Source organism: Pantherophis guttatus, chromosome 2 (assembly GCF_059756535.1).
Source record: "Pantherophis guttatus breed Tessera chromosome 2, ASM5975653v1, whole genome shotgun sequence".
NCBI lineage: Eukaryota > Metazoa > Chordata > Lepidosauria > Squamata > Colubridae > Pantherophis > Pantherophis guttatus.
The window spans coordinates 259,321,811-259,426,777 of NC_142064.1; the positions used below are offsets into that span (position 1 = coordinate 259,321,811).

General features: G+C 42.7%; 2 protein-coding genes across 2 annotated transcripts; both read right to left on the reverse strand.

Moving 5' to 3' along the window:
• Positions 1-1,262: 1,262 nt before the first annotated feature.
• Positions 1,263-44,548, reverse strand: LOC117667853 (complement factor B). Its single transcript, XM_034421465.3, has 19 exons — positions 44,380-44,548; positions 38,472-38,678; positions 35,023-35,208; positions 31,295-31,468; positions 30,686-30,769; positions 28,335-28,456; positions 23,184-23,322; positions 19,965-20,117; positions 18,986-19,087; positions 17,678-17,719; positions 17,219-17,356; positions 15,625-15,722; positions 13,908-14,019; positions 11,771-11,915; positions 10,600-10,679; positions 8,567-8,685; positions 5,365-5,497; positions 2,211-2,260; positions 1,263-1,505 (listed from the first exon to the last, which is right to left on the reverse strand). Exons 1-19 carry the CDS (start codon positions 44,435-44,437, stop codon positions 1,329-1,331), a joined length of 2,319 nt encoding a protein of 772 aa, XP_034277356.2. The 5' UTR covers positions 44,438-44,548; the 3' UTR covers positions 1,263-1,328.
• Positions 44,549-57,878: 13,330 nt separating this feature from the next.
• Positions 57,879-104,467, reverse strand: LOC117667888 (complement factor B-like). The gene is made up of 18 exons (XM_060693361.2): positions 104,294-104,467; positions 92,390-92,596; positions 90,562-90,747; positions 88,757-88,930; positions 88,104-88,199; positions 84,433-84,569; positions 80,494-80,632; positions 79,004-79,156; positions 76,803-76,904; positions 74,322-74,459; positions 69,879-69,973; positions 66,393-66,513; positions 66,054-66,201; positions 64,127-64,206; positions 63,592-63,710; positions 61,764-61,896; positions 59,211-59,260; positions 57,879-58,198 (listed from the first exon to the last, which is right to left on the reverse strand). The coding sequence occupies exons 1-18, from the start codon at positions 104,349-104,351 to the stop codon at positions 58,022-58,024; spliced, it is 2,313 nt and encodes a 770-aa protein (XP_060549344.2). The 5' UTR covers positions 104,352-104,467; the 3' UTR covers positions 57,879-58,021.
• Between the last annotated feature and the right edge of the window lie 500 nt (positions 104,468-104,967).

Sequence of the window (104,967 nt, forward strand, 5' to 3'; positions counted from 1 at the left end):
TCATTTCTCCTCCTTGTGGCCGCTTGGAGCGTCCCGTGGTCACATGACCGCCTTGGTAGTACAGTGGTCTAAAGCACCCTGTTATTAAGAACAGCTGCCTGCAATTACTGCAGGTTCGAATCTCGCCAAGGCTCAAGGTTGACTCAGCCTTCCATCCTTTCTAAGGTAGGTAAATTGAGGAGCCAGTTGTGGGGGAAATAAGCTGACTTTGTATAAATATACAAAAGAATGAAGGCTATTGCTTAGCGCATTGTAAGCCGCCCTGAGTCTCCGGAGAAGGGCGGCATATAAATCAAAATTAAAAAAAAAAAAATTACAACACTTTTTTTTCCACAGCCCAGCATTTATTTCCATTGTTCAGCAAAACTGTGCCCATAGAAAACTATTGGTTCATTTGACAACTGTGTTTGTTAAGTTTAAATATTGGTTCACTTCACAACTGCAGATTTCCTTAATGATCATGGTGCTTCGCTGCATAGCTGCTTCAAAAAAGATTGTAAAATTGGGTTGGTCATCTGACTGACCTGTTTTTATGGCCATTACAAGTTCCAACCATGATGGATTCCATTATGGTCGTGACTTGGCCATGACCCACATAATCAGAGTTGGAGGCTTAGCATCTCATCAGAACCTGGAATAGTATTAACTGTGGCTTTATAGAAGTCAAAACTTGTATACAAATCCTGATCGTGTAAATGCGCAATGGCCCAGTGGTTAAAGACGCTGAGCCTGTCAGCTGGAAAGTTGATAGCCCGGGTTTGAGACCTGAGTGCTGCGCGACGGGGTGAGCTTCCGTTACTTGCTCCAGCTCCCGCCTAACTAGCAGTTCGAAAGCATGCAAATGCGAGTAGATTAATAGGTACCACTTCGGTGGGAAGATAACAGTGTTCCGTGTGCCTCAGTGTATAGGCTTGCTGGCCACATGACCATAGAAAGTGTCTTCAGACAATGCTGGTTCCCTCAGCTAGGAAATGGAGAGGAGTGCCGCCCCCTAGAGTTAGAAATGACTGGACGGGAAACCTTTTACCTTTAAATGCAAGATGGTGGCTGTTTATCATGATGGCTAGACATTTTGAGAGTTGTCATCCAAGTGTAACAAGATGGCACTAGGTTGAATTCCTTATGCTTCACCAATAAAGGTTGGAGCACATATTATTTAACCAGGTTTCTGGCTTAATAAGTACACAATTGGGGCCAACACAACTCACCCGTGTGCACCTCTCTCCCCGCCTGATATTTAATACACAATCATTAATATTGCATTCAGTTTTAAGGATGCGGAAATTCGTGATCCATTTATTCAAAACAAAGCAAAGAGAAAAGCGAATTTACAAGAACTCCACCTCTGTCCCCAATTGCTCCTTGAGCCAAGGTAGAATTTTGAAGATGTTGATGTGGAAATCTCTAGCGTGGGGAAGAGACTTCTGCTTGACGGGCTCCAAGTCGCACAATAATGACCCACTGCCTTTGCAAGTGTCAACCACGCTCCAGCTGATCACACCCAACTGCAGAAGGAGAGGCAAGATGGAGAAAGAACTGTGATTGTAAAGCTCGACAGACTCCAGTGCAGTGTTTTTCCAAACTTGGCAATGTCTTGGTCAGTGTTGAAATCCAAATTTTTTTACTACCAGTTCAGTGGGCGTGGCGTGGCTTGGTGGGCGTGGCAGGGGAAGGATGCTGCAAAATCTCCATTCCCATCCCACTCCAGGGGAAGGATACTGCAAAATCCCCATTCCCTCCCCACTCCTGGGGGAAGGATATTGCAAAATCTCCATTCCTACCCCACTCTGGGGCCGGCCAGAGGTGGTATTTGCCGGTTCTCTGAACTACTCAAACTTTCCGCTACCGGTTCTCCAGAACCTTCAGAACCTGCTGAATTTCATCCCTGGCCTTGGTGTGAACTCCAATTCCCAGAAATCTTGGAGCACTGGTTAGGGAATTCTGGGAACTGAAGTCCACGCGTTTTGAAGTTGCCAAGTTTGAAAAACACTGCTCCAATGAGAAGAAAGCATAGCTAAGTAAGAGATAAATTTTGCTTCATCCACCAATATGGCTGCCCGTTGTTCTCTTGGGACCCCAAATAGTAAAGCTGTAGTATGTGTCTACCTCCTTAACAAATGGTTTTCGGAAACCATTTATATTTGAAGGTTGGAATGTTGGTCTGTTTGGCTGAGAAGAAGAGGCCGGGTTTGGCTCAAGTAACCACTCACCTGGACGTAACGTAGCCTTCTCTGAATGAGGAGAGGCCCACCAGAATCATCTGCAACCAAGAGAAGAAAGGAGCTTAGCCAAGGAGTTAGCTGGCTAGGCACAGCCAAGCTCTCAGCCTGAACGGTGTACTAGAAGCGGATTTCCCCAAACATTTCAGGCACCAGCAAAAAAAGTTTCTCATTTTATGAAGTAATGAAGAGGGATGGAATTGTTAATGTTCCTTCGCTGATTCCTTCCCCCCACCCCCACAACTCGAGTGAGTAGAAAGCTGGGTTTCAAAACTCTGTGAGGTTTCCTGCTTGTCATATATCTATTATTCTTTCTGTTATTCTTTCTATGATCACCTTTATCCATCCCATCAAGCCCAAAAAAGTCAGGAATGGTATATAGCCGTGATGGCAAACCTATGGCACGCGTGCCACAGGTGGCACGTGGAGCCATATCTGTGGGCACACGAGTGTTGCTGTAGCTCAGCTCCAGCGTGCATGGGCATGCCAGCCAGCTGATTTTCGGGCCTCCCGGGGCTACCGGAAGTTGGGAGACGGGTCATTTCTGGCCTCCGGGAGTGGTAGGGGAGGCTGTTTTCGTCCTCCCCAGGCTCCAAGAAAGCCTCTGGAGCCTGGGGAGGGCGAAAAATGGGCTTTCTGGGCCCACCAGTAACCTTTTTGCCATCGCATGCCAAAAGCGGGGGGAGCGGGAAGGAGCGTGTGCGTGGAGGGGTGGGGCACATTGAATTATCGATATGGGCACACGTGCACTCGACCCCCCCCCCCCGCACTCCCTCTGCTTTTGGCACGCGATGGCAAAAAGGTTAGCTATCACTGGTATATAGGATTTCTTGCCACAGGCAGGGGGTTGGATTAGAAGGCCTCCAAGGTCCCTTCCAACACTATTATTCTACGCTCTATGTTCATATGAACAGGGACACGGTGGCTCAGTGGTTAAGATGCTGAGCTTGTCGATCAAAAGGTCAGCAGTTCAGCGGTTCGAAGCCCTAGTGCCACGTAACGGAGTGAGCTCCGGTTACTTGTCCCAGCTTCTGCCAACCTAGCAGTTCGAAAGTATGTAAAAAATGCAAGTAGAAAAATAGGGACCACCTTTGGTGGGAAGGTAACAGCATTCCGTGCACCTTTGGCGTTGAGTCATGCCAGCCACATGACCACGGAGACGTCTTTGGACAGCGCTGGCTCTTCGGCTTTGAAACGGAGATGAGCACCGCCCCCTAGAGTCGGGAACGACTAGCACATATGTGCGAGGGGAACCTTTACCTTTACCTAGGTTCATATGAAGGCAACATGTCTTGTAGAACATTCCTCTGCCATGCGCTACCGTCCTGTGATTGACCTGCATTTTTAAAATTACCTCCTGGAAGAGAAACTGCTTAAGTAAGCTAGCTCTCCTATTTATTCTTGCAAGCTGCAGGATAACAATTTTTCTTCTCTAACTTTAATTAGATAATTATATGCCTCTTTTTTCCTTGGCAACTAGCTGCCCAATGCCTGCCAGGATGCAGGAGATGATCAGGCTAAACTCGAGGGAGGGGTCAAACACATCATAAGTCACAAGTCCCTGCGTTCCTGCAAGAGATCTAAGTCCATCTCACCCTGAATGCCTCTCTTTATCTCCCGCTCATTTCCCTTAACGGTTAGTTGGTCAGATTTATGTAGAGAGAGCTTAATCATGCAATAAATCTTTGTACTCATTTGAACTGCCTGAATCTCCTGAATCTTTCCCCAGGGCTTGACATAGATGCTTAATTCCCATTAGAGTAACTTTCCCTTGCTGATCCCTAAACTAAGCATCTCCAAAGTGGAGGAGGAGGAGACAAAGATTGGAGAGCTATTACATGCCCAACGAAAGCAATCCCTTTGTGAGTCAAATACAGAAGATTATCCCTGCCATTTGGGCTTACTATAGCAGATAGAAGGAGGACTCCTGGTGTCCAAATTAATTAATGCGGACAATTTTTAATAAACTTGATCTTGTTTATTTCAGTCCTGGCTTCTCTTTTGAATGTTCTCGTGTTTCAGTATCTACCTTGCAAATTCTAAATTATCCGTGAGCACAAGAATTTCAGAAAAGAGGTGCGCAGCTCATTGGAGAAATCTTGAGTCCAGTAGTCCCAGAAATATCTCGAAAGTATTGCCGTCAAACTGGCATGCAGAATCTATTTTTCAATTTGGTTTAATCCTTTAATTTCATTTTAATTCTGTGTAAATCAACTGTCAGCTCCAGCTTGGGCAATCATACACTGGAGATACATCAATGTTCTTTTCTTGATAAAAATATGGAAGTAGCTTGTTTGTCTTTCTTTCAGGGCACCAAAATTTTTCTCCCCAGTCTAACTCACAGCCTTAAGTAGTCACTTATCCATTTAGAATAACAGAGTTGGAAGGGACCTTGGAGGTCTTCTAGTCCAACCCCTGCTTAGGCAGGAAACCCTACACCACTTCAGACAAATGGTTGTCCAATCTCTTCTTAAAAACTTCCAGTGTTGGAGCATTCACAACTTCTGGAGGCAAGTTGTTCCACTGGTTAATTGTTCTATCTGTCAGGAAGTTTCTCCTTAGTTCTAAGTTGCTTCTCTCTTTGATTAGTTTCCACCCATTGCTTCTTGTCCTGCCCTCAGGTGCTTTGGAGAATAGCTTGACTCCCTCTTCTTTGTGGCAGCCCCTGAGATATTGGGACACTGCTATCATGTCTCCCCACTAGTCCTTCTTTCCATTAAACTAAACATACCCACTTTCTGCAACCGTTCTTCATATGTTCATATGAGTTTTAATGTTTTTAATTTTTAAATGTTTTTTATAATGATTTTAAATGCATTGTGAGCCGCCCTGAGTCTTCAGAGAGGGGCGGCATACAAATTGAATAAATAAATAAATAAATAAATAAATAAATAAATAAATAAATAAATAAATAAATAAATAATGTTTTAGCCTCCAGTCCCCTAATTATCAATGTATACATAGAAGGAATTAGAAAGAGAATAACAGAGTTGGAAGGACCTGGTAGGTCATCTAGTCCAACCCCCTACTCAAGCAGGAGACCCTAATGGGGTTAATGCTGGGCCAGATCACTTGCTGCTTTGGAAGTTCCTATACTTCCTACATCTAAAGAGAAGGAATAAGATTTAGGGCGAATTCTCCTTACGTGAACAAACGTTGGGGTCCTCTCGTGGATCAGTGCCTCCTGTGCAAAGGAAGTGTTCGTTCATCACCTCTGAGATATTTGCAACGTTCTTGTATTGTTTGGCTTTTTCAGCATCCATGTTGCAGGCCATTTTCTGAGGAGAGAAATGGAGACGCGGATTTAAACACCGGAAACATCCAGAAGGTCCTGAATCTATCGAACCCAGGCATCTTCAGGACCTGAGCCATGATGGTTCTTAAGAAACTCTGATAGTTGTAATGGCAACACATCTTGAGGGAGGCAAGCTGGGGAAGGATGGTTCTGGAAATAGGTTTGTTGTTACATGTAACCCTAACCCTAACCCTCCCATTCTTCCACCTCTCACAATACTAGACAACACAGTGTCAACAGTAGAGACCTTCAAATTTCTAGTTTCTATCGTATCTCAAGACCTAAAATGGACACCTAACATCAAAAACATCATCAAAAAAGCACAACAAAGAATGTTCTTTCTGCGCCAACTCAAGAAGCTCAAACCACCCAAGGAGCTGCTGATCCAGTTCTACAGAGGAATTATTGAGTCTGTCACCTGCACCTCTATAACTGACTGGTTTGGTTCTGCAACCCAACAAGACAGACACAGACTTCAGAGGATAATTAGAACTGCAGAAAAAACAATGGCTACCAACCTGCCTTCCATTGAGGACCTGTATACTGCACGAGTCAAAAAGAGGGCTGTGAAAATATTTACAGATCCCTCACATCCTGGACATAAATTGTTTCAACTCCTACCCTCAAAACGATGCTATAGAACACTGCACACCAGAACAACTAGACACAAGAACAGTTTTTTTCCGAACGCCATCCCTCTGCTAAACAAATAATTCCCTCAACACTGTCAAGCTATTTACTAAGACTGTATTACTATTATTCTTCTCATCCTTCCTATTACCTATCTCCTCCCATTTATGACTATAACCATGTTGCTTGTATTTTTACGATTTATATTGTTCTGTTTCCTAGTATGATTTGATTGCTTATTTGTACCTTATGGCTATCATTAAGTGTTGTACCTTATGATTCTTGACGAACGTATCTTTTTTGTACACTGAGAGCATATGCTCTCATTAATAAATAATTAATTATTTGGATTAAATTATGATTTTATTGTACTTGTTTCTTAACTTGTGTTCGCCGCACTGAGTCCTTCGGGAGAATGGTGGCATATAAATACATGTAATAAATAAATAAATAAAATAAATAAATAAATAAATAAATATGCACCATAGACAAATTCCTTGTGTGTCCAATCATACTTGGCCAATAAAGAATTCTATTCTATTCTATTCTATTCTATTCTATTCTATTCTATTCTATTCTATTCTATTCTATTCTATTCTATTCTATTCTATTCTATTCTATTCTATTCTATTCTATTCTATTCTATTCCATTCCATTCCATTCCATTCTAGATTTCAGGACGTCGCAATGTAGGTAGTCCTCGACTTACGACCATAATCGGGGCTAGAACATCCTTTGGTGATGACATTGAGTCATGCCTGATTTTACAACCTATTTTGCCATGGTCGTTTTTTTTTTTATTTTAATTTTGATTTATATGCCGCCCTTCTCCAGAGACTCAGGGCGGCTTACAATGTGCTAAGCAATAGCCTTCATCCTTTTTTGTATATTTTTTATATAAAGTCAGCTTATTGCCCCCACAACTGGGTCCTCAATTTACCTACCTTAGAAAGGATGGAAGGCTGAGTCAACCTTGAGTCTGTCGAGATTCAAACCTGCAGTAATTGCAGGCAGCTGGTCTTAATAACAGGATGCTTTAGACCACTGTACTACCAAGGCTCTTTTTAATTCGTTAAACAAATTATGCGGTTGTTAAGTGAATCTGGATTTCCCCATTGATTTTGATTGTTTGGAAAAAAGCCAGGAAGGTGACAGAAATGGTGATCCTGCGGTCCTGGCGTGCTGCAACCATCATAAATACATGTCAGCTACCAAGGGCTCAAATTTTGATCACATGATCAAGGGACTCTGTGGTGGTTTTAAGTGCGAGGATTGGTCTTAAGTCACTTTTTTCACAGTGCTGTCGTAACTTTGAATGGTGGTTAAACAAATGTTCGTAAGTGGAGGACTACCTATATATGATAGCAAACCCGTTACTGTTGCTGAACTGCTAATGATGTAAGTTGCCTTTACTCAAAGTTAGTCCCCTGTTAGCACCTTGCTAAGGAATAACCCTTGAGTAGCAAGGGTGTGCACATGAAAGCGGTTGAGAGTAGTTATGAATAAGAAACAACAGACCAAGAAATTGAATTAGAGCCAGAAATCTTCTTATTAGGCATGATTAAAAGGAACATTAGACAGCACATAAAATACTTAACATTACACATAATTACGGCAGCAAGACTGGCACTAGCACAATTGTGGAAAACAGATCGCTTGCCAACAGACCAGGAGACAATTCAAAAAATTTACGCATGTGCAGAAATGGATAAATTAACTTTAAAATTAAAAGATAAGGACGACTCAAAATATTTTGAAGTATGGAATAGATGGTATAAGTGGATAAATCAAAAGAAAAAAGGGTAAAGAGTAAATTTAGGAAAAAAATCAAATGTAACAAATAAGCACCGTCAGGTAGATAGAATAAGAAATAAATCACTGTTTATATACCTATGTACATACAATTACATATGTTTAGTTTGTTTGTGGGGTTGTGTATTGTATATGTAATTGTATGACTGAGAAAAATTTGTATATTTTTGTCTTTTAAAATTTTTAAACTCAATAAAGTTTGTTTTTAAAATTGAAAAAAAAAAAGAGAGTAGTTATGAATAAGCACACTCACCACACAGATACACTGAGTTGTGTTACAGTTTACATTCAGGAAAAATAAAGCACAGTCCAATAAACAAAGTCTTCATACCAGTCGTAGTAATCATACACAGTAAACAGTTCTTCTGGAGTTGCAAACAGTAATACAGTAAGTCAGATAAGAGTTATCAGAGAGCAACAAAGAGAGCAAGCCATTTTCTAGCTCCCTCTTAAGGACATTGGCAACAAAGCTAACCAATCAGGACACAGTATGATGCAATACAGCAGTCTTAAAGCTATACAATACAATTGCAATACACTGCAAACATACATTGATGGTTTATATATTGCCAACCCAACAAATTGGGTAAAAGTCTTATTCCTAACACACCTTTTCTCCATTCTTGATCCACACATTTCTCTGGAGCAATCCAGATTTCTGGCCACTGCTGTTTTCACAGGGGGTGATGAAAAGAGAAGGAATATTTCCATCATACAGGAGTTCTTCCTCTAGGAAAATAAATAAATAAGAAGAAACAAAAAAAAAAAACCAAAAACGTAAAGTAGGATGGTGAGTATTAGTGAAGTGTTAATCTATAAGGAAGGGATGGAGGAGGAGAACTAGGTTTTCAATAGCTTAATGGCTTAATGCTTTTTAAATGTTTTTAATATGTTTTGTTATTGTTTTTTTAACTTTGAGGCCAAATTTACATTTATCTTTTTAAATTGCTTTTAATGTTTGTATCTATGTTTTTTACTTTGGCTGTACATTGTCCTGAGTCCTTCAGGAGAAGGGCGGTCTATAAATTTGATAATAAATAAATAAATAAAAAATAAATAAATAGACCAATGTGGAATTCAATGGACAAATATGGAATGCCAGCAACCTGGAATTGAGGAGAAACTTCCTAACCGTGAGGACAATTAACCAGTGGAACAGCTTTGCCTTCAGAAGTTGTGGGTGCTTCATCACTGGAGGTTTTTAAGAAGAATCTGGACAGTCACTTGTCTGAAATAGAATAGGGCCATGATGGCGAACCTATGGCACGCGGAGACATTTATGTGGGCACACGAGCATTGCCCTAGCTCAGCTCCAGCATGCATGCGCGTGCTGGCCAGCTGATTTTCAGCCTTCTGGGCCCACTGGAAGTCGGGAAATGGGCTGTTTCCAGTCTCCAGGGGGATGGGGAAGGCTGTTTTCGCCCTCCCCAGGCTCCAAGAAAGCTTCTGAAGCCTGGGGAGGATGAAAAACGGGCCTACTGGCCTACCGGGCCTTTGTGTGCCAAAAGTGGGGGAACCGCAGGGGGTTGTGCGCGCATTGAATTATGGGTGTGGGCACGCATGTGCGCGACCCCCCCCCATGCGATCCCCACTTTTGGCACTTTTGGCACGCACCCTTCCAAGTCTGTAATTCTGTTAAATATGGTATAAGTCCAACGTAGATGGATTTCAGTTGGCATTCAAATGTTTCTCAACCTTGGCAACTTTCAGATGTGTGGACTTCAACTCAATTTAAAAAGACCTCTGGTTTTAATGGACACCTTTTTCTTTCTACTGGTCCATTAAATCAGGAGTGCATTGAATTAATAATTAGGGATGCTAATGGAGAGCCAGTTTGGTTTAACACCAGGCTAGAAACCAGGAGACCGTGAATTGTAGTCCCACTTCAGGCAACAGGCATGAAATTTGGCTGGATGACTTTGGGCCAATCGGCAGGAGATTGTGAGTTCTAGTTCCACCTTAGGCATGAAAGACATCTGGGTGGGCCAATCACCAGGAGATTATGAATTCTAGTTCCATCTTAAGTATGAAAGACATCTGGGTGACTTTGGGACAATCGCCAGGAGATTGTGAGTTCTAGTTCTGCCTCTGGCATGAAAGACATCTGGGTGACTTTGGGCCAATTGCCAGGAGATTGTGAGTTCTAGTTCCACCTTAGGCATGAAAGACATTTCGGTGGGCCAATCACCAGGAGATTGTGAGTTCTAGTTCTGCCTCAGGCATGAAAGACATCTGGCTGACTTTAGGCCAATCCCCAAAGTTACCTAGATGTCTTTCATGCCTAATGCAGAACTAGAACTCACAATCTCCTGGTGATTGGCCTATCTAAATGTCTTTCATGCCTAAGGTGGAACTAGAACTCACAATCTCCTGGTGATTGGCCAGGAGATTGTGAGTTCTAGTTCCGCTTTAGGCATGAAAGATTTTGGGCCAGACCCACTCTCTCAGTCCATGATTTTTAGGTTCAAGCAAAAAAACTGATTGATCAATTCCTGTCACAGCCAACGTTGCAACTAAATGTTGATCCTTCCCCCAACAAAAAGGCAGAGCCTCATGGGAAAAACACAAGGAAGGTAGGGAGGGAAAGGCAGGGATGCTAAAAATGTTTGTTGTGACTACTGAGACTACTTAGGTTTCTCTTACCGTGATCCTTGCATGTGGTCTGTGGATGTGGCTTTCTCAGAATCCGAGTGGTTTCTAATGTGCATGGTAGGCAGACTGGCCTGTTGGAAGGGGGTTATGAGAAAGGACAGGGATCATTGCAATATCTCTCATCCACATCATATAATTAGGGATATGCACAAAACAATAAAAAAAAATCTTTCACTTCAAGTCACTTTTTTTCCAGTGCCGTTGTTAACTTTGAGCAGTCACTAAACGAAAGGTTGTATGTTGAGGACTACCTATACTGAAGACTGCCAAGAAGTTAAAGAGAGAGAGGACAGATGTGTTAATCTTATCTTAGACCATTTTAACTGCTGTGTACCACCTTACCGACAGAAATATAGGTAGTCCTCGACTTACAACAGTTCATTTAGTGACTATTCAGAGGTACAATGGCACTGAAAAATGTGACTTATGACTGTTTTTTTGCAGTGATGGCCTTCGCAGCTTCCCCATGGCCATGTGATCAAAATTCAGATGCTCGGCAACTGACTCATAGTTACGACGGTTGCTATGTCCCGGGGTGGGGTGGGGATGTCACGTGATCCCCTTTTTGCGACCTTCTGATGAGCAAGGTCAATGGGGAAGCCTGATTCACTTAACAACCACGTGACTCACAGCTGCAGTGATTCATTTAAGAACTCTAGCCAGAAAAGTCGTAAAATGGGACAAAACCCCACTTAACAGTTGTCTCACTTAGCAACAGAACTTTTGAGCTCAGTTGCGGTCATAAGTTGAGAACTACCTGCAAGTGTATTAGTTTTAATTAAAACCATTATTTTTTCATAACAAATTGGCAACATATACAGTAAAAAAGGATGTGTGTTTCAGTGGTGGGTTCCGCCCGGTTCTGCCCGGTTCTGCCGAACCGGTAGCAGTGACGATATGACGTCACCGAACCAGTTCTGCCCCCCGCCCCCCTGCTTTCAGCACACAACAAGAAAAAGGTTAGCTATCACTGTTCTAGACTATTAACCATATTCTCACCCTTTTTACTCCCTACCTCATGCCTGACGGAACACAGATGCGCTGTTTGTCAGCCCTCCCACCTGAACAGTTTTTTAATTCCCGAATCAAAGAGACATCATCGGATAACGATAAAAAATAATTTTTACAGTATCCTTCGACCCTCATTCTTCTTTCAGCTCACCTTGCAAAAGATGGAAGGTGCTTTTCTTTGAGTTTGACCAGAGCAACGTCATAATCGTAGAACTCTGGGGTGCCCTTATTTTTCACTTTCTGACTATTGTATTCTGGGTGGCGTCGGATTTCAGCTACTGCAAAGTCGGTGGTTCCTAGAGAAGAGGGAGAGACAGTAATGGGTTCCACTTACCTTCGCTATAGGTTCGGAACTGGAAGCAAGTGGTGTGTGTGCTCGCTTTGCTCGCACGCTGCGCTTCTGCGCATGCACAGAGCGTCCAGGATGACATCTCGGTGGATGGGCGGAGCCTCCCACCGCCACCACTACCGGTTGGCCCGAACTGGGGCGAACCGGTAAAAACCCACCACTGGAGAGAGACAATGCGAACTTCCTGGAAACCTTCGCAGATGATGGAGACCAACCGCGCGGGTTGTTACGGGAGCTCCCCGTTACTCCCGCGTAACACCTCTCCTATGCGAGCTGCACTGGTTACCAGTGGTCCTCCAGATCCGCTTCAAGGTGCTGGTACTTACCTATAAAGCCCTACATGGTTTAGGTCCGGAGTATTTGCAGGACCATCTCCTGCCCGCCTCCCACCATCCTGTCCGCTCACACAGGGCTGCCATCCTCAGGGTACCGTCGACCAGACAATGTCAGCTGGCGACGTCCAGGGGTAGAGAGTTCACTGTGGGCGCTCCTGCCCTCTGGAATGAGTTACCCACCGAGCTCCGGACGGCCCCTGATCTCCGCTCCTTCCGTCGAGGCCTAAAGACTTGGCTGTTTCAAGAGCCTTGGTAGTACAGTGGTCTAAGGCACCCTGTTATTAAGCTGGTTATTAAGACCAGCTGCCTGCAATTACTGCAGGTTCAAATCTCGCCAAGGCTCAAGGTTGACTCAGCCTTCCATCCTTTCTAAGGTAGGTAAATTGAGGACCCAGTTGTGGGGGCAATAAGCTGACTTTGTATAAATATACAAAAGGATGAAGGCTATTGCTTAGCGCATTGTAAGCCGCCCTGAGTCTCCGGAGAAGGGCGGCATATAAATCAAATAAAAAAAAAATTAAAAAAAATGGGCTGATTCTGATTCTTGGGTTTTATTATTTATTTGTCCCTGTTTTAATTGGTTTTTAATTCGGATTTTCCTTTATTATTGTATGTTTTTTAACTTGTGTTCACCGCCCTGAGTCCTTTGGGAGAAGGGCGGCATATAAATATTTATAAATAAATAAATAAATAAATAAATAAATAAATAAATAAATAAATAAATAAATAAATAAATAAATATTGTAGGAAGTTAGCACCTACCCCTCTCCTAGGAAAATGAGATATTTTAGGAAATATTAAAAGGGCAGAATATTTCCCCTAAAAGGGAGGCAGAAACTCAGCCCCCCACACCTTTTTCAATGGGCCATTAAGGTCTGGGCCAGTCTATTCTACATAACAAAGATCTACCTCCTTCAGGCAGAGCTGTAATAGGAATTGCCCCAAACCCCTTCATTACATCATCACCCAGCAAGGCTCAACCAAGCCTGGAACACAGACAATCTAAAAAGTCACCTCTGCATGGCCCCGTGGGAGTCTGACAACCAATCAGAATACAAGCTCAAATTCAAAAGCCCAGAGAGGGCATAAAACGGGGGCACTCTCAGCATCTCTTCCCTTTTCTCCCCCGGGACCTCAAAACCACGTGATCCTATCCACCATTAAAAACCATCTTTCCAAACAGCCTCCATGTTTCCAGTGTGTTTCTTCCCCACTTGGAACTGAACCCAGATGGACATTTCTTCCAACACTATTATAATAATGGAACCACAGAAATGTTAAACTAGTGGTCCCCAAACTTTCTGGCTCTGGGGACCAGAAAGAGTATTGACGGTGGACGGGATGGTTTAGCATGCATGAACGCTGCTTGCACAAATGCAGACTTGCACGCTTATGTGCTTGCCCGCAGCTTGTGTGGCCCAGTTCCCAACGGGCCACAGCCCGGTACAGGGCCACAGACTGAGGGTTGTGGACCACTGTGTTAAACCATCATTCATGACCTACTGTTAATGGCACAAGAATAAAGCAGTCGAGTCTTCTTTCACCAGTTAGAAATCCACCTCTTCTTCTTTCTCTCTCCATGCCCTCGCGAGAATTTGGCTTACCAAGGATGACGCTGATATCTTCGATCCCATTAATTCCGGCCAAGCAGTGCGCTGCTGTCAAGATGTCCCGGTCAGAGACAACGACTCCCTTGCAGATTTCTTGCCGCGGTTCCTAAAAGTTAGACATGGAAATCATCCTGGGATCATGGCAGTGGTGATATTCAGTCGGTTCTATCCGGTTCGGGTGAATCGGTAGCGGTAGCTGGGGAGGCTCCACCCACTCGCCCGGACGTAATCACATCCCATTTATCCATGTTTTTGATGCTCTGCGTCAAAGGCCCTGCCCATGTGCGGAGGTGGGCCCTGCGGACCTGTGCGCTCACATTTGCGAACCGGTAGCGAAGGTAAGTGAATATCACTCCTGGATCATGGAGAGCAGCAACAATTTTACCTCAAACCAGTGCTTCTCAACTTCAGCAATTTGAAGATGTGTGGACTTCAACTCCCAGAATTCCCCAGCCAGCATGGCTGGATGGAGAATTCTGGGAGTTGAAGTCCACTCGTCTTCAAGTTGCCAAATTTGAGAAACACAGAGCTGGACCTTAGAACCAACCCAACGATCACAGAAAGCAACAAGGACAGTTAAGGAAAGCAAACCAGATCCGGGAAAACGTTGCTATTTTGATGGCATTTTTATGAAAGGGCTCCTCCTTAGGCATGCCACAATATTATCTTGCACTGGGGAAGCATGAACAAAGTGCATTCTGCCAGACATTTCGTTGCTATGAGGTCTTGTGCAAAATTCTGCATTTGAAATATGGAATAAGGGGTCCTTGGTGCTCTCTGAGCTTGGTTGTTTCCTTGCAGGTGTTTAATTATCCTAACTAGGTAATATCATCAATGCTACCTGGTTAAGGTAATGAGATGTCTGCAAGAAAAACTAGCAAGCTCAGAGAGCATCAAGGACCCCTCATTTCAACCGTGAGCCATAAATATTCTCCTTTATTGGAAGTATGGAATATTTCATTTTCGGTGTCCACCCAAAAATGAAATTGTCTTTGAAAACTTGTCACATTCTGAGGTTGGAATACAGATTTCTCTGTAGACTTGATCATTAATAAATAAGTTTGTGGTCACTTTTTTTCAAATGCTCAAAATTATGCTATGTACCCATGGATAAACATACACTCTTCAGGTCTTGGCAAGTTTAAGAGAAAGCTGGTTGCTCACATTAGACTGAACAGTCCTTCCATGTATGAGATCAAGGACTGTTAATGCTGCATTAAGTGTGAATTACATAATATCCTGTTGGGGAAGGGGGGGGGTGCTCCTAGGACATTTGTTCTAAGGGTTAGCTTGAGAATTTTGTGTTGTGTAAATAATTAGTCAGATTTTTTTCCCTGACTACTTGTTCTTAAATCCTTAGGATGCGTCCTAGTAAATTACACTTTGTGAATTGTCAGATGTGTAATTGTTGCATTTGGATGTATCAAACTGCATATTTTTTTTAAGTATTTCCATTTAAGGTATTTGTTTGCAGGTCAGAAAATATGGAAAATGTAATTGTGTAATGCTCTGAAATGTACAAAAATGTAAATAAAATTGACTAAATCTTAAAAAAAAAAAAAGAATACAGATTTCTGTTTTGATGTTTTCTCTGGTCACGTTTTCTGGTTATCTTTACTGGATTGGCTGGATTTTGGTTAAAAATGCTTTTTGTGCTGGTCGTATGCCCATAATAAAAGTATCTATCGATCCCGGTGCTAGTCAGTCTTACATTAATGACGATCCTTGCAAACCAGGGATACTTTTCATAGTCATCTACTGCTTCTTCTCCCGGTGAGAAACCACACATGGGCAAAGATTCACCATCATCTGGGAATAGAAAGACATGTTTTTGGAAGGTAGAACTTCCTAGAAAAAAAATGAGCAGATTGGAAGGGAGACAGATCGGTGGGACTTCTGGATTCCGAGGAAGGACAGTAGACCAAGTTTGGAAACAAGTGACATCCTTAGACTGGGAGAAAAAAAAGATGGAAATGGACTAAAGTGAATTGACAGTTCCTATACTGAGTTCCTCAAACTTCATTCCTCAACCACTACCAGAGAAAATTTTTTAAGTGGGTTTGGAAACTTGGTGCTCATGGATAGATGCCCACAGATTCACCAAACTTCAAGAGCGTGCCTACCGAGCCCACCAATTAAACATTTACAATGAAAAAGTATCAGTTACCCAGGGGTGAAATGTAAAATTCGTTACTACCGGTTCTGTGGGCGTGGCTTGGTGTGTGGGGGATTAATGTGACTGGGTGGGCGTGTCCAACTTTTTTTAAAAAAACTTTTCAAAGCATTTTTTCTAATGCTTTGAAAAGCCTCCCTGATCAGGCAACTCAGCTGGGATCGTCAGAGACTTTTCAAAGCATTTTTTTTTACCAACTCTTTGGCCAAGAGGTTGCAAATAAAATGCTTTGAAAAGCCTCTGATGATCCCAGCTGAGCCGCGCGATCATCAGAGGCTTTTTTTTTTTTACTTTTAAAAGCATTTTTACTTTTTGCTACCGGTTCTCCGAACCACCCGCCGCCATCACTACCGGATCGGGCGATCCGGTCCGAACCAGGAGCATTTCACCCCTGGAGTTACCCAAAGGTGCTTTTTCCAGAGGCAACTGGACTTTCTTGTTTTTCTTTGAAGACATTTCAAAGACATTTCATTCTTCCGAGGCCGATAAAATGAGGACCCAGATTGTTGGAGGCAATTTGCTGACTCTGTAAACCCCTTAGAGAGGGCTATAACGCACTGTGAAACAGTATATAAGTCTAACTGCCATTGCTATTACTATTAAGAGTTGTGGTGCCATGGTAGTTAGAATGCAGTATTGCAGGCTAATTCTGCCGACTGCCAGCAGTTCGATCCTGACCAGCTCAAGGTTGACTCAACCTTCCATTCTTCCGAGGTGGGTAAAACAAGGATCCAGATTGTTGGGGGCAATATGCTGACTCTAAATTGCTTAGAGAGGGCTGTAAAGCACTGTGAAGCGGTATATAAATCTAAGTGCTATTGCTATTGTATTAAGAGCTGTGTGGGTACGAAAGATAGAAACTTCCAACTTCCTTTCTTTGCAAGGGAAACAAAATGTCAGGGTCAAGTCAATGCAGTGGTGGGTTCCTACAGGTTCACCCCAGTTCATGCAAACCGGTAGCGGCGGTGGCGGGAGACTCCGCCCACCCATCCGGACATCATCACGGATGGTCTGCACATGCACAGAAGCGCTGTGCACGTGTGGTCACATTTGCGAACCAGTAGCGAAGGTAAATGGAACCCACCACTGGGTCAACGAGTCATGAAATCAGAGAAATGAAAATTCAGATTACCCAGACTCTTCTCGAAGACCTCTTGCAGTTCACTCAAGTCCTTCAAAATGAAGCTGTGTCTCTCATTGGGTTTGTGAGAAGCCATCTCATTAATAGATTCTATGTTGAGTTCATGGCCATTACCAAAGACATAAATATCTAGGCGTAAATGTGGAGAGAAGTATACGTTAAGGAGAGGAACAGCGCAGTGAAACCAGCAATGGATTTCTCCCTGTTAAAATTGCACTACGGAAAAAATCCTTTCAAGCAACGCATGGAAAAACTTGGCTGAGCGACGCAGCGTTTTGCCCAGTTAAAGGTCACCAACAAAAGAGACACAAGAGATTTAGCGGTAGGTTGATAAATAAGCCAAGACATTCAGAGAAATGAAATAAAAAAAAAACAATCCCAACTGGCTGGGACAGTGAAATGCAATGAAGGTAAAAGAAAGCCCATACAGCACACGGATCGTCGTCTTACCCAAATGATCATCACGAGGATTTGGGGAAGATTCGCCAATGTCTATTTGTAGGTCAGTAGATGAGGAGATCCCCACGTTGTAGTTATGTGGAAAAAGAAATGGTTATTGCATTTATTATGGCTTGCTGTCATTTGCGGGTAAGGGGAGGGAAGGAATAGAATAAATAGATTATGGAAAATTTAAAAAAAATATTAATCAGTACTGGATTCTTCTTCCAACATTTTCCAAAAGCACTTTGACACACTAACATCTTTCATTGCCCTTCAGACCTTTGTCTACCCCTTCCTTCCTTCTTTCCTTCTTTCCTTCCTTCCTTCCTTCCTTCCTTCCCTCCCTCCCTCCCTCCTTCCTCCTTTTCTCCCTTTCCCTTTCCCCTTTTGCTCTCTCTCTCTCCCTCCCTCCCTTTTGTTTTCGCTCTCTCCCTCCCTGCCCCTCTCCCTCTTTCTCCCTTTCCCCTTCTCTCTCCCTCCCTCTCTCCTTTCCCTTCCCCTTCCTTTCTGTTCTGTTTCAAACGGCAGATGGCTTATCACAGACAGATAAACTCCACGGAAAGGGAGATTACTAAATGCAGATCAGTGGTGGGTTGCCCCCGGTTCATACCGGTTCGCAAGAACCGGTAGTAAAAACGGCGGGAGGCTCCGCCCACCGACCTGGACGTCATCAGGAAGCTTCTGCGCATACGCAGGCACAAAGCAAGCGCGGGCGGTCCCGTTGCGAACCGGTAGTAAAGGTAAGTAGAATCCACCCCGATGCAGATTACTTTTATTCATCAGGCATTCTCTAAACAATAACTCACAGTCACTGAAGAGATTCTTCTGAGGTGCATATAATCTGTTCCCAATTCATGTAGATGAAACAAGTTAGTTTGTCCCCGTGTTGAGGGAGCAAACAACTCCCAGTTGGGCTGAAATTTAAAAACCCCGCTAATCTACACATAGCAGGTTAGACCCGCAGCCAATCAGAAGTCTAACCCAGTGGCCAATCAGAAACACAGATGTGACCACGTGAAATAAACTACATTTCTTAAAAGCAATCCCTTAAAGGGGTGATTCTTAATTCCTAAACTACTTACTCTAACCAGCACACTTCCTTCCTCACTGTCACTCTCCCTCTCTTCCTCTTTCCCTTTCCCTTTGCCCAATTAAAGGTCACAGACAAAAGACACACAAGAGTTTTTGTAGTATATTGATCAATAAGCAAAGCAATTCGTGGAAATGAAATAAAACAATCTTTTTCCCATCTGGCTGGGACGGTGAAATGCAAAGAAGGTAAAATGAAGCTGTCCAGCCCATTCATCGTCATCTTACCCAAATGATCATCACGAGAGTTTTGGGAAGATCCCTCAATGTTAAGAAACTCCTTTATTTGTTGGATGACAATAAACGGGGGCCCCCCCAAGTTGTAGTTTCCTAGAAAAAGAAAGATTATTGCGAAGAGTCATTCTCACCTGTCATGCTGTCATTTGGGAGTAAGGAGAGGGAAGGAATGGAATATTATGGATTTTTTTTAAAAAAAAATTACTCGGTCCTGGATTCTACTTTTCCAAAAGCACTTTGACACACTAACAGCTTTCATTGCCCTTCAGTACTTTGTCTACCCCTTCCTTCCTTCCTTCCTTCCTTCCTTCCTTCCTTCCTTCCTTCCTTCCTTCCTTCCTTCCCTTCCTCCCTTTCTTCCTGCCTCCTTTCCTTCATTCCTCCCTTCCTCCTTTCCTCTCTCCCTTCCTCCCTTTCCCTTCTTCCCTTCTTTGCTTTCTTCCTACCTCCTTTTCTCCCTTTCCCTTTTGCTCCCTCCCTCTTTCTCCTTTCCTTTCCCTCCCTCCCTTTCCTTCCTCCCTTTATTCCTGCCTCCTTTCCTCCCTTTCTCCCTTCCTCATTTCCTTTCTCCCTCTCTCTCTCTCTTTCCCTCCTTCCCTTCCTGCCTCCTTTCCTCCCTTCCTCCTTTCCTCTCTCCCTTCCTCCCTTCCTCCCTCCCTTTTCTTTCTTTCCTTTCTTCCTACCTCCTTTCCTCCCTTTCCCTTTTGCTCCCTCCCTCCCTCTCTTTCCCTCCTTCCCTTCCTGCCTCCTTTCCTCCCTTCCTTGTTTCCTCCCTCCCTCCTTTCCTCCTTTCCCTTTCCCTCCCTCCCTTCCCAGACAAGTTGAAGCCCTTGTATAAAATGGTGCTTAATATTTGAAATGACTGGTCTTATAATCTTTTTTAAGGTCCTCTAAAAATTCTTCCTCAAACAACAGAACGAGAGCAACCGAAAGAGCTCAAGAGTTTGCATCGTCCTCTTGATCTGCTCACCATCCGTTAGGAGGATAATGATATGATGGGCTGTTGTGGAGACAGGAGTGGGGTTCAGCCCCCGTCGCTTCTCTTCCAAGTCCTGCATGATCATCATCTCATAGACAAATTGAATGCCATTCGCGATGTTGGTTCCAGGCTTCAGCTCATGCACTGGAATAATCAAAATGCAAAGTTGAACAGTGCATTAGTTGGTGAGCCTTAATAAGTCCCAATAAGCCTAACAGAGGAATACATGAAACGAAAGTTCCTTGGCCTCGCCTAAATCTTCTCCCTTTTAAGTGCAAATTTTAAATTTTAATGTATTTTAAAATATGGGTATTTTAAATTATGGGTATTAATTCAGCCAAATTTATTTAATTCATTTTATTCGATTTTAAATTTTGTATATGTATGTGTTTTATTTTATGGCTGTTCACCGCCCTGAGTCCTTCGGGAGTAGGGTGGTATAGAAATTCAATAAAATAAATAAATAAATAAATTGGTGCTGTCTGAACTTGATTGTTTTCTTGCAGACGTTTAATTACCACACCCGATAACACCATCAGTGCTGGTAAGGACTGGGATTTGCTCTCAGTTTATATTCTAGTGCCGTGATGGCGAACCTATGGAACGCAGCATCCTCTTTGATGGCACGCGAGCTGTCGTCCCAGTTCAGCTCTGCTGCGCGTGTGTGCGTGCGTGCCTCCCGCCGGCCAGCTGGTCATTGGGTCTCTGCTGCGCATGCGTGGGGGGGCAGGCTGTGCGTGCATATGTGGGCACAAGGTGCATGCGGGGGGGCATGTGTACATGCGCAGGGGGAGAGTGTGTGCGGGAGCTGTGCGCGTATGCACGGGGGGCACGGCATGCACGGGGGTTGCGTGCATGCGGGGAAGGGAGCGTGCCGGGGGGGTTGCATGCCCGGGGGGAAGGGAGCTTGCAGGGGGCCATGCATTCATGCACTGGGAGGGTGTATGGGGGCACGTGCGCAGGAGGCAGGGCGCATGCAGGGGTATGCGCACTTTGGGCACTTGGTACGGAAAAGGTTAGCCAACACTGTTCTAGGGCCTTGCTCTGTCAGTGTTGGTGGGGTTGGTTTTAGAGCAGTGGTGAAATCTAAAATTTGTTACTACTGGTTCTGTGGGCGTGGCTTGGTGGGCGGGGTAATATGACTGGGTGGGCGTGGCCAATTTTTTTAAAAAATACTTTTAAAAGCATTTTTTTCTACAATCTCTTCGGCGAAGAGGTTGTAGAAAAAATGCTTTCAAAAGGCTCTGACGATCCCAGCTGAGTTGCCTGATCGGCAGAAGCTTTTTTTTCTTTTAAATGCCTCTGACGATCAGGCAACTCAGCTGGGATCGTCAGAGGCTTTTAAAAGCATTTTTTCTACAACCTCTGAAGAGGTTGTAGAAAAAATGCTTTTAAAAGCTTTTGACGATCCCAGCTGAGCTGAGCGATCATCATAGGCTTTTTTTTTTTTAACTTTTAAAAGCATTTTTTCGGCCGAAGAGGTTGTAGAAAAAATGCTTTTAAAAGTAAAAAAAAAAAAAGCTATGATGATTGTGCGGCTCAGCTGGGCATGGGGGGGCGGGCAGGGATTTTTGCTACCGGTTCTCCGAACCATCCACCTCCATCGCTACCGGATCAGGCGATCCGGTCCGAACCGGGAGCATTTCACCCCTGTTTTAGAGGTTCTTTGGCTGGGCTTCTTTACCGGTTTCTTGATTGGGTTATTGTTTACTTCTTGATTGTTGGTCTGATGTTAATCTACATTCCTCAGAGAGCACCAAAGACCCTTCCTTTCAACCCTGAGCTGCAAATATTTTCCTGAATTGGAACATGAGATGAAAAAAAAAATGCATCTCTACAGCTAACAGGAATTCAGTTCTGATGAGTACATTACAGAGTGTCCTGAGATATATAGCTGCTCCTCATTTAGCAATTATCTTGATTAGTTTTCTATGGAGATTCTCAGTCATCCAATCATGGTTGTCCCAAAGGTGCTTTCCCCCCCCCCCCAAAAGGCAACTGGACTTTTTTTTTCCTTGAAGACATTTCGCTTCTCATCCAAGAAGCTTCTTCAGTTCTGACTGAATAGTGGAGAATGGAAGGATTTATATTTATATTCCTTACACCCTTTCTGAGAGTCATTGAGGCCACTTGGAGGTTTAATTGTGCCCTCAGGGTCACCTGATGGGTGCAAATAGGTGTGGAAACTTCTGAGAACTGCTGAAATCTCTTGTTTACAATAAAGTCCTTTTAGCATTTTCAAGAAGACTCCACACCCATTTACACTATTCAGGTGACCCTGAGGACACAGATAAACCTCCAAGCGGCTTCAACGACTCTCAGAGAGAGCGCTAATGACCAGATGACTGCAAGAAATATACATTTTTCCATCCTCCACCGTTCAGTTAGAGCTGAAGAAGCTTCTTGGATGAGAAGCGAAATGTCTTCAAAGAAAAACCAGAAAGTTTTTCAAAGCCCAGTTGTCTTTTGAAAAAAAAGCATCTCTGGGACTATCTTGGTTAGCAACCATTCACAAATACAATGGTAATAAATGTCAATGGTAATAAATTACAAATACAATGGTAATAAATGACCATTGCCAAATACAGTGGTAATAAATGACAATAAATGACATTTTCTAACAGGCATTTATATCCAAATTTCGTGTATATGACCACAAAGGCCTTCAGTGTGAAACTGATTAAAATAAATTAAAAAAATAATTTTCTTGGTTGCCCTCATACATGAAAGAAAAGCCCTTGGCAGCCACAAGGCAGAAGCTCCAAAGCTTGCCTACCACTGCACAGGTAGTCCTCGATTTACAGGAGTTCATTTAGTGACCATTACAATGTTACAATGGCACTGAAGAATGTGACTTTTCACACTTAACGACTGTCCCAGCATCCCCATGGTCATGTGAGGAAGGAAAAGCTTGGCAACTGACTCATATTTATGACGGTTGCAATGTCCTGGGGTCATGTAAATCCCCTTTTGCGACCTTCTGACAAGCAAAGTCAACGGGGAAGCATGATTCACTTAACGACAGGATAACTAACTTAAGAACTTCCGTGATTCACTTAACAACTGCGGCAAGCAAGGTTGCAAACTGGGGCAAAACTCATTAACCGTTAACAAATGTCTTGTTTAGCAACAGAAATTTTGGGCTCCATTGTGGTTGTAAGTTGAGGATGAAATGTATTGACGTTTCTTTTTTCTAACCAGCATGCTCACCATCGATGCTAACGGTGTCCAGCAGTTCGGACACCCAGCGAGCATCACTACTCTGTGGAGAAGTTGTACTCAGAACCATTCTGCTTTCGGTGGCAAAAGTTACAATGCCATATTTGGGAAGGAGGTCATAGCTGGAGATCTATAACAACAACAACAACAACAACAAAGTTATATTAATAATATATAATAATAATTATTAATAATAATAACAAAAAATGCCTGTAGCAAAGAACTGGTGGGATCATAACCCTGAAAAAGTGGTCGAAAATGAGCATGCAAAATTACTGTGGGACTTCCGAATACAGACAGACAAAGTTTTGGAACACAATACTCCAGAGATCACGATTGTGGAGAAGAAAAAGGTGTGGATTGTCGATATTGCCATACCTGGTGACAGCAGAATCGATGAGAAACAACGTGAAAAAGTCACCAGATATCAGGACTTGAGAATCGAACTGCAGAGACTCTGGCATAAACCAGTGCAGGTGGTTCCAGGGGTACTCGGCACACTGGGGGCTGTGCCTAAAGATCTAGGCATACACTTAAAAACAATTGGCGCTAACAAGATCACCATTGATCAGCTGCAGAAGGCCACCTTACTGGGATCTGCTTGCATAATCCGCCGATACATCACCCAGTCCTAAACGCTTGGGAAGTGTTCGACTAGTGATTTGGGATACGAAATCCAGCATGGTCATCTTGTTTGCTGTGTATACTGTTTAAATAATAATAATAGTACAAGGCTATATGGAAGAAACATGTAACCGTGATACCCATTGTCATCGGGGCACTTAGTACCACGTTCAAGAATTTTACAAAACACCCCAAGAAATTGTAGCTTCCTGCAATGACACCAGCGGAACTGCAAAAAACTGTGCCACTCGGAACATCGTACATTTTAAGAAGGTACTTGGTTGATACCTAGGACGCTGGCAGCAACCCGTATCAACCATTAATTAGCACCAGTCAATGGTATTTGTGACACATTTTTAAATGTTCAGTTGACTGAGTTTCATGTTTAATGAATAAAAGAGATAATAATAATAATAATAATAATAATAATAATAATAATAATAATAATAATAATTTAATAAATAAATAATAAAATAAATAACAAAGCTAGACACGACTGAGTTGCTAAATTAATCCACTGGTCATTATGTAAAAAATACAATTTACCTGTATCCAAAAAGTCATGGGAACATAAAGTGGAAAAAGTTATAGAAAATGAGAAGGTGAAGATCTTGTGGGACTTTCGAATACAGACAGATCGTCACTTGGAACACAACAAGCCAGATATTACAGTTGTCGAAAACCAAAACGTATAATTTATTGACATCGTGGTACCAGGAGACGCCAGAGTCAAAGAAAAAGAACTGGAAAAAATCATGAAATATTGCGACCTGGCCATCGAAACTACACGGCTATGGATGAAACATGTAACAGTAATACCCCCTTGTCATGGTACTTGGTACCATGTCCAAGAATTTTATAAGATACATCAACAAATTGCAGCTTCCTGCAATAACACCTGCAAAAAACTGTGCTACTTGGAACATCATACATCTTAAGAAGGTACTTGGTTGATACCTAGGACGCTGGCAGCAACCTGTATCAACCATTAGCACCAGTCAATGGTGTTTATGATGCATTTTTGAATGTTCAGTTGATTGAGTTTCATGTTTAATGAATAAAGTATATAATAATAAAAAAGCCAAGGGGTTAAACCTCTTCTGATAAATTTTGCTTGAAGTTGCCCCAAAGCATACCATAGACAGGCTTAAACATACTTTCAATTGGGAAAATGTGACCATCCTAGACCGAACTGAGTCCAAAAATGCCAGGGAATTTCTGGAAACAACCTGGCTCTGACAAATTACCCCAAATTAGACCCCACACACTCACTTGATGGTCTGTTTCTGTCGCTCCCCTCTGGGAGGAGGTTTCGAAATATTTCTAGCAGGACCGCCAGATTCTGTAACAGCTTTGTTCTCTATGCCATCAGTCTCGTAAACTCGCAAGATTCATTGGTCTCGCCATGTACATCTATCGATCTGAACTAGAGTGTGTTGTTTTTCTGCGACATATAATATATGTGGGTATATGCATATTTTTCTTGTCATGTTTATGTAGTGTATATTGGATGTGGAGACTCTTTGAGTGCTGTATGCAACGAAATTTCATTTTAATGTATGCCAATTAGTGTACATTTAAAGTGACAATAAAGTTATTATAAATCTAAGTCCAATGACAGTTCAAAGTTACAACGGCACTGAAAAAATGTGACATTTTTCACACTTACGACCATTGCAGTGTCCCCACAATCACCTGATCAAAAATTGGCAGGCTTGGCAACTGGCATGTGTTTATGACAGTTGCAGGGTCCCAGCCGGGGATTACGTTATTCCCCTTTTGCGACCGTCTGACAAACGAAGTCAATGGAGAAGCCAAATTCACTTAACAACTGTGTGACTAACTTAACAATGGCAAGGAGTTGCTTAACAATGGTGGCAGGAAAGGTCATAAACTGGAGCAAAACTCAACCCAACTGTCTTGCTTAGCCACAGAAATTTTGGGCTCCATTTTGTTTGTAAGTCAGGACTGCCTGTAATTAAATTTCTCTTGAGCCACTTAAGGTCTTATGCAGTGGTGGGTTTCAACATTTTTTACTACCAGTTCTGTGGATGTGGCTTAGTGGGCGTGGCAGGGGAAGGATACTGTAAAATCTCCATTCCCACCCCACTCCAGGGGAAGGTTACTGCAAAATCCCCATTTCCTCCCGATCAGCTGACACTTGGGAGGCAGAGAATAGATGGGGGCGGGGCCAGTCAGAATTTTTACTACTGGTTCTCCGAACTACTCAAAATTTCCACTACCGGTTCTCCAGAACTGGTCAGAACCTGCTGAAATCCACCTCTGGTCTTACAGCAGTGGTGAAATCTGAACCGGTTTACTACTGGTTTGCTAGCTGTGCATACACACTGTGCGCCACATACCAAATGCTTTTAAAAGTTAAAAAAGGCTCTGACGATCGCGTGCCACACCTGTGATCATTGGAGCCTTTTTTTTAACCTTTTAAAATCATTTTTTTACAACCTATTCCCTCAAATAGGTTGTAAAAAAATGCTTTTAAAAGTAAAAAAAAAGGCTCTGGCAATCGCGCGCCACAGCTGTTATCTTCGGAGCCTCTTTTTTTTTACTTTTTAAATGCATTTTTACTACCGGTAGTAAAAAAATGCCTAAAAAGTAAAAAGAAAAAAAGTTCTGACGATCAGCTGAGCGATGCGCGATCTTCGGAACTTTTTTTTTTTTTTTAACTTTTAAAAGTGTTAAAAAAGTTTAAAAAAAGTTTCGACGATCGCGCGTCGCTCACCTGATCATTGGAACTGTTTTAAAAAACATTTTTTACTACCGGTTCGGCGAACCAGTAGCCTTTTTTACTACCGGTTCAGGTGAACCGGACCGAACTGGGAGCATTTCACCCCTGTCTTACGGTCATAGAGCTCTATCTAAGTCATCAGTGGATACATAGATATTAACACATCTATGATCAGTGGTGGGATTCAAATAATTTAACAATCGGTTCTCTGCCCTAATAACCGGCTGGGTGGGCGTGGCCATGGTGGGCGTGGCCAGGGGTGTGTGACAGGCAGCACTCGACCTCCTGCACCTCCCTGGGAGCAAAAAATGGGTCTTTTATTTCTTTCTTTTTATAATTCATGCGGGTAGCCCTCAACTTGCAGCCACATTTGGAGACTGGAACTTTCATCGCTAAGAGATGCTGTCGTTGTGCCACTTGTACAACCTTTCTGCGTCCTTAAGCGAATCAGCTGGTCATCAAGCAAATCCAGCTTCCCCCATTGACTTGACTTGTTGGAAACCTCCCAGGAAGGTCACAAATGGTGATCATGTGACCCCCCCTTGAATCTGAAACTGTCACAAATTCATGCCAGTTGCCAAGTGCCCGAATTTCGGATTGGTGACACTGCGACAGTGGTTAAGTGTGAGAACTGGTTGCCAGTAACATTTTTCAGGATAATCATAATTTTGAACAGTCGGTACAGCAACGGTTGTAAATTGAGGATTACCTATGTCACGTTTCAGGATAGATGGATTATATACCATATTTTTTGGAGCATAAAACACACCTTAGTTTTTGGGGAGGAAAATAAGAAAAAAAACTGATTGGCGGGTGGATCAGCCTCCCGGAATACCCCCAATCAGCTGTTCCTAGAGGTGAATTTTAGCAACAGGTTCGTTGGTTGTGCAACTTGCTTTTTTTTCTGTTTCTGAAAGCCTCCGAAACAGAGCTTTAGAGCTTTCTGAAACTCTGTTTAGGAGGCTTTTTTTCTTAAGCTTCTTTCAGAGGCTTTTTTTCTGAAGCTCTGTTTGGAGGCTTTTTCTGATGCTTCCTTTCTGAAGCTTTTTTTCTGAAGCTCTGTTTTTTTTAGCCTGACGCTCTGCTTTTTTTAGCCTCTGAAACCTATGTTTGAGAGGCTGGGTGGGGCTACATTTGGAGTATAAGATGCACCCAGATTTTCACCTTTTTTGGGGGAAAAAGGTGCATCTTATACTCTGAAAAATATGGTATATACTATATGCTTGTTGCCTACTTAACAAAGCCAATTTCTATAGCTTGGCCATTGTCAACAAAAATGACCTTATCCCCATCTTTTATTTATTTTATTTTATTTTATTTTGAATTTGTATACCGCCCTTCTCCCTGAGGACTCAGGGCGGTGAACAGCCAAGTAAAAACATCAAATACAAATATTAAAATACAATTAAAAGTATATATAAATTTGGTCCCATTAGTTAAAAACGATAAACAAAACACTTAAAAACACTTAAAAAATTAGGCCAGCCCGGCTTGCTGGAAAAGGAAGGTTTTAAGGGCACGGCGGAAGGCACTGAGGTCTTGGATTCTCCTTATCTCTGGAGGCAATTGATTCCAGAGGGTGGGAGCCCCCACAGAGAAGGCCCTCCCCCTGGGGGTCACCATCTTTCCAAAAGCTATCTGCCCTTCTTCCATGTGACACTAGAGCTTTCTAGGAATATTGACAACCCTGGAACATAGGTCTTGTAGTTCAAGCTGCTTTCAGTTTTGTTGAAGCAAACCTAGTTGAAGGACGTTTTCAAAATGGAACCTACCTTCTCGACTAACTTCAGCAATGCTTCCTTAGCCTTTGTGACCCTTGTTCGGCCAAAGCTTTCTGAGGCATCAATGAGAAAGTAGATATTAAGTGAGTCACTTTTGTTGTTAGCTGATGCTCCTGATAGGAAAAAAAAAAACCCAGAATAACAGAGTTGGAAAGGACCTTGGAGATCTTTTAGTCCAACCCCCAGCTCAGGCAGGAATCTCTATATCATTTCAGACAAATGGCTGTCCAATCTCTTCTTAAAAACTTCCAGTGTTGAAGTACCACAACTTCCAGAGTCAAGGTGTTCCACTGATTGCCGTATTTTTCGGAGTATAAGATACTCTGGACTATAAAATGCACCTACCTTTTTGGGGGAGGAAAACAAGAAAAAAGAAATCTGCCCCTGCCTCCCAGCAATTTGCCTCCTTGCAGTAAACAGCAAACAGCCTGTTTCAGCTTCAGCTTTAGCACAGCCCGATTAGCACAAGCAGCTGATTGACGGTTGGATCGGCCTCCTGAGGATCATCTGTTTCGGGCTGCAGGGATTGCCATAGCCTATTGTTGCTTCCCCGCACCCCATTTTCAGTAATCCCTGCCGCCTGAAACAGCTGATCCTCAGGAGGCCGACCCAATTGACAATCAGCTGCTTGTGCTAATCAGCCCGTGCTGAAGCTGAAGCTGAAAGTGTTTGCTGTTTGCTGCAAGGAGGCAAATTGCTGGGAGACAGAGGCCAAAAGGTGGGGGCCTGTGGGTGGGTGGGGCTACATTCGGTGTATAAGATGCACCCAAATTTTCACCCTCTTTTAGGGGGGAAAAGTGTGTCTTATACTCCCAAAAATACAGTAATTGTTCTTACTGTCAGGAAGTCTCTCATTTCTAGGTTGCTTCACATCTTGATTAGTTTCCCTCCATTGCTTCTTGTCTTGCCTTCAGCTGCTTTGAAGAATAGCTTGACCCCCCCTCTTCCTTGTGGCAGCCCTTGAGATATCAGAACACTGCTATCACATCACTCCTGGTCCTTTTTTTCATTAAACTAGATATGCCCAATTCCAGCAAATGTTCTTCATATGTTTTAGCCTCTAATTCCTTAATTATCCTGGTTGCTCTTCTCTGCACTCTTTCCAGAATCTCAACAGCTTTTTTTACATGGTGGTGACCAGAATTGGATGCAGAATTCCAAGTGTGGTCTTACTAAGAGTTTGTAAAACAGTACTGGACCGTCACATGATCTTGATTATATCCCTCTGTTAATGGAGCCTAGGATTGCATTGGCTTTTTTGGCTGCAAGACTCCAAGATCCTTTTCACAATTACTGCTGTTGAGCCAGGTTTCACATAGCCTAGACCTATATGGTTGGTTTTTCTTGCCTAAATGTAAAATCTTACTTTTATGTAGATTGAATTTCATTTTGTTAGATAGGGCTCAGTGTTCAAGCCTCTCGAGATCCATCTGGATCTTGAGCCTAGCTTCTGGACTGTTGTCTATTCCTCCAAACTTGGCAATATTAAGACTTGTGAAGAGCCGTGGTGGTGCAGTGTTTAGAATGCAATGCTCCGGGCTATGTCTGCTGACTGCCAGCTGCCAGTAGTTCAGCAGTTCGATTCTCACTAGCTCAAGATTGACTCAGCCTTCTATCCTTCCGAGGTCAGCAAAAGGAGGACCCAGATTGTTGAGGGCAAGAGGCTGACTCTGTAAACCGCGTAGAGAGGGCTGTTAAAGCACTGTGAAGCGGTACATAAGTCTAAGTGCTATTCCTATTTCATGCTCACTGGGGAATTATGGGAGTTGAAGTCCACAAGTCTTACAGTTGCCAAGTTTGGAGAACCCTAATATAAGGCATGGGGTTTGCAGCAGTGGTGCGTTTCAGCAGCTTCTGACCAGTTCTGGAGAACTGGTAGTGGAAATTTAGAGTAGTTTGGAGAACCGGTAGTAAAAATTCTGATTGGCCCCGCCCCCATCTATTCTCTGCCCCCCAAGTCCCAGCTGATTGGGAGGAAGTGGGGATTTTGCAGTAACCTTCCCCTTGAGTGGGGTGGGAATGGAGATTTTACAGTATCCTTCCCCTGGAGTGGGGTGGGAATGGAGATTTTACAGTATCCTTCCCCTGGAGTGGGGTGGGAATGGAGATTTTACAGTATCCTTCCCCTAGAGTGGGGTGGGAATGGAGATTTTACAGTATCCTTCCCCTGGAGTGGGGTGGGAATGGAGATTTTACAGTATCCTTCCCCTGGAGTGGGGTGGGAATGGAGATTTTACAGTATCTTTCCCCTTTTACCAAGGATGATATAACACGATTCCAGTGACGAAACCAGGTTAAATGATGCTACAATCTCCTATCCTACCACACTTACAAAAATTTACCTTGGCTGGCAGACAAAGCAACTTCAAGGAGGGATGGAAGGAACTTGCTGACGATTTCTTCTTTAGAATCAAAAGTGAATGAGCCTGGGAAAGAAAAGAAGGAGACAGTGAATTTGGTTCCCAGTGTTGTTTTTATGTGTGTGTCAGAGGTGAAATGCTCTGAAGTCTGCTATCAGTTTGTTTCGCTACTGGTTGGCTGCGCGCGTGCATGCGCACCAAACATGCACTTTGCGCGCATGCGCACCACAGACGTTGCCATGCAGCGCTGAAAAAGGAAGATTAAAAAGCCTTTTCTGAGTCTGCAAAGGTAAGTAGAACAGCAAGGGGGAGGGGAACAGCTATGTCGTGCGATTTAGATTAGCTAGAAAACAGCTGATCATCGCATAGCTGATCGTCGGAAATACCGGTTCGCCTGAACCAGTAGCATTTTTTACTACCGGTTCGGGCGAACCAGTCCGAACGGGTAGCATTTCACCCTTGGTGTGTGTATATAAGAGTAGGGGAAAAAATAGTTCCATAAATGATGGCAAAAAAAGAGAGAAAACAATAACAGTTCCAGATTCACCTTTTCGGATGCTAAGCCCGTCTTTTCCTATCATATTTACTCACTTCGACATTCTGGTTCTGATCCGCTCCAGATTCCTGATTTTTGGCAAACTCTTTCCCTAGATCCGATAAGAGACAACCCTCGAGAACACTGGTAGCGAACCATACTATCTATTTGATACTCCGTGCCGTATTTTCGAACACCAATGGGAATTCCTGGGTCAGGACAATGGCCAGCTGAAAACAAGAGAGGGAGGGAATGACACACCGATGTATTTATTTATCTGCAAATACAATTTTTGCATCACCGCCGTTCCCAAGGACTCACGGTGCTAAACAGTTAAACCAAACATCAAACGAGACAGTGCATCGTCAATGTATGATACAAACTCCTTGAGAAATCATTGGTTTTGAATTCTATCGTTCTAGACCAGCATTTCTCAAACCTTGGCAACTTGAAGATGTGTGGATCAGAGGTGGGTTCTACTTACCTTTACTACTGGTTCGTTCACAATGGGGCCACACGTAGGAGCATTTTGATGACGTCGGGGTCGGTGGGCGGAGCCTCCCACCAGTTTTACTACCAGTTCTATAGAACCAGTGCGAACCGGGGACAACTCATCACTGGTGTGTGGACTTCAAGAATGTTAAGAATTAACGGGATAACAGAGTTGGAAGGGACTTTGGAGGTCTTCTAGTCCAACCCCCTGCTCAAGCAAGAGACTCTATACCATTCCAGACAGATGGCTGTCCAATCTCTTCTTCAAAACCTCCAGTGATGGAGGTTCTTTTTCAAGAGGCAACTGGACTCTCTGTTTATTTTTTTTCTTTGAAGACGTTTCGCTTCTCATCCAAGAAGCTTTTTCCACTCTGTTCAGCAATATTGAGAGCTGAAGAAGCCTCTTGGATGAGAAGCAAAAGGTCTTCAAAGAAAAAAACCCAGAAAGTCCAGTTGCCTCTTGAAAAAGCACCTTTGGGACAACCATGACCTGGATGACTGTGAATATCCATAAACTCCAGTGATGGAGCTCCCACAACTTCAGGAGTCAAGTCATTCCACCGATTATTTGTTCTCGCTGTCATGAAATTTCTCCTTAGTTCTAGGTTGCTTCTCTCCTTGATTAGTTTCCATCCGTTGCTTCTTGCCCTGCCTTCAGGTGCTTTGGAGAATAGCCTGACTCCCTCTTCTTTGTGGCTGCTCCTTAGATAAAGTGCGTTCAAGACCACATATCTTAGAGTTGCCAAGGTTGAGAAACAAAGATTTAAGCTATGATTCGATTATATTATTTCTTTGCTGTTATACTTTGGACTCCTTCTCAAGCAAATTCCCATATCTGTGTGAGCATTGTTGGGGAGCATGGGTTCTTGATGCTTGTCAGCTTCTCCTTATTCCCCTGTAAATATTACCTGAATATCTGTGCTACGTAAACATGAGCTCATTCCTCTAACTGTCTGCTACTTGTGAGTCCAGCTATTCCTTGATTTACAAGCGGTTGCTTAACGAGCATTCAAACTTATGATGTAGCATCCCAAAAGCTACTTAAGACCTGCTTTTAAAGTTACAATGGCCTCCATTGATTCTCTGCCACATGGTCACATTTCGTGGGCTTGGCTGGATGTGCTTGGTTGTATAAGCACAACCACAATCTGCAACGTTTTTTTGCCGGTTTCAACATTTACTTCCAATTTCTGGCAAAAAACACCCACTGGGGAAAATTGATTGGTTTAAGGACCGAAGTGTTTGCTTAATGACTACCGCATTCACTTAACAAAAGTGGCAAAAATGTAGGAAAAAAAATCAGGTCTGCTCATGTGGTGCCACGATTTACGACTGCAACTTCACATTCAGGGCTCAATTGCAGTCGTAACTCGAGGACTACCTATAAAATCCTTGCCATTTTATTTCAGAGTGTGTGCTCCATCTGAAGCAGGACAAGTAGTGTGAAAAATCAGTTGGTTTGTGAATTTAAGTCTTTGGACTTCAATAGATAGTTGGGAGCTGCTTCTTAGCTTCACCTTCCTCTATCCCTACATGAGGCCACAACTCACATCCTCCTGAGCTGGCATGTCCATTTGAAGGGCACGAAATGAGGTACGAAAGCTTATCTTCATAGATAAGAAGTCAAAACGGTTTTCCCTCCTGTTATGCAATGGAGACTAAAATTAAATCAATTAAAATATTGAGCCCACCTGATTTGCTTAGCAGACAAGTTCCTTGGAGGCTTTAAAGCATCTAAGTGTTTTTATGATACCTCCACACTTCAAAGAGGATTTTACTACCCTCTGAGGCAGGGGTGAAATCCAGCAGGTTCTGACAGGTTCTGGAGAACCGGTAGCGGAGATTTTGAGTAGTTTGGAGAACCGGCAAATACCACCTCTAGCTGGCCCCAGAGTGGGGTGGGAATGGAGATTTTGCAATATCCTTCCCCCAGGAGTGGGGAGGGAATGGGGATTTTGCAATATTTTTCCCCTGCCACGCCCACCAAGCCACGCCCACAGAACCGGTAGTAAAAAAAATTGAATTCCACCACTGCTCTGAGGGACAGTCAAAAACAGCAAGATGGCAGACAGAGCTACAAGCCCTGACCTTCTGACTTAACAAGTAGCAAAATTTATAAGAACCTGCCAAGAAGGATACGCCCTTTCCTGGAACGACAATCCCTACTCATGGTCACTCATGCCCTAGTCACTTCCCGTTTTGACTATTACAACATGCACTATATGGGGCTGCCCTTGAAGAGCATCCGGAAGTTCCAGTTGGTGAAAAATGCAGCGGCCCGCATGGTTCTGGGCAGACCTCGGTATGCACATGTATCACCTCTCCTGCAGGAGCTGCATTGGTTGCCGATTTACTTCCAGGTGCAATTCAAGGTGCTGGTTGTCACCTTTATAGCCCTTCATGGCTTGGGACCAGGTTATCTGAGGGACCATCTCTTGCTGGTCACATCTACCCGACCCACCAAAGCGGGGAGGCAGGGAATGCAGGGTCCCATCCCCGAGGGAGAGACACCTGGTGGGGCCCAGAAGAAGGGCCTTCTCCGTGGTGGCTCCCTCTCTCTGGAACATCATTCCCTCAGAGATTAAAATGGCCTCGACTCTATCACTCTTCCGGAAGGTGCTGAAGACCTGGTTCTGCCAGCGGGCCTGGGGAACCCAGAGCGGGATGGAGCCCATTAAATGGCTCATGTGAGGTGCTGTCTTCGGGGCATGGGATGGGGGTTATTTTATTATATTATTTTATTTATTTATTGATTTATTTATTTATTGGTTCGATTTATATGCCGCCCTTCTACAGAGACTCAGGGCGGCTTACAATGCGTTAAGCAATAGCCTTCATACTTTTGTATATACCTGCTTAGTAGGGCTTTTGGCCCCCACTAAGCGGTGTTCTTTTTTATACAATACTCTCTTTTATTAGTTTTCTTGTTTTATATATGAGGTTTTTATATTCTTGTAAGCCACCTTGAGTCGCCATGTGTGAATAGGCAGCAATATAAATTTCCTAAACTAAAAAAAAGTAACATAAAAAAATACAGCAATCAGACGAAAACTACACATTCAAATTATGAATACATTCCGCAAAGGGAAATTCCCCCAAAAGGCAACTGGATTTTGTTGTTGTTTTTTTCCTTTGAAAATGTTTCGCTTCTCATCCAAGAAGCGTCTTTAGTTCCGTTCAGAAGCACTTTTGGGACAACCATGAGCTGGATGGTTGAGAATTTCCATAAACCTTTCCCCAAGGGGGGAAGAAGAAACGGTAGATTTTGATCACAAAGGATAATCAGACTCACTTCCATCATCACATACGGCTGTTTCTCCACTCCATTTCCCGTTGGGGAGACAGGTACGTATCTGGGACCCTCGCAACTTGTGTCCGTCATAGCAACTGAACTTCAGCTTCTGGCTTACGTTGTAAAATTGCTGGAAGGTCTCAAAGGCACCGTTTTCAAATTCTAGAGGCCTGACACACCGGAAGACTGGATGGAAGAGAAAACACCAGTCAATTTTTCTGCATGTCCTATCCAATCCCAGCTCCATCTCTTTCCAAGTTCCATCATTCACAATCGTTCTGGCCTTGCTCATCTGAGACCATTACAATTGTGAAGCCACAATTAATAGCATAGACTATGCCATGCCTAGAAGCAACAGTGACGGAAGTGATGAAAAGAAAGTTGTATTCTTAGATGGCGATTTAAGAGAGGAATTTGGGAGGCAAGTTAAAAAAATAAAAGCATAGCAATTAAAGTATTGGAGCGGGTAAGAGATGATGGATAGATGATTTTTTTTTTTTGGTTTATTGTTGTTCTGATTCACCTTTCCTTCTTCCCCTCTTTCTTTTAAAGCATAGCAATTAAAACAGGAAGTGGACAAGAGATGATGGATGAACGATTCCTTCTTTCTTTTTCTTTTTTGTTGTTGTTGCTGTTTTGAGTTGCTTCTACCCCCCCTCCCTCTCTCTATTCTTTTTTTCTCTTTTTTCTTTAAGCAGGTGACATGGCTAGAAGTTAGACAGGAAAGAAAGAAAAAGTTTTGTAATAAAGGGTGACATAATTAAAAGCTAGAATAAGTGATAGAAATAAGGGGAATATTAATACACACATTTTTATTTTATAAAATAAAAGTAGGAATGAGAAAATGTGGAATAATCAAATAATGATAGACTGCAACCTAACATAGATGTGTATTGCTATTAGAAACACATAAATTGATTGAATGTAATAATTATGTTTAATCTGATCAATTTAATTTGTATGGAAATGTCAGGCACCCAGGTGCCACACTGTTCACATATTGATTTGACATTTTTATAAAAAAGAAAAGAAAAAGAAAAGAAAATTGTATTCTAACACAAATATCACTACAGTTAATCCTTGATTTACAGTCATTTGTTTAGAGATCCATGGGGGCTTAGTGGTTAGAATGCAGTTTTGCAGGCAAACTCTGCCCATTGTCAGAAGTTCAATCCTGACTAGTTCAAGGTTGACTCAGCCTTTCAACCTTCCCAGGTTAGTAAAATGAGGACCTGATTTGTTGGGAGCAATATGCTGACTCTGTAAACTGTTTACACGGTACTATAAAGTACTATCAAGCAGTAAATAAATCTAAGTGCTATGGCTTATGATTGTTCAAAGTTACAATGGCACTGAAAAAAGTGATTTATGACCATTTTCACATGCCACTGTTGTGGCATGCCCATGGTCATGTGATCAAAATGTGGTTGCTTGGCAACTGGCTTATATTTATGATAATTACAGTGTCGTGGGGTCATGTGATCCACTCTTTTGCGACCTTCAGACAAGCAAACTCAATGGGGAAGCCAGATTCATTTAACAACCACCTTGGCCTGGCCGCTTCTCCATCCCGCCATCGCCCTTACCTTCTCAGGCCAGGCGAGGAGTGACTGGGAGGGGAGGGTTGAGGGGCGGGGCCAGCCAGTGGTGAGATCGCCCGACAGGGAGCCACAGCAGAGAGCCCAAAGAGACCCATGTGGCTCCGGAGCCGCAGGTTGCTGACCCCTGACTTAACAACTGAGGCAGGAAAGATCGTAAAATGGGGGAAAACTGTCTTGCTTAGCAAATGGAAATTTGGGGCTCAACCCTAACACTAGCAATAGCATTCAGACGTGTATATTTATATACCACCCCACAGTGGTGAAATCTGAACCGGTTTGCCACCGGTTCACTGGGCTGCGCATGCATCCTGTGCGCCAAATGCACACTGCATGCACACGCATGTGTGCCGTGTGACAAACACGCGGTGCAGGCATGCACGAACACACGCTGCACGCGCATGCACCGTGCACACCAAATGTGCACAGCGCACACGCACACATACACAGTACGCGCCAAAAGGAGGCTTGGGAAGGTAAGTAGAGCAGTGAGGGCGGGGGATCAGCTGTGCTGCGTGATTTAGATTCACTAGAAAGCAGGATTTCCTGCTTTGTAGCAATTTTAAATTGTGCGGCACAGCTGATCATCGGAAATACCGGTTCGGAGGAATCGGCAGCTTTTTTTTTTACTACCGGTTTGCCCAAACTGGTAGTTTTTATCACTACCAGTTCGTTGGAACCGGTGCAAACTGGTAGCATTTCACCACTGCCACTCCATACAACACTCTCTGGGTGTTTTATAATGTAACCCTTATTTGCGTATTGCCTCCAACAATCGGGCTTCTCGTTTTGCTGACCTCAGAAGGGTGGAAGGCTGAGTCAGCCTTGGGCTGGTCAGGATCGAACTCCAGACTTTGGGCAGAATTTGCCTGCAATACTGCATTCTTACCACTGCACCACCAGGGATTCTATTTATTCATTTATCAAGCACAAATACTGCCCCTCTCGCTCTTAGAGTGACTCTGGGCGGTTTACAGATAAAAATCATGAAAATCACATTAAAACACAATACATATCAGGTTCAGGGAAATGGGAGCCATCTAAAAACACTAAGTTAAAAATTAAAAGGAGGGAGGATGCTTCAGGGTTACATGCCTTATTGTTGTTCGTTTTATTCTGATGAATATTGTTTTATTGCTTGTAAGCAGCCCAGAGTTGTTTTTATAAACGTTTTCCATACAATAGATAAAAGTAAAGTAAATATGCTTTTGCACTTTGATAAGCCTGCTAGTGACTCCCACGAAGTTTTTTTTATACAGTTACAAAAAGGCCTCTGGTGGAAAACCCGGGACTTGGTTGGCGATAACATATCCTCCACTCTTCTGCTTGCAATAAAATACCTTATGCCACCAGGCTTGAAATTTTGGGTGTAGAAAATTTAGAACTACGCTGCCTTCGGTATGACCTAAGCTCATAAAATTATCTGCTGCAATGTCCTATCTCTCAATGACTACTTCAGCTTCAATCACAACAATACACGAGCACACAATAGACACAAACTTTAAATGAACCGCTGCAAGCTCGATTGCAGAAAATATGACTTCAGTAACAGAGTGGTCAATGTCTGGAATGCACTACCTGACTCTGTGGTTTCATCCCAACCCCCCCTCCCAAATTTTAACCTAAGACTGGTTACTGTTGACCTCACCCATTCCTAAGAGGTCTGTAAGGGGGCATGCATAAGCGCACACAGCGTCCCTGTCCTCATGTTTCTTCTATTTGTATCGATTTTATGCATCCAATCCATGCTTAGACTTATTACCAAATACGTTCTTGACAAATAAATAAATATGAGAGGAAGAGGGGAGATGTCATACGATGCCTCTCTTTTGAGAAATGAACCCACCATACCTCGACACTCAGCCTGCTCAACAGTCCTGCCGTCCCTGCCCGTCAAGGGGCTCCACTGGTTGTCATCCTTACAAAACCGGAATTGTGTCGGATAGGGATACTGTCCCTGAGGACAGTCATAGATTAATGTGGTTCCATCTTTCAGGAGATTATAACTGCCTCCTACGATCTCAGCAGCTTTAGGATCGCAGGCTCCATCAACTGTACCTAGAAAGAAAGCAGAGTGGAAAGTGGTGAAAATGTACAATCAGACTTGTACAAAGTTAGCACCCACCCCTCTCCCAGAAGAATGAAATATTTTAGGAAATATTTAAAAAGGCAGAATATTTATATTTCCCTAAAGGAGTAACATGCTCTTGGAAAGCAGCTCCCACCTTTGTTAATAGCCCCAGCAGGACTGGGCCAGTTTATCTACAAGACAAAAGACCTTCAGCTCAGGGGTGAAATGCTCCCGGTTCGGACTGGATTGCCTGATCCGGTAGCGATGGAGGCGGGTGGTTCGGAGAATCGGTAGCAAAAATCCCTGCCCCCCCCCATGCCCAACTGAGCCACAAAATCAATAGAGGCTTTTTTTTTTTTTACTTTTAAAAGCATTTTTTCTACAACCTCTTCGGCCAAAAAATGCTTTTAAAAGTAAAAAAAAAAAAGCCTCTGATGATTGTGCGGTTCAGCTGGGATCGCCAAAGGCTTTTAAAAGAAAAAAACCCTTTTTTGTTTTAAATGCCTCTGATGATCCAAGCTGAGTTGCCTGATCGGCAGAAGCTTTTTAAAAAACCTCTGCCGATCAGGCAACTCAGGATTTTTCTTTTTAAATGCCTCTGATGATCCAAGCTGACAACTTGGCTGTCTCAGGAATTCTGGGAGTTGAAGTCCACAGATTGTAAAAGGGCCACATTTGCCCACCCCTGTCCTAAGGACATTGCATCACCCAGCAAACTTCAACCAAACCTGGGAGCTCAGACAAACATGACCCCATAGGAATCTGACAACAGCCAATAGAATACATGTTCTTGCACAGGAACAGGAAGTTCAAGTTCAAAGCCCAAGAAAAGGTATAAAATAACCCCACTCTTCACTCCATGTGGTCAACTGCACCAGGACCATGTGCTTGGTGGTTCTGTTCACCATTAAACCCTCTTTCCAATCAGCTTCCATGTTTCAGTGTCTTTCTCCGGGCTTGGAACGGAACCAGATGGATATTTCTCCCAACAGAATGGTCTTGCGAAAACCCAGATTCAAATCCACGGTCGATCACGGAGCTCTTCGCGAATCAGGTAGTCTTCGACTTAATGACCACAGTTGAGCCCAAAACGTCTGTTGCTAAACAAGACAGTTGTTAAGTGAGTTTGGCCCCATTTTACGAACTTTCTTGCCACCACGGTTAAGTGAATCTCTGTCGTTCTTAAGTTAGTAACACGGTTGTTAAGTGAATCTGGCTTCCCCATTAACTTGGCTTGTTAGACGGTCGCAAAAGGGGATCGCATGACCCCCCCCAGGATGCTCCAACCCATCATACATATGAATCAGTGGCCAAGCATCTGAATTTTGATCATGGGATCATGGGAATGCTGCAACGGTCGTAAGTGTGAAAAACGATCATAAGTCACTTTTTTTCAGTGCGGTTGTAACCTTGAATGGTCACTAAATGAGCTGTTGTAAGTCAAGGACTGCCTGTATTTAATTTTTGTATATGAAATGAAGAAGCATTATAGAAACTGGAAGTAATGGAGACAATGCCTCTGAATTCCAGTCCCAGAGGGACAGCGACAATCTTGCCTTTAATTTATTTTTATTATGTTTAAAGTGTTCTTCTGATTGTGATATTATTTTGATTGTTGTTGTATGCTACCCTGAATCCCATTTTTCTTTTTTTTCTTTTTTGCATCCTGGTTTTTTTAGCACCCGTTCAGGAGCTAGGCACCCACAATGTTAAAGGGAAGAGCTGTTTCCGTAAATCCCAACACCAAGGCCATAGACATAGCAGAAAGGCAACGGCAGGAAAACAAACAATTAATCACAGGTAAGGACTTTACAGGTGAATGCCAAGTTTCAAGCAGTCCAAAGTCAAGTCAAGGAATTCCAAGGAAGAGATGAGTCTTAGGTGATTTATGATCCTTGGCAGTGGTGGGTTTCAAATTTTTTTACTACTGGTTCTATGGGTGTGGCTTGGTGGGCGTGGCTTGGTGGGCGTGGCAGGGGAAGGATACTGTAAAATCTCCATTCCCACCCCACTCCAGGGGAAGGTTACTGCAAAATCCCCATTTCCTCCTGATCAGCTGGGACTTGGGAGGCAGAGGATAGATGGGGGTGGGGCCAGTCAGAATTTTTACTACCGGTTCTGCGAACTACTCAAAATTTCCACTACCGGTTTTCCAGAACTGGTCAGAACCTGCTGAAACCCACCTTTTGTTTCTATTCTTTCTTAGTGTTTGTGTTTTTAGTTTTTTTTTTTAAGATTAAAGATGGTTTTGTTAACTGCTAATGCATAGAATAAATACAGGTAGTCCTTGATTTATGGCCACACTTGAGCCCAAAATTTCCCTGGCTAAGCCAGACAGTTGTTAAGTGAGTTTTGCCCCATTTTATAACCTTTCTTGCCACCGTTGTTAAGTGAATCATTGCAATTGTCAAGTTAGTAAGGTGGTTGTTAAGTGAATCTGGCTTCCCCATTGACGCTGCTTGTCAGAAGATTGAAAAAGGGGATCATGTGACTCCCCAAGAGACTGCAACTGTCTAGTGTACGGATTTTGATCATGTGACCATGGGATGCTACAACAGTTGTAAGTGTGAAAAATGGTCATAAGTCTGCTGTAACTTCAAACAGTTACTAAAGAAATGGCTGTAAGTCGAGGACTAACTGTGAAAAAAAGGGGAAAAAAAGACTGCAAATCATATCTGATTGCGCAGCAAATGTTTTTAAATAGGCCATGATCCAATCCAAGCTGGCAGCTAAGCTCTTTCTTCTTCTGCAAGTATTGACTTGTCTCAGACTTCTCAGCCAAAAGTGTGTCACAATGTTGACACACTTTTCAGATGGGGGAATTCCCCAACCAGAGAGAGATAATAATTAAACTGATCCGTTTGGGGGTACACTGGGATAATTTTAAATCGTTTTTTTAACTGGGTTACTGATTTTAATTTTGTATTGTATTGTGATTCGTATTGAAGTTGTCATTTTGTAAGCCGCCTTGAGTCCCTAGGGAGAAAGGCGGCATATAAATCGCAATAAATAAATAAAATAAGTAAATAAATAATCAGTTAGGAGGGTCAGGGATCGTTTACTTTTAGCCAATTTTTAACCTAGACCAGTGTTTCTCAAACATGGCCGCTTTAAGATGTGTGGACTTCAACGCCCAGAATTCCTCAGCCAGCCATGCTGACTTGAGGAATTCTGGGCGTTGAAGTCCACACATCTTAAAGCAGCCAGGGCTGAGAAATAGCGATCTAGTGTCTCATTATAGAGTCTTGAACAGATTAACAGAGTTGGAAGGGACCTTGTAGGTCATCTAGTCTAACCCCCCCCCCCCAAGCAGGAGACTCTACACCAGGGGTGTCCAACTCAATTTCATTGAGGGCCGCATCAAGGTTGTATTTGACCTCGTGGGGCTGGGGGGGACATGGCCAGGAGGCGTGGCCGGCTCGATGTCACTCGTGTCGGGGGCACCTGTGGTGGCCCAGGCAGGGCTGGGGGATCTTCCTACAGCCCTCTGCTAGCGAAAATGGAGCTCAGGAGGGCCATGTGCAGCAGGGGTGGGTTCTACTTACCTTTACTACCAGTTCGCAACGGGGCCGTGCGCTCTTCTGTGCATGCGCAGAAGCATTTTGGTGACGTCGGGATCGGTGGGCGGGGCCTCCCGCCGGTTTTACTACCGGTTCTGTAGAACCGGTGCAAACCGGGGGGCAACCCACCACTGATGTGCAGCCACTGGCAGAGGTACTGTGGGCCAGTCCTTCGCTGTTTCCAGGGCGGCCCCACAGGCCAGATCTAAGCACCCTGTGGGCCGCATCCATCCCGCGGGCCTTGAGTTTGACACCTCTGCTCTACACCATCTCTGACAGATGGCAGTCCATCCATCATGATGGAGTTTCATCCATCAATTAAAAAATAGAACTCTGCAGGGAGATCGGTAACAGCAGGGTCCCCCAAACCCCGGGCTGCAGACCTCTACCGGGCTGTGGCCGGTTTAGAACCGGGCTGCGCAAGCGACAGGCGCATTTTGTGTGCACAATGCTCCACTCGTGCGAGTGGCGGGTATTTGCGTTTGCACGCAAGGCTCCAGTCCACTCTCACAGAACCATGCCCTCTCCCATCTTCTGTGACAGGCTGCCAAGCCGGAAAGGTTGGGGACCGCTGAGTAACAAGACCTGATGTGTCTTGGGACCAGGAGTGGGATTCAAAACTTTTAGCAACTGGTTCTCTGCCCAGTTGCTGGGTGGGCGTGGCCATGGTGGGCGTGGGCTACTCGGCCTCATTGATTTATTTTTGAAGAATGGGGGTCTACATGAGGCTTCCAAGTTCCAAGCATTGTTCAAAATACAGTTTATGCTGGGGGGGGGGAGAGTGCTTGGAGAGTAGGCTTCCTTCTTATTCATTTCAATAAAGTATTCAATAAAAAACAATGTAATATAATTAGGTAAGGCAGGGAGTTTGGTAGATGTCAGAGAATGCATTGGCATGTCCACAGTCACCTTGGTTGTTACTTAGGTTCTTTCTTTCTCTTTCTTTCTTTCTTTCTTTCTTTCTTTCTTTCTTTCTTTCTTTCTTTCTTTCTTTCTTTCTTCTCCTCCTCCTCCTCCTCCCCCTCTTCTTCTTCCTCCTCTTCTTCTTCTCTTCCTCCTCCTCCTCTACTTGTTCTTGTTCTTCTTCATCATCATCATCTTCTTCTTCCTTCTCTTCCTTCTCCTCCTCCTTCTCCTCTTCTTCTTCCTCTTTTTCTCTTCCCCCTCCTCCTCTTCTTGTTCTTGTTCTTCTTCTTGTTCTTCTTCTTCATCATCATCATCATCTTCTTCTTCTTCCTTCTCTTCCTCCTCCTCCTCTTCTTCTTCCTCTTTTTCTCTTCCCCTCCTCCTCCTCCTCTTCTTGTTCTTGTTCTTCTTCATCATCATCTTCTTCTTCTTCTTCCTTCTCCTCCTCCTCCTCCTCTTCTTCCTCTTCTTCTTCTCTTCCTCCTCCTCCTCCTCCTCCTCTTCTTCTTCACCCTCTTCTTCTTCTCTTCCTCCTCCTCCTCTTCTTGTTCTTCTTCTTGTTGTTGTTCATCATCATCATCTTCTTCTTCCTTCTCTTCTTCCTCCTCCTCCTCTTCTTCCTCTTCTTCTTCTCTTCCTCCTCTTCCTCTTCTTGTTCTTGTTCTTCTTGTTCTTGTTTTTCTTCTTCTTCTCTTCCTCCTCCTCCTCCCCCTCCTCCTCTGCCCCCCCCTTTCTTCCAGTATCATGCAGTCAGTTCTGTGGGCATCTCTCTTCACTTCATTCCCAGAAAACAACCCTGTAATGTAGGCTGGGCTGAAAGAACCCCTCAGCTCCATCTGTCTGAATGAGCCCCCCTAACTGAAGTAGACCTGACCCTGCTTTGCTCCAACCTTCCTACCTCCATGCAACCAAATATGAACTTTTTGTTGCCTCTTCAACCATGAAATACCAAACAATGGCCAAAGGGGAATATAACGCATCAAACAATACGGAATATTGTAGAAGGGGGAAATTCACTTCTGGGACCTTTTGCCTCAACTTTTTTTTTTTTTTTGAAAAAACATTGTGAAAGCAAACTCTCTCAGCATGCAACAATACATTTAAGGAGGATAGAAGCGGAGCTTTTGCACCTTTAGCCAAAAAGCTTAGCAGTCTATAAGCAGGGGGATAGTATTAAGTTTTGGGGCAAATTTGCAACCGGGTCTGGAATATCACACCCTACCTGCAGAAAACGCCCCCAGGAAGAGGAGAAGGTGGACATATGAGCCGAGACACTGCATTCCCGCTCCTTTTCTCTTTCCCTGCTCTTGCTTTCGTTACTGCAGGTGGAATGCAATTCTATGCTACCGTACTTATAAATGTTTTGGCCTCCTTCCCATCATGTGATGGACTGGCCCCTCCCTGAGAAAGCAGCTGAGTTGTGGGAAATGATAAATCTATTGATACACATCTAGGTTGACAAAGGTTCAGCCAAAAGCCAAAATCTGGCTTATTGGAAAATGATTTGAAAGTCTACTTAGCTGGGCAAAAGGCTGAGGGTCAGGCAGACATTTGAATCTTTAAACCCACAAACTCCTCCTTTTGTCAGCCTTACGCAGTTCGGCCGGGCTAGGCAAACCTCACTGGCACGTTCCCGCACTCAAACCTGGTTTTAATGCTCCTACAAAACCTTCACCTATGGTCAGTGTCGTTGGTGCGATGGCAGGGGTCAAAAGCACGGGGAACCGCCATTATTTTTGTGCAATTTTTTAATAAAAAAAAAAAAAAGATCTTTGCAAATCAGATAAGAGACTTCCATCAAAAATAAAGACTGTTGTTTCTCTTCTCTTAGGTAGATGTAATGCTCGACTTATAGTCACAATTGGGACCGGAATTCCCATGGTTAAGCAAGGCGGTTGTTAAATGAATCGCATCCAAATTCATGACTTTTTTTTTTGCCATGGTTGTTAAGCGAATCGTGTGGTCATTAAACAAATGCAGCTCCCTCATTGAGGTTGCTCGTCGGAAACCTGCTAGGAAGGTCACAGATGGCAATTGCATGACCCCGGGACACAGCTTTCAATACAAGCTGGTTGCCAACCGCCCAAATTTGACTGTGGGAACACTGTGACGGTTGTAAATCAGTGGTGTTGTAACTTCAAATGGTCACTAAATGAACAGTTATAAGTTAAGGACTACCTGTTCTGATAAGTTCCCCGACTTACAACCACAATTGAGCCCAAAATTTCTATTGCTAAGTGAGACTGTTGTTAAGTGAGTTTTGACCCATCTTACCACCTTTCTTGCCACTGTTGTTAAGTGAATCAGTGCAATTGTTAAGGTAATAACACAGATGTTAAGGGAATCTGGCTTCCCCACTGACTTCTCTTGTCAGAAGGATGCTGTTGTGGCCTGTCAGTGGCCTGTACAGTTAGTAGATGATTCCGACAGCAAGGAGGCTGGTGTGGTGCTGCGCCAGCAGCCTGTGCAGCTGGCGCTCGAGTCAGACAATGAGGAGGCTGGAGAAGATTTGGTGCCAGAGGCAGGGATTCAGCCAAGGCCTTCAGAACCTCCAGAAGCTCCCATAAGTGAAGAGGAAGGAGAGGAACCTCTTCTCGATGCACAAGTACGCAGAGCTGTTAAAAGGCAGGAGTGGTTCCTCAGGAGGAGGTCTCCTCGAGAGTAAGACTTGGGGCTAATTGGCCACTCCCCTAGCCTATTTAAGGAAGGACGAGGACTGATGCTATTTGCAGGAAACAACTTTGTTCATATTCCTTCGCATCTTGATTCCAGAAAAGTTTGATTCGGCTTTTGTTTCTCTCTTGTCAGTTTTCCTGCAAATTGCTTCTGGGCATTCTGCCAACCACAGTAAGATTACGGTTATCTGAAATACTGTGCCTCAGAATTGAGTTATTATTCTTTGGATTCTTGTCGGCTGTTAATGAAGTTAAATTAACAGCCCTTGTTCAGAAAAGACTGATTTAAACTGTACTTGTGTTCGAACAACTACTAAGAAAGCTCATTAGTAGTCCTTAATTAGTAAACTAAGGTTTGTACGGACTTTGTGTGTGCTGCGTTCTTTGGGGTCCGTAGCTGGGGCAGAACAGATGCAAAAGGAGATCATGTGACACCTCCCCCCCCCCCCGGGACACTGTAACGGTCATAAATGTGAGTCAGTTGCCAAGCATCTGAATTTTGATCATGTGACACTGGGAATGCTGCAATGGTCGTAAGTGTGAAAAATGGCCGTAAGTCATTTTTTTCCCCACTGCTGTTGTAACTTCAAACAGTCACTAAATGAACCGTTGTAAGTCAAGGGCTACCTGTATAGAAATGATGTACGTTTGTTTCTTGTTCTTGCTTGTTTTAGAACTGCTGCATCTGATCTGTTATTGTTTATCTATGTTTTCTTTTACTTAGAGTTCCAAAGCCTGTAGCAACAGCAACAGCGCTTAGACTTATATACCGCTTCACAGTGCTTTAACTACCCTCTGTAAGAGGTTTACAGAGTCGGCATATTTACCCCCCAATAATCTGGATCCTCATTTTTACCGACCTCGGAAGGATGAAAGGCTGAGTCAACCTTGAGCCTGGTAACACTCAAACTGTCGAACTGCTGGCAGTCAGCAGAATTAGCCTGCAATACTGCATTCTGACCACTGCGCCACCACGCTCCTCAGGTATTTCTTGGTCAATAACCATTTGTTTTAGCAACTATTTGAAAGTTTACAATGGCCCTGAATGAGAAGGTTCATAATCAGTCCTCATTGTTGCAGCTATGGCAGCATTTCTGTTGCCACAATACTGTAGTTTAGGTACTGGGGAAACTGCCTCACAATTACAACATTGCAGCTTCTCATGGTGATTATAATAGGAGGAAACCACGCTGAGAATTTTCAGCAGAAAAACAAGCAAACCTGAGAACCGCAGGCAGACCGGGGACAATGGACTGCCTAACCCTAGCCTTTATTTATTTATTTATTTATTTACTCACTCAACTTATGGGATGCCCCAAGTCTGTAGGAGTCTAGGCTGTTTTCAGGACACAGCAGTGAAAACAATGAAGGTGCACAATACGTCATCCTAAATGAAAGACCAAAGAAAAACAGCCATCAATTAAACCACTAAAATCTTTCCCGAAGGATCTAACCACCAGTTTGGTGCAATTTGACCCAAGGTCTAGAAGACAGAGCCTGGTTTATATACAGAATAAGTCAGGGGTGAAATCCAGCAGGTTCTGACAGGTTCTGGAGAACCGGTAGTGAAAATTTTCAGTAGTTCGGAGAACCAGCAAATACCATCTCTGGCTGGTCCCAGAGTGGGGTGGGAATGGAGATTTTACAATATGCTTCACCCCAGGAGTGGAGAGGGAATGGGGATTTTGCAGTATCCTTCCCCTGCCATGCCCACCAAGCCACACCACACCCGCCAAACCACGCCCACAGAACTGGTAGTAAAAATTTTTGAATTTCACCACTGGAATAAATAAGTTGGAAGGGACCTTGGAGGTCTTCTAGTCCAACCCCTTGCTCAAGCAGGAGGCTTTATAATATCATTTTTAGATAAATGGCTGTCCAGTCTCTTCTCAAAAGCCTCCAATGATGCAGCACCTACAACTTCTGAAGGCAAGATGTTCCACTGATTGATTGTTCTCACTGTCAGGAAATTTCCCCTTAGTTCTAGGTTGCTTCTTTCCTTGGTTACTTTCCATCCATTGCTTCTTGTCTTTCCCTCAGGTGCTTTGGAGAATAGCTCGACTGCCCCCCTCCCCCCCTTCTTTGTGGCAGCCCCTCAAATACTGGAACACTGTTATCCTGTCATCCCTAGTCCTCCTTTTCACTAGACTAGAGCCCCTTTGCTACAACTATTTGTTGTAGACTTTACTCTTCTAAGCCCTCTCATTAGTTTGATATTGGCAGCAGCCACACTCAAGTTAGGGTTTGCAAAAGAATTCTATTACAAAAGATTTGTGTTGAAAATCTTTGTGCAAATAAAAACCAGTAGTTTTTTGTTTATCAACTGCTGATACGGTAACAATCCTCTGAAAAAGACTGCGAAGCCAAACATTCTTTCTTTTCAGAGGAGTTTATTAAGTGCAACAAGAGATAAAAAAGAAAGAAAGAAAGAAAGAAAGAGAAAGAAAGAAAGAAAGAGAAAGAAAGGAAAAGAAAGAAGGAAGGAAAAGAAAGAAGGAAGGAAAAGAAAGAGAAGGAAGGAAGGAAAAGAAAGAAAGAAAGGAGGAAAGAAAGGAGGAAGGAAGGAAAAGAAAGAAGGAAGGAAAAGAAAGAAGGAAGGAAAAGAAAGAAAGGAGGAAAGAAAGAAAGGAGGAAGGAAGGAAAAGAAAGAAGGAAGGAAGGAAAAGAAAGGAGGAAAGAAAGAAAGAAGGAAGAAAGAAAGAAAGAAAGAAAGAAAGAAAGAAAGAAAGAAAGAAAGAAAGAAAGAAAGAAAGAAAAGAAGTAAATTAAAAGGAGGAGAGCACAGGGAAAAAGGGAAATAAAAAAATAAAAAAAAACTTCTGACTTTCTTCAGCACAGATACAAATATAAGGTGCAGTAGCCCTTCAAACTCTAAAATTAATCTTTAACTTTGGGATTTGATGATTACAACTATTTTATACTTATAAATAATTGTAATTGTCAAATCCCAAGGTTAAAATCTGATTATTATTTTTTTCCAGTTTCAAGCAAAAAATTCTAATCCGGTTTCCAAATAGAAACTAATTTTGCCTTTTCAGTTCTGCTCTCTCTGCTGCTCCATCATTTTCACTATCCCTTCTTCTACTGTAGGAATTTCTAAATTCTTTCATCTCTGTGCATACAAGAGTCTTGCTGTTGTTATCATATATGAAAACAGAGTCCCATGTTTTATTTCACTTTGTTTGCCCATCAAGCCTTAAAAGGAAACTTTTTGGTTTCAATTGCATGTTTAAGAATTCTCTGAATTCAAGTATCTATCTGGCCCCAGTCATATTTCTTTCAAGTGTTTCTTTCTTCTTTATAGTGCCTCTTTCAACCAGAGTCTTGGTCGTACAGTGGTCTAAGGCACCCTGTTATTAAGCTGGTTATTAAGACCAGCTGCCTGCAATTACTGCAGGTTCGAATCTTGCCAAGGCTCAAGGTTGACTCAGCCTTCCATCCTTTCTAAGGTAGGTAAATTGAGGACCCAGTTTGTGGAGGCAATAAGATGACTTTGTATAAATATACAAAAGGATGAAGGCTATTGCTGAGCACATTGTAAGCTGCCCTGAGTCTCTGGAGAAGGGCGGCATATAAATCAAATAAAAAAAAAAACAAACAAACCACAATTTTGAATAGATTGGCAAACGTTTATTTTATTTGCTAGCAGAATTTGCTAGCTGGAAGGATATGACCGAGTTAGAAACTGCTTAGAAGCTCATCACTCACATTTTTGGAGTTACCAAGTTGAAGCTGAGCCAGTTCTGTGCTTTGGATATGCAATTTTTTTTTTTCCAAAATAAGTGAACCAATAGTTTTAGGAACAAGGAAACAAAAGCACGGAAACTCTTCGCTTCACTTTTGAAACTTTAGGAACAAAGTAAAATGATACCTTTAATGAAATTGTTCTCAGGAGCAAAAGCGTATAGCACTACCCTATCCAAGTCTCTAGTCTTGGAAAATCTCCCAGGTTTGCGAGGGTCAAAAAAACAGAGAGACCCTCAGTTTTGTCGGGATTCAGCGTATTTTTTTTCCACAATCTTTTTTGACCATGTGCTACAGAAACCCCTGATATTGTGTGAAAGGGCCAATGCTTTGAAGCTGAAATTAAAAATGTAAAAATCAAGTTTATGTTTTGTTCCATACTTTACCCACAGCGGGAACGAAAAGGAGACTATATAAACATCAGCAGACTTTAAGAAGAGCTTTAAGACTTTAAGAAGAGCAAAAAAAAAAAAGGAATTGGAAAAAATACCCCAGAACGGGGGTCTCCAAAAACCTTGGCAACTTTAAGACTTGTGGACTTCAACTCCCAGAGTTCCTCAGCCAGTTTTGCTGGCTGAGGAACTCTGGGAGTTGAAGTCCACAGGTCTTAAAGTTGCCAAGGTTGTTGGAGACCCCTGCCCCAGAAGTTTTTCTATTGTGGGAAACATAATAGCATTTTTGTTTTTCTGTGACTTTCCTGTCTGCTGCAATCAGGGCCAGAAAATCCCCCAGTTTCAGGAAATCGATGTGTGTTTATTTAAGAATTCAAACAAGCTTTACTGAGGTACAAAATGCAAATATGAAGAGGAATACTTGATCACGCTTAGCTGAAGTAAACCTATATTTATCAGAAGTTTGCTAAGGTCAGTTTTTTTTTTAATTGATGGGTGATGTGCCAATGCAATATATATAACAATGCAATATGGGTAGTCTTTGACTTACAACAGTGCGTTTAGTGACCGTTCGAAGTTCCAAAACAAACACCCCTTGTGGACATCTCATAGAAACGGTGAAAGTGATGCAATTCCAGGTGTTTCTTGCAAATCATGTGATTGCATCGCAATGAACATTTCCTCATTTGTCTCCCTGGTTATGATCCACCCACCTCCTCTCATCTCTTCCCAGAAAATGAACTGTAATACTGAGGTTAACTTCAAATTAGGCAATTCTTAGATTCTGACAAGGACTCAATGGTGGCCGTGACCTAAACACTTTGTGTACTTGGATAATGATTTACATAAATTGTTTCAATTCCTACCCTCAAAACGACGCTATAGAGCACTGCACACCAGAACAACTAAACATAAGAACAGTTTTTTCCAGAATGCCATTACTCTGCTAAACAAATAATTCCCTCAACACTGTCAAACTATTTACTAAGTCTGCACTACTATTAATCTTCTCATCGTTCCCACCACCCATCTCCTTCCACTTCTGACTCTATGACTGTAATTTTGTTGCTTGATTTATATTGATGTTGTTTCCTGACTGCTTATTTGTACCCTATGACTATCATTAAGTGTTGTACCTTATGATTCTTGATGAATGTATCTTTTCTTTTATGTACTCCAAGAGCGTATGCACCAAGACAAATTCCTTGTGGGTCCAATCACACTTGGCCAATCAAAAATTCTATTCTATTCTATTCTATTCTATTCTATTCTATTCTATTCTATTCTATTCTATTCTATTCTATTCTATTCCATTCCATTCCATTCCATTCCATTCCATTCCATTCTATCTAACCTCCATTCATTATACCATTTCCTGATATTCTCAGGGCAATAGTTTTGAAATCCTCCCTTCCCCTGTACAGAGATATTATTCTGACTCTGGAGAAACTGTAATACCAAAAATGTAATCAGTTCAGTCTTTGCCATGTCATAACAGGTGGCCCTCGACTTGTGACCACAACAATGCCCAAATTTTTTTGTTGCTAAGCGAGACAGTTGTTAAGTGAATTTTACCCCAGGTGGAGGTAAAATTTATGACCTTTCTTGCCAAAGTTGTTAATGGGAATCATTGCAGTTGTTTCAGTTAGTGACAAGGTTGTTAAGCGAATGTGGCTTCCCCATTGACTCGGCTTGTCGGAAGGAGGATCACATGACCCTCGGACAACTGTGACTGTCATAAATGTGAATTGGTTGCCATTGTATGTCTGAATTTTGATCACATGACCATGGGGATGCTGCAATGGTTGTTAAGTGTGATAAAAGCCATAAGTCCTTTTTTTCAGTGCCATTGTAATGTGAAATGCTCACTAAATGAACTGTTGTAAGTTGAGGAGTCCCTGTATATGCAGAAGAAACTATATGCCTGTGAGGCTGTGCAGAAACACAGATATGGATTATATGGTTTACCAGATAGTGCTTGGTTTGGTTCTCTTATTTTTTTCATTTATATTTATTAGGAGTTATCATGTCACCCCTAGTCTTTCTTTTCATCAAACTAGATATACACAATTCCTGCAACTGTTCTTCATATATATCTTAGTCTCCAGCCCCCTAATCATCTTTGTTGCTCTTTTCTGCACTCTTTCCAGAGTCTCAACATTTTTAAAAAATATTGCGGTGACCAAAACTGGATGCAAAATTCCAAGTGTGGCCATACTAAGGCTTTGTAAAGCGGTACTAATACTTCACGTGATCTTGATTCTATCCATCTATTAATGCAGCCTAGGATTGTATTGGCTCTTTTGGCTGCTGCTGCACAGCAGCATATGGCTCATATTTAAGTGATTTGTTGGCTCATATTTAAGTGATTTGTTTCAAAGAAAATTATCCTAAAAGGATAAAATATTTAATTATTCATATAACTACAGCAGCTAGAATCGTACTTGCGCAAGCCTGGAAAATGTCCACTATTCCAACAGACTGTGCAATAATCTGGAAAATTTTCGAATGTGCAGAAATGGACAAACTTACTTTAGAATTAAATAATAAGGAAGACTCGGCATATTACTTAACTTGGGATAATTGATATCAATGGATAGAAATTAAAAATAAGGAATGTATAGAACAAAATAAGATATGAAATGTAATTAAATATGTCGATTAAGTAGGAATATGTGAGAATAGATGAAGAAAGTTAAGAATTAAGTACTGTCAGAAAGACATTGAATTGTATAATTATTACGGATGTATTTTTCTTATAGAGGTATTTTAACTTGTATTTTTGGATTTTAAATGTTAATAAAGGTTTTTCAAAAGAAAAAGTTATTTGTTTCATTTGTTTCACAACCTGTGTTTTCCACCTAGTATTTACTCTCAACTGCCTCCTTCCCAGGCAAGGGGGATTTTTAAACAAAGAGTCCTAGATATTGGTGGCCAAATTGGCATGACGTTATCAGCAAAAATGTGAAATCAGTTGGCTAGGAACAAAATTATTTTCCAGTTTGAAAAATACTTATCAATGAGTTTGACAGAATTCTCAAGAAGGGCCTTTTCAGAGAAAGATTTAGTTAGTTATTTTATTTTATTTTTTAATTTGATTTATATGCCGCCCTTCTCCGGAGACTCAGGGCGGCTTACAATGTGCTAAGCTAAGCAATAGCCTTCATCCTTTTGTATATTTATACAAAGTCAGCTTATTGCCCCCACAACTGTTAAAAGCTGGATCTAGCCCAATAACTCAAAGACAGACTTCAATTTTTTTTCTGTAGCTTTATTGTAGGTTTAATGGTACTGGAGGTCACTGACCTTGTACCTTTTCCCTTCAGGTATACATCTGGAATAAATGTGGACCTCGTGGTTGGAGCTATTATACCCAGGAGGAGGGGCAAAGAGGTAAGGAGTGGTTACAGGGGTTATGGGATATGTGGTCAGTTAACCCTTGCAGGGCTGGGTGATCAGGGAGATGTTGTAGTTAGACATTTACCATGACAAAACCCCCTCTAAATGTCTAACTGGGTACCTGGGGAAGTGGTTGTATACACACAGAGAATATACACGCACAGGCACGGATTACATGTAAACACGCATTTTAGACATGAGGTATGCATGCTGTTTATGTGGTAGGGGTTTAGTGAGAATATCTGCTGTCTGCTCCTCTGTGTCACAGTGTACTGCCTTAATGAAACCTATTTCTGAAAACTGCCTGACGTGTTTGTATTTAATGTCAATGTGCCTAGATCGCTGACCTATAGCATCAGCCTTTGAGATCTCTATCGCTGCCTTGTTGTCTTCGTGGATGACTATTGGGTATGAGGGTTCAGCCCAGATGTTGCAGAGCAGGTCATCGAATCACACTAAGTTGTTTGCGGCCTTGGATAGGCAAACGAATTCTGCTTCCGTAGTTGATGTGGCCACCAGTTTTTGCTTTCCAGTGTACCAATGGATGGGGCAATTGTTGAGTAGTAGCACATAGCCAGAGGTGCTTTTTCTGCATTCTATGTCCCCAGCCCAATCAGCGTCAGCATAGCAGATTAGCTTTGGTTTCTCGGATGTTTCTGGCTCTAGACAGAGTTGGGCATCCGCGCTGAATTTTAAGTATCTAAGTAGTCTTTTGATGGCGTTCCAGTGTGTTACTGTGGGTTTGCTTACATGTCTGGACAGCAGATTGACGGCCAAGGCGATGTCGGGCCTAGTCCAGTTGGATATATACAGCAGTGACCCTATCGTTGATCTATACAACTTATTGTCTGTGAAAGGTTCAGATTCCTCGTACATAGTCTTCAGGAACTCTGGTTGCATGGGGGTCTCGCTGGGTTTTGCTTCGGACATGTTGCATTTGGACAGCAGCTCGATGATTTTTTCTTTCTGGGAGAGGTGGAAACCCTTGTCGGTTTTTATCACTTGGACCCCTAGGTATTTATCGATCTTTCTAAGTGACTTTAGGGAGAAGTGGCTACCCAGCTCAGTGGCGAACTTGTCACATCTGTCCTTGTATTTGCTGATGTACAAGATGTCGTCCACGTAAATGAGCACACCTTCGAATGTGTTGTTTTCTCTCTTCGTGAAGAAGCATTTGTCGGCTGAGGTGGCCTCGAAGCCCATGGATCTGAGAGCTTTGGCTAGGCAGTCATACCACCTTTTGCCCGACTGCTTGAGCCCGTACAGGCTTTTGTTCAGCAGCCAGGTCTGGTTCTCACCCTCGTTGTACCCAGGCGGTGCTTTGACGTATATCTCTTTGTCCAACTTGGCGTGCAGGTACGCTGTTTGTACGTCGAATTGGAAAACTTCCAAGCCCAGGATGGTGGCCACCACCAGGGCGCTTTTGACACTCTCCGCCCTGACGCGCCGAATATGTGTAAGTGTGCGATGTTGGTCTTTCTGTTGTATAGCATCTCGTATGGTGTCTTATTGATAGAGCTTGACCACAGTCTATTCAGGGTGTAATTGGCGTAGTGTAGTGCCTCTGACCAGAAATGCTGCCCCATCCCAGCATCCTCCAGAGCGCACCTCATCATGGTTTGCAACACTCCGTTCTTTCTCTCTGAGACCCCATTTTGGAAGGGGGAGAAAGGTGAAGAGGTGTAATGCGCTATGCCCTGTTCTCTCAGCCACCTCGTGAATTCCTTGGCCATGAATTCTGAGCCCCTGTCTGTCATTATTTGCCTTATTTTCATGTTATGCTGCATGTCTACTCTTCTGTGGAATTCTTTAAACCTTTGGAATACTTCGTTTTTGTGTCTGAGGGAGTAGACATACCCGTATCTGGTGTAGTCATCCACAATCGTGAGGAAGAATCGCTTCCTATGCCCTACAGAGGGTTTCAATGGCCCTACCAAGTCCATATGCACCAATTGGAAGGGGGACTCTGTGGTTCGTTTGGATCCCCTGGGGATGGCCTTAACCTTGATCTTAGAATGCTTACAGATCGAACACTCCAAGTAGTTTTTGCAGTTCTTTACTTTGAGACCCTCGGTACATTCCGTCATTTTCTTTACAATGGGGAAACTTATGTGTCCCAGCCTCCTGTGGAGGAGGTGGGCGCAGTTATCATGCAATGGCTTCCCAATAGATACAGACTTGTTGGCATTCCCATGGCCACTCCCTGCCTCTTGCTGTACCCCCTCTATTTCTGGACACTCGTCTACTTTGTGGTTTGTGTTGGTATCAATGCCTTCTTCCTCCCTTGCGTTGGGTGTGAAGTAAGGAAGTCCCTCATGTATGGTTACCTTTCCTATCTCTTTCCCTTGCTTGATCAAGTGTGCCTTTCCATCTTTGAATTTTATCTCTATGTTTGTGTCCCGTGTCAGTTTTGTGATGGCTAGCACGTTGTGGGGTATCTCTGGCACGTACAGTACCCCTTTTAAATCCCCTATCTGTGTGATGTGTACGTTTCCTTTCCCCACCACTTTGACCTTGCTTTGGTTTGCCACCTTTATTTCTGAGTCTATTTCTGTGAGTGAGTCTAGCAGCTCTGGGTTACAAGTAGTGTGGCTTGTGGCCCCTGAGTCCAGGAGCCATGTGTTTCTCTCTGCCTTATGTTTGTCATTTGGGTCATTGTGCCTGATTCCGTACATGGAGCCAGAGTTACTGTCCCTGGAGTGGTCTCTGCACTCGTGGTGCTTCCTGGGGTTCGGTGACCACCCTCGCCCCCTTTCCTTTGGGTACCTGCGTTCAGGTGATCTCAAAAAGACATTTGGAAGGTGCCTCAGCCATCAAATATATTGCTTATACAGTTAATCCTCAATTTATAAGAGTTTGTTTAGTGACTGTTCGAAATTACAACGGCACTGAAAAAGAGGTTTTTCACACTTATGACCATTGCAGCATCCCCATGGTAACATGGTCAAAATTCAGACCTCGGCAATTTGACTCATATTTATGACGGCTGTGGTGTCTCTGGGGGTCATATAATCCAAACATCTGACAAGCAAAGCCCGTGGGGAAGCCAGTTTCACTTACCAACTGCAGTGATTCACTGTGGAAAGAAAGGTTGTAAAATAGGGCAAAATTCACTTCACCCTAGTCTCGCTTGGCAATAGAAATTTTGGGCTCAGTTGTGGTCATAAGTTGAGGACTACCTGTACTGTATTTTCTTTCATCTGAAGTAGATCCTACGCTTTGTTTATTTTTTTTAATCTTATTTTTTATTTATTATTTATTATTATTTTATTTTGTCGCATTTCTATGCTGCCCAACTCCCAAGGGACTGAAGGGGCTCCCAAGCCCTGAAGTGGGGTGGAAATTTTGATATTGTCATAAGACTAATAAGTTAACGAACTACTATTACTATCTACGGAGTGCTCAGGGTCCCCAAGCAGTCACCATCTTGATTTTTTTTTCCCAGATGCTTCTTTGTAGTTTACCTCAGTGAAGATTCTCACCTGGAAAATCAACACGACTCAGGTGATCAGAAAGGCCCAACAGAGACTCCACTTCCTTAGAGTCTTGCAAAAAAAGTTAAGTGGAACAACAACTGATGACCTCCTTTTACCGGTCCACAATAGAAAGCGTCCTCAGTCAGCGCATTACTGTGTGGTATGCTGGCTTGATAGCCGCGGATAGAAAGATATTACGGAGTATGGTGAGCACAGCACAAAACATCGTGGGCTGTTCCCCTGATACCACTAGATGTGATTGCTAGGGCTCGCTGCCTTAGAAGAGTGAGAAAATCCTCAGGGACGACTCACACCCTGGTCAGCACTTCTTTATTCTCCTGCCGTTGGGAAGGAGATATAGATGCATAGGCAGCCGCACAAATAGGCTGAAGAACAGTTTTTATGCGTGACCTGTCAGGTTTTTGAACAGAAAATAACTTTGCAACAACATAGTACGATTGACTCGCGGGGCCAGTGCGATGTGCAATAAATTCACATGGTGCAGTAGGATTGTGTGTGTCAGCACTAGAGTAAATGCAGCTTGAAACCTGCAACAGGTTGAAACAGGTTTCGAGACCTCGAAACCTGACAGTGTGTTTGTTAGTAGGATTCACTGGGTTAGGGATTTTTCTTTTCTTTTACTGTCTTTCATTGTGAGTTGTATTGGGTTGGGGCCAGGGGCGAAATCCAGCAGGTTCTGACAGGTTCTGGAGAACCGGTAGTGGAAATTTTGAATAGTTTGGAGAACCGGCAAATACCACCTCTGGCTGGCCCCAGAGTGGGGTGGGAATGGAGATTTTGCAATATCCTTCCCCCAGGAGTGGAGTGGAAATGGAGATTTTGCAGTATCCTTCCCCTGCCCGCCCACCAAGCCACGCCCACAGAACCATTAGTAAAAAAAAATTGAATTTCACCACTCGTGCACGAAGGTTGGCTCAGCCAATCTCATTGTACACATGTTGTACTCTGACACTAAAGGTTTTGAATTGAATTGAGAAACTAAGCCCCACTATTCCAACATAGATAAGCAAAGGACAACATATATCACATTTATTATTATTTTTTGTCTATACAGTTACATCGGATAGCCATTGTTACATAGACTTTACTTGGCAAGTTTTGTAGAGAATTATTTCTATTTACACAGAGCATCTGAAGGGGTTGGGAAGAGAATATGTCTAGATGAACTCCAGTCCCTCGTCCGCCAGCTGTTGTTTGAGCCATGGAATGACTCTGAAGAGGTTGAGGTGAAAATCCCTGGAATAGGAGGTACGTTTCTTTGATTTGTCGGGTTCCTCACATATTGTACCATGGTGACCGCAGACATCAACCACACCCCAGCTAATCACGCCAACCTAAAGAAGGTAGAGATAGAAAAAACGTGAGAAACTCAAACCTGGGGTCTGACAGCTTTCATTGAAGGGAAACCAACATCAGATAAAAGGGGGGGAAAAATCTTACGTGACTTTGCTTTACCAAAGTTGATGAAATTATGGCTGCAAACGGACATCTCCGTTCAATCAGAAGATTCTGTGATAATTTTTGGCATTGAGGGACATGCGGCCAGAGGTGGGCTGCTGGGGGTTCGCAGGGGTTCAGGAGAACCTCTAGCTAAGATTCTGTGCAGTTCGGAGAACCCTCAAATCCCACTCCTGGCTGGCCCTGCCCACCCCACCCCTCCCAGGAGTCCCCACGCGGCCTGTTTTGGATGCAGGTAAGTGCAGGGTGCGCACGGAGGCTCGGAGAGGGCAAAAAACAGGCCTACCGGAAGTTCAGGAATGGGGGCCAGTTTCCAGCCTCCAGAGGGCTCCGGAGCCTGGGGAGGCAGTTTTTGCCCTCCCGGAGGCTCAAGGAAAGCTTCTGGAGCCCGGGGAGGGCAAACCCCCCCCCTGCCATGGTGCAGGAGGCCGACTAGGCCACATCCACCATGGCCACGCCCACCCAACAACCAGGCAGAGAACCCCTTGCTAAAATTTTTGAAGCCCACCCCTGCATGCAGCCAACTTACACATAGCAGAAAGATAATATGTCTATGGAGATTCTCAGTAATCGCCGTCATGGTTGTCCCGAAGGTGCTTTTTCAAGAGGCAACTGGACTTCGTCTTTTTCTTGAAGATGTTTCACTTCTCATCCTAGAAGCTTCTTCAGTTCATTTCTCATCCAAGAACTGGCAACGCTTCTTGGATGAGAAGCAAAACGTCTTTGAGGAAAAACAAAGAAAGTCCGGTTGCCTCTTGAAAAATCACCTTTGGGACAGAAAGATAAGAAGAGTTTCACCCCTGCAGTGATCTGAAGCTGACAGGTTTAATTGGGGCCATTCATACACACCTGCTGTCGTCTAGCAGTTTCGGTGAAATGACCACTCACCTGAATATAACGCAACTTTTTCTGAATAATGAGAGGACCACCAGAATCACCTGCAAGCCAAAAGGAAAAGGGATTTAATCAAGGGACTGAGTTGGGTATGGAGAGATCAAATCTATATAACGCACAGGAATCCAACTCATGGGAGAATTTCAGACAGGCATCAACGTGTATCCAAATGAGTGGTGTAGTGGCCTAGGGGTGGAGCTCTCGCCTCACAATCAGGAGGCCGTTAGTTCGATCCTAGGCAGATATTTCTCTCTCTGGGCACAATGAAAATATTTCTGCTGAACAAAACTCTGCATTGGCGACAGGAAGGGCATCTGGCCAGTAAATACTCTGCTAGCTCCATTCAGTAGCCCAGACTCCATCCAGTGAGGGATTATGGGCTCGTTAAAAGGAGATGATGATCAACATGTATCCAAATGTAGACGTCATTCAGTGATGTAAAAACTAGAGGAAGAGGGTGTACCGTGTTTCCCCAAAAATAAGACCCTATCTTATATTTTTTTGAACCCTGAAATAAGTGCTTGGCCTTATTGCCATCTGCTCAAAAGTCTGATTGGGCTTATTATCAGGGGATGTCTTATTTTGGGGGAAACAGGGTATTAGAGAAGGGGTTGAGAACTTTGGCCCCTTTATGACCTGTGGACTTCGACTCCCATGCTGGCTCAGGAATTCTGGGAATTGAAGTCCACAGGTCATAAAGCGGCCATAGTTCCCCACCCCTGTATTAGCGTGACAGTTGTTAATGACCATATTTGATGGGTTATGAAGCTGCATAAAACAACTCTATGAGAATTCTCTGGGGCTTCTCGGTTTCATTATAATTGCTGAGGTTCTACCAGAAACAGTCCTCTCCAGATTTTCCTTAAAAAAACTAGATTATTATATGAATGTATTTGTCTATATCAGTGTTTCCCAACCTTGTCAACTTTAAGATGGGTGGATTTCAACTCCCAGAATTCCCCAGTTGATCATTCTGGGGGAATGCTGGCTGGGGAATTCTAGGAGTTGAAGCCTACCCAACGTGAAATTGACAAGACTGAGAAATGTTAATCTATATGATAGGAAGAACCATATATAACTTCTTACCATGAAAAGCTCTGTGCATATATAAATATTTCTCCCAAATTCTCTGTGCCTTATATTTCTCTGTGCCAATATTTCTCTGTGTAAGTCAAGCTGACCCATCCCTGTAATGTGATCCGATTTGAACCTTACCAGCTCGCATCAGAAAACTGTTTCCAAAGTCTAAAGATATAGGTAAAGATTTCCCCTGCTCAGTCATGTCCAACTCTAGAGCGTGATGCTCATCTCTGTTTCTTAGCCAAGGGAACTGGCGTTGTCCCAAGACATTTCCATCGCCATGTGGCTAGGATGACTATACTCCGAGGTGCACAGAACTGTTACCTTTCCACTGAAATGGTACCTATTTATCTACTCACATTTGCATGTTTTCAAACTGCTAGGCGGGCAGAAGCTGAATCAAGAATGGGAACTCACCCAATGCTCAGGTCTTGAACCTGGGCCGTCAGCTTTCCAGCTGACAAGCTTAGCATCTTTAACCGCTGAGCCATCATGCCCCTGTTTTCCGAAGTCTAGGGGGTGTAGTTATTGTCAACTTGCAAAGCTTTCAAGTTGCCATGAGCAGGAGGGAGAGAGAACTGAAGTGAATTCCATACATTTTTTCTGACCGCAATCAGGAGGGTGTTAGGTTTCACAGCCAGCCAAAGTGGGTAATTGGAGAATGTGATTTATGACATGGCCAGGGAGGAGGGGAGAGACAGGGTCATAGGGGGACGTAAATCTGCGTGGCTTCAGTCCTGACTGCATCCCAGTATTGCCGGAATGTTGCTCCAAATAAATCACTATATTTCCTTTGAAGTTTGGATCATGGCTCATGAATTAATTAGGGCATCTTTCGGAAACCTGACAGTTATATTAATGAACTGTTGCATTTACACTGAAAGACCCTGAAATATAGGGCTTCCTGCCTGAGCAGGGAGTTGGACTAGACCAGGGGTATCAAACTTGCGTCGTCAAGTTGTCGTCATGTGACGTATCGCAACTTCCCCCCCTCGCTAAACTGGGGGTGTGCGTTGCCAGCATGTGACGCATCCAGCCACAGGTCGCAAGTTTGACACCCCTGGACTAGAAGATCTCCAAAGTCCTTTTCAGTTCTGTTATTCTGTTAATTCTGTTATATAGTACATTCAGAATGAAATATACAGTATTAATACCTGTTGTTGTGTTTATGTGAATGTTACTGTTGAAAAGTCCAATTTTCTGTTCCTAGGTGTCTCTCCATTATAACTAGGGTCCAGAGCCAAAAGGAACAGAAGGGCATTTTCTTAGATCCTTGAAAATATAGGATCTCCTTGCATTTATACCCTTAAACATTGTTAATAAATCATTCCCTTTCTTCCTGCAAATACTGATCTACTGTGACTTGCAAGATTGGTTGCCATGAAGCTTTGGAGGTAACTTGGTTTCGAGAGGCCTTAAAGGGATAGGAAACGAGGAAACAGCAGAGAGTACCATTATTCAGCTCACCTTTGCATGTATTGGGATCCAGCACAGGGTCCTGTCCCCCCGTGCAGAGAAAGTTATCAGTCACTACGTCTTTGATATTGGTAATGTTTGTGTAGAATTTGGCATTCCGAGCATCTTCTTCACAGGCTATTTTCTGGAAATGGAAAATGGAAATGGAGAAAATTGAACATATCATTAAAGATGATCATTAAGGGACAATACATAATCATTACATTTAGCCATAGTTCATTGGAGTGGGGATTGTTTGAATGCAGTCTTTAATAAGTAACAGTTTAGGGTAAGTCTCAACTCATGACATTGGTGCAGCCATCTTGCCACTGTCTCCTCTTTCCTGTTTTCAAGAGATGCTACAAGGTGCCCCATATTCTCTATTCAGCTCACCCAGTGGTGGGTTTCAGAATTTTTTACTACCGGTTCTGTGGGTGTGGCTTGGTGGGTGTAGCAAGGCTTTGTGGGTGTGGCAGGGGAAGAATACTGTAAAATCTCCATTCCGTCCCCAATCCAGGGGAAGATTACTGCAAAATCCCCATTTCTTCCCAATCAGCTGGGACTTGGGAGGCAGAGAATAGATGGGGGCGGGGCCAGTCAGAATTTTTACTACCGGTTCTCCGAACTACTCAAAATGTCCACTACCGGTTCTCCAGAACTGGTCAGAATCTGCTGAAACCCACCTCTGAGCTCACCCAAATAACAGTCAATATGCCAGAGTGACAGCTACATTAAAATCCTGATCCATCAAAGCCTAATTTTCAGCTTTGAAGAATTTGGAGAAATTATAAAAGGACATTCTATAACTCAGCCCGTTTGGGACAGATTTACCATTTTAGTGAAAATTAGGTTCATATTATTTATTTATTTTTTGAATACAATAGAATTCTTTATTGGCCAAGTGCGACTGGACACACAAGGTATTTGTAGGTCAAATTGATGTGTCCATTAGGAATACTGGGGAAAAAAAACACCTCACTACTTAGCAAAGTGGTATAATTCAGCAAAAGGAGTCTCAAGAAAAGAGTTTTTTTTTTTAAAAAAGTCAGCTCTAATCAGAGCGTTGTGATTGTCATTTTGACTTTTTTGATTCCCTTCCCAGCAAATAGCTATCCTCAGACAAGGTAAAATCTTGACCATTTGACCCCCGGCTGCAGGTACCCCTTGAAGGGAATATATTTTTTCCCCATAAAAAATATAGACATCCTCTAAAATCAAGATCAGGATTTTTCCTTTCTTTGGAACTCTTTTATCTATATACAAGATTCAGTCACCCTGGAAATAGATGTTATCCTAACTTGATAATTATTTAGTTCCAGAAACACCTGGAAGACATTTATTTGAGATTTTATTCAGGTGTGTGTGTGTGTGTGTGTGTGTGCGCGCATCCGTGTGTACATCTCTCTCTGTGTGTGAATATGCTCTTGGTATTAGCTGCCAGGGTCATATATGTAAAACAAACAGTCATATAAATTATCTACATTTATTATTAATTTAATGTATTCAATTGAGGCGTTGGCTGAATCCAAAGAAAAGGAAGGAAGGAAAGGGAAGGGAAGGGAAGGGAAGGGAGGGAAGGAAGGAAGGAAGGAAGGAAGGAAGGAAGGAAGGAAAGAAAGAAAGAAAGAAAGAAAAGAAAGAAAGAAAGAAAAGAAGGGGGAAGGAAGGAAGGAAAGAAAGAAAGAAAAGAAGGGGAAGGAAGGAAAAGGAGGGAGGGAGGGAGGGAGGAAGGAAGGAAGGAAGGAAGGCCTCCTATATTGGAGTCCTCAGGTGTTAGATTTGACTTAAGGGAGCCTCACTCCACCTAATCTTGTTAGAGTTTCTTGCTCAAAGATCTTACCTTGTCACTATTCTTGACTTGAACATGTCTGCGAACTAGCCCATTGTTGTCTTGATTTTTGTACTTGCAGTCACTTACAAAAAAAGAACGAATGTTTCCCACAGGTAGCAGCTCATTCTCTGTTAAACCAAACAATACGGAAAGAGCTTAATGAACTGCCAAAGGAAGTTCCTTCCTTTGGAAGGAAGAGGAACATCTAGTGAGGAGAACAAAGGAATAGGGGAAGATGCTGGAAGAATCAGCAATCCCATGGACCAGTGATGGCCAGGGTTTCAAGCAAGTTTGCCCCAAGTCCAATTCATTCATGAACGAGATCGAATCCATCTAGGAAACAGTGCAACATGTTACACGAGGGATGTAAAGAAATTCAGAGAACAGGTTCAAAGAAAGAGCCATAAAGGAATTCTGGGAGTTGAAGTTCACAAAACTTGCCAAGGTTGAGAAATGTTACTTTGGGAGAAGATTCGGTGCCTAGGGAACCTACTATCCTTCTGCCCCATGTTGGTTACTTTTAAAACATAAACAATCCCCTTACCATGATCTCGGCATGTGGTTGTTGCAAGGGATTTCCTCAGAGCTCGGGTTGTTCCTTGTGTACACGGTAAACAAATTGGCCTGCGGGGGAGAACACAGAACATAGAATAATGGAAGGAACTTCAGGGGTCTTCTAGTCCAACCTCCTGCTTGAGCAGAAGGCCCTAGTCAGGGGTTCCCAATCCCCAGTCCATGGACCGGCACTGGTCCGCAGCATGCCAGCAACCAGGCCATGCAACCAACCGTACTCCGAGGTACGGAGGATCCCGGATCTGCGCACTTTCTGCCGTGCTCTTAAGACCCTCCTATTCCAGCAAGCCAGCCTGGCCTAATTTTTTCCCCTTTCTTTTAAATTTTAAATTGAAATTTTAATTTGTTTTAAATTATTGGGATTTTTATTTGTCTTGGGCTAAATTATTTAATTTGGTTTTAATTATGTTTTTAACTTTTGTATTTATGTATTTATTTTGTGCCTGTTCACCGCCCTGAGTCCTTCGGGAGTAGGCCGGTATATAAATTTAATAAAACAAACAAAACAAACAATAAAACATGCTAACAAGCGAAGCCCCATCTGCAGGATGCAGGGAGCACACAAAATCACACCCCCTCCAGTGTGTGAAAAAAACTTTCTCCACAGAAACAGTCCCTGCTGCCCAAAAAGTTGTGGGCCGCTGCCCTGTATCATTTCAGACACGTGGTTGTCCAGTCTCTTGTTGAAAGCCTTCAGTGATGGAGCACCCACCACTTCTGAAGGCAGTCAAGAAGTGCAAGGAGACATCAACCGAGCCTCATTATGACTCTTGAGTTTCTACCCAGATCTTTTTAAATAGAATTATTCCTCCCTGGGGACGATAATTCTTTCATGTATAAATTATTTTCAAACTAAAATAAAACTGGAAGTCCCAGGCTGGCTGAGGAAACCCTGGAGTCAAAGTCCACACCCCTTAAAAGTTCCCCAGTTTGGAAAAACACTGATTTAAGACATATTATCTTCTTTTAATGACCCCATAATCCCTTGCGGAGTGGAGTCTAGGCAACTGAATGGAGCTGAGCATTTACTGGCCGGATGGCCTTCCTGTCGCCAATGCAGAGATTTTTTTTCAGCAGATATATTCTCATTGTACCAGTGGTGGGATTCAGCCGGTTCGTGCGGGTTCACCAGAATCGATAGCTAACTTTTCGTGTAGTTATCCTCCTCCCCCCGCCCCTCCAGATCAATTCGGCGTGCATTGCTCATCTTATACACAGGATCGTTTGGAAGAGAGGCTGTGCTTGAAAAGATATGAAGATGGGCTACCCTGTTTTGGTGGAGAGAGAGGCATTGCTTGGGCTTGTTTCGTAGGATGGAAGCCTTCCATGTTGTGCTTATTTCGAAGGCAGGTGAGCAGCTGGGCGAGGTGAGCTGCCCAGCAAGGAGAGGACGGGCAAGGCGAGCTGCCCAGTGAGGAGAGACTGGGCGAGGAGAGGCTGGGAGGGGAGGGGCGAGGAGAGAGGCCGGGTAAGGTGAGGCAGCCCTCGACATGAGTTATGTCAAGTTGGCCACGCCCACCCAGTGACACGTCCACCCAGCCAATAATTAGGGCAGAGAACCAGTTGTTAAATTATTTGAATCCCACCACTGCACTGTGCTCAGAGAGATAAATATCTGCTTCTACCTAGGATCAAACTCACAACCTCCTGATTGGGAGGCGAGAACTCCACCTCTAGGCCACCGCACACACTCACTGATTTAAGACATATCGTCCCATCAATTTGCCTTTTAAATATGAAACAACCAGCTCATCCTTGATAATAAAAGTCTGAGATTAAAAAAACACTACGCACTTTGTACAACTAAATCAGAACCAATGTCTTGATTCCAATGTTCCTTTGAGACAGAATTGAAAGTGCTCTGCAATTTATCTCTCCCTCTCCCTGCGAGATCTCACCTTGCATAGAAACTGAATTCAACTTTTTTCTCAAGCTTTATCAGGGCGACGTCATAATCATAGAATTCACAGATTCCGCGATTTTTTAGCTTTCCGATGTTGTATTGTGGGTGGAGTTGAACGGCAGCCACGGGATACTCTTTCTTGTCTAGGAAACAGGAAAGAAAAACATAGACTTTCTGCTGTCTTGGGTTGCATAGCTTATCGCCACATGGTGGGATCATCAGCTGACTCTGCCCATTTGGTTACTCTGAAACTGAAGCCCAGGCATGTTTCTTTCCTGGCCAGGTGACCACGCTACCAGCTTCCTCTCAAAAGATAATTGTGCTTACTGCTTACCAATTGTGACTCTGATCTGGTCGGCCGTATCGTCGATAGTGAAACAGTGAGCTGCTGTCAAGATAAAATACTCAGAAACGATGGTTCCTTTGCAGTTGTCAAACCCTGTCCCTCCAGTACGCTGTGATCGGAAAAGAAAAATCACCACGAGTAAGTCACAAAAGCATCCTACATAGTTTTCCCTGGAGATAATTCCCACTACATTCAATAGGATTTATTCGCTATTCAACGTTAACTGAAGAATTTGTAATATTACCATAGCAATAGCACTTAGAATTTGCAGTATATATTGCCCCATAGTAATAATAATAATAATAATAATAATTTTATTTCTATACCGCCCTTCTCCCGAAGGACTCAGGGCGGTGTACAGCCTATTTAAAAACACAGACAAAACAATGATATAAAATTTAAAATAATTAAATAAGTGGCTCAAATTTAAAACCCCAATAAATTTAAATACCCCAATTTAAAACTATTGTGTTGATAGTCCGGCCTGGCGGAACAACAGGGTCTTCAATGCGCAGCGAAACACCTGGAGGTCGGAGATCTTACGAATTTCCGGGGGCAGTTCATTCCACAGGGCTGGGCTCCCACAGGGAAGGCCCTCCCCCTGGGCGTCGCCAGCTGACATAACTTGGCCGATGGCACCCTGAGGAGGCCCTCTCTGTGGGAACGAACTGGTCGGTGGGAGGCTATTGGTGGCAGAAGACGGTCTCGGAGGTACCCGGGTCCTATGCCATGGAGCGCTTTAAAGGTGGTAACCAACACCTTGGTTAGTGACTTACAACAGGGGTTTCCCACCTGTGGGCCCGTGACCCACTACTGGGCTGTGGCCTATTCACAACTGGGCCGCATGAGCGGCAGGCACTATCACTCACAACTCCATTCGTGTAAGCGGCAGGCATGTATACCACAAATGGGGCTGCGGGCACTGGCACCCGCTGCGACCACGTATGGCGCTGTGAGAGCCTCCCCTCCCCCCTCCATGCCAGGCTGCCAACCCAGAAAGGTTGGTGAACACTGCTTTACGACTCTCGGGATGGTCTACAACATCAGTATGTTGCCCCAACAATCTGGGTCCTTATTTTACCGACTTTGGAAGGATGGAAGGCTGAGTCGACCTTGAGTTGGTCACGATCGAACTCCTGGCAGTGGGCAGAGTTAGACTGCAATACTGCATTCTAACCACTGCACCACCATCTTCCTATAAGTGATATTAGATAATCCTAGTTCTTAGCCTTAGGTCCACCTGTACTGTACTCCATACTGGGCAATGATTGCTCTCTAAGAGTTGCAATCAACTACAACAGTTCTGCCTTTTCCCCACTTTTTCCAGGTCCTTGGATAATAACAAATAAAAGATAATATTTGTAGCTCAGAGTTGAAATGAGGGGTCCTTGGTGTTCTCTGAGCTGGATTGTTTTCTAGCACTTAGCACTTACCGTGCGTGTTTCCCCGAGGTAACCATCAAATTTTGCCAATCCGATTGTCTGTCTAAAATACACACAAAAGCGTACCTCGCCACTCTAATTTGGCACCAAAACAATGAGAGAGAGCACCCATCATCTACAGATGGCTATTATCATCTTATCATCTGGAGCATTTATTTTTCTCTCTCAGTCTGTAACACTCCTTTTAGCCATTCAGGAATCCTATAGGGATGCCGTCTGATTGGTGGGATTTCCCCTGGCTCTTTCTTGTGTTTAACTAGAAGCGTGGTTAGAATGCAGTATTGCAAGCTAACTGTGCTCACTGCCAGAAGTTCGATCCTGACTGGCTCAAGGTTGATTCAGCCTTCCATCCTTCCGAGATCGATAAAATGAGGACTCAGTTTGTTAGGAGCTTCTACCAAGGCCCTCTATATATATGAGTGTGTGTGTGTATTTCAATATACCATGTTTTCCCGAAAATAAGACCTTGTCTTATATTTTTTTGAACTCTGAAATAAGCACTTGGTCTTATTTCCATGCGCTCAAAAGCCCGATTGGGCTTATTATCAGGGGATGTCTTATTTTGGGGGAAACAGGGTAGATGGTTCTTTGGGCCTACTTGTAGGCACTTGTGTTCTCTGTGTGTGTGGGAGTAGATGCCGAACAAAGTGACAGGAAATAACAATCTCTTAGACCAGGGGTGTCAAACTCAACCCAGCGGCCTGTGATGTGGTCGGATCTGGCCCACAGGGCCGCCCTGAAGTAAGTAAGGGGCCAGCTTGCATCACTTCAGACTAGTCTACCCATGTCACTTTGGCCCGGTCTACTTGCAACGCTTCAGCCCGGTCTACCCAATGCAAATAGGAAACATGCCAACAGTTTGGGGAGTGGCAGCAGGCTGGCCATACCCACCCAGTCCGCCACGCCCAGTGAGTGATGTCAAGCTGGCCAGCCCACCCTCCCCCCCAGTCGGCTCTCCTACCACCCACCCACCCTGAGGTCAAGCACAGCCAGGGATGAAATCCAGCAGATTCTGGAGAACTGGTAGCAGAAATTTTGAGTAGTTTGGAGAACCGATAATGGAAATTTTGAATAGTTTGGAAAACCGGCAGATACCACCTCTGGCTGGCCCCAGAGTGGGGTGGGAATGAAGATTTTGCAGTATCCTTCCCCTGCCACGCCCACCAAGCCACGCCCACAGAACCGGTAATTTTTAAAAAATTGAATTTCATCACTGAGCACAGTCCTGATGCGGCCTTCAATGAAATTGAGTTTGACACCCCTGTCTTAGACCAAAAGCAAACACAATTACAGACAAAGAGAGAAGATAAAATAAATCGTTAACTCTCTTTCTCTCTCTGTATAGCAATGATCCCTGGTGATTGGTAAGTCATCAGCTATTGAGTTAATGCCACTGAATTTGCATCTCCAATAAAAATAATGTCAACATCAAGAAAAATCCCCATGCCACTCTATTGTACATTGATTATATTTTATCCAAGTATGAGCACTTGAGGAAGGACTTTGAAAAATGCAGCATGTCCCGAGGATAGCTAATCAAAGGAAACCCAGAGGAGGAATGGGTATAATATCTTGGAGAAAAAACGAGTAGTCCTTGACTTACAACAGTTCATTTTGTGACTGTTCAAAGTTACAACGGCACTGAAAAAGGTGCTTTATGACCATTTTTCATACTTATGACCATGGCAGCATCCCCATGGTCACAAGAGCAAACATTCAGACACTTGGTAACTGACTCCTATTTATGACGTGAATCTAGCATCTCCATTGAGTTTGCTTGTCATAAGGTCGCAAAAGGGGGGATCGCATGACCCTGGGACACTGCAACCGTCATAAATAGGAGTCAGTTGTCCACATTTAGATCCCGTGGCCATAGGGATGCTGCAATAGTTCGTAAGTATGAAAAAATGGTCATAAGTCATTTTTTTCCCCAGTGCCGTCGTAACTTTGAACGGTCACTAAATGAACTGTTGTAAGTCGAGGATGACCTGTATCACTAAAGAAAGCGTTCTTCTCCAAAGGCCTCTCTTACCCTGATGGTGATCTTGGTATTCCAGGGATTCTTCATTTGATCTTCTGCTTTGTGTTCTCTTGCCAAGCCACACATAGACAAAGCTTCACTTTCATCTGGAAAGAGAGAGGCACTTTTCTCAGACCTTTGAATTTTCTACAAAAGCTGAAGATCTAATGACCTGGAGGCTAGGCAAGACACTATGACTCAAGGATTCCTTGAAAAGGATAAGAAGGGTAAATAGGAAAATTAGGTGGCTATGGAAAGTCGCACTCCACAGAAAAATGGAAGTGGGGTAAATTCTGGAAAGATGGGTCCTTAAATAGGGTGGCTCAGTGGTTAAGATGCTGGGCTTGTCGGGGACTTCCTGTTTGCTGCTGGCCGCCGCCAGACGTTCCTTTGGGATCGTCAGCTTCCACTGCCTGTCAGAGCCGCCTTCACAACGGAACGGCGGCTCGAAAAAACTCCGTTCCCATGAGGAAACGGAGATAGAGCCGGCAGGGGTGGGTAGAACTCTCTGCAGAGTCCCAAAAGTTTTTCTTTTACTTTTGGGATGGAGCGGATGAGATGCCCCATATCCCCAGCCGCTGCTCCGGGCTTTGGGAGACCTCTGCTAATGCAGAGCCAGGCGTCAAAAGCAAGCTTGCGAATTTGACAGATTACTCAAAGAAAATGTGAGCTGGACCTGTAATACTGAAGCGCAAGTATTTTACTTATCTTTTAAAAATTACTTAAGAGAATAGAGGAAGAGAAAGAGGAAAAAAGTTTCTTTTTAAAATGGCGTCTGCCGCGGCTGGAGAAGAGTTTGAGAGGGAAAGTTCTTCCGTTTTTTATTATTACAATGTAGCGGAATAAATACCACTGGCTACATTTGTAGACAAAACTCCGCTCCTGTTTTTGTTTTTCTCTTTTTTCCCTGGAGGCTTGAGTGTTGCTGGCTGGAAGTCTTTTGTCTTGTTTTTTTTTTTTTTTCTTCTTCTAACAAAGCCTGCTTAGGCGGAAACATGGCACTGAGGCTTGTGAAGTCAGACAAACAAATAGGTGGGGGGGATTCCCCCACTAAGAATTTAAAGGAACAGGTTTTAACTCTTCAGTCCCAGAAACCTGATTTTAATATAATAGAATTTCTCTTAGAGGAGATTGAAAGAAGGGATGAGATTGTGAATCAGCAACTTGAAAAATTTAAGCAGGAAACTAAGGAATTGGTGAAATCCAAGTTTGACTTTTTGCAGCAAAAAATTTTAAAATTGTCAGAATTCATGATTCGGTTGGATACAAATACTAATTTACTAGAGTCAAAAATGGATGAAATTCAAGATAAATTGGACAATAGAATTCAAAAAATTGAAAATGATTTGTTAAATATTCAGGATTATAGTTCAGAAGAAAAATTTAAAATGGATGCTGACCAAAAGTCTGGTAATGTAGAATATCTGGAACAGAGGATTCAAAAAGAGGTTCTAAAGATACAATATAATTTCACAGAATATGCAATAAGACTTAGAGGTTTGCAGGAAAATAACAGAGATGACTTAAGGAAAATATCTTCTGAATTTCTAGCTGGGATTTTAAAGATTCAACCTGAGGAAGTGTTTTGTAGGATTGACAGAGCTTATCGAATAAACTCCTGGACTGCCAAGCAAAGGCAATTGCCTAGAGATGTGGTAATCTATTTTTCAGATAAAGAAATTAGGAATAAAATTGTGCAAAATTCCTTCAATTCTAATTTGCAATTGTATGGAAGAAAGATTTGGATTTACAAGGAACTCCCACCTAAGATATTAATGGAAAGGAAGAAATTTGGCTTTCTGGTGTCTGAGTTAAAAAGGAGAAATATTCAATTCCGGTGGGACGTCCCAGTTGGTATTATATTGAGATATCAAGGAGAAAGATACCAGTTAAATACTGTTGAAAGGGCGGAAGAATTTTATCAAAATAGGTTGAAAATGAATTTAACGTCTTCAGATATAATACAGGATAAGCAGAAGGAGCTGGAACTAAAGACAGAGACTGTACCAGATAAATTGCCTTTGGATTTATCGGATACCCCAGCTGGATTATCTACAAATTTGAGAGAAGTGCCATCTGATTTTAATGTGATGACTTATCAAGGCAAGGACAAGCATGGAAACCAATTAGAGGATATACAAGGGATAAAAAAGAAATGCGAGACACAAAAAATTAGGATGGAGGTCAAACCCACAAAAAGAAAACAAAAAAAGAAATAGGTTGTACAAAAATAGAAATTTCTAACCCAAGCAACAGTGAAGCCAGTGATTTTAAAATATGAATGATTATGTGAAAACATAGAGGAGGCGACATATTGGTCAATATCATCCTGAGGATAGTGGCAGATCTCTGCATTGCCGTAATTTTGGGACATGGAAAGAGCCTCAAATTGATGGTTTTGAATTATCTACTTTGAAACTTCTTTTTGTGTTGATAAATATATTATAATTATCTTGAATTATAAGGCAAGAGAATCACATTGGGACATGCAGAAGATCGGGTTGTTACCCAATACGATGATGGAAATTAATAATCCTGATGAAACCCACAATTATTATTATATGGAATACAATTATAATGTCACTCGGGTGGTTGTTTTTACTTTTATATATATAAGAAGATGTTTACTACTGATGGGGGCAGATATGATTGGAGATTTTGAATAAACTGTTGCATCCGCAAGCTATGTCACCCTATTATGGATGTTGGTTTTAACAATCCAGTGGAAAGACTTCAAGAAGATATTATATGGACTATAAATTTAAAGTTATTGTCTTTTCTTTTTTTATTTAGATATAATGGAATATATATATATATATATTTTTAAGTAGTGTGGGCAGTGAATTAAAGATATCAAGAATTGTTGTGTATGGTAAATTTGTAAGACAGTGGGTGAATAAGCTAGCTACAGACTGATTAGTTTAAGAAAAGGGATTTTTAAGTGATACATTTAGGGGAGTGGAGGAAATGGATAGAGTGGAATAAATGTTAAATTAGATTTTATGGGGAGCCCGCTTTGAAATGTTATTAAAGTAGGACTTATTGTATAGTTTTAAAGTGGAAGGTGGTTTTGAATTGTTGCAATAATGCATAGATATAAAACACTATTATGCTAAATTAGAGTTATTTTATAATAGTTATAGTATAATGTGTTTGTTTTTTTTTGTTTGTTTTTTTCTCTTCTTCTTTTCTGAAATGTATGGATAAAGGGGGATTTATAATACTTTTAGTAAGTAAAGGTCAGTATTTTGAGGAGGGAGTAAGTAATCTGTTATGAATTAGGGTTTTTTTTTGTTACGAAGAAGTCACAGGGGGGGAAGGGTGGGGAGGGGGGGTTAGGGAGGGGGGGGAGGGGGGGGAAAAAGGGGGAAAAATTTGTATTTGAAAACCTTTTCAATAAAAAAAAAAAAAAAGATGCTGGGCTTGTCGGTGTGATGTCTTCCTTGGACAACTCCTCTGACTCTTCCTCGGAGGCTGGCTAGAGGGAGGACAAGCTCATTCCTGGCACGTCAGGAACTGGGTTAATTAATGACTCTGAACTGCCGGCCGAAAGAGATTTATGAGGGGCTTCAGCTGGGGACAGTTTGCAGGTGAGTGAAGAGGAGGAGGAGGAGCTGCTTTCCATGGTGGATCCGAAAGCATACAGGACAGAGAAAAGACAAGACCAAAGGAGATCTGTCAGATTACTCAGGAGAAGGCCCCGCCTGTCTTGATGGGTTGCATTGGAAAGCTATTTATCATGGCAGGCAGAGGGAGGCGTTGCTGGGAACAACGTATTTGGTTTATGACTGTGTGTTTGTTTGTGCTTCCAACTTGACTTGGAAACTCTGAACTTCTCTTGCCGAGTGAGCGCTCATGGATGTATTTTCAGTTTTGCCTGATGGCTTTAAGTTTGTTTGGTGGACTTACTTGTTGGGGTAACTTTCTATTGTTTTATGGACTATTGGCCATTGCCTTGTGGACTAATCTTGGCCGGCTTGTGGCTGGATTTATTTGGGAGAAGTCTGAGGCTGGGTGAAGGGAACTGCTGGGGAACTTTAATAAACTCTAAAAAACACATGTGTATGTGAATGAGTGGGGCAGCACAGTTGGCTGGAAAGCTGACAGCTCAGGTTCAAGACCCCAGCTCCATGCAACCAGGTGAGTTCCCATCCTCATCCCAGCTCCTGCAACTTAGCAGTCCAAAAGCCTGTAAATGTGAGTAGATCAATAGGTACCACTTTGGTGGGAAGATAACAACGTTCTGTGATGTCATGCCGACCACATGACCATGGAAATGTCTTCGGACAGCACTGGCTCAATGGCCTTGAAATGGAGATGAGTACTGTCCCCTATAGTCGGCAACAACTAGCGGAGTAAAATCTGCAGGGTCCCGAAACTCAGTAGTTTTCCGAGAAGGATTACAAGCCCTATAGAAGCATGCAAACAAATCAACAAAAGGTAGGTTGAAATTACCAATCATTTTATCAAAGGCTTCTTGCAGGTCTCCAAGTTTCTTCATTATGAAGAAATGCTCCTCGCCAGGTTTCTTTGATGCCAAAGCATTCATGCTTTCCTTGTTGATTTGATTTCCAACAGCAAAGACATAAACATCTGCAAGCAAGCATGGATAGGGACATAGGTTGGGAGGGAAGGACTAATGTTCCTGCCCAAAAAAAGTCAACAGTAGTTTGTAGTGGTGAGTCCTTAATAAAGTACAGCATTGCAATTGTTGTCAGTCTTCCTGGCTAAGACTAGGCTATCCATCAAAAATCTCCCGACATTTCATTGTGACATTTCACCGTCTAATTTTGGCAGAAAACGCCCAAACCAGCTGGATTAGATGAGGATTTGTTTTACTGCAGGCAAAAATAAAGCCACGCACAACAGTTTGCCCACTGCCGTTTTCAAAGATGCAAATTACCTATCTTTGTATGGGTTTAAACCAGTGGTGGTATTCAACCGGTTCGATCCGGTTCGAGCAAACCAGTAGCGGCAGCTGCAGGAGCCTCCGCCCACCCCCCCGGACGTCATCACGTCCTGTTTTTGATCCTCTGCGCATGCGCGGAAGCTTCTTACATTTGCGAACCAGTAGCGAAGGTAAGTGAATAACAACCCTGGTTTAAACCCATAGTTTCTTCCTTCTAAACTTCTGAATTGACTGACAGTAGTCAGCACATTTGGAGGCCTTGAAGCCAAGTGGTTGTTGATCCATTATGTTCACACCTAGTCTGGAAACTGCTCGTTTCGTATTCAATACCTACCAGTGCTGGGTTGCCCCCGGTAGTAAAACTCAATGACCCAGCACTACATTTTTTAAACAAGGCAGTTATATGTGTTCTTAATCAACAGAAAAGTAGGAACCCTCTTGAAGGATCAGGGATAAATTTGCTTAGATCTCCACTGAATGTTAACTTAATGAAGTTTCTTAACCAAAATTTATATGTGCAAACCAACGTTCTTCAAATGCCATTTGAAAACTGCAGTTCACCAGCAATTAAAAAAATGCATTTTAGGACAAAGATCCATACAAAAGTTATGTATTTGCAAGAGTAATGTACGCACTGAATTGTGTACAAACTCCAGATTCTAAACTCGTCCGTTAGTTCATTCCACTCTAACAATGTGTGTTTGTGTGTCTGTGTGTTCTGTGTATTACTGCAAAATACTTTATATGGGACTGCTTTTGAAGACTATCAGAAACTTAACTGACACATCTATATTATAGATTTACATCAGATAGACATCTTGCTTTTAACCTTTAAAATCTTACGTATAGTTCAACAAATTTTGGTCCGGTTGCCATGATTCAATCTTTTAGAGACCTTCGGCCTAGATGATTTGAGTCTTCCTTTGACAGATTACAATATATTTGAGGGAGAAACTCCTGAAGTTAGTGTGGCAAGAATTGGTACATTCCAATCACTCTCTGACTCTCTGCTCTCTGTGTGTGTGTATATGTAAGAAGACCAGTGCCATGTTGATTGCAAAGTTGGCAGCAAATAATATTTATGCAATAATTTCAAACAGTTGTAAGAACTTTGCTACTTTAAAACAGTTCTACTGAGCATATGGCATCTCAAGTTTTAATTCTGATCAGCTTCTAGGAGTTGAACACAGTGGTACTGTACATAATACAATCAAAAAATGAATAATCACACTTGATAAATCACTTGATATATCAAATCAAATGTGGCCCACAATCCTTGCATGATGCCTGTAAATTCTAGGACCATAAGTACCACCCAATTATTTGTTCCTTCTTCTTTCAATAATCCCATTCCCCTGGCACAGGGGTCAGCAACCTGTGGCTCTGGAGCCGCATGTGGCTCTTTCACCCCTCTGCTGCGGCTCCCTGTCACTCAAATATGTGTCACCACCACCAATGTGTGACACCTGCTGGCAGACAATTTATTGTGCTTTTCAACCCCCGGTAGGCCAACCATGGATAAATCCAGGAAAAGAAAAGTTTCAGAAGAAAACAGAAAGTTTAATTCAACTACATATGCTGGTTTTTTGGCTGCTCAAGAAAGAGTCAGGCATGGGAAGGGTTTTGTGGCTCCTGGTGTTTTCTTTTCTGTGAGAAATAGGTCCAAATGGCTCTTTGAGTGTTTAAAGTTGCAGACCCCTACCCTGGCAGATACAGTACATGCTTCCTCAGGGCAAATGTATTCTCTTCAGCTTGTTTGCTAATCTCAATGGGTGTTATATTCAACCAGGAACACAAAAATTGCTTTTGTGATGTCGCTTACTCTCTATTGTCCCTTGGGTTAAAATGCCAAGAAGTCAATCAGACACTCACAGAATTTAAAACACTGGATCTGTAATTTCTGATATTGGCCTATAATATTGGCAGAAAGTCTTATCACAGGCAAATGAGGCCAAACATTGTGAAATTCTTGTTTAAAGTATTTTTCTCCCCATTTCTTTCCTGATGTGTAGATCGTCAGAACTTACCTAAGAATTCATTGCGAGAATTGGTGCCCAATGTCTTAATCCTAAGGAATTCCTTAATATTTTTCATGACAGGAAGTGGATCCCCGCCCATGTTGTAGCGACCTAAAAATTGAAAGTAGCAGTTACTATATGGTAGAAGTAATCAAGTTGCCTCTCAAAACTCTGACTGTGGTCCCACAGCTCTTCCAAAGTTTCTGTGAAATTATAGAAATAATTCACTTCGTTCAACTCAAATGAAATTGAATCACTGAAATAAAAGTAGATTTCCCCCAGACCCATTAATTTTTTGATATGCCATTTAAAGACTAAGTAGTGATCTTGATCCAAAAAGGGTTTGACTTCCCCCAAGTTTCTGTGCTGAACACCAGGGCAATCTTTTTCTCCTACTGACAATCAGCTGATTTTGCTGCCAAAGCTGGCTTTTCAGTGGTGCGACTCCTAGAGTTGAATTGGAACATCTAGGAATGATCCAAGATGATCCTTGGAAAGCATGGGAAGAGGAATCTTGAGGATTGCAATTCCTGGTAGGAGCAGCTGGAGAGACAGGTCTCCATCTTTTCCTCTCAGCTGATTGAACTTTTTAGGCATGCATTAACTACACTCATTGATGTTTCTCTTTTAATTTGCTTTTTATTTTCAAAAGTTAACTGATTGGTCAAATGCTGATTTATACTAACCCCATACTGGATTTTAACATGATTTTTTGTATGTATGTGTTTTCTTTGTTCTAAAGAATGCTTTTACCTACAAGTTCAAATGGGGAAGGCTAAAAGAAATATGGACCTTACAGACTTAGAGTTGACTGGTTTGAAGATTGATGGAGATTGGAGATGGACTTTTTTTTTTTTTTTGCTTTAATTTATATGCTGCCCTTCTCCGGAGACTCAGGGCGGCTTACAATGTGTTAAGCAATAGCCTTCATATTTTGTATATTTATACAAAGTCAGCTTATTGCCCCCGCAATCTGGGTCCTCATTTCACCTACCTTTGAAAGGATGGAAGGCTGAGTCAACCTTGAGCCTGGTGAGATTTGAACTTGTAGCAATTGCAAGCAGCAGATGTTAATAACAGTGCTTTAGTCCACTGTACTACAGGCTCTATAATAAGTATGTACTACAGACTTATTATATCCAATTGGAAAATAATTTTGACAGGGCTTTTTTGGGAAGATAGATCGACTTTGGAGAATGGACTTACTATATTTAATCAGACAACAACTGATAAGAGCCCTGGTGGCGCAGCAGACTAAAGCACTGTTATTAACATCAGCTGCCTGCAATTACTGCAAGTTTAAATCTTACCAGGCTCAAGGTTGACTCAGCCTTCCATCCTTTCTAAGGTAGGTAAAATGAGGACCCAGTTTGTGGGGGCAATAAGCTGACTTTGTATAAATATACAAAATATGAAGGCTATTGCTTAACACATTGTAAGCCGCCCTGAGTCTCCGGAGAAGGGCAGCATATAAATCAAATAAAAAAAAAGTTATTAGGGAACAAATCAGGATATTTGATATTCATCCAGGATTGATCAGAGATAACTGTTGTGGTGATTTGGAAAAGATAAAGACATCTTGGTAGACTTTCTGCAAGTTAATTACAATGATAGATTGTTAACAGATTTTGAAAGTTTAATTTTTCTGTTGCTTTGCCTGTTAACTGTTCTTAATATAGTAGATAGCTGACAGGTCAAATATATTGAAAATAGAGGTAGAATTTTAAAAATGTGGGGCTCAGTTTGCAAGAGAGGGAGAAACTAACATTGTTACAATCTATTTATCAGTATTCAACTAAGTTAGATGATATATATGTGTTTGTTTGCGGTTTTTGTTCTTTTTCATGCAGATTTTTAAATTCTCTTGTTTTTGTACAATTTTTTAGATGTAATGTTTTGAATAAAAAAGGTTATTTAGAAAGTGTTGTGTGGGTTTACACACATAGTAAGAGGTTTGAACCTGTGGATTCTGGATTCTGGAAGATGATGGAGAAAAGGATAAAAATATAAAGCAACTTTTCCTGAATATACATATTAAGAAAAAAAAATTGAGCCCTAAATTTCATTCAAATTTCAGAGTAAGGAATTATATTGGGTAAATAAATAGCATAAAGGTTCTTTCCAACAAATATTAGAGTCGCTGCCCTATTAAATATTAAAAAGTAGCTGCAAAAAATTAAAGCTTTCATGCATGTGTTCGTTTTCCTCACCGTCACTCAGGAGGATGATCACATGGCGTGTGGAATTGGAAACAGGAGGAGGAATTAATCCACGTCTCTTCTCATCAGCTTCCTGGGTAATCATCATTTCATAGACCGCTGTCAAGGCTTTCTTGATGTTGGTTCCTGGCTTTATCTTATGCTCTAAAGAGAAAAAAAAGAAGAGATACAAGTAGAAAAATGAAACAATTATTTGCAGTTGGCTAGCCACGGCAAATCTCATTTGCTATTCAGGCTACAGCTGCAGCAGCAATATAACCTAACTGATCTTCGGACCTCCCTTCAGAAAAATATCAACAGCTGTATTCATTCTTCAGTATTGAATGTTTCTCAGTCTAAAGAATTCCTTAAGCATTTTCAATGTATATTGATACTTCCTAGTTGATAGAATGCAGGCAATGCTACTTTGGCGGGTACTATACAGGTAGTATAAAGGTAAAGGTCAGTGGTGGGTTGCTACCGGTAGCAGCGGCGGTGGGAGGCTTTGCCCACCCGCCCGGATGTCATCAAATATGCTCTGCGCATGTGCAGAAGTGGGGTGCGCGTGAGCGAACCAGTAGCAAAGGTAAGTGAAACCCACCCCTGGTAAAGGTAAAGGTTCCCTTCGCACATATGTACTAGTCGTTCCCCAACTCATCTCCGTTTCAAAGCTGAAGAGCCAGCGCTGTCCGAAGACGTCTCCGTGGTCATGTGGCCGGCACGACTAAACGGCAAAGGCACACGGAACGCTGTTACCTTCCCACCAAAGGTGGCCCCTCTTTTTCTACTTGCATTTTTTACGTGCTTTCGAACTGCTAGGTTGGCAGAAGCTGGGACAAGTAACGGGAGCTCACCCTGTTACACAGCACTAGGGATTTGAACCGCTGAACTGCCGATCTTTCGATCGACAAGCATCTTAGCCACTGAGCCATCGTGTCCCTTTTATGGGTAGTATAGTAAAAGACTTAAGGATGTACATGTTGCTTGGAATAGAATGGAAAATGTTATAGAGTGCTACGTAAATGTGTAAATATATTTATTCCAACTATGAAAAAAATTTCTTGTTCGGATTATAAAATGAAGCAGATTGTGGGTGAGCAAAATGATCTTCTAGCCCAGGGGTCAGCGACCTGCGGCTCTGGAGCCGCATGTGGCTCTTTCACCCCTCTGCTGTGGCTCCCTCACTCAAAATATGCGTCACAACCGCCAATGTGTGACACCTACTGGCACACGATTTATTGAGCTTTTCAACCTCCGGTAGGCCAACCATGGATAAATCCAAGAAATGAAAAGTTTCAGAAGAAAACAGAACATTTCATTCAACTACATATGTTAGTTTTATGGCCGCTCAAGAAATAGTCAGGCACAGGAAGGGTTTTGTGGCTCCCGGTGTTTTCTTTTCTGTGGGAAACAAGTACAAATGGCTCTTTGAGTGTTTAAGGTTGCAGACCCCTGTTCTAGCCAGACCTATCTACCTGGCAAAGATCAGGAATATATCTCACCAGAAACTTTGACATTTTGTAGTTGCTCAATCACCCAGGCTGCATCAGTGCTCTGTGCTTGCATTGTGTTCAAAACCTCTTTGCTATGCGTGGCAAAAGTGATGATGGCATAATTGGGGGAGACATCATAGCTGGAGATCTGCAAAGGGAAACCAGGAGACAAAAAGAAGCAAGACGTGTACCCCATTTGTCAACTAGGTTCATTAACATTCAGTCCCAAGGGCAGTATGGGAATGGCTTAAACATTTCAGCGCATAAAATCTCCCACCGCCAAGCATTTGCTAGTGTGGGAAGGTTTTTCATCCCCGGCCTCTCAACCTGGCTTACTCTTGCTGACATAGACTTACCAATATGGCAACCTTTGCAAAGTCCAAGACTACCCACTCTATGACTTCCACAAAAGTTTGGGGATACCCTATTCTAGAACTTCTGCAAATGCCCCATTCCAGAGCTTTGCAGAAGTTGACACATTGGTAGGGCACAGCAGGCCCAGAAGCTAACAATAAATAATGTTTTTCTTCTATCCAGTCCCTCAACCAGCTGAGGACCTCTTAAAGATATGGAGAGTTCAGTATAAATCTCTTTCATTTTACTGTTGTTACTTTTTTTTAAAAGATCAACTATGGATTACCAGGGGTTTAAAACATGTTGGTGATCACCTTTAAAGCGCTCCATGGCTTAGGGTCAGGGTACTTACGGGACCACCTTCTGCCACCAATTGCCTCCCACCGGCCAGTTCGCTCCCACAGAGAGGGCCTCCTCAGGGTGATGTCGGCCAGACAATGTCGGCTGGCGACCCCCAGGGGGAGAGCCTTCTCTGTGGTGGCACCTACCCTCTGGAACAATCTACCCCCAGAGATACGAGTGATCTCCGACCTCCGGACTTTTCGTCGGGCCCTAAAAACCTATTTTTTTCAGTTAGCCGGGCTGTCCTGATTTTATGGTTGGTTTTAAAATTTGATATGGATTTTAATTGAAATGTTTTAAATTATGGGCCAAATTTATTTAATTATTTTAAATCTATTTTTAACTTTTGTGTATAAATGTTTTTTATCTTGGCTGTTCACCGCCCTGAGTCCGAAAGGAGAAGGGCGGTATAGCAATCTGAAAAATAAAATAAATAAAAATAAAATAAATAAGGCAGGGGTCAGCAACCTGCGGCTCTGGAGCCACATGTGGCTCTTTCACCCCTCTGCTGCGGCTCCTGTCACTCAAAATATGCGTCACAACCACCAATGTGCAACACCCGCCAACATGCGATTTATTGAGCTTTTCAAGCCCTGGTAGACCAATCATGGATAAATCCAAGAAAAGTTTCAGAAGAAAACAGAACGTTTAATCCAACTACGTTAACAACGTTTAATCCAAATATGCTAGTTTTGTGGCCGCTCGAGAAATAGCCAGGCATGGGAAGGGTTTTGTGGCTCCCGGTATTTTCTTTTCTGTGGGAAACGGGTCCAAATGGCTCTTTGAGTGTTTAAGGTTGCAGACCCCTGGACTAAGGGAACCTCAAATAGAGAGTGAATCTTGCTACAATTGTTGGCAGTTGTCGTCAAAAAGAGTACTAAGGGTCCCTACAAGGAGGATCAAGGGTCTCTGGTGTCAGAAGAATAATTTGGGGTTCCAACATAGCCAGAGTTCTCTCTCTAGCACAGGGGTGTCATACTAATGGCCCTCAGGCCGGATGCGTCATGCACAAGCCACGCCCACCCCAGCTCCACGAATGGAAAACATGTTGTGAAACATCATGTGACATCGCGAGTTTGACACCCATCCTCTAGCACATGCAACTTCAACAGGCACCATATAAATCCCACACATGCAACAGCACACACTCTGCTAGAGAGAAATTCGCTGAAAGATGGACTCCAGCACAAGTCCGAAAGCTCGGAAGATAAAACCTCTGGTCCTGGTGATGATGAACCCAGATTTGATCCTGCAACATTATCCTAGGACACCTATATTTGCCTTCCTTCGTGTTCTTCTTATCATCTCAGTTGCTCTTCTTTGTACTCTTTCTAGAGTCTCAACTTCTTTTTTATGTTGTGGCGGCCAAAACTGGGTGTAATATTTTAAGTGTGGTCTTTACAGTATATTGGTCATCTTGTTCAAGAGATTAGGACTTACTCAAGAATTAGGACATTGTTTAGTTCCCCCTAGTTTATTTCTCATCTGGCTTTTCCTTTAAAAAGAATTTTGATGATGATGATAGTAATAATAATAATAATAATTATTATTATTATTATTATTATTATTATTATTATTATTATTATTATTATTATTATTATTCATAACACAGTCGCTCAGATGGTCTACTGGAACTTGTGTCACAGCTACCATCTGCCTGTAGCAAAGAACTGGTGGGATCATAAGCCTGAAAAAGTGGTCGAAAATTAGTATGCAAGACTATTGTGGGACTTCCGAATACAGACAGACAAAGTTTTGGAACACAATACCCCAGATATCACAATTGTGGAGAAGAAAAAGGTGTGGATCATCGACATTGCCATACCTGGTGACAGCAGAATCGACAAGAAACAACGTGAAAAAGTCACCAGATATCAGGACTTGAAAATAGAACTGCAGAGACTCTGGCATAAACCAGTGCAGGTGGTTCCAGGGGTACTCGGCACACTGGGTGCTGTGCCGAAAGACCTAGGCAAGCACTTAAAAACAATTGGCGCTGACAAGATCACCATTGGTCAGCTGCAGAAGGCCTCCTAACTGGGATCTGCTTGCATAATCCACCAATACATCACACAGTCCTAAACGCTTGGGAAGTGTTTGACTAGTGATTTGGGATACGAAATCCAGCATGCTCATCTCGTTTGCTGTGTATACTGTCATCATCATCATCATCATCATCATCATCATCATCATCATCATCATATATGGGACTTTCGAATACAGATGGATCATCATTTGGAACCCAACACACCAGATATCACAGTTGTTGAAAAACCGAAGCATGCAATCTATTGATATTGCTGTACTAGGAGACGCCAGAGTCGAAGAAAAAGAACTGGAAAAAATTATGCAATATCATGACCTGGCCATAGAAACTACATGATTATGGATGAAACATGTGAAAGTGATACCCATTGTCATTGGGGCACTTGGTACCATGTTTATATAATACATCAAGAAATTGCAGCTTCCTGCAATAACACCAGCGGAACTGCAAAAAACTGCACTACTCGGAACATCGTACATTTTTAGAAGTTACTTGATTGATATGTAGGATGCTGGCAGCAACCCGTATCAACCATCAGTGCCAGTCAGGGATATTTGTGATACATTTTTAAATGTTCAGTTGACTGAGTTTCATGTTTAATGAATAAAAGTTTATAATAATAATAATGTAACTGCCTTAGAATAACAGAGTTGGAAGGGATCTTGGAGGTTTTCTAGTTGAATCCCCTGCATAGGCAGGAAATCCTACATGACTTCAGACAAATGCCTTGGTGCAAAGCAGACTTCACTAAGCTTTAGCCTCATTTTTTGCTGGCTGGAAGGACCTTCAGCTTTACAAAGCTCCCACAACTTTACAATTCGTGGACTTTAACTCTCAGAATTCCTCAGCCAACATGGCTAGCTGAGGAATTCTGGGAATTGAAGTCCACAGCTTGTAAAGTTGCCAAGTTTGGAGACCCCTGCATGGGATGGTAGAGAATATTTTATGAAGCTAATGAGAATTTTATGTTGGGCCAGGCTCACAACAGCAACCATTTCTCAGTGGCTCTCCACATTTCCAGTATTCCCTTGATCTTAAAAGCGGTTTACTTCTGCCTTATAATTTCATCCTGCTTGCTGAAGAATTCTGCATCTTAAAGTCCATAGGTCTTAAAGAGGCGAAGTTTGATAAACCCTGGTTTATAACTAGTACCGGTTACTTCTTGGTACATGGCTGAGCAAAGAAATTATCTGATTCTTCCTTACCTTCTCAATCAATTTGATTGTAGCATTTTGTGTACTGTTGAAATCCTCTTCATTAATACTTTTTGAGGCATCGAGTAGAAAGTAGATGTTCATTGTGCCTCCTTTCTTAATGACAATCTTTCGCTTCTGTGTAGAGGCTGGAGAGAGAGAAAGAACTAATATTCGTATCTTGTTTTCCCAGTTATGTGTAGTTTTGATATATTGGGCATTCTTTCAAGGGAATGAAGGAATTGCAACCTGACAGCACATGATCACTCACTCATTCAATCAACTGCAATAGTTGAAATAAAGCCACATTTTTGTTTTGTTTTTAATGAACGAAGTTCAGCTGTATTGTATATATTGAATTATATTGTATATACTAAGTATATTGTATATACTGAAGAGCAACCAAGATGATTAGGGGACTGGAGGCTAAAACATATGAAGAATGGTTGCAGGAACTGGGCATGGCTAGTCTAGTGAGGAGAAGGACCAGGGGAGACACGATAGCAGTCTTCCAATATTTGAGGGGCTGCCAAAGAGAGGAGGGGGGTCAAGCTATTTTTGAAAGCACCTGAAGGCCAGACAAAGAATAATGGATGGAAACTGACCAAGGAGAGATTCAACCTAAAAATGAGGAGGAACTTTCTGACAGTGAGAACCATCAATCAATGGAATAGAAGTTGCTTTCGGAAGTTGTGGGAGCTTCATTACTGGAAGCTTTCAAGAAGAGACTGGACTGCCATCTGTCAGAAATATAGGGGTCTCCTGCTTGCGGGGGGGGGGGGGGTTGAACTAGATGACCTACAAGGTCTCTTCCAACTCTGTTAATCTGTATTATTGATTTTGCAGCCAAAATGGTATTGTCCATCTGAGGAGCCAAATCATTGGTCTGTGATGATGCCAAGCAGGGTGGATAAAAATCAATGATTTAAAAAAAAACAAAACAGATTTTTTTAATTTAAATCGGATTTTTTTGATTTAAATCGGATTTTTTTGATTTTTATCGAATTTATTTTAATAAAAAAATTTTGGGGTAAAAATCTATCGTAAGATAGTTTTCTATTTAAGATACATAAATAATTTAGTTTATTCAGCATGAAATGGAGCTTAGTTATGTAGCATGAGGCTGTATATTCTGCAACACTGGGACTATCGGTGAGTCAGCAGTGGGTCAAAGGAGTAGCAGAGATGACAGTTGCTCTTTAAAAATTATGATTTAAATCGAGTTGATTTAAATCAAGCCTTTCTACTAGTGATTTAAATCATGATTTAAATTGTGATTTAAATCAACTCGATTTAAATCAAATCCACCCTGATGCCAAGATACATAAAAACGCAAGACTCTACAAAATACAGGGAGGGCCAAGCCTTTCCATATACACACAGGTACCTCAATGACCTAGTACGCTTAATGCACAGAAAATACTGGTTTAACATTGAAGGGGGAAACTACACACAAGGTGGTAGAGGCACTACTGAAACGAATTAATTTAGAATAAGGCACAGCTACCGCAACATACTGCTGCAAGTTTCATTAATGGAAATTATGACCAGGAGCTATTCCCTTGATAACTAGGAACATCTCTGTATTTTGAGATGAGATTCAGTCCAGAGCTTCAAGATGATTTTTAAATGTATTGTGAGCCGCCCTGAGTCTTCGGAGAGGGGCGGCATATAAATTTAATTAATTAAATTAAATTAAATTCAGAAGAAGGTAGCAGATAGATATGTCTATGAGTAACAGCAGCTGTCAATCTAACAGACATCCACAGAGAGACAATGGGGTCTATATAGTGGTAGACTCATGCCCAAGGGTATTATGGGAAGAATCTTCCACCTTGGAAGTATCCCTGAGATATGCTTCGATTTTTCCTCAACTAATGATCTGCTTGAATATTTAGAAAAATATTGTGCAATGTCTTAGTTGTGATGTTTTTAACAATTCTCTCATAGAAGAGAATCTTTGTAACTCAGGGTTGAGCTCAGTGGTGAAATCTAAAATTTGTTACTACCGGTTCTGTGGGCGTGGCTTGGGGAGGGTAATGTGACTGGGTGGGCGTGGCCTTTTTTTTTTTTTTTTTACTTTTAAAACCATTTTAACCTCAACCTCTTTGGTTGTAAAAAAATGCTTTCAAAAGGCTCTGACAATCCCAGCTGAGTTGCCTGATTGGCAGAGGCTTTTTAAAAAACTCAGCTGGGATCGTCAGAAGCATTTAAAAGAAAAAAAAAGTTTTTTTCTTTTAAAATCCTTTGACGATCACAGCTGAGTCGCGCGATCATCAGAGGCTTTTTTTTTCTTTTAAAAGCATTTTTTCCACTGAAGAGGTTGTAGAAAAAATGCTTTTAAAAGTAAAAAAAAAGCCTCTGATGATTGTGCGGCTCAGCTGGGCATGGGGGGGGGTGCAGGGATTTTTGCTACTGGTTCTCTGAACCACCCGCCTCCATCGCTACTGGATTGGGCGATCCGGTCCAAATCGGGAGCATTTCACCCCTGGTTGAGCTATAGCAGAGGCAGTGATGGGTTCCAACCGGTGTTACCACCGGTTCTCTTCACACACACGCTTTGTGCGCTCCGCGCAAGCGCATTTGGTTTCTGCCCAGCTGAGGTGCGGCAATCCACTCTGCCGCGCCTATCAGTTGGGCTAAAAACCAAGAAATAAAGGTAGGAATAAAACGGGGGTGAGCGGGAGGGCCCAGGTCCCAGTCACAGAGAACCGGTTCGGTGATGTCACATCGTCACCACTACTGGCTCAGCCGAACCGGGCCGAATCGGGAGCAACCCACCACTGAGCAGAGGTCTTCAAACTTGGCAGCTTTAAGACTTGTGGACTTCAACTCAGCATAGCTGGCTGGAGAATTCTGGGAGTTGAAGTCCACAAGTCTTAAAGCTGCCAAGTTTGAAGACCTCTGAGCTATAGAGTCCTTGGTCCTTTCTAAGCTTGGTTGTTAGCTTGTAGACATTTCATTTACCCAACCACATAACATCATCAGTGTTGGTGAGTTCTGTTAGTTAACTTTCTTGAAAGGAAAGAAGAGTGATTGTTGTTGTTGTTGTTTTTTAAAAAAAACCTCGGTGTTCTTTTTTCCAATATTGAAATGAGATTCCATTAAATTGCCGTAGAATAGGGGTCTGCAACCTTAAGCACTCAAAGAGCCATTTGGACCCATTTCCCACAGAAAAGAAAACACCGAGAGCCACAAAACCTGGGTGGGTGTGGCCAACTCAATGTCACTCACTTCCACCAGTCACATGACCCCCCTCCCCCAGCCACACCTACCCAGCCGGTCATTAGGGCAGAGAACCAGTTAAAAACACCGGGAACCACAAAAACCTTTTGACATATATTTCTCTCCCCTCCCTTCCCTCTCTCTCTCCCTCTTTCTCTGTATCTCTCTGTCTCTGCCCTGGCCGCTTCTCCATCCCCCGCCATCACCCTTACCTTCTCAGGCCAGGCGAGGAGTGACTGGGAGAGGAGGGTGAGGGGTGGGGCCGACCAGTGGTGGGATCACCCGACAGGGAGCCACAGCAGAGGGCCCAAAGAGCCGCATCTGGCTCCGGAGCCGCAGGTTGCTGACCCTACTCAGAGAAATTGAGAGGATCTAACAATATTAATTGTGGTCTCTCTCTTGTTATGCTAGGAAGTGAATTATAATTATCCAAGCCTGTTCCGTTTACAAAGACTTACAGATATTTCTACTGGCATCTGCGGCTTCAGCAGTTTCAGTCAAAGATGAGATGAAATTGTTGGCAACTTCTTCTGGGGTGTCAAAAGTATATGGCTCTGGGAAGGAACAAGAGGAGGCTCAATTAGTAACAGATTATAAAAGAGAATGCCCCAAAATAAATAGAACTAATTTTTATGCAAAACAGGATTGAAATAATAAGAAGGGAAGTTGCACATTTTGTTGCTCTGGGACCCTTTGGGATAAACATATAAGATTCTTTAGTGCAGGGGTCTCCAACCTTGGCAACTTTAAGCTGGCGGACTTCAACTCCCAGAATTCCGCAGCCAGCAAGGGAGTTGCTGGGAGTTGAAGTCTGCTAGGCTTAAGGATTCACATTTTCAGCCCCAGGATTCACATTTTCAATATTTAACTCAGTGGTGAAATGCAGCCGGTTCTATCCGGCTCAGGCGAACCAGTAGCGCTGGAGGCTCCGCCCACCTACCCGGACGTCATCACATCACGTTTTTGAATCTCTGTGCATACACAGAAGGTCCTGCATATGCACAGAGGTGTAACACGCAAGCGTGAAGCAAGCGCGCACACACGGGTACTCCATTGAACCTGATTTAACCCCCCTATTCATCCCATCAGGCATTCTTTCCCCTCTGCTCACGCCGACACTCTGGTTCTGATCCACTCCAGCTTCCTGATTCTTGGCAAATCCGTTCACTGGATCCAAAAAGGATGAGACCACGCTCACAAGTGTAGCGGACCCGATATTCTATCCGATATTGGTTTCCTTCTTTTCGAGCACCAATTGGAATCCCGGGGTTAGAGCAATGGCCAGCTAAAGTAGGAGAAGAAAGGACACCATGAATTAAATAGTCATTTTTGAATTAAAAGCATTTGCTAGACCAATTCTCGAATACAGCTCATCTGTCTAGAACCCGCACTGCATATTGGATATTAACACAATTGAGTGTGTCCAGAAATATTTCACAAAAAGAGTCCTCCACTCCTCCGTTCGCAACAAAATACCTTATGCCACCAGACTTGAAATTCTGGGTTTAGACAATTTAGAACTACGCTGCTTTTGGTCTGACCTAAGCATAGTACACAAAATTATCTGCTACAATGTCCTACCTGTCAATGACTACTTCAGCTTCAACCATAACAACACATGAGCACACAACAGATACAAACTTAAAGTGAACCGCTCCAAACTCAATTGCAGAAAATATAACTTCAACAACAGAGTGGTCAATGTCTGGAATGCACTGCCTGACTCTGAGGTTTCATCCCAAAACTCCCAAAATTTTAACCTGTCTACTGTTCAGCTCATCTCATTCTTAAGAGGTCTGTAACAGTGGTGGGTTGCTCATCTCTTGGATGAGAAGCAAAACGTCTTCAAAGAAAAACTAGAAAGTCCATTTGCTTCTTGAAAAAGCACCGTTGGGACATGTAAATGAAATGTTGATGCTTGTAGTGGCCCGTCAGCGGCCTGTGCAGTTAGTAGCTGATTCCGACAGCGAGGAGGCTGGTGTGATGTTGCACCAGCAGCCTGTGCAGCTGGCATTCGAGTCAGACAATGAGGAGGCTGGAGAAGATGTGGTGCCAGAGGTGGGGATTCAGCCAGGGCCTTCAGAACCTCCAGAAGCTCCCATAAGTGAAGAGGAAGAAGAGGAGGAGCCTCTTTTTGATGCACGAGCGTGCAGAGCTGTTAAAAGGCAGGAGTGGCTCCTCAGGAGTAATGCTTGGGGCTAATTGGCCACTCCCCTAGCCTACTTAAGGAAGGACGATGGCTGATGCAATTTGCAGGGAACAACTTCGTTCATATTCCTTCGCGTCTTAATTCCAGAAATGTTTGATTTGGCTCTTGTTTCTCTCTTGTCAGTTTTCCTGCAAATTGCTTCTGGGCATTCTGCCAGCCACAGTAAGATTACGGTTATCTGAAATACTGTGCCTCAGAATTAAGTTATTATTCTTTGGATTCTTGTCGGCTGTTAATGACGTTAAATTAACAGCCCTTGTTCAAAAAAGACTGATTTAAAATTGTACTTGTGTTCGAACAACTACTAAAAAAGCTTATTAGTAGTCCTTAATTAGTAAACTAAGGTTTGTACGGACTTTGTGTGTGCTGCGTTCTTTGGGGTCCGTAGCTGGGGCAGAACAATGCTACATTTCCACGCTGAATACAACCAGGTTTTTCTATAGGAGCATCACACAGGAGTCCTGCACAAGAGCTTGCAAGTTTCGAGGGAATTGACCCTGCATGATGTCCGGATGTGCCATTGTGTGGAAACGAGGCATCAGCATTGGTGGCTGGTAGTCTATATTGGCTAATGGCAGATGTGTCTATTGATAGCTGAGTATAGATGATGGCGCACTAAAAACTGATGTTGTGTTTTCGAAGACAGAAAAGGAAGTCTGAAGTGAGAACGGTGATAGGACTTGCATGTAATTAATTTCCATACTCACTTCCATCGTGACAAATGGTTGTTTTTCCACTCCATTTCCCATTGGGAAGGCAGGTGCGGACTTCAGACCCCTCCATGCTGTATCCTCCATAGCAAGAAAACGTGATATTATCGTTTATATTGTAATATGACTGTGGAGGCTCATAGTAACCATTTTCAAATTCTGAAATTCTGGGGCAACGAATATCTGAAAAGAATAATAAATGATCAGTAAGCGGGATTGAGTACCTCACGATTATATTCTCTACCTCAACAAATTAATTCTCCCCTCTCCTTCTTGAGCTATTTCAGTATTCAACATATGAAATTGTGCAGAGGATAGTGGTGGGTTTCAATTTTTTTTACTACCAGTTCTGTGGGTGTGGTTTGGTGGGCGTGGCATGGGAAAGATACTGCAAAATCTCCATTCCTACCCCACTCCAGGGGAAGGATACTGTAAAATCTCCATTCCCTCCCCAATCCAGGGGGAGCTTACTGCAAAATCCCCATTTCCTCCTGATCAGCTGGGACGTGGGAGGTAGAGAATAGATGGGGGCAGGGCCAGTCAGAATTTTTACTACCGGTTCTCTGAACTACTCAAAATTTCCGCTACCGGTTCTCCGAACTGCTCAAAATTTCTGCTACCGGTTCTCCAGAACCTGTCAGAACCTGCTGGATTTCACCCCTGCCACTATTTCTTTCAATTCTGGGGCACCAACCCCTTTCTGAAAGAGGTGTTCGCTCCAAGCTGTGTTGAGAAATAGCCCTGACAGATAACAAATGAAAAACATCTCTCTGGCTGTAACATTACCAGAGGCATCTTGACGCACAACCAAGCAGCCACTTATATTCACTTATCGCAACCCACTTGCTAAAGAGAGTCACTGGTGATGCTTTTCAAAGGACCAACACATGTTCTGACCTCATTGTGGAGGTAGAATTGGGTAGGCAATAAGGACCGTCCAATTTATATATCTAGCATTTTCTCTGATGTCAAACACCGTTCAACGAGGAAGAGAGACTTCTAAAATAAAAAGTTACCATTTTTTGATAGTAAAATCGTTAAGTCTGATCTTTGGAGTAAATGCTAAGCATCTCTGGTAGCTGAAGACATGCAGGAAGGTTTCAGCTCCAGCATCGCTTAGCTTCACACATTTGGATGCCAGCAAAGCTATGGGTCTCCCCATGAAATCAAAAGGAGCCTGGATAGCTCAGCAGACTAATGCATTGTAATTAACATCCAGCTGTCTGCAATTACTGTAAGTTCGAATCTCACCAGGCTCAAGGTTGACTCAGCCTTCCATCCTTTCTAAGGTAGGTAAAATGAGGACCCAGTTTGTGGGGGCAATAAGCTGACTTTGTATAAATATACAAAAGTATGAAGGCTATTGCTTAACGCATTGTAAGCCGCCCTGAGTCTCTGGAGAAGGGTGGCATATAAATCAATTTTTTTAAAAAAAGGGAGGGGCCTGTTATGTACAGATTGGCTAGAATCTACATAAGGTTTCATGCTCGCCACGGATTGGCTAAAATCTACATAACGTTTCATGCTCGCCACGGATTGGCTGTCCGGACCGTGGGCGATTTAACCTGCTGTCATTGGCCGGCTGGTCTGCCTGGGGCGCCTTAAACGGCAAGCTCCGGCAGCCCAGTCGGCAGAGCGCAGTTGCATTTTGCTGGAAATAAAAAGGTGCTGAATTCACTAACGAGTCTCGCCTGCTGCCTTGCGCCGATCTAACAGGGCCCCAAAACTATGAGCTCCAGGAGAAGACATTCCCCTCAGGGTGTTATTGCTTTGATGGCCAGCTGAAAGGCAGACTTTCTTTTCTAAATTTAGAAATTAATTATACCTTGGCACCTGGCCCGGGAGACGTTGACATCATATATATTTTTCATAGTTTTCCACTTGTTCAATTCGCATGTCCGGAAGTCAGTAGGGTATGGGTATTGGCCATCTGGGCATGTATACCTAAGCACCATGTTGTTCTGCAATGCTACTGTTTGGCCTCCTACAATTTCGTCTGCCTTCGTCACCTCACAGCCAGCATCCGCGACATCTGATGGGAAGAAACACAAGAGAACATTAAAAGGAGCCCAGTGATAACCTGTTTCCTAAGTCAGCCTTTCCCAACCTTGCCAACTTTCAATCAATCAGAATAGAGCTGGAAGGGACCTTGGAGGTCTTCTAGTCCAACCCCCTGCTCAAAGCAGAAGCCCCTATACCAGGGATGGCTAACCTTTTTTCCCTCAGGTGCCAAAAGTGTGTGCGCGCTATTGTGCCCCGACCCATATTGCAATGCCCCTTCCGTGTGCCCCGCCCACCTGCACATGTGTGCGACCCCCCCGCATGAACACGTGACCCCCCCACATTTGCACGCAACCCCCCTTCCTCCGCTACCCCCTGGGAGTGGGGGAAGCCTTTGCCTCCCAAAACGGCTGAGGGGGAGAAGCCTTTTTTTTTTTTTTTATTTGATTTATATGCCGCCCTTCTCCGGAGACTCAGGGCGGCTTACAATGCGTTAAGCAATAGCCTTCATCCTTTTGTATATTTATACAAAGTCAGCTTATTGCCACCACAAACTGGGTCCTCAATTTACCTATCTTAGAAAGGATGGAAGGCTGAGTCAACCTTGAGCCTGGTGAGATTTGAACTTACAGTAATTGCAGACAGCTGGTGTTAATCACAATCCTATCAGTCTGCTGAGCCACCAGGCCCTTTGCCTCCCAAAATCGCTGGGAGGGGGTGGAAAAAGTCTTTGCCTCCCAAAACAGCTGAGGGCGGGGAGGGGAAGCGTTTGCCTCTCAAAACGACTGGGGGGGGGAAGCCTCCAAAAGAGGCCTCCCCCCCCCAGTCGTTTTGAAGAGAGCCTTAAAAAGAGCCTTGGTGGCACAGCAGACTAAACTGCTGTTGAAGTAGCACTTAGCTGCCAGCTGCCTGCAATACTGCGAGTTCAAATCTCACCAGGCTCAAGGTTGACTCAGCCTTCCATCCTTTCGAGGTAGGTAAAATGAGGACCCGGTTTGTGGGGGCAATAAGCTGACTTTGTATAAAAAAGAATACCGCTTGGGGCGGCCAGAAAGCCCTACTAAGCAGGTATATACAAAAGTATGAAGGCTATTGCTTAATGCATTGTAAGCCGCCCTGAGTCTCCGGAGAAGGGCGGCATATAAATCAAACTAATAAATAAATAAATAAAACGGCTGGGAGGGGGGCAGAAAAAGTCTTTGCCTCCCAAAACAGCGCTGAGAAGGGAATCTCTGGAGATCTGGGAAGGCACAGGCAGCCTATACCATATCAGACAAATGGCTGTCCAATTTCTTCTTAAAAACTTCCAGTGTCAGAGGCTCAACCAATCTCATTGCGATTTTAGAAAAAGTTCAGAGAAGAGCAACAAAGATGATCAAAGGCCTGGAGACTAAAGCATACGAAGAACATGGGTCTGGCTAGTCTAAAGAGAAGAAGAATCAGGGGTGACATGAGAGCAATATTCCAGTATTTTAGGGGCTGCCACAAAGAAGAGGGGGTCAAATTATTTTCCAAAGCACCAGAGGACAGGACAAGAAACAATGGTTGGAAACTAATCGAAGAGAGAAGCAACCTGGAATTAAGGAGAAACACCCTAATGGTGAGGACAATTAACCAGTGGAACAGCTTGCCTCCAGAAATCGTGAACGCTCCATCACTGGAGGTTTTTAACAAGAGACTAGACAGTCACTTATCTGAAATGGTATAGGATCTCCTGCTTGAGCAGGGGGTTGGACTAGAAGACCTCCAAGGTCCCTTCCAACTCTGTTATTCTGTTCTGTTCTGTTCTGTTCCGTTCCGTTCCGTTCCGTTCCGTTCCATTCCATTCCATTCCATTGGTAAGTCGTTCCACTAATGGTTCTGACAGTCAGGAAATTTCTGTTTATTTCTACCTTGGTTCTCTCCGTGGTTAGCTTGGGTCAAATATAGGTTCTAAAGGTGAACAGGATTGAATGGGAATTCTGCATAGGATTAGAATTCCAAACAGGGGAGAAGAAGAAGGAGCTAACGACAGAAGAGGGTGTCCATAAAAACAGAACAATAGAATTATAGAATTGGAAGGGATCATCAGGAAATTTCTCCTTAGTTCTAGGTTGCTTTTCTCTTCGATTAGTTTCCAGCAAAATTCAGGATCTTGGCAACGGGCACATAATTACAAGGATTGTATATCCTGGGGTCACATGATCACCATTTCTTTCTTTCTCATCTGGATTCCAACAAGCAAGTCAATGGGAGAAGCCAGATTCACTTAACAGCCATACGGTTGACTTAACAGCCAGTGAGTCGCTTAATCACCATGTGTTGTGGCCCGTCAGCGGCCTGTGCAGCTAGTAGCTGATTCCGACAGCGAGGAGGCTGGTATGGTGCTGCGCCAGCAGCCTGTGCAGCTGGCACTTGAGTCGGACAATGAGGAGGCTGGAGAAGATGTGGTGCCAGAGGTGGGGATTCAGCCAGGGCCTTCAGAACCTCTAGAAGCTCCCTTAAGTGAAGAGGACGAAGAGGAGGAGCCTCTTCTCGATGCACAGGCGCGCAGAGCTGCCAAAAGGCAGGACTGGCTCCTCAGGAGGAGGAGGTCTCCTCGAGAGTAAGGCTTGGGGCTAATTGGCCACTCCCTTAGCCTATTTAAGGAGGAATGCCAACTGAAGCAATTCGCAAGGAACAACTTAGTTCACATACCTTCCTGTCTTGTCTTGCTTATCTTATCAGCTTCCTGCAAATTGCTTCTGGGCATTCTGCCAACCATAGTAAGCTTTCAGTTATTATTCTTTGAATTCTTGGCGGCTGTTAATGCCACCCAGTTCTTGCAACTGTTTTTCAAATGTTTTTGTTTCTAGGCCCTTAATCGCTTTAGTTGCTCTTCTTTGCACTTTTTCCAAAGTCTCAACATCTTTTTTGTAATGTGGTGACCAAAATTGGACACAGTATTTAACTTAAGATGTGTCGACTGAAGTTAAAGTTGACAGGGTTGACAAACACTATTCTACATCCTGAATAGCAACCTATAGGTTATATGATGCTTAATCTTGATTTTGCTGACTGCAAGTCAGTCTTGACTCCCAGCAACTACGTGTCCCTGTGGTTTTCTTGGCAATGTTTTTCAGAAGTGATTTGCCTTAGCACTGGAGAAGGGACTAGCCCCAAAGCCTCCCATTCTGGCTTCAGGCCTAAGGCAGGACCACAGTGGAAAGGATGCATATTTGTGTTTACCAACAAACTGGACAGGAACATGTAACAAATCAGGTGTGGTCAGAGAAATTGCCAAGGAATTGCAGGATAGGGCTTCCAAGATAGGTCAGAGGTTATAAACAACTGACATGTGGTTTTCTTGGTTGCCTGGATCCGGGTGGATTAATATGGCTGTGGCAGGCCGAGCTTTTATTCCTTGTGCAAGGAATAGATGCTGAAACATCTATCAATAAGAGTAGTAAAGGAGATTCAAGTTGAAAAGGAACTAGCTTTGACAGAACATTTTCTTAATCAACTTGGTCCCTATCCTGTGGAAGAACATAAAGATTCTGAGGCAGACCCATATGAGGAAATGGAACCTGTAGAAAGAGGTAGAGAATCTCCCCAAGAATCAAGAGAGTAGAAAAACAATCAAGAACTACCTATCCTTTACTTTTATTAATTATCTTTTGTTAGACCCTATATATGGTAGATTTGTTTATTGAAACCTTGTATACTCAGAAGTTAAACTTATATGAGAATAGTGAAAGTTTCTGCATTGAAAAACTTTCAGAGGGGGGAATAATGTAAATGAAGCGGGCTCTGATAGATAACCACTGGATAACTTTCTATTCACTCTATTCTAAAAAGCAATGCATCCGGTTGGAAAAAGTACAAACTCAGCCAAAATCCTTTTGGTTCCTCTAGGAGGCCTCTAAGTTGTCAGAGGAAAGGAACATTCTAATGACATACAGCTTAAAGGTTGGTTAGGTCAAGGGGATCCACATGAGTTAAAAGTTGTCTATCGTCAGAAGATGATTTGAGTCTATGCTTCAGTAATCTACAAAAAGAATTATAACTGTTTTGCAAAGAAACTCAGTAATTAGGAAATGTCAATTAAAAATGACAAATGTATATGACCATATGAATTGCTGAGTTAACAGAATCCTTTGTCTAGAAGGGTATAAAACCATTGTACCTAATTTCTGTCTTTGTTCAACGCTTCATGTACAGAGCCTTGAACCTATTGCGCAATATACAAATTGTCTCTGATTAATCGAAAAGTTGTGTTTGTCTTATTAAATCTACAACAACAGCCTATGCAGCTAATCCTTCACTTTCAACCACAATTGAGCCCAAAGTTTTTGTTGCTAAGTGAGACAGTTGTTAAGCAAGTTTTATAGGTGAGTTTTGTCCCATTTCTTTCTTGTTCAATGAATCACTGCAGCTATATTAGCAACGTGGTTCTAATTGTCTCAAAGGTGCTTTTTCAAAAGGCAAATGGACTTTAGACAGAGATAGATAGATCCAGTGGTGCGATTCAAGTAATTTAACAACCGGTTCTCTGCCCTAATGATTTCTTCCAACAACCAGTTTGCTAAACTGCTCAGAAAGTTAACAACCGGTTCTCCCGAAGTGGTGTGAACTGGCTGAATCCCACCACTGGATAGATGATTAATAGATAGATGATAGCTAGATAGCTAGATGGATGGATGATAGATAGATAGATAGATAACTAGGTTGGTAGGTAGGTAGGTTGGTAGGTAGGTAGGTAGATTGATTGATTTAAAAATCAGCTTCCTTCCTTTTGGGTCACTGGGGTGGGGGAAAGTTCCCTAAGGCAATGTTTCTCAGCCTTTTTATGACATATGGACTTCAACTCCCAGAATTCCCCAGCTGAGGATTTCTGGGAGTTGAAGTTCATATGTCTTAAAATGGCTAAGGTTGAGAAACACTGACCTAAGTTTTGAACCTCAGGAATGCTATATAGATGGCATCAGGCACCTAGTTGATAATTGCTGGCTTTCCACTTTAACGATAGATTTCCAAGTATCTGTAATAAACCTAGCTTATCAAACAACTGTGTCCTTGAATCTTTAGCATTAGAGTCAGAGGGACAGAAACAGTTTTCTGATTCTCAGGAATCAGAATTGAAAGTCAACAACAAGCTAAAGTCAAATTCCAGCTAAATGCAATGATAAGTCTTAAATTGGGACACCCGAGGAGGTCAATAAAGTCAAGATGGCGATGCAACCATATGTTTGAAGCCTATTTCTTATGTGCAAAGGGCTGGGCTTTGAACCAATAATTTGGTTAAAGGGGGAAATATAGCCCCCATAACCTCACTGTGTTGTGTGGACGCAGCCACTTATGTAAATGTTTTCAAATCAAGGTGTACAGATAGCGCTCAACTTATGACCGAAATTGAGCCTGGAATTAGAGTTGTAAGGTGTGGTGAGTCACCACTTAACCATGCCAGATTTTACAAACTTTCTGGTGATGGCTTTTAAGTGCATGCCACAGTCATTAAGCAAACATATTTTCAATGGGTGTTTTTTTTCTGGAAACGGGAAGTAAATGCTGGAAACTGGCAAAAAAATATGTCAAAAACACATCACCACGGGAAACTGCCGATGATCATAAATGAGAGCCGGTTGCCAAGTGTCCCAAATGTGATAATGTGATTGTGTAGGGCTGCGACTGTCAGAACTCCAGAACTGGGTCCTAAGTAGTTCTGGGGAGGTCCGTTGTAACTTCAGACGGTTGCTAAGTGAGGATTGCTTTTATAGAGGAGATACTTTCCTTTAGATTCCCCTGTAATGTATAGTTAGCAAGCCAAGATGGCAAGCCGCAATCCTGCAATTGAAGCTCCACCGTTCAGTTTTTTTACTTGCATTGCAAAAGGGATAGAGTTTGATTGTTTGGCTGTGGCTGCCATCTTGACTTTTTTGACTCCCTCTGGGGGATATCAGGAGCTCAGGACTTGAGGTCTTGTCCTCCCCCATTGCAATGACCCACCATAGGAGCGGAATTTCACATTATTTTCGTTTGAAAACCGCTGTGAGCTGAGTACGCTACCTGAGGTAAAATCTAGCCTCAGAGCTCATTTTGAAAGGCAAAGCTTAACTCAGGGTTGGGTAAAATATTACTTTGGATCTGAGGGCTGTGGTGTTATATAAAGGTAATCTCTGAGCACAACTAAAACCAAAACCTCTGTCGCTAAGTGAGACTGTTGTTAAGTGAGTTTTGCCCCATTTTACGACCTTTCTGGCCACAGTTGTTAAGTGAAGCACTGCAACGGTCCAGCTAATACCATGGTTCTTAATTGAATCTGGCTTCTCCATTGACTTTGCTTGCCAGAAGGTCGCAAAAGATGATGAAATGACCCCTGGGACAATGCAACCATCATAAATATAATCCAGTGCCATACGTCCAAATTTTGATCACGTGACCATGGGGATGATGCGACGGTCTTAAGTGCGAAAAACAGTCGTAAGTCACTTTCTTCAGTGCCGTTGTAACTTCGAACGGTCACTAAACAAAAGATTGTAAATTGAGGACTATCTGTACTGAGTGTGTATATGTATCTACATACGTACCTATGTATGTATGTATTTATGTATTATTTATGTATTTATAACATTTATTGGCCACCCACCTTACCATAAGTAACTCTGAGTGGTGTGTGTGTGTGTATATACATATACCGTGTTTCCCCGAAAATAAGACCCTGTCTTATATTTTTTTGAACCCTGAAATAAGCACTTGGCCTTATTGCCATGCGCTCAAAAGCCCGATTGGGCTTATTATCAGGGGATGTCTTATTCTGGGGGAAACAGGGTACTATGTCTATATATATATATATATAATATGTGTGTGTGTGTGTGTGTGTATATCTGTGTGTATCTATCTATCTATCATCTATCTATCTATCTATCTCTGTCTACACACACACACACACACATATGTATAGGCAGGCAGGCAGGCAGGCAGGCAGACATGATATAGATATAGATATACGGTATATGGTATATACACACACACATTGATATATATGTGTGTGTGTGTGTGTGTGTGTATATGTATGTATGTATGTATATATAACATTTATTGGCCGCCCACCTTACCATAAGTAACTGGGTGGCTTACAGATATGTTTAAATAAATAAATAAATAAATAATTTTATTTCTATACCGCCCTTCTCCCGAAGGACTCAGGGCGGTGTACAGCCAATTTAAAAACACAAGACACAACAATGATTAAAAATTAAAATAATTAAATAAATTTGGCCGGATTAAAACCCCAAAAATTTAAAATACCCCAATTAAAATTATTATGTTGATAGCCTGGCCTGGTGGAACAACAGGGTCTTTGTATGTACTGTACGTATGTATGTAAGTATCAGGGGTGAAATGCTCCCGGTTCGGACCGGATCGCTGATCCGGTAGCGATGGCGGCAGGTGGTTCGGAGAACCAGTAGCAAAAATCCCTGCGGCCCCCCCCCCATGCCCAGCCGAGCCGCATGATTATCAGAGGCTTTTTTTTTTTTTTACTTTTAAAAGCATTTTTTCTACAACCTCTTCCAACGAAAAAATGCTTTTAAAAGTAAAAAAAAAAAGCCTCTGATGATCACGCGGCTCAGCTGGGATCATCAGAGGCTTTTCAAAACATTTTTTTCTGCAACCTCTTGGCCAAAGAGATAGTAAAAAAAATGCTTTGAAAAGTCTCTGACGATCCCAGCTGAGTTGCCTGATCAGCAGAGGCTTTTCAAAGCATTAGAAAAAATGCTTTGAAAAGTTAAAAAAAAAAAAAAAAGTTGGCCACCGCCACCCAGTCACATTACCCCCCCAAGCCATGCCCACAGAACCGGTAGTAACAAATTTTACATTTCACCCCGGTATGTATGTACCGTGTTTCCCCGAAAATAAGTTCCTGTCTTATATTTTTTTGAACCCTGAAATAAGCGCAGGGTATGTGTGTATATTTGTTTGTTTGCTTGTTTGTTTGTTTGCCACCTATCTTGCCATAAACAACTCTGGGTGGCTTGCAGACCTAAAAAAAATACAACTACATTAAAACCCAAATAAATTAAAACCAAAGATTAAAATGAAGGACATCTTGATTAAATTCCTTTATCTTGAATTCCAAGGAGCTTCTTTTTTATTTTAGGTCAAGCTCTGAAACAATCTTGCTTTAATATGAATTTCCCCATTTAAAAAAAGAGGGGGGGAATATGAAAGGAGAAGTAACCCGGGGCCATTTTACCTCAGGCAGCGCAGTACTAAGGCTATCTGGAGTCACACCGGTTTGGGAAGCTGGGAATTCGTCTCCCTCTTCCTTTGCGTGGAGCTGTATTGGGGAAGGGTGGGCTCAGTTTGCATTTGACACCGCCACTACCCCGCTTCCCAAATCTGAAATTAGTCTTGTTCTATAACCCCACATTCTGAAAAAAGCAGCCAGGGCCCCCATCTTTGCCGAAAGATTGGGGGGGGCACCTTTTTCCTTTAGTCCTCGACTTACGACCACAATGGAGCCCAAAGTTTCTGTTGCTAAGTGAAGCGGTTGCTAAGTGACTTTTTGCCCCATTTTATGACCTTCCTTGCCACAGTTGTTAAGTGAATCACTGCAACTGTTAGATTAGTATAACATGGTTGTTCAGGGAATCTGGCTTCCCCATTGACTTCGCTTGTCACAAAGTCACAAAAGTTTGATTGCATGACCCTGGGACACTGCAACTGTCGTAAATCTGAATCAGTTACCAGGCGTCTCTGAACTTTGATCACGTGACTATGGCGATGCCGCAACCGTCATAAGTGTGAAAAACGGTCATATGTGTTTTTTTTCAAGTGCCATTGTAAGTTCAAACGGTCACTAAATGAACTGTTGTTAGTCAAGGACTCTCCATGAGGCTAGATTCCCTCCCTTCTCACCGGCTATCCTAAAATCACAAATGTCCGCTGGAGATTGCAAGAGTGCAAGGAAAGGACCAGATCCAAACTTGGCACTTGGCTTTAGAACGGTGTTTCTCTACCTTGGAAGCTTGAAGACGGGTGGACTTCAACTCCCAGAATCCCCCAGCAAGCGCTGCTGTCTGGGGGATTCTGGGAGTTGAAGTCCACCCGTCTTCAAGCTTCCAAGGTAGAGAAACACTGCCTTAGAAGCAAAACAAAGAGAACAGGATCAAAAAAGTCAAGATGGCAGCTGTGGTGCCCCTGCCTGTCACAATGTGTGTAATAGAGAGTGTGGGCTGTTACTAAAATGCATTATGGGGAGGGGTCCTTCATGAGCAATGATGTCCCGGTAGAGCAGCATTTTTTAACCTTGGCAGCTACAACATGTGTAGACTTCAACTCCCACAATGCCCCATGTTGACTAGGGAATTCTGGGAATTGAAGTCCACGCATCTTTTGAGACTGCCAAGACTGAGAAATGCTGCTTTACAAAGAAACCATCTGACCCTTTCGGTGTAGTTGACTTAAACTCCCAGCATCCCTCACTGTTAGCCTTATACACTGGAGGTTGCTGGGAAATGAAGTCCGGTAATATTTGGTAAATTAGGGATTACAGGCCCTTGAGAGACAATTGATTTATCTTTTGCAAGTATGCAAGGGTGCACACATTTATAGAAAGGGATGGTGTAATATTGACAAATTCTTTCTATTGGGAAATGTTCAGATGAAAGCTGCAGATCTGTCAATAACCCTGCAATTTAGTGTACTTAATCTAATGGCTAATCCAGTTTGTTCAGGATGGACTGTTTCTGAAAATCCCATAAACCTCAAACCAATAGTCATAAACTTTCTAAATCTTATTTCTGACAGAAGGAGACCAAACAAACAAAAAACCACTATAAATGGCCTAAAAACTAATGACAGTCTTGGGAAAAAAAACAACAACAAAGTACTTTCAAGAGAGAGAATACATTCAACCACTGTGCTTTTTATCTTTACTTGTGCTAAATCTCAGCTCAATTCTTACTGAGATAGGCTTAGCCTTATATAAGCTGCTGTTAAAATGCAGTAGCAAAAGCAAAAACATTTAGGTGTCAAAATTGTGGATGCAGTATGTCTTTTTGTTTACGTGTCCTTTACGCAGGCATGCATATTTGAGGCATACCCAATAGGTTTCATATTTATTCTTACAAGGAAGTTTTCAGTATACTGTAAGGCATTTGCCACTTATAAAGCATGATGTGATCTGGGTTTTTCCCTTTTTCCCGTGTATGCAAAGCTATATAAAGGCAAAGGCTATCATTTCATTTATTTCATTCATCTGGTTTGTTCATTTAATTTACACAAGCCGCCTATCTCAAACACATGATTCTGGGCAGCTAGCAATCTTTAAAAACAAAATAACAGCTATTATAGTCTTTCTTAAAAATAATAGCACTGAAAAAAGACATAATGTCAGAAAGAGAGGCTTATAAGCAAATACGTCTTTCCATAAATCAGGGAAAGACCTAGGTTTATAAACCTCTTTCTGACATTATGCTTTTCCAGTGCAATTATTTTTAAGAAAGACTATAAATGGTTGTTATTTTGTTTCTAAAGATTTGTAGCCGCCCAGAATCATATATGTTGAGATAGGCAACTGTATAAATTAAACAAACAAATAAAATTAATAAATGAAATCTAAGCCTTTGCCCCTATACTGTATAGCTTTTCATACACTGGGAAAAGGGGAAAAACCCAAGAGATCACACCATGCTTAATGAATGACAAATGCCTTACAGTATGCTGAAAACTTCCTTGTAAGAATATGAATATAAATATGAAACCTATTGTGTTTGCCTCAAATATATAAGCCTGTGTAAAGGATTCATAAACAGAAAGATCTAGTGCATCCACAATTTTGACACCTCAATGATTTTGAAACACATCCAAGGCATTTGAACAGATTTTGAAACAGACCTTTGTGGCTTTTCAAATGTGCAATTCAGAAGGGAAAGGAAATCGTTTTGATTTCAAAACTCAAAATTCATTTTGAAAGCTTCCTCGTCTCTTAGACTCTAAGTGCCAAAGATTCTATGAGACAATCTCTTGCTTGTTCTTCATAAGCATTTCCTATAAAGCAATGGTCAAATAAGGTTGCCTGTAGGCTACCACATTATCATCACTGAACGTTGGTTCTTAAAAACTGCCTCTTATTGAAGAACCGTTATAAGTCATCCATCCAAATATGTTTACATGTCAAAAAGCAGCTAGAAACCATTTTTATTGAACTATGATTAGCATGATGAATCCAAGATGCACAGAGAAAAAAAATAGAAAGTATAAAAAGTACAAAGTCACAGTTTACACACACAAATTTATCATGCATAAAATGTTGCCATATAGTGGTCTATTGCTATTGAGATAAATTTTGAATCCACTCAAATTTGATAGAATTGTGGTTCTTCTCTCTACCGGTTCATTATTCTAACTTTGTGGTGTTTTGTTTTGTTTTTTTAGGGTAGCAATCGTGCTAAAATTAAATAGACAACCGATCCCTTATTTAGAAGATGTCAAAAAGGCAGTTATGCAAAATAACAGGCAGCAAAGACAGGAGAATAGGAGAAAACAGCAAATATCGACTAGCAAAAAGTTCCAACAGGGGAACTGAAAAAAAGAAAACTTTAAAAACTTCATTATTTTCATGTGACAACCCTTATGGCATCATTTTCAGCAGGACAAAAGTCTGAGAAGTTTCAGGCTTCAAGAGCCATTAGCTTCCTCCGAGCACAAGCTTGCTCTGGGCACCTGGAAGAAGTTCACCAGGTGTTTCTCGAATCTTTTAGCTTACCTGTGCCAAGTGCCCCAAGGACAATGGCGATGTAAAGGAGCGGACGAACCCTCTGCATTCCTGCCTCTCTTTCCCGTCCGCCTTTCAGTTTCTCTGCTGCTGCTGCTGCTTTGGTACTGACAGCAGCGATGCAGGGCAGCTACTTATGAAATGTTGATTTTCCTCCCTCCAAACGTATTGTTGGCTAACCCCACCCCGAGAAAGCAGCTGAGTTTTGGGAAATAACACGGTCTATTAAGCAATTCTAGAGTCGGGTGGGAGAGAGGTGAGGCCAGATGACCTCGGTTTGCAGGTGGACAGGAATTCCCAAGGTTTTGGGGGGGGATGGAATTGGGAAAATCTGAATCGTGGAGGCAGGAAAAGAGGAAAGGTCATTTGGGAAATCCCCAGATTTAATATCACAAAGGAAAGTTTCACAATTTGAATTATGCCAGAGGATTACTGCAGTGTATCAGGTCCCTGCCATTGCTAAGCAATGGATCTAACTTGGAGCCCAGCCGCATGGTTCTTATTCACCAACTCCCTTGTTTGCTCTTCTAGTCTTCCGCTATTTATCAAGCCAAACTACAATACAACTAGCACTTTTTTTGGCATGTGACAATCAAACGTAATTTCTAAAGACTTAAGTTCTTTATCTGCATGGACTATGAATGCAGTATGAAGTCTAATTGACT

What these genes read in the sequence shown, in the direction of transcription:
- LOC117667853 (XM_034421465.3), bottom strand. Translation starts at nt 44,437, where the DNA reads ATGCAGTGTCTCGGCTCATATGTCCACCTTCTCCTCTTCCTGGGGGCG. An exon ending in CATTATCCTCCTAACGGATG is followed by an intron (nt 19,088 to 19,964) that starts GTGAGCAGATCA and finishes TTCTTTTTCTAG; the next exon opens with GAAACTACAACTTGGGGGGG. An exon ending in GGACCCCAACGTTTGTTCAC is followed by an intron (nt 2,261 to 5,364) that starts GTAAGGAGAATT and finishes TCTTGGTTGCAG; the next exon opens with ATGATTCTGGTGGGCCTCTC.
- LOC117667888 (XM_060693361.2), bottom strand. Translation starts at nt 104,351, where the DNA reads ATGCAGAGGGTTCGTCCGCTCCTTTACATCGCCATTGTCCTTGGGGCA. An exon ending in CTCCCGGGCCAGGTGCCAAG is followed by an intron (nt 90,748 to 92,389) that starts GTATAATTAATT and finishes TATTCTTTTCAG; the next exon opens with ATATTCGTTGCCCCAGAATT. An exon ending in ATACCAAGATCACCATCAGG is followed by an intron (nt 66,514 to 69,878) that starts GTAAGAGAGGCC and finishes TTCCGATCACAG; the next exon opens with CGTACTGGAGGGACAGGGTT.